Genomic DNA, 129,022 nt, shown 5'->3' on the forward strand with positions numbered 1-129,022 from the left:
AAATTGAGAAGCTTGTCAAGACTGGTGGGTGTGGAGATGGAGCAAATCCTGGAGGAAAAACCTGCCAATGCCTTGTACACCAAGGTCAGAGAGCGAAACTGGAGTTACTTAAAAGTAAAAAAATGAATGTCATTGAGCGACCCAGTCAATGTCCTGACTAGCTTTTCCGTCTTCTTCAACCACAATATTTCTGAAGAATCTAATTTTTTATTTGAAGAAATAATGGGTTTTCCTTGACTGGACAGGTTCTGGATGTAGTTAGGATGTCTCCCCTTTCACTTCAATTTTAAATGGGAAATACAGTTAAGCAGGAGAAAGATTGGCCGATTGCTAAAATGAATTTAATGGTAGTGTGCCATACAATTCAGGCATTATGCACATGATCTCCTGGGAAGCGAAGCAAATCACTGAACTATTGCTTAGCTGGGACAATTAAATTCATTAATTCCATGTGGTACTTCCCAGAGCGTTATTATAGCACAGGTTTCTGAAATAATTTACCATACTGTACATATGACTGTAGCCTTAATGCTAGCTACATGTCAATGACAGGTCAATGTTGTGCTCATTTGATAAGATGTGTCATATTGTTTAGAATGAACCATAGAATATTGTAAATATTACACATCATTTAAGGTTGCGAGAAGGATTTCAATTTAGAAAATCTAAGACCCAATGAAAAGGTACACAGAAAGCTCCTATCTTATATTGTTTAACAGAAGAATACAATACAAATATAATGAAAGCATGCGACTCCTTCCCTCTCCCTGGTTGAGTCACTGGTCCCAGTAGTGTCTGCAGCACGACCCTCTACCTGTCATGAGTCCAAATACAAGATAAGATCAAATCACTTTATTGGCCATATACAATGTCTTCTATTAGGAATTTGTCTTTGTGCATACCCCAGCTTGCTCTCCCTGAGACACACAGACAGGGAGAGAAGCTTGAGGACAGAGCGCAGGTTCACCCATTTATACGACACCCCTGGAGCAGTTGGGGTTAAGGGCCTTGCTCAGGGGCCCAAAGGAGTAGGATTCCTCAGCCGGCCACAGGATATGAACCGGCAACTTTCCAGCCAGAGGTGCAGATCCTTAGCCACAGAGCCACCAGACCGCCCAATCAGTAGACAAAACATAAAAAAGCAATAAAAAATTATGTGTTAGCAAATCTGAAGCTGAAAGAAAAGAAAAACTCAATGAGAAGCATGGCACAGAAATTGGACATACAAAAATGAACACTATGAAATATACTGAAGAAGAATGTAATCTTAGAGGTAATTACCCATCAGCTAAGACTGGGTTAGCTAAGAAAAATATCTGTAGTTGATGACAGGAAAATTATCAAAGCTGTCAAGGAAAGCCCTAATACACTTATCAATGAAACCACTAATATCCTCCAGGGACGACAGCAGGAAAAGTTACAGTATGCAGAAGATTGAGAAGTCATGAATTACAAGTCACATTGCAAACCATAAACTTCTCACCAGCAGCAGTACCAGAACAGTCAGATTAAAATTTATTTGACACTACAAAGATGAGTCAAGAGAATTTTTGTAAGTTTAATGGACAGATGAGATCAAGTTAAACCTTTGCCAAAGTGACAGAAATGTTACATTTTGGTGAAGAAAGGGAGGAACTGCAGATGCTCCAAAAACAACAACCTCATCTGTGAAGCCTGATGGAGGTAATGTCAATAGCAATAGTACCAATTACAGCTTCATAAACAGGTCAGGGGTTGACCAGGTGGAGGCAGAAAAGACACATAAGGATAAAATGAAAGAGAAAAAGATTTTGTAGGTTTTCCTATAGTGGGTTAAGTATAACTCCTATACTGTATAGGACATTTCCACAAGAAAACAGACCTTCGGGAATACCTTGTGAACACCAGGTCATTATCAGTGCTTAACCTTCTGCTTCTCATACATACACAGACATGATCAATTCTATGCAAATTCTGTGGTGGCAGTTTGTGGCATTTATTGATTTCCTCTGTAATAAATCATCATTTTCCACAAGATAATGGGAATATTTAAGAAGGACGTGAGATAGTATCGAACGGCAATCCCATTACTGCTGACTAGCAAATGATGCCTTAAGAAAGCTATTTTTGGTTATTTTATATTAGTCCGCAAGAACAGTATAAGGTTTATATTTCCTGTTATAAGAATCGTAGTTTTACATTATCATTTCTATGAAATAAAAAAGAAAAACAATAAGCAATGGCTAGTAAAAACATGTTTATTGTTACGATTGTTAGAATTTCACTGAAAATTATACTGTAAATAACGTAAAACTACTGTATGTAAATTCCTCAGAAATAGTTATTCAGAAGCTGTGCTGTGCCAATTATGAATACATACTTATTCATTAATCAACTGAGTAACCTTTTATTTACTACTGTAAGATTATTATGATTATTAACACTTCAAAATTCTGGTCCAGAACAATGACTTTGGTCAAAGACCAAACAAACCAGTCCAATCATGTACAGAATGATTACAGCTTTAACATCCTTAAAAACATGTGTTTCTGTGCTTCATTAATGTTGGTTAGTGCACATTACATGAAGGTATCATCACAAAACGTTTGTGTCACGATCGTAAACCCCTCCTCTTAAGGAGGCTCCAGGCCTTCCTTGTTTTTCACTCATCGCCCACACCTGCTCCCTGTTCCAGCCCCCTTTACAAGCTAGATGCCTACTCTCTTCCAATCTCTGCATTGATTGCCGTACCTGGAAGCGCCTGGCCCCGTCAAGGTTTTAGTTTCTGTTCCTGTTCGTGTTCTTGTTTTTATCTTGTCTGTCTTGGAATGGATCGCCTGGCTTTGGACTTTTGCCCTGTTTTTGGATTCCCCTTTTGGACTCAGCACGGGACTGCTTGCCTCGGCCACACCTCCCCCCAAAAACCAGCGCATCATGGACACGCCCCCTGTTTTCGTTCCCGACTCCTAAATGCCCTTTTCCCCGTGTTCTCCTCACTTATCCCCGGATTGTTTCGTCTTCATAGGGTCCGGAAAGACGTTACAGTTTGTTCATTAATACTATGTGTTCCGAGGACAGTTGCTTATTTATTATGCATTTCTTAATTGTATTGTTTTAACGTAATAGAACAGTCAGACTTCATTCTCACAATATCTTTCTGTATTGTCTACAAATCCATAAAATAGCATCAATCCCTAAAATGACAGAGTATCCTGAAGGCTGCTGAATGCCCTTATTTATACTAGAAACAATATAAATAACTGTTACCTTTTAGAACATTATCAACTTCCAGTTCTTCTAAAATGTTTAATTAAAATTTAAGATCAATCATGTCACACTATAGGATTATAATGAATCTATTAGTATGTCACAGAGCTTCAATCCTGTAATTATGTTTGTTTTTAGACTTTATCTGCTGGTTTTATTACATTCTATTTAACCATTGCAGCAGATTGGATAAGACTGTTTTTTTGGGTATGATAATAAACCCTTTCTGAGTGATCAATGTGTTATACATCTCTATGGAGGACTGTATAACTGTATTGATTCTTACAGGTAGATATTAACTTTCATTCTTAAATGGCACAGGGTCTTTGGTTTGAATCATTGCAGTGGCAATATTGAAGATTAACATCAAAACAGCACCAGAAAGAGTAGTCATTCAATCTTATTGATTTATGTTTTGATCTTATAAAGGAGTGAATGATAATAGAAAACCTCAAGTATCAAGATAGTTCAAGTTTACAGTAAGGACAAATTAAAGCCCATTTGATGTTATTTGGATTTTTACTTATTTCATAAAAATATATTACGACTATTATCTGTGGGCCTCACTCTAAGGTTTTCCAAACATACAAAGATGTATGTTTCACTGGGTGGCAGATCTTTGGGTTTTGTAAGTGGCTCAGAGCTAGGAGATACCTGTATGGTGATCCAATCCCAGCAGTCACACTGATAAAGCTTTCATGTTCTCTGCAGTTTTCAGAAATTATTATGTAAATATAAAACACAATTAATATTACATTGAAGTTAAGACATTACAAAAGTAGTTGAGCCTTATTCAAGGAAACTACAATCTTACAATTTCATTAGTAACCTTCACTTCTTGAAGCCTTTTGTACTAGAAAATGTTCCGTAGACTGGCAGTAATTGAATGTCTACTAAAAGACATTTATTAAGAAATGTGTTTGGGAATTACTCCAACGAGCAGAGCTTCTAATATTTGTTTGTTTCCCTGTTTTTTATTTGCCTTGTTTTGGCATTTTCATTTTCCAGTGTCTGCCTTATTTTCCTAGTGGGAACATATCTTTGACACAGACATGCAATCATTGTGTCTATCCATTTTTTTCCAAGGAAAACTAGTAATTTATTTTCCCACCTTCTATGCTCCTTTGCCACAAGAATTAGATTTCATAAAGCTCAATGCTTCAGTGGCCCAGAACAATAGTGCAACAGTCTGATGTTCTGTGCCTAAATAACATCTCAGAGGAGCCAAGGGTACTTTAAACAAAGTGAGAACAATGTTTTAAAGTAAAAAGTTTAGAATAAACAAAAGCAAACACCAGCCTTTAACTTACAATTACATTGTGTATTTTATAAACGCTTTCAAGTGAACATATACCATTATTATTTTTTCTCACTCTGTACAGTAATTGATAGCATAATTATGAATAACCTGTTTTCCTTCCAAAAGGTCAAAATATCAAGCTTAATTTTCTTTCACTTTAAAACACTTTTTAGCATAACAAAAAGTCACAGGCATGTTTCAGTCATATGGCATTCTTTATTATTGAGTGAGCTTGATGGTAAATATGTTTTTTAATCAAATGATCAATTAGTAAGAACTGTTTAGTAAGGAATGATGAAAAGTTATTTGTGGACAGGCTGTGTAAAGTTCTGTATGCTGACATTGTTGGAAACTGTACCCTTAAAGTACGGTATTTCTGAATGATCTAGCCAACATGTAAGATTTAAGTCTAAGAGTGTAAACAAATCAATTAAGTCATCAATTAGCACAAGATTTAGAGCTCGACTCGAATTAAACCCAACTGACAGTCCTCTTTCAAGACCAGGGATGGGAATCATCGGTATATCCTGTTTTGTTACTTAAATTACTTCATTACAGATGAGACGGTAACACCCAACTTTGATCAGATACTTGTTACCTCACTTCTTGCAACATTTAAGACATTCTGTCAGCCAGTTAATGAAATTTAAATTCAAGAATATTTTTTCGTATGTTGAAAAACATGCTTTGCATAATTTTTATTACAAATCCTGAAAGTTATTTCCTGTCCTTTTGATATTGTTTGCTTCCCTGAGCAGCAAACATTTCCCTTGTCTGCTTCACTAAATATGCACCAGCAATAAGAACTAGAGATCATTAGCTATTCAGATTCTTCATTGCTGCTCTCTGTAGTTGCCCCATGGCATGGAAGAAGGATATAATGTTATTCAAAACAAACTAAAATATGATTGTGCTAAAGCTATTTTTATATTACAGTTTTTATGCTTTTTTAACCCTTCTTTCTTAAGGCCAGCTGACCTTAGATGGCCCGAACAGCAGGATTTTGAGTTATTGCTCGAGACGTATTTCATTAATGTTTTCAGCATTGGTGATCTCTGGGAACTGTAAGGAGAAGGAAAAATACCTCCTTCAATACCACAGGCACATCTTGGGCTTGCTTTTTAAAATAATAATAAATATGAACAAAATAATGAATTAAACTGCACCTACAGTATGAAACTTAAATTACTGTACTTAAATCTTACAGTTGAACACCTGTACTGTATATCCACTGTATAGGGATTACAAAACAGGGAAATAAAAAAGGAACAACCAGAAAAAAAATGACTGGGTCTGAATTGAAAACAAAAGTACATTTTTATGTTCTCCTTACCATTTTGATACAAACAGTATTTAATCTTTAAATGCTCCATTTTTATGTTTTTCTGTGCATGAAAAACCGTGAGCATTAACGTTTACTAATAAAACCGACCCTAAGGTGGCCATTTCTGTTGCCTTGCAAGGTTATATAAGCATTTCAGCATAGTTTAGTTCAGTGTTCAATCACAATCACATGGCACACAAAAACTCAGTATTCCCTAAAGAGCATTGAATTGACAGCAATATCAATTATGATTAAAGACGTGTTTTATACCTCTGTCTGCAGTACATTTTTTAGTTACAACTCCCTAAATGTGGGAATTCCTGCAGGTAACTGTATAAAACATCATGCCCAATACCATTTAAAATGCAAAATTACAGTATGAGAATTATTACTGTATAGGAAATTACAAACTGATTGTTGCATTGATTAGTTGAATATCTTTTTGCAGGTATTTCCAGGGGCCTACTGTATGCATAACCTACATTTTTAACAATTCTTATGTAAACAATTCAGAATAAACCACAATCCACAAACCACAACCCACACCTATATAGGTAAACAGATAATAATAATAATAATAATAATAATAATAATAATAATAATAATAATAATAATAATAATAATAATAATAATAATAATAAAAGATCCAGGTTCTGAAATTTAGATGGTTTGATGGTCCTTCCACTATTGTATTTGTAGAAGGTGAATAAATATATACAGTATATATATTTAGTATGTATATATATATTTACTATAGTAAAGCCTTTAGAAGTGGGAAACCTATAGTCAGTCTAAACTCTGCAGTTCAGGATGTCAATTCACTCATTTCCATAGGACCTAATAGAAGTTTAGGTTTTGAGTGAAGTTTAAAGACACGGTACATATTTATTACTGATAGAAATTTCTGAAGAACAAAATTCACAAGAAAACATGCCCTACATTCAAAGGCTACATCATGGGGATCTACAGTATGCACTCATGAATTAGAGAAAATGTGAAGATACACATGAGCTCTGTGCATCATTGAAAACCTGCAACCAGTTTTTCAAAATAAAAGAGGATTTAGTTTGAATTTTCTGGTGAATATCATTGCCTAAAACTACATCAGGGTCTCTGTAGAAGAAGAAAGTGGCATGCCCTGAGAAATAACAAACAGAACAAAATAGCTTAAATTTGGCTTCAAGGTTCAAAAACATGTGTATCGCTGCTCACTCCTGACATGGACTTCAAGGCTACAAAACAGGTCACTAATAAAGCCATTAATTCTAAATGACAAGATATGAATCAGAAATACTACAGGCTATATGGAGTACAGAGTTGCTGGACCTCTTTTTAAATAAATGAGGCTCTGACAGCAGTACACATTTATTGTAGACGTATTTTCTTAAATGTTTCTTCCTGACGAAATACATGAAAACAAAAATGTTGAACCTTTTCTGTTCTAAGATACTAAAAGTAAATATCAGTTTCTCTTTTGATAAATGTGTTCCAGATTATTGGAGTGGATGTTCAATCTGATTTTGTGGAGTACAAGCAATACAATTCATACAGTACTCACATATTCATATAATATTTACAGTACAGTATTTGAGCATTATCAGACGTTTTGTGACAGGAAAAGAAATGAAGTGTAAGAACTATAAGAAAAAAAAGGCCCTGATCATTTACAAAATATGCACTCTTTCAGTAAAATTTATTCTCTCCGCATTTCATAGAAGTAGAGCATACTGCCAACATACTGAAAGGATGCAAAACCAAGTGTAAGTCAAATTCAGGAACACAAGTTAAAAGTTTTGGAAATCCATCCACAATTTTCCACCTTGAGCTAAAGATCGGGGCGAACATGATCTTGATTGTGGTGCTATAGTAAAGATATACTATCTAAAGAACAAGAAGAGGTTGATTCCATGCTGAAAAAAAAAAGAAACACAACGTTTTGGCTGTGGAACCTACTTCAGGTGTGGGGGAGAGAGGAAAACTGGCAGTGGATATACAGTACCAAGGGAGACCAAAAGCCGGGAGTGGAGAGGAGGCAGGAGCAGGAGAGTGGTATGAAGTCAAGAGAGGTGAAGAGAATTGTGATGTCAGACCTTTCAAATGAATAGAGAGGATTAGAAGGAAACAAATCTGTCATTGAGAGAAGGGGGATCCTAGTTTCAGGATAATTTTGGTTTTGGGTGTCCTTCTGCAATAGGAGTCCTGAAACCCCTCTGTAAGAAAGCAGAGAGTTCAATATGATCATGGTCGTTAGAGGTGAAATGGGAAACTATGGGTTTGGAGAAGTCTTTGCTCCTCACAGTCCTTACATGTTCCCTGAAACAGTCTCCCAGTCTCCTTCCTTTCTCACCAATGTAACAGGTTGGGCGTTTTCTGAAAGAGATGCAGTAAATAAGGTTGCTGGAAATACAAGATGTCATCTGAGTGATCCGGAATTGTCCATAGGGGGCCTTGAATGAGCGTGGTATTGGATACACTGTATATTTACAGGTGACGCAGCGAGTTCTGTTGCACGGGAAATGCCTGGTGTGGATGGTAACTGAGGGAGGTCAAGGGAGCTGTGATGAAGGTTACGCAGATCAAGTGGCCGGCGATATGAGATAATGGTGCCGTCAGAAACCAGGCTACCAGTGGAGGGATCATCCTGTAAAATGGAGAAGTTGTCATTAATAGTCCTGCGGATAGAAAGGGTGTTACTTTAGGTTGCAAGGGAAGCACCAATTGAATGGGGTTGTGTGGGGCTTGTGCCCCATTACAGTATGTGTCTCCAGTCTAGAGTGATTCTTCCCTGGAATTAGGGGCCATTCCGCTGTTGGGTGGGTGTTTCAAAAGCATTTTGTACTGTACATTGTGAAAATAAAAACAATCCAAGGAAAAAATGTTAGAGTCTTTTAATCAATTTTTAAATGAGTTTCCAGAATGTCAGTTTAAAGTTTGAATTATTCAAACAGACTAATAAAGGAAACAAATGCAGTATTTAAGAGTTTAAAACTGAAATTCACTGTTCTCATCATGTACAGTACAGTACGTAGAGCATTCTAATTATAGAGACCTGCTAACTGTTTACCTTGAAGTTTTCATTTTCGGAATCTGTCAACATCTGCATCCAACCCATTACTGCATGTCTTCTGGATAGGGGTGCCTTGTAGCTGTAAGTTCTGTTGGAAGGAGCGAATAACTCATTCACCAAAATACATCCTGACATTTGAGCTTTCTATTTCTTGCATCATATTTCTAGGGTGACCTCCCATTTGACTCAGTGATGTTTAACTTGATATGAAATGACATATGACTTTTTCCATTAACTGCCCGTAATGCATGGCAATGGGGTATTTTACTACAAATACATTAAACACTTACTTCATGAAATTAGACAATTAATCCTTTCTCCGTCTATTGCCACATACCAACAATTCCAACGACATCTTACTGACCAATTCTCAAAGCAGCAATGTAATACAATGAAAAAAATATTTCATTCAAAGCACTCATGCTATTGCACTATTGCAGGAATTCCGAGACTAACATTTCTTAACAATGTTTATCTGATTTTAATTTTTTTCCCCAATTTTCACAAGATTCCCTAAAGACAACAGTAATTTTATATGTGAACCATTAATATGTAAATATGGTACATTGCAGAGTGTTCTTTTGCTCCTTTGCATCTGAAACCAAACTGCTGATTATCTAGTTGCAACAATGACTTTAACATGCTAATATAGCAATTCATTTCATATAGTCAAAGGAAGGGACACATACCTATACAGTACATAGTGCTGGTCATTTTTAATCATTAAATGGCAAAACATGATGTTATTTGTTTGTAATTGGTTTTAAGATTGATTTATAAAAATGAAAGCAGCATTTTTTTTTGTGTGCAAAGCTCTTCAGATTTATGGAATTCATATAATGAATTAATACTATTATAAAAATGGATCAATATGCGGTTTATATACATTTATATACAGTATAATGCTTACATACAGTATGTAGGAATGCTAAGAACATGGAATGCAATTATGCTTTGGCAATTTCCTTTGTACATGTTCAAGTGCTTTAATTAATACTGTATATCATGTATTTTATTTGAAGAACATGCTACATCATACAGTATGTTTTATTGTGCTTATTTTCATGAACCTATCATTTTAAGAATGCCAATGGCTTTACAACCTCAAATGTCCTTGACACACTGAAGCAATGTACAATCCCTGAAGCTTTTAAATCAGTCATTCAGATCATGGCTTCAGTTAATTTATATCCTGCTACACCAGCCATAATATGAACAACATAAACAGCTTTAAACACATGCCTGCTTACGTACTTTACTGTAGGATGCCACAGACGCTTTAGGTATTTCTTAGCTTTTTTGACAATTGTAATGAAATACTGATTTTTAAATGAAATTGTCCTTGTATGTCTGAGAATTCTTAATAAGATACAGTTTGATGTTTAAAAAGACAGTAACAAAACTGAAGGACTTAAAGCCAGATGTTCTAAAGAACTGCATTTGTTTTACAAGTGGCAAATTTGGTCGTAAACCATTTTTAACTGTCTGGAGACATATTAAACATACAGTATACAATGATACAGTATTTGAGAGGCTTTCAGGTAATAATTTCTCTTTGTGGAAAAGCACTTGATAAACAATTAATTCTGACCATTCTTGGTCAGTAAGCTTTTGTAAGTGAAGTTTAAATATTCAAATATTAATATTAAGATACATGGTTGCAATTGCAACACTTAAATCTATTTTTATTAAAAATCTTGAAAGCATATTTTTTTATTTATTACTAGTGCCACAGTATAGTGATGTTGACACTATACTGGAAACAGGCGCCGTCCTTCGGATGAGATGTACAGTAAAACCAAGGTCCTGACTCTCTGTGGTCATTAAAAATCCCAGGGCGTTTCTCAAAAACAGTAGGAGTGTAACCCCGGCGTCCTGGCCAAATTTCCCATTGGCCCTTACCAATCATGGCCTCCTAATAATCCCCATCTATGAATTGGCCTCATTACTCTGCTCTTCTCCCCACTAATAGCTGGTGTGTAGTGAGCGTTCTGGCGCACTGTGGCTGCAGTCGCATTACCCAGGTGGGGCTGCACACTGGTGGTGGTGGAGGGGATCCCCATTAGCTGTAAAGCGCTTTGAGTGGAGTGTCCAGAAAAGCGCTATATAAGTGTAAGCAATTATTATTTATTATTATTATTATTATTATTATTATTATTATTATTATTATTATTATTATTATTATTATTATTATTATTACAGATTGTGCTTAGCACTTAGTTGAAATCAATAGAGACATTTCAAACCTCTTGGAAAATTAAAAAAAATCCTCTAATATTAGAAATTGTCTCTAAAGAGAGGAAATGCATGTATAAATCTTGTCTTTTCAATCTAACAAGACAGAGTAATCCGTGGTGGGAAAACCAGTTGGAAACTGTGAACATAATATGGTATGCATGAAAGTATATTTACTACAAACTGTCAAGGCTGTCCAAAGCAAAAGTTAATAATTTCCAGAAAGCAGGCTTTGAAGGAATGAGACAGTTTAGGAAAGTAAAATATAAGATAGGACAGTTATGAGATCATTGGAAAATTGAGGCTGAAAATTTAGACAGTGAGTAAATCAAAAGCTAAATAAAAACAGTTTTCCATATGGTTCAACTAAATTGATAAGGAAAAATAAGGGGAAAAATAATAGTCCATTATGAAACCAATTATAAAACCAGCAGGATCCAGTTATAACAAAGGAATATATCCGATTACATGTAAGGTTATGGAAACAACCTTGCCAGTTGCCAATGCTGCCTGAGTTGTGTTCTTTGAGACTCTTATTGGGATGTCTGTCTTTTAGGATTCACACAAACCTGAAAGGCTTGCTGAATTCAGTGAGGCAGTGTCATATTATGGCTCTTTCCCATTTGATGATGAATCACCAAATGAAACCTTGGTTCTTCATATACTGTAGTTTGGAAAGCACTGAAAGATATTTTGGCCAGTCCTGGTGCATTAGAGCAGAAGTTTGAAGAAGGCAAGCACTTTGAATTCTGTACTCAGACTCCCGGTTTTGATGGGTGTGCTGACACTTAGTGAATCTCACTCACACTCAACTGTTGACATGACCTAACTTTGAACTCATAATGTCTGGATGATAAAGCTCAATATGTACTCAGAGCAAGTGCTTTTACAGGGTAAGGCCACTCACAGGTCTTTTTTGTTTGTTTTTTCGGCTCTTAATAAGTATTTCTTAAGTCTTGTTTTTGAGGGTACTTTTTAAATAGAAGTGCAATGTCTATTTAATTACAATGTCATCCATTCAGATGTTGCTTCTATTGATGTAGGGAGCTATAGAGTCCAAGATTTCCATGGAAATACCTCAATATAGAATGGTGCCTTTCAATTCATTTCAGGGCTATAGTGCAGAAATTCAGTCAGTGCAGATATCAAAAGAATTCTGTTGTTTTATTTTTACAAAGATCTGGCAAAACATATTTATTAATTCATTCATATATAATAGATTTTATTGAAACATTACAACAAGATGTTGTAGAACAAGCAGAAAATGCAAGAGACTTCACTTAAATAAAGTCTCAGGCTTAAATTAAAAAGCACTAGAATAGATGAAGGTCACTGAAAAAGCAATTAAATTAAAGAATCCATTTTTTTTACTGAACAAGTGCTTCAGACCACAAACAGTCCCAGTAGAAAATACATTTTCTTTAAGAATACAGCAGTCTGATGTTTAAAAACACCACTTGAAACAAAAAAACATATTAGCTATTTACTTTGAGGGAAAACCTGTCTAATCAATTTATCATTGATAATAGATGATTTTCCTGATTTAAAAAATGATTGGCCTCTTACAGAATGACTAAGGAGTTACACCTAATTTTACATCTCATTCAGATTCACAGGAAGATGATTTCACATCTGAGCTGATAAAAGTAAGACTACAAATGATACACTACTCAGTATCGGTAGTATGATTGAACAACAGGCATTTACAAATTGTGTAAATATTCTGCACAGCCTTTTGTTTAGGACAATACAGTGTCTTACTAAAGTGATATTTGCACACCTTCAGAAATATCCAATAACTTGAAAAGTGGAGTGTTATTGCGCATACTGTACCTCTTCTGCAATGAAGAAGAATATTGCTCTTAAAATTATTCAACAAACATACTGTATCACTATTCAAGCAGATGAGTCAAATATCTTCGCTTAAAAATTAACTCCAAGGATGTTTCTGAAACTGTTTTATTTTGGATATGGGTGAGCTGCAATGTGGAATTGCAGAAGTCATTAAAAGAGAGAATTTAGAATGCCTTTAATACTTTGAGGAACTACGGTTGTTTAGCATTTATTGGATTTTGCAGTGATTTTGGTAACAGGAGGCTATGAGTCAAAGTCTGTATTTGCAAATGGCTTTGGGAAGATTCTCTTTCTCTCATTTTTTGTGACTCAATCATAAGCTTCCAGTTGCTGTTAGTGAGGACTCAGAATGTACAGTATTGGAAGTAATCATGATTTTAAAATATTTTGACAGTTTCTTCTCATTTAAAGTCAGTTATTATAAAGCTTGCATAATCTGAGTGTACATAGAAATGAGCAGCACAACTTTTTTTTACAAAAATGTTACATTTTTGCTTTATTTGCTGTAAAATATATACTGCTATTCCAATGGAAGGATTAATTAAAATGTCCCTACAAAGCTTACACTGAGGAAGTAAAGTAAGCTAAAAAAACCTCAACATCTATGAAACATCATATTGAAAGTCATAGAAACAAGCAATCTGGCCCGATTAAAGGAATTTACGCTAATCCTTATAATAACAAACAAGAAACAAAGCTAATCAATTTGTAAAAAAGGAGAGGTCACACTCAGTAACTTCATTGAAAATCTTTCTGTTTTGAGCTCACCAGAAATGGGTACAGGATTAAAAACATGCCTTGGGGAAGCTGAAATCTGATTACCGGCTCATCTGCTGAAGATCAGTCAGCACAGGTTTCCATAGAACCAATAGCCAGTGAAGAATGATACACTCCAGAAAAAAATGAAACACTCTGGTAGATTCTCTTGCAGTGAATAACATCAACACTGAAAGCAGATTCAGTCTCATGTATGACATCATCACGAATAATAGGACCTATAAACGTCTCTGGGTTTGATGGGCAGACATTTGTCTTATTTGAAGTATTCATGAGACAAATATGCATGTTCAGCTAATATTGTAATGTAATCATGGCCAATGAATGCTTACTATTTTACACTAAACTTTCTTTGAACCATCTATCAAAAAGTACAGATATAATTAAACTATAGAAGGGCTATTTCAAAATTCTGTACAGGTTAAGTATGTGCATTTCCATGCTCATACTATTACACTTATCCCATTAAGCATAAAGCTGCCTATACACAAGCAGTGACATACAGTGTCACACAGTTTGTCCATTCTAAATACTAATTCACTTTAATTTTTGCATTTAAACTGACATACTGTAAGATTAATTCTTATTTTTCCATTTCTTTTCTGCTTATCAGTTACAAGTTTGATTAAAGGTGTACCCACTACACTTAACTGAAAGTACAAGTTATAAAATGGAAAAAAAAGCTTTCCAGAAAAGGTATTACTTAAAAATGTTCATGTTCCTTTCAGTGACTCCTATAAAACATTTTACCAATAGCGTACTTGCTTCTAATACTGGACATCTTAACTCAAATCAATATTTGATTATTTTTTCAATCCCATGGGATTTCCTTTGTAATTCCACTCGCCAATCATGACTTAGTGAAATGTAATGAACATCTCCCATCTCTCCCTGTGAACATTCATTTGTTTTCTTTTGCCCATTTTTCAAATGAAGGTCAAGAGTATAAAAAACATGTGCATAGGTTGAAGGAGTATCACACAGCACATAGACTTTTATCGCATCACATTCTGGAACTACATGTTTAGTACCTCAGCATTCTTCTTAATGTTCTCAGATGTCAAAATATCTGAAGAGATCATATCAGTGTGATTTTACCCCAATAAAAAAACTTTCAAATTGGTAATATCCAAAATACATTGTAGTTCCTATAGATGAAATCCCAAGTAGGCTTCCTTAGATAAAATCAGTGAAATCTAGCCTGTAGCACAGCACAAGGCACAAGTTATAACTTCTGTATCAAATTGTTATCCTGTATATACAGTACAAATATAGAAACTAATTCATTTTTTAGAATTGTTGTTGTTCATTTTTGATGGAATGGTATATTTCAGAATCAAACATGGAAAGTTGAAATATAAAAGATAACTTTATAAAAAATTAATAAGTATAAATGAAAGTTTAATAGCCTGTCATACGTCACCAATACTTACTATCCCAAACTGGACACAGCCCCACAAAATCGGACATACTGTATTGTATAGACAACAGTATATCTGAATCTGAATGCCAGTGGGAGTTTAGCTGAACACACTCCCATCACATGTAATGTAGTAAAGATCAGGGGTCACTGAAGACCAGCTCAACCTGGTATATGCTTTGTCAACAAACGTGAAAAAAACAAGAACTGCATAAGGCTAAACTATTATAAATTATTATAGCCAAGGTACAGTATCTGGCTGATGCTTTTTGCAAAGCAACTTCCAATTGCACCTATTATATTTATACAACACTTTATTTTGTGGATAAATTCAAGTCCAGCACCTTTCTCAAGGGTATAACATCAATGCCCTGCAATTCACATTAAAAAAAACCCAATCATTTCAGTTTTAGTTGCACCACAAACATTATACATACCCTACTTCCCTGACAACTTTTTGACCTCCCCAGTCCTCTGAGCCCCATCTCCATCATCTTTTTTCATTAGAAACTCCTCCAGACTTCAAGACCCAGATGGTATTTACTGTGTATTTTAGTCTTTTAGGGTTGACTGGAGTTTGAGTGGAGCACCAGAGGGGGCTGTATGAGGACCACTGCTTTTCCTGTCTACTGGTGTTTGTTTTAATTATTTGCATATGTGTGGATATAGTTAGAACCAGTCAAGTTCATAAAAAGGAAGATCGGCAAGCATTGTGGAACCAGTCAAGGATATTCCAAAGGACTGAAATAAAGACTGGACAAACACTGGGCAGATGACATTTAATGTAGACAGAGTGCATGAGCAAATAGGAAAAATGAACTTTTAAAAATAAAGATATTGAAAAATCCACATGCTAAAAATCAAAAAAAGACATTTCAGTTCCACGTTGAATCTGAGCACAGTGTAACGATTCTTGATTCAAATGACGTGTGTTACAAAGGTGTGTTCAAGTCAAGAGCACTGAGTGCAAGGAGAAGATATCGACAGAACTTTAATCAGCAGCAAGATAAATGACAGAATTCAGATGTCTGCTTGAAGTCCTGTTGCAAGTCAATAAACAGCAGACCAAGGATTCACTGTGATATAAAAGGATGTGCCAAATATTTGCCAGTAAATCACTATGTTGTCGCTGCCCAAACAATAATAAATCAATTTTTTTTTCCTACAGTATGAAGGCTGGGGTTTTCCATTTCATGTTTTGTTTTTGCCTCAGCTCTGCCCTCTGCAATGTGTAAATGCATTAGCTATGGAATGTATTTTTTTTTATATTTGTATATCAAAAGTATTTTGCTGTACATCAAAAATATTTTTGTCCTAGAAAATCAAAGAAATTTCCATTTGACTGAGTGCTAAAATATGTTACTGTTTATCCCGTTGAATGTAAATATTTCTATATCTAGCACTTTCCTCACGGTTTCTGTTAAATTGAAACTTCAGCTTACTTAGTATTCTCCAGCCCTTCCAACACCCAAGCACGTTCAGCACAGAATGACATATTCTCCTTTCATTTGCACCAGAGGAGTTCTCCTCTGAGAACAATAACTTGTGGTTCATTATTTATTGCTTCGATCTACACTTATATTGACTCTGTAAAGTGGAGTAATGTCAAGACTGCTAATTAAAATATGAGACTAGTTCAGACTGCTACTTTTTCTGCATAAATGCATACATAGAATATACAGGGCTTTATGACAAAATCAACATATCCCCCCCACCCATTTTTAGAAGCACTTCATTTAGTTGTCAAGCAAAGAAAAATTAACTATATAATGAAAAATAAAAATGCTTTATTTATTCACATGGGTAAAAATCGGTGAGCTGTAAAAAATGGTCACAACAATTAACTATGTTTTGATTCTAGTCTGGCTTAAAGAAATTACATTGATCATCTAGACCTAGAACCACAGACAGCAGGCACATGGCTACTTTGGAGACACTGCCTGGTGCTCTCTGGATCAGCCAGAAATAGTCAAGGTAATTCTGATGGCAGGAGAATTGGGAATTAAGAGGAAGCTGAAAGGATGATGATATCATGTTCCTCTGTTAGGAAGTTGTAGAGAAGGTACCAGCAAACTACACTATCAGACTAGGAGGACTAGAATATTCTTGCATGCATGAACTACAGTACCCCTCTTCAGAAACAGCACTTCTGTCCTTCATTGATGGAACAGAGGAATGGAGTTCACATCCTGAAAAGCCATGTGATTTTCTGGTGCCACTGATGACTACTTTCATTTTAGTGCAGGGCAAAACATATCCTGTTCTCTTCAGATGTTTCGGGAGTGTTACTGTATGTAGGAAGAAGGTACTGTAGATATGGTTCAGGTGGGGAGCTGCATCAGCATGCATAGGCTGCAAAGGAACAAGTAATAGGTTTATCCCATGCTAAAAAGAGAAGAAATAAAACAACATTTTGTCCATGGAGCCTTCCCACACCTGAAGAAGGCTCCACAGCCGAAATGCTGTGTTCTCTTTCTTCTCTTTTCAGCATGGGATAAACCTATTACTTGTTCCTGTAGATCTAGGATTGCTTTCTGGATACTCATCTGCATGGATGTGTAATGACAGCAGCCTCCAGTGACAGTACTGTACCTGAATTAACAACGCCTTCAGCTCAAGACATTCCACAAGATGCCGCAGGACAACCATGTACAGTATGTGTCTGTCAGTGCTGCAAGTTACTGAATCATTTCACATTTGTCTGCCTGTAGCTTCTGTATGAAAATCATAGATCTTAAACTTCCAATCCAGCTTGCAGTGCAATGCTTACAGTTGTTTATTAAAATGGTCTTACAATCTACATCTGTGTATGCAATTCAAAACAGCTCTAGTATCACAACATTCACGAAGTGGTAGCAAGGATTCTGGGCCCCTTAAGTGGAAGGTTGTAGGTTCAATTCCCATATTACGCACTACTGGTGTGTCCTTAAACATGTTGTTTCCTTTATGTTGTTTTACTGCAATACCCTGCTGTATAAATGGTAAACCATAGTGTCATAATCAATCATTTGTTTTGTCTGACTTATAGGGTTACATAAAGGTTTAATATTGTTTGTGTGTGCTCTAACAGCTCTTTGAATCGGCTCTCGTGACTAAAAGACTATTACTACAACTACAAAATGTATGTACTACACATACTGTACATAGTAAGGATTTACAGTATAAGACACAGCATCCATTTTGAAAACAAAAATGCGTCTGTATAGTGAAAATAGTATTTTTTCAATACAAATTAGATAACACAAGACATCTCATTGTACATCTAAATATACAAGACAAAAAAACAAACAAACAAGCCACAAGCTTTGGGATTAGGACTGAACACCTCTTAGAATCCCTTCTAAAAGGTTAAATTGCATCCTATATAGATTTTCTTCTTTAATACAATAAACTTTTAATAATGCAGATTAATATAATTTCATTTTGTGATCTATAAATAATTAACTACATAAAAATTAGTTTTGTGGCATGCTGTTAGCAGGCTGTATCAAAGTCATGTAAAGTTAATTACTGTGTTAATTAATGTCATACATTACATTTTGGATTTTTGTTATAAGGCATAGATTTATTTAATTATTACATTAAATTCTTAAAGTTCTTATCCTTCTTATCTGTAATGTAGTTTAACTTGTGCTGGCTTGCTTCATATTCTGCAAATTCAATCTTTTACTACTTAATGTACATCTACAGCGAAAGTAAATATGTTGTTACTAAACATTGTGTTATGTACTTATTGTCAGTTCATTTCTTATTAAAATGTATTGTACATGTATTATTACATACAGTATCCATCCATTTTCTAACCATTTACTATATAAATTAATCCCTCTACTACTGTACATACAGAATGTAATAAAAGTAGTTTTAAAATCTTGTCTATAGCAGCACAAAGGATTCAGCCTCTACCACTTCCAACAGAGAAAGTGTTATTCCTTTTTGATATCTTGCCTAATGAGCCAATTAGCCATTTTGATGTTCAAGAAAGCAATTAAGAGTACTTATCATATACAGTAGCGTGTACTGCATGTGTTGCACCCTGCAGCAAAGTGTGTAACCCGCTGTCTTCTATGGATCTGCACCTGATATAGGTCTGCACTGCTGACCCCAGTTCACTCTTTGGGAGTGAGCATTTCATAATTAAACTGGCTTAATGGCAAGGTGTAAAGCCCCTGACCCCTAGCTACTGAGGCGTTAAATACAGAGGGAGCTAAAAAGAGAGAGAGAGAGCCTGTAAGGGGTGCTATTGCTCGCAGTATAATTATGCTATTAAGACATACTAGACTATCTGTTTTAACTAAGGTATACAAAAGGTCATTGCTTCAAACTTCTTTCTTCAAGGCTCCTTTCAATGCAGGCTGGGCAGATGTTTTTTAAGGATGTGTTGCACAATGTTTGTGATAAAAGAGATTACAAAAAAATGCTGGCCTTACACAGATCTGTCAAATTCTTGACCTGAACTGCTGGGGGGAGAGGCTGGTGGTGTAAAATGAATGCCGTGCCGGGTAGGGGCTGCACTTCAGCCATGAAAAGTGCTATATAAAAGCAACTAGTGAACTATAATTACATGCCATTACCTTATGCCAGAAAAATGTCACTAGTGAGATTTCACAAGTCAGATAGCAAAAAATAACACTTTCCAGAAACAAAAGTCCAGTTTGCTATTCATTGTTCCACTACTCACATAAATGTGATAAACCTGTCACGATTGTAGCTCCTCCTCCTTAAGGGCGCTCCGGCTCTTTTCACTCAGGACTTAATTCTGTGCACCTGCCCCTTGTTCCAGCCTCCTTCCCGTCCCCCTTAAAAGCCAGACACTCAGTCAGTTCCGGGCTCTGCATCTGATTACCATACCATGCAAGCCCGGGTCCGGGTGAGTCTGGCTCCATTATGTTTTGAAGTCTCTGTTCCTGTTCCCCCTGCCGGTTCCGACCCAGTTCTTGGTTTTAATCCTTCGTTGTGGAGGGATCACCTGGCCACACCTCTCCCGTGCACCAGCGCACTTTGGACACGCCCCCCTGTTTTCATCCCCGTATTCCTGCATGACCTTTTTCACCAGTGTTTCCTCACTACTGCGGAAAAGAACTGTTCCGTTACAAAGCCCTTGTACCCCACCCCTAGATAAAAACACAGCATTCTTCAGGCTCCAGTACAAGACACAGAAGAAATCATAAAACTGACAAGTCACAAACACGAGCTGAATGAACACTTTTAAAGCATCCTGACTCTCTCTAAAGGATCTGAGTGTAAAAGCACATACCCCTGTACAAACTTGCCTTAAAAATGTCTGAATACAGCAAAAACACGTGCATGACCAATTGGGTTTGTGTGCATTCATTCGATAATAAATAAGAGAACAGCCAAAACATTTACCAGTAAGTTTACATTTAACCAACAAATTAAATTTCAGAATATTAAGGAAAATTTACTGTACTTTCCTTGTCCAAGTATTACAATATGTGCGATCTTGTCTTGGTTAGATCTAACTTATAAAAGTGTTGATAAAGATAATATTGCAAAGTACTTTTTTTTAAAAAATGTTGTTTGCCTTGGTTTCTGAAGACAGATTCCGTCCACAGACAGCTAGCTGACATGGCATTTTCAAAATGCATGGTTTATTTATGGGCAATTTCATTGCGAACTGTTCGGTGTTCATTTTCAAATAATATAATGGTGAAATACCTTGAATTCCAAACATGGAATATTATATTACATTTTAAAAATATATTAAAGAAGAATAAGTCCATCCCTTTTATATTATGGTTATATTATGGAATATAAAAGTAAAGTGGTAAATTCACAAGTAATGACACTAGCAGGATTAATGACTATTGGATATTAGTCTTTGAGCCATTTTCAAGTAAGATGACTTGATGATATGAAGCATGCTGTCATCCCAGCCTCTAAATTTTAGCACCAGTGGAATCAGCATAACATTTACACTTAATGTTAAATTATTTGTGTCCTTAATGTGATTTTTTCAGCCCACTTTATTATTCTGTGAGATTTTATCCCTTTTATAACCACTTCCTTTTCCATAGATACTTCTTGTTTTGGATTTGCATTAATGTTTCATCAAAAAGGTAAACAGACATTGCACTTACTGGGAATTATTCAGCTGATTTTTTTTATTTATACATGCTGCCAGAAAACAAGCATCTATACAACATTGTATATAATGTTGTCAAAATAACCTTCACAGCAAATCATAAAAAAGTCCTACTTGAGTTAAAACTGTGCTACAATTACCACAATGCTTTAAAAGAATTAAACTGAAGACAATAAGGTTTTAAAAGGGGATTTCAATACAATAAGGTATGTCATATCTGAGTCTAACCATCCCTGGTGGCTCAGCTTGGTAAAACCTCAACTTCACAGTGTACTGTAGTGTGAGAAATGCATGTGTATCTGCTTATATTTTTATTGAGCAATGAGGTATAAACTAATTCTGTCATATCTAAATAATTTTTGTAGGACATGCTGAGAGAGAATCTTTCTGGGGACAGGCTGGATAAAGATTAATGTATGTCATCAGAGATCATGTATTCATCATTTGTCTAGCTTCGTGCTTTGCAGAAGTGAGATAAATACCTGATTAATATTATTCTAACACAGGGGTGTTCATTTCTAATCCCAAAGCAGGGGTCTGCTGGTTTTCACTCCAACACACTTCTTAGTGCGCTTAACCATCCAGTTTATAGCTGAATTGCACCAATGGAACAGCTTCTCCAAGCTCTTCTGTTACGTTAAAAGTAGCCGATGGTAAGGGATGAAGCCTATGCAGATGCAGGGAAATCCAAGGCCAAAGCCCAAACAAACAGTTAGTCAAAAAGCCAAAAGATCTTGAAGCAACAATTATCTAAAAGAGAATCCAGAATTCGGGGTCAAAAGGCAAGGCAAAAAGTCCAAGGGCCAAAAGGGGAAGCAGAGAATATCTTAAGGAAACCAGGATGTGTGGCTCTCAAGATGTAAACCTAATACTGAGTGAGGTTGAAACAGGGAGCAGGGTTTAAGTAGGCTGAAGGGGAGGTGTGGTGATGGGTTAACGAGGTCTGATTAACGTACTGTATGTTTCCCCAGAGTGGATGAAGTACGCACTATTTGTTTGGGAGCCCTCTGGTGGCGGGATGCTGGTACTGTAACATTCAGAACTTTAACAAGACCTTAAAAACCTGCAGACACTCCAGGACCAGGAGAGAACATCCCTGCTTTAAAGTGGACATAGGAGAACAGTAGGTGAAGCTCTTCCATATTGTCCAAGGGCACTGTGCTCTAGGAGGGTGTACTTTGAGTGAGGCCATAAATCAAAGTCCTGATTACTTGGTCATTAAAGACCCCATCGCACTATGCAGGAGCAGATGGTTTAACTCTGTTGTCCTGGCTTAATTTCTCTCTATGCCTGACCAACCTTCATTTCCTCCTTAATTTAACTGGTGAATTTGCAGAATCTGCAACTGCATTTGGTGAGGCATAGCAGTAGGGGCTGTTATTTACAGTATCCCTCAATTCAGTGAAGGATGATGTGGGTCCTCTCTTATACTTAAAGTGCTTTGGGATCATTTGAAATGAAAAGTGCTATATACAGTAAATGCAATAATTCATTTATTTTTCACAATTAATTGTAATATTTAAAATCTCTTAGGAAATGTTTTTAAACAGATGGTCTTTTGTTCTGTAGTGTTCATGATTTACATGGTTCGACATAGTCAATGACCCTAAAACTGGGTTCAATGCCTATATATATTTTTATAAACACACAGCTTTCATCCAGCTATGATGAAGTTACATCATCCTTATGCTTGAATGACTCTTGGAAGCAGTGAAACAAAACCCAGTGCATCTATTTGTTCTGAGTCACCACATTGCCTCGGGGTCTAACATAAAATGTCATATTTTTGCCCCTTTCCACTGCCCACGTGACAAATGGATGCTCAAACTGATATTGCTGCCTTATTTTCGTACATTATTCTGCTGTTATCTGGTGTACAAAGAATGTATTATTATTTAAGTCAGAGTCTATTTTCTCAAAAACAACAAACATAATTAAAAACATTTTAAACACAGCATAGAACCATTTCTGGAGACATGTACTGTACAGAAATGTAATTCTGTTGTACTTTCAAAAAATGGATTGGCAGTGTTTAGTATGGATTAGCTATGAATGTATTTTTAAAGAATATAGTAAGAAAATATAAAAAAATACTCGAGATAGATTTTGTTGGTTTAAAAATCATTTTTTAGATTATATATTTTTGAAGCAGAATTATATTTATATATTTATTTCAATGTGTATATACTTTAAAATGCATGTCAATGGCTGGGCTTACAACAAAAAAAAACTGTTTGAGGTTCCACTGATACTGCACATTTTAAGTTGAAACATAAAAAAATAGCAAAGTGAAACACATTTTCACAGTGAGTAAAATAAATAATTTGTTTTGGGTTTTTAACTGCATGCATAAGATTGCAAATGTCCACTTTTAAATTATGGGCTAGGTTCATAATGGTATTACATTTGGTAGAATACCTCATTAAAAACTCACCTCAGCCCATGTTTATGCACCCTTTATGGGACTGGCTGTGAGTTATTGTGAAATATTGTGATATCACTAGTTTGTGCATATTAGCAAGGTGAAGGGGCTTGTTAATACTACAATTGGCCTAAACCCTGATAGTTTTCAAGCCAGGAGTCACACAACACTGCATGATAAAGGTATTACAGGATTATTTGTAACTGCACCCTTTCTAAATGTCACACCTTCCACAATCCTAATCGCATCCATGAATGATTAATAATTATATTGCAGTAATTTTTCCTGCTTTCATCAGAATTGCATTATCCCTCTTTAGTATGTCACATGAACCCCTGATTTACGCTGGCATTAAAAAAGAATAACAGAAATTGCAGAAATTCAACACATAAACCCCTCGTACTGTACACTGGGTATTAAAAGAAACCCCTTAGTGTAGACAAAGTATTATTTACAAGTTATGAACAGGAAAATGACAGTTTTTTCTTTAGCGGGTGCACTTGTTTTAAAAGACATGAGTAGCTGTGCTGATAAACATTTCTCATCCACTTCTAAAATTACAGGCCTATAGGGTGCGTGGCCACTGCTGAAACCCATGGTAGCTGTACATCTGCAGTGCATGCTTTGCAACAGGTTGTAGATGCTGTCCCTCGGGGATTCTGTCCTACTCCTCTTGTAGAGCCTAGATATTCATGTGTCTATTCACTGATCCTGGATGCCGCGTGTCACCCATCAATGCTTAATGAGACCCCAGTCTGGAAATCAGGGCATCCACGGGCATCCGATTACTATCACATTCCGATTTCGTAAGAAAGGTGTGGCCATACTAGCAGCAGGAGAATGCGGCTTAGACATCAGGACGGGCAAGTCTCAGGACTTGAGCAGTGAAGCACTGTGCAGAGAGGATTACATCAACAATGACAAGTGGAGTTCTGCAGGGACTAAAAACTCCCACAGGGAACATTACATTTCCATCTCGCCAATCCTGGTGAAGTGTCAGGACTTGTGGTCTCCCAGATCATGGCCTATCACTGACAGCCTGTGCTTTGCTGTAATGTCTTACCAGATTGGAAATTACTACATTTTCTCTCTTGATTGTTACCTGGCTTGACATTCAACAGGTTAGATCATCACATCACATGTACCCAATAAAATCTCACCGATGAGGTAATTTAGTGCTGATGCAACATTCAGTCACTCCAGTGTGTCACAGTCAGTCATCTTAAAAAGATACCAAGGCATTTACCATGTATTCACAATCAATATTCTATATTTTTCTAAAAACACACATGCATAGGTTTTTGATACATTGTTGTGAAAAGGTACATTTGGTTGAACACAGCAAATGTTACAAGCAAACATGCTCATACTGCCGGCTGTAATGCCCTTCGGTACTGAATTTAAAGAAAATTTGTGATGAAAACTATTAGTAACAGCAGTCAATCTGTCACTTAACAATATGAATTGTAATAACATGCTGCATAATTCTGTCCAAAGTTGTTTTGTTCTGTATTTTTGTATGCAGACTTGGCAATTGCAATATTTATCATGAAGTAGACTAATAACTAATAAGAATTCAAAATTCAGCGTGTTGTTTCATCTTCTCAAAATTATTTTTTTACTCAGCTTAATTTGTTCTTTTAAACCCTTTGCCTTTAGATGTTTTAAAAAAGAAACATTGGTTAGACAGAGCTTGTAAGATGTACAGGTATACTGTATATAAATAAAATAAATCATAATAGTGTGAACCGGATATAAATCCCTTGGAAAAGACAATATAAATAATGTTTTTTTTAATAACATACATGTCCTATTGTCAAATTGTCCTATTGTAAATTCTACAATTTAACAGTCTCTACAAAAATCTCTTGAATAGTAGAAACTACATAGGGGTGTATGTAAAACTGATATAATACATGAACTGAGTAAATCTTTGGACTGTCTTTATCCAAAGAGTGGTGGAAATGTGGAACAAGCTGCCCGGCCATGTTGTTGAAGCCATACCCTGCTTTCTTTCAGGGAATGGCTGTATGAGGTCTTTGGCTCAATTAACTACTAACTACCAAGAGGGTCAGCTCTACATGAGTAAAATGGTGTCCTATGGTTTGTAACCTTTCTAACATTCTCCTGACTGAAATTCAAAGGACCCTGCAACCCTCCAGGGACCGGAGCTGCCTTGCCTGTTCCTGCTCTGAAAGATAATAATGCTACACATCCTTTTTATGTTTCATTCATTAAAAGCAAAACTCGGGACAGAGTTTCCTGTCAAAAAAGATTCTCCTTTGCCAGTATTCGTGTCCTTTCTGCTGATATGTAAAGTACAGCAAACCTCAGATTCATATTATTTGAGCTGGCATGAGCCCCTGGGAAATTTGGAAACCCCTGCCAAGCTACATTACGCAGTGAAGTAAAGGGTGCTTGTCAGTGAACTCCATTGTTTAGTTCACTGTTACTTCCTGTTATGTAATTCTATCAATTACTCATGAAAAGCTAAGAAAAGTGAATTTAGGTAAGACAGTTACAGGCATTATAAGGATACATGATTTTCCACCCAGCCTTCTCTTACAATTGTGATAAGGTCTATTCTGTTAAAAAAGGAATGATATCTAAATTATTTTAGATAGGTTGAAAATAACTGTAATTACTGTAGCAAGAGTAACAGTGTTCTGAAAGCTTCTAAAAGAGGTGATAAGAGCAAAAAGACAAAAGTCATAAGGGAAAAAAAACACAATAGTGTTAAATAAAATCAAGGAACAATTTAATCCTTGAAAGGTGATCTCAACGTGCGCAGTAAGTAAATTAGTTTGCATCGAGGTAAAGGCAAAGTAATCGTAAAATAATAGCAAGTGAGACGGTAAGTAGTGTTTTTAGCTGATATAATATAATGTGATTTCTCATGGCCAGGGGGGTATTTTTGCTAAATGGGTTACATGGTTGGCCTTTAAGGAGGTTCTGTTTCTATACTGTCTGGAAAAATCATATGACACAGGGCTGAGTCTGCTGACTGCCAGGGAAAGGAGTCATGGTATTTGTAGTTTTCTCCAGGGTAGCCATGTTTTCTCCTGATTACTGCAAATGGACAAGAATATAATGACCTTCGATGACATTTCCCTGACAGTGCTTATGGTGTCTGTTCAATTTGAGTCTACAAACAATCATCCAAGTGGCTAAAAATGCAATCACATTGCAATGCCCAGTATACTCGAGCACACCTGCTGGTGTAGTGAAAGCAGGCTTCTCTTTGAATGGGGTGGCTGATTATCTCTCCTCTTTGTCTATATAATGGGTAAAATGGTCAGGATTATAGTTTTCATCCCTCTTATGTGCACAGTTAGGATCCCATTAGGGTGTGACTGATTGAACAATATGTACATTGTTTGTGTAATAAGTGTTTTTTTGTTTTTATCTGGGATGCACTGGGCTAAATTCCAAACAGTTTTTTTGACATGGCGATAAAATATTGAATTGAATACCAGGGTCAGATTCAGAGATGAGATTCCACCCTTTTTGTGGGAAGAACCAGTTTGAGAGTTACTGGGTCCTGGGTGTTTGGGTGTTTTCTCATCTTACGGGGACCTGGGGTGAAGTCCCAGAGGATCTGCAGAACCCCAGGGACCGGTTGGTCCAGATGATCTGCAGAACCCATTACCATCCTCAGGGGACCTTTTGCAGTCTCAGTCTACACAATCCAAGATGTGTGAAAAATGTTGTCGGGGTTAAATATGAGAGTGCATCGGCTTCTGAGGGACAAATGACAGGCTGCTTGAGTCTGGCGAAGCCGTAATTAAAGTTTGATGAATTGTCATGACTCAGTTGAGGATAGGGGGTCTGTCCCTTCATGATTAAGAAAGTAATATGTTTGTATACCATGCTGTTCCGAGAGGTGGGGCCAACCTCCCTGCAGCGATGAGTCTGGTACTCTTGTCTGGGATTAGAAGCATTTGTTTCTCCATTCCCTTGGCTGCTTTTCCCTTCCTGGGTGACCATCAATGTGTTCCTGGCTGCAGCTCATTAGATCTTGTCAAGGCACAGCATGCGGAGGAGATTTTTAACAGTTCTGCCTTTTAACCAATGTGTTTGTTATTTGGAGGCTTCCGAGATTTATAGGCTTTTATTCTAGAGTGGAACACTCCACATAAGATGACCCAAAAAACAACGTTTACAACATGATGGCTGTGATTGAAGTGGTTAAGGTTTCTGGTCGTAAGTACTTCCTCGCCAGATGAATCAATTCATACATCTAGGATCAGGGAGCCTGTCAGGTTAAAAAGTCCAGGCTCGGAGACACCACACATTGACATCAGTATTTATTACTACTTAACCGATTGCAATACACAGGCAATTTCAGAGATAAAAAGAAAATAATCCAAATAAAGTCTTGTTCTCCACTTTCTATGCAGTGCCCATTTCCTTCCATCACCACAAATTGAAATACCCAGGCCAGAACATAATGAGACTGTCTCCAATTTAAACAAATAAGAACAGTTTTCTTACACTTTTTCCTCACCACAGAAAGTAGATGTGTAGTTTTCAGGTGTTGTCATGATCTGCAGGTATACTCCCTTACTAAGCTGTGTTCAGTAAAATACATTACAAAGTTTTAATAGACAGCTTGATAAACAAGTATACATAGTAAAATTGTGAAACAATTGATGCAGATTCATCTAACTTATAAATGTGTCATCATAGGGCGAGACCAAAATATTCAACCAATTTAATTATAAAACCAGAACACATGTACTGTACACTACATACTGTAACTAGATGGAATGAAGTTTTTTTTTTTGCTTTCTATAATGGTGTCTCAAAAAACTGAATATTTAAATGTACAAATTATTTTACATCCCTCCAGGATGTAAATAGTTTGAAAACAACAAAACATTTGGGGAAACATTTAAGTATTCTGTATTTAATATTACAGTTACCGTACATTGCTAATTTTATATATCACCCTTAACCCTCATCCTCAAAGAGAGGAATGTTTTGTAACCCTCACTCTTTGAACAGCAATGAGTAATGTACTGTATATTGTTTTATTTATTTATTTATTTCACTGAAGTAACTTTAAAAAATAATTTTGGACAAAATATTTAAAATCTGGGACTGAGGTATGCCAAAGTAGGAACAAGCATTTTTTTTGTAACATTACAGTTAGACAGTCAACACAGGTAAAGCTTTGTGTCAATAAAGCTAAATAAGAAATACCCTCACAGAACATTAAAAAGGAATTGCTGGTTGCTCTCAGAAATATCTGTAGCATTTTTATTTAACTTGTCTTGTACTGTGATGTTGTGGTACAAGCTAAGTGGAGAGGTCTATAAGACTCATTTTAAATTGTATTCATGTTCGAAACAAATTAAAATAAACCACACCAGTGATTGCATCCCTTAGGTTTCAAGGGGAGTGGCGTAGAACCCCCCCATCCCCCCCGTGGATGAAAAGGAAATGAAATATGCCACAATTCTCATCCTCAGCTGTGCCGTGCATTCTTATGTGGGTTGCAAATCTCGTTTTTGGAAACATTCAGAGCAAAAAAATTCCCAAAATACTTGCTTTTGCCCAAAAAGGTGGTTTTAAAATGAGAGTTAAGAATCCAGATTGTGTAATAAGAGCGTGTTTAGTCATTTGTGATATGAACTGGTAGCATGGTACGTTCAAAGTGACTGTCTGATCCTCCATCGGTTAAAAATCAACGAGCTCTTGACTGCCATTTAGGAGAGTTAGGTGCTGACTAAAGAATTGGTTCATCACTCTCTGAGAATCATGAAACAATATCACCCCCAGGTCCTCTTTCTCGTGCTCAATCCTGGAGAAATGCAGCCCATTAAAGCATGCCGGTCTTTGGCATTGCATTATCCTTTGGTGGGTCCCATTCGTTGGTCGAACGTAGACTGGACCCCTGCTCCAGCTCGGAAAGCTCTGGCCCTAGGGCTCAAACTGAACTTCTGAACACATTTACTGCAGATAGTGTTTTTAATACCTTGTTCAGTTTTGGTGCTGTTACGGGAGCCGGTCCTGACTCCCGTGTAGTGCGTATTTAGGACCCTATGCAGACGGTTTAATCTGGAAGAGACTGGAGAAGGGCTACAGGAAAAACACGGAGGGGAGTGGATGGGAGGACAGACAGGGGGCGTTGCCAACAGTGATCCGGGTGCAAGGGGGAGCGCAGGCGAACAAGTCCGGTGGGAGTCCAAAAGGGAAAAAAAGGGCGCAGTCCAAAGTCCAGGTAGCCTGGAGATCGATCCAAGACAAACAGTTAAAAACAGGAACCAGGTCGGAACTGGAACAGGAACAGGAACAGTGAAGCTAGAAACACGATGACGAAGCCAGGCGCTCCGAGGACCCAGATGGCCAGTACGCTGTGATGAAGCCCATGCCGTCGGGTCTCTCCTGGACCCACTGGTAGGTGGACTTCCGGGCGTCCATCGTTCAGGGGTGAGCCCAGAGCGTAGGAGGCACAGAATGTATATAGGTTAAACAGGAGAAAGGCGCACGTTATAATGAAACTAATAATTAAAGGTCGGAGCGCCCTCTTGAGGAGGGATGATAAACAGGACAGGTACATCTGGAGTGCACACAATAGAAATGCAACTAGGTCTATGTAAGGGTCTATGAAGTTTTTCCTTTCCTGTAAGAAACCCTCGGTTCTGATGTACAGTATTCAAATAATGGTTACAGGGTGTTTTAGATGAAACTCTGTTGCATTTCATCTTCTAACTGATCCAGCCTGTACAGTACATACGTCATTATTGATAAATGACAATGCAACTATTCATTCAGATTTAGATTTATAAATTTAATATCTATATAAAATGTATATGTTGTATTTGTACAATTTATATATACAATAATTTATATACATCAGAAAGTTTCAAGTTATGCTAGTGATAATATGTATCTAAAGTATTCATTTTTTGAAAGAAATATAAAACTATTTAACTATTAAAAAAAATTAAAACTATTTTAGAATTCTTGTTTTTACTCTGCACATTGTGTTTCAAATTGTTTCCTGTAATGACTATGATTAAGGTATGTGAATTGTGTTATCATTGCTCTATTATATTTCACCCTCCCTTGGCAGCTAAATGTCATTTGAATGCATGCGATTCTGTTCTCAGTCATGTTGACCTGAAAATTTTTATTAGTTTGCCACTGCATATTTGAAAGTGACAGGGATTGACAGCATTTAGCCTTTTGTTCTTTCTGCCGTTCTGAAAATGCCCAAAGCTTTATTTTGTGCCAAATCATTCTTTTTTAAATGTCTCTTTCTTCAATTTTGACTTTCTGCTGCTTTATTTATGTATCAAAACTGGGCCCAAACAAGTTTTGAGTCTGGTGGGATCAAGAAAGCTTTGTGAAATGTTTTATTTAATTTGAACTAAAAAAGAATGTACTCAAACGCAATTGTAAACTGCAATTCAGGTGACTATGTTCCTTTGCATGTTGTCATCTGTAAATAACTGTTCTTCAAAATTGAATATCAAATTTTGAGGCGTTTCTTTATTAAAGATAATACCAAAAATAGGGTTCCAACCTTTCCAACCATTTTTTAAAAATAGTAAAATAGGGGTGAAAATTGAAAAATAACTCAAACCGTTTTAAAAAAAGAACATTCATCACTCATTAGGATACTTTTATAATAATTTTGATTGGTGATCAGATCACCAATGTCAGCTGTTTAGAGAATCCAGAAAGACAGAATAACTCTGTACTTTAATCCCTACAAATTCACTGTTTATTTAGAAACACTGTGGTTATAGATTACCATGTTCTGCACAGTTGTTTATTTCCGTACTCTCTATCTCTGTGTCTCTTTCATTTCTGATTCAAAATATACTGCTTGGTCAGCCCCACAAGAATATCCTCAATACACTAGATTACCAGAGGAAAAGGATGATTGATTTAACAGCTCTTTTAGCTTTTCACCACTGGTAAGCCACATGCTGTGTGATTTTGCCTCTGCACATTCCTGGTACCTTGTAGAAAGCTGTAAATCTTCATAATGGAGCTGCATTGGACAGTCAATTCTTCTTAATTTCACTTCACCGGCATGCAATATCTCTACCCAGAATGCATATCACTCCTGTCACATGTAATAAATAACTGCAATGGCTCTCCAGCCAGAACCTCAGGTTTGAAAATTAATGAACAGAAAAGGCTAAATAAAGTCAATACACTAAGTATTCCTTGTCATCCTTTAACATTCATCTGGTGGCAACACTAGCATATAAACTACCAAGGCCCCTTCGGTCTCTCATTTCCTTGTGTGCTATTTATTAAACCAATAAATACAATAAATACAGATGAATATGTATTGCATTTGTACTGTAAGTGGTTATGTGCTCAGACTGCTTAATTATAGGATTTTTATCATGCAAGGGCAAATAAAATAAGGCTGTCTGTAGTAATAGTCTAACAAGATACTTAGAGTGTTGGAAACAAACAACAATCACAGAACCTGTCTGTTTTACATCTTGCACAACGGGTGTGTTGTTAAATGTTGAACATTATTTAAAGACATTTTAACACATCCTGTAAATGGGTAGTCTGGAAAAACTACTCTATACTGTGGCAGCAGTATCTTCCACTTCTATTCTAACATCACAGTAAAGAACATAAATTGAACACGGATATTCTTTATTAAAGATTAGAGAGGTCTTTTAGATGTGTAAATTCCTGTAAACATTAAAACTGAAGTACGAAGGGAATAAATCTACAGTAGTGGCTTACGATAATGTTTTTGTAAAAAACTGTAATTAGTGCGATTTCTAGAAAACATTTCATGGTGGCTCATATGAGGCAGTTTGCACCTTCAGTAGAATATAATAATATGGAAAATACAATCAAACAATTATTTTTATACTAGATAAAGAAAGTTATATACTGAACATAAACTGTTTGCAGGATTTTAAGCACTCTTCATAAGAGCAAATTTAAATAGTTTTATTGATGACAAATAGTGTAATAACGTCTGAGTTACAACATGAGAACTGTGCCATTATTTGAAACAGTAGAAGCAGAAAAAGATTATTTGCAAGTGATACTTGTTCAAATATGTATTTCACCTTCTGACAAGTAATGTTTCATGTTTTGTTACTGTATTAAAAAATATCCTCTTTGTCTGTAGCATTGGTACTGTATGTTTCAACTGCAAATACATTTCATAAAATGAAAAGGTTATATTCATATTTCAACTGCCATATTTATGCATGATGGACTTAAGGCATTTGAAGCAGAAATTCATTATTCTCTGTAAGAATTCACATAGAAAGCCTAACAGCAGAATTGATTAGCATAGATACACATTTATAAGTGCATAAACAGGGAAGAATCAAAATAAATACTATTAAACATGTCATTAAACTAACCTTTTTACTCATAAAATGTGCTAATGGAAGTTTGTAAGGTCTATTGAGCACCATATTATAAAGCCTTCAAGGTTTCAAATTCCTTAATGGCACAGACAAAATCATTGCACTTCTTCAGAACCAGCAGTGAACCAGTGGGTGCAAATGGAAACGATGGGAAAGGGCTTTTACAGTACAACTCAGACCAGGAGTAACCTAGTTCACCCAAGGGTTGTTAGAGTCTGGAATCAGGAGACCTTGACAACCCATAATGTCAAAGGTCATGCTCTAGATTTCTTCAAGACATAAATGGATTCATTGTAAGGGCCTCCTTCTTGTTTGTAATTTATTTATAAGACCAAGTATGTTCTTTAAATATGAACAGAAATGAAATGACTCATTGATTTTGCGATTTATTTGCTTCATTGCATTTTAGTATTTGCATGTCTAAAGCCATAGAGCCATGGTAAACTGCATTTTTTTAAATTTTAATTTAGAAAATGTTTAATTATTATTATTAGGAATAGTTTTTGACTCTTGAAGGTGTGGGGAAAGAGAGTTGTTAGCCCTTGGCTGGGTTGTAGGATATTATTATGTCTTTTATGCCTTTCAGGCTTGTAAAGTTAATTGTCCTTGGGATTGTTATTGTCTTGTTTTTTGGCATCCTGTTAAATACCATCCATTCGGCACTCGTGTTAATTGCCAAACACTTGTTGTAATGTTGTGTGTCCATTTGGTCACTGATGACAGGCTCTAGAGACTAGAGTCTGTCGTACTATAGTACTTGCAAGTGATGTTGTGTGTTCTGAAAGGACTCAAGTTTGCATTTTATTTCAAATAATACAAATAATTAAACAATAGATAAAAATAACTATATATTGTATACTGTATTAAACAAATATTTACGATGTGGGATAAGGTGTCCAGGCCTGAGCCTTGTGTAACATCAAATACCTAGCAGCATGGCTGCAGCTTCTACAATAGAGAAATGTTTACAAGCTCTGTGTGCAAATGTACAAGAAAAGTATGAGGCCACATTCACTTGTATATGTATTTTGTGGGTGGAAAATGTGTGACTTGCAATAGAGGCAAAGTCAAGATTAGAAAGGTTTGACAATTCACAGAGGTTTGAATTGGAGATCATGATTAATGAAAGACAACAGGAACAGAGGGGAAGTGGTTTCAGTAGATGTCTTGCACTGGGGTTTCGACACTGTAAATTGATGGTGCAATTTTCCATGGCATCGGTTAGCTACATATGAGCCTGTAAAAGGCTGACTTCTTGGATGAAGGCAAAGACGTGTTATCAATTAATACTTCACAAAATGCAATTATCACAAACTGAAAAGGCAGTTGTAGACTACAAGACACTCCAGTGTCAAAGAGCAAGGAAGTAGTAGTGGGGGTTGAATCTGGGCCTTTATTTCCACTGTTTTTCATGGCCCAGTCTGATTTTTATCAGATAATAATGTACAGTACAGTAGATATATAAAAGAAGAAGTTAGAGGAGATTATATAACCAGAGTAGCCAGAAACTAGAGTTTCTTTCACTGGACCCAATTTTTTTTCTTTTTGGTTTTCCATTTGACTTTGTTTGATTCATATTCTCATCTGTACAAAACCTGTAGACTCACTGTATATGTGAGCCTCTCTGGACCTTTTCCCCAAACCAAAAAGGATAAGTGGGAAACAATCAAGACCACAGATAAACGCTCTTGCAAGTGAAAGAGATTCAATATGCTTGGATTCAACTTTCAAATCGAAACAATTAAATTGTGGGAAACAATCAAGGCCATTGATAAAAGCTCTTAATAATGTATTAACTAAAGTTGAACTAAAGTATTCAAGTTTTGATCTGACCGACGCAGTTTTGGAATAAAAATACACCGGGGTGCACTGAGCCATCCTGGCCCCAGTTTCTGAACAAAACAATTTCAGATAAGAGCAAAAAATAATTCGGCCTAAACATGACTTGGGCCTCAAAAACAGGCTCTAAGGTTAAAAATTGTCAAAGTAGTGTGTGAATACTAACCCTAACCCTACCTGGGGTGTCAACTGAGCATTTCCTCGATCTACAGTACCATATATCTGAATCTCACTGGGCATCAGATTTTGAAATGTTCCCCAAACCAAAAAGGATGAGTGAGAAACAGACAAGACCATTGATCAAAGCTCTTGCACTTGAATGAAGTTAAAAAATGCTTGGTTTCAACTTTAGATTTGACCGACTCAGTTTTAAAATAAAATTACCATTCTGTGCACAGCTCCATCCAGGCTCCAGAGTTTCGCATAAAAACAATTTCAGAAAAGAGCAAAAAATAATTTGTCCTAAGCATGACCTGAGCCCCAAAATCCGGCTCTGAGATTAAAAATTGTCTAAGTTGCGTGTGAATGCTAATCCTAACCCTACCTGTGGTGTCAACTGAACATTTCCGCGATCTACTGTATATCTGAACCTCTCTGGGCATCGGAATTTGAAGTGTTCCCCAAACCAACAAGGATGAGTGGGAAACAGTCAAGACCATTGATCAAAGCTCTTGTAAGTGGAGTCTGAGATCACAAATTAGGATGGGGAAACATCGAACAGTCATACCTGCACAACATATACATAAACATGTCCTCCCCCCAAGTCCCAGGAGCTATTGTCCCTGATACAGTATCTCTCCACTATCCCAAATAGGTTCCCATCTATCTCCTGGAGCTGAAATCACCAGCCCCATTGCTTGTCCACTCAGTGTCCCATCGCCGCCTGGTGAGGGCGCTAAAATATTCTGTACATTTTTCAAAGGGATGACATTAATGAGTAATTTTTCCTTGTATGCATGGGGGGTTTGAGGACAAAAATCATTTTGACTTTTTCCTCCATGTTTTTGCATAATCTCCAACCCACACTGGCACCTACTGTACCACTTGCTTTTTTTCTGTTAGCTTAGAGAGTTGTTTTTTTTCCTTCTTTCTTATTGCGTAGAAGTATTTTATGGAGATAGGCCACTGTCTCTTCAAAAAAACAAACCTTCTAAAACTTGAAAACTGTGTTGTGGAGTTCTGGTTATACAAGGTGTTTCTTAAAGGAATATCAATGTGATAACAGGGCTTGATCGCAGATAAACGTGGAAAACGTCCCTTATTTATTCATCCTAAACAGCAAAGCACTACTGAGCTTGCAAGAACTTCACAATAATAATGATGACAATTTCTTGCCTTTGTACTGTATAGTGCTTTTTCATCCCAAACAATCTGGAGCTACTGTACTTTATGTGTAGGAGGCAGCCACATTATCCAAAACTGAAGTGCTGCACCCACCTGGGTTATGTGTGACAGCCATTATCTAGCAGTTGTTTCCCTACTGTACACATACAGTACTGTATGGCCCTTAATTACATGATACACACTGCGTCAGCGCTAAACTGATCTTAGGCTGACATGCCCAAACGCAGCGCCCAGTCACAGTACCTGCTCCCTTGTACAGCTGGATCCTTAGACCCTCAGAGTAGAAAATAATCGTACAACGTCACTAAGGACACACACGGTAGCTGAAATATGTAAAAACAAACAAAAATTGTCAGGAAATAGTGTTAGGAAATACCTTCTACCAAAGTATTAAATATGTCCATCAAAGCTATGATTCAAATTCCAAGAGCTGACTGACACAATTTAAATCGCTACACATTTGAGAAAACTGTTACAGAAAAACCACTGCGTTGTGTTTCATTTTAAAATGCTGATAGTTTGCAAAAAAAAAAGTTTTGTCTGTACTGTAAGTAAAAATACGCAGAATTCAGGTGCTGCTCGTCCTTGCCGTCGATAACTCACATAGCAGGGTTATTTGTTTTCGTATTTTCATCACCAGAGGAAATAACAGGAGACTTGGGAAAAGGTAATCCACATTCCTTTATTAACGTCTTTTTTTTAATTTAATCACAGTTGTAGAATTCTAAAAAATGCTGTAAGCCGCACTTCAATACGATGGCTTAAAATTATCTTTGACCTGCTCGATTTCCTGTTTCTGATTTTCGCCCTTTTTCTGCACTTTTTATTGAGGCGTTTCTCTTGCACGTTTTTGAGCTCCGTCTAAACCTTGCCCACTGTCCCCCTCTAGTGGTCAAGCTCATAGGTGAGTAGACGCCTTGAAGAATAATAAAAAAGTCAAATTTCGTTTGTTTAAAACTCATAGTGGGGACAAAATACTTTATGTAGACTGTCTCATAAATAAATAATACCATATGACCACAAATTCTTCATTTCACCCTTCCACCACGTAAGAATTAATACAAATTCTATTACGTTTTATGCTTTACCTATACTGTGTTGTACTGTATAACCAATGCAATTGTTGTATTAAGGTAAATGCTTTTACAGTGTGTAACTCCGAATTAAAGCAAAAATCCTCAACCGTGCTCAAATTATAGACATGGACATCTGACATGACTACAGATAAACGATACCCAGAGGATCAAAAAGCCCGCCATTCTGTGCCATTCTGCACAGAAAGCGGAAAAGAGCAGGGGTATTTTTTTCCATCTGTGGTTTGACAGCTTGCATGAGAATAGCTTGCAACAATGACCTCATACTGTAGTTAAAAGGAAAAACAAATCGAGTGCATTCCCACTACTTGAACAGAGTCTAAGCTGGAAGCTACAATAGTTCAAGAACTAAAGGGCCCATCTGTGTAACCCAGAGGGAGAGTGGCGCCCCAAAGGGCAGTACCCGGTCACTGTATACAGTACTGTACTGTATGTCCTGCTTTTAGAAGGAAATGCTGTGGGGTGTCAGAGGACCGTGCCCTTTTTTCAGTTGGTATAAAGTAATGTGAGGTGCACGATGGAGCAGTAAGACCAAAAACACATTAAATGAGACATGTTTAATGTACTGTATTGGTCTGTTCTGCTTCTATACAGTACTGGAGTTAAGCAACTGTTAGACGTGCTCATATTTGCGTGCAATCATGTTTGCTCAGTCATGTAAGTTTAATTAGTTGATCCACAAATTATACGAGTGGGTTGCATTTTGTGTAGTTTCCTAATGAACAGATTGGGGTTTATTAAGTAAAGAAAATATAGATACAAGAATATCTCATTCCAAGCAGCCATATAGTTTGTATGTTACTAGTCTGACTGTATAGTAAACCCCTTTTATTCCTGAACAATCTCTGAGACTAGCTGATAGATATGAAGGACATGTTTTAATGGGGCTGTTGTTTGCTTTGTGGACTAAAGTTTAGATGTAAAGCTGTCTTGCCGGATGGTTTAACTGCGATGACAGTTTTTTTTCTCTCTTAATCACACTATGTCAAAACCATGGAATAGGAAATAATGCATCTATTAACTAGAATCATCATCATTTCATTTCAATAGAACGCATTTTTTGTTCAAATGTTTTTTGAGTAAAAAAGGCAATATAAGAATAAATAAATGTCATCCTGTCACATTTATTGTGTGATTTTGTATTCAAACACTGTCAAAAGGTTTCTACTAACAGAAGCAAATATGAAACTACAGTACATGAAAGACACCAATACGTACTGTACATACTGAGCATCAAAGGAAACTTGTCACTTATTAAAGCAGCAAATTCACAAGGTTTTTGTCAGGAAAATGGCAAAACCTTTTTGTAGGAGGCTCACCGACATTTTATTGAATAGATGATGAACATGAAGTAAATTAATTCTGTTGACTAACATTTGTTAGCAAGAGGGCTGATTAACAGAGGCTGCACTGTGAAAGTTCTGGACAAGCAGCGTGTGTGGGCACCACTAAAAGCAAGTCAAGGAGTACATCTATGACTCATGCTAGCCTAGAAAAAAACACACTGTGGCTCATCCCATCAATGTTCAGTGGATTTCGAATGTAGTGTGGAGGGCATCCACAATTCTATCTTTCACATTCCCATCTCTGAAGAATGGTTCTGTTCCATGAGTGGCACGAGGATGGTGCATTGTAAAGCTGGAACTTTCTCCTGTAAGGAAGAGGTCACAGGAAGGGCAGCGAGTCCAATCCAAGGACTTGATCATTGTAGCAGCATGCAGTCAGGTTGCTGTAGCGTCTAGACACTCCTCCCAGGAAAAGCACAGTTGGCCTCCCCATTCATTGGGATGTTTTACACAACAATTACCATGTCATTCTGCATGCAGGGTGGTCTACACAAAATCTTGATTCACTGCTTAAGAGAACCCGGCGGCACGGCTGGTGAGTCCACCTACCCAGACATACCTCCAACATACCAATGGCATAAATGTGTCCTCCTGCGAAGTATGCCTTATTGCATTTTTATCTGTTTCTTTTTTGGTTTTCGCCAGGCTTGACTTTCAAAAAGCTCAAACCACCTAATTATCTCCACCCAATCAGCTCTTACTAAATTAGAGATTTAGTCAGTCAGTGTCTCGATCAGTTATCAATGAGCAAGTAAGAAAAATTACAGAGAAATATCCGCTATAATATTAAAATGGAAATTACTCATATGATTTCATTTCTGTTGTTGATGTTAAAGAACTATAGGGATAACTGAGATAAACCTTAATTAACATCAGTAATTATCATGCGTTACTGTACCCCTCTCGTCTATAGCACATTTCCTCTATGGCATACTCTTGTAGTTTCTTGAAATTAACATAATTCACCTGTCTCTTAAAAACTGTCCTGCAATATTCTGTTTCAGTCACTCATACTATAACCTCTGTAGCCCTCTACTCTCTGCCAGTCATTGTACTTCTACTTCCAGAGCTCAGTAATTCTCACTACTTAGTGGTGGAATAAGCTACCCACCAAAATCACACCTAATCGGTTCCTGACTAACATCCTGTACCTCTGCAACACATATCTGTTCAGCTAAAGCCTGTAGCCTCTCACCGCTCAACTATATCCTGGAGTAACTGTTACGTTCAGTAACTGATACATTGAATTACTGTACACTAACATCAACACCGCCAACAACATCGAAAACAATTCCTTGCATCTGTACTGTATAGTCGTCTTCATACCAAAATATTTCAATGCTGTTTTATTTGTTTGAGGAGATCTACTTCATCCACCACTGAAGTGCAGCACCCACCTGGGTAATGCGTAGCAGCTACTGTAGTCTGCACCAGCATATCACTGCACAACACATTGGGTGGAGAAGTGAGAAGTTGTTTCACCAGTTGAACTAAGAGAGGAATTTAGGTACTGTAGGCCAGATTGTACAAGCCCAGAGTATTGTTTAGCCAGGACACTTTGTGTAACACCCATACTCTTGTGAATAGTGTCATGGGATCTTTAACAATCCATTACCATTGGCATCAACTTAACATCTCATCCCCCAAATAACGCCTGTCATTATAAAAGTTCACAAGGTTTGAATTTCTAGTCCAGATTGTACAAGCACAGAGTATTGTTTAGCCAGGACACTTTGTGTAACACCCATACTCTTGTGAATAGTGTCATGGGATCTTTAACAATCCATTACCATTGGCATCAACTTAACATCTCATCCCCCAAATAACGCCTGTCATTATAAAAGTTCACAAGGTTTGAATTTCCAGTCCAGAGTCAAGAGTCCCTCCAAGTGGTTAACACCACTGACAGCAGCCACCTGGATTTCCAGATATCTCCAATCCCAGTACTGACCAGGCCCAGTCCTGCATAGCTTCTAAGAACTGACAGGATCAGACTAGAAGGTGGTAATTCTATTGTCACTGCATACTGTAGATTTAATGATGAATTTAGTCATTTAGATGTACTGTAGTCCTTTTTATCTGGCAACATGGAACACATTTTGTCAGAGTGTTGCCATTACTAATTTACATACAGTACATTGCTTGTTTATGCTTGTAATTGTTATGGTGCATACTACTTCATTCGTGGATTGATTGTTTTTTTGTGTGTTCCTTCACATGCACATAGCGTACAGTACATGCATTGCAATTTCCTTTATTTTAATTCTAATGGTTCCATTGTACTTTTATTGTGATTTTATGGTATTTGCTCTTACCTGTATCCACATCTATAGGTCCATTTTGAACTAATTATCATTCATTTGAGGAAAATTTAACATTAATATTTAAAGGTATGTTTCTTGAGGTTCAGTGGTTGATAGATGCGAGATACACAGAGGGAACAGTGAAGCCAAATGGGGAGAAAGACGAAGAGCATTACTAACAGCAAAGTGGTGTCATTTTAATTTTTTTTTTCATTTTTGGAAATAATTATTTAATTTTTTCCTTTAAAAAATACATTCAGCAGAGAGTCCAAAACTGAACAATTACCTAGTTTTCGTCTCATCCGAAAGACGGAAAAGTTATAGTATTAATATAATATAACATTTTTAATTTTTGAATTCTTATATTATTACAAATATTTATAATTATGTAGATGATACTTTTTGCTTTCTATATACAGAGAATTGCTGATTTGAAGTCTCTTTTTGATGTCAGTTTTTAGTAATTAGTCTGCATACAATAATTTACCTAATTGGTTGGTTGAATGATTTCAATGAGGAGCATAATATGAAATTCTGTGTGGAAATGAAAATTTTGCAGTAATCTCGTTTTGTCAGATTTTAAGTAAATACTGACAGACAGTGTGGCACTGGGAAACACATTGTACTGTACAGTACATTGTAAAGTTACACACCAAAATGTTAGAAATAACCCAAGACGTCTGCTGCAAACAGATGTCAAGGTCTTTTCATTTTGTGAGCAGTGCCTCTTGTAAACCTTCTGCAATTCTAAGAGATCCATTACATTTGACATTTCTGTACTGTGGGCTATGATACTCGGCAGACAATCTTGACATTTAAGATTATTAATTTAATATCAGACTTCATTCTTTGAGATTTATTCTGCCTGATATTTGAGATAGGAGCATAATAAAGTAAAGTCAACGTCCAAAGTCACAAGGTTGTAAGTTTAATGTTAGCTGTACTCTGCAGACATTTCTATAGCTGGCTTATGAAATACTGTAGGAACTGTGGATAGCATTACAGTGCCATCATGTGTTCATTTTTTGTATTATACAGTATGTACAGTATAGCTACAAAGATGTACGTACTGTATGTATTCATTCTTATGGGGAAATAACTTAACGAAGATATCCAAAGAGTATTTTAGTACTGCTGTTCAATTCATATATTTTTGGCCAGTAACGATATTCAGCGTTGCCTGTACTGAACAGGTACATTTCATTACAAACAAAGCAAACTGGTGGGTAAAAACTGGTACTAGTTAATCATCTTATGCCGACTCACTGCATAACATAAACAATACTGATCACTGTTAAATATAAACTATTGATGTGAAAAAACAATGTATTCGAAAAAAAAAACAACACAAGATACATCTGGATCAAAAGATCTCCCGGAGAAAACTTGAAGACGCTGAAGATGTTTGAAAAGGCAATTGTTTTTTTCATTATTCCCATCAAGCTCATCAAACCAAATTCATGGAGTAGAAGGAGTCACTTCTACCTCAGAAATTCCAAACCAGTACACCAACACCAGTGAGGTAACAGTTGCTCTCTCTCACAGGAGCCTTTAAACTAAGATTCCCATAATGGACCTCACATGGGTTCTGAATGTGTGACATTTAAGATATGGCCAGATCCGTATCAGGATAGAAAATCTGACCGTTTCTTAATTCCTCTGTATTAAAGTTTCCTGCCCCACACCCTGTACTTACAATGTAGGATTGTTCATTGACCTGATATTTTCTTGAGAAGCATTGTAGGATCTTTGGCATAAACCGCACAATATCAGAGCAAGTTCATTTTTTCCTTCTCTACCACGTGTTAAAGAGCAGCTTGTTATAACAGCAGTTTTGTATTATCGGGCTACTTCCTAATTTTAGAAAATACTAGCATTATTAAGCGAATTACAGTGACTGTTACATGTTTTTATGGAAAAATACACATTTTAAGGATGAACGTGAGGGAATAACACCATGACTTAAAAATCATTGCCAACGGTGAACTGGCAAAGTCTGTGCAAGAGAGCACCTCCCTTCTGGAAAAAAGGTCTGAATGTGAAAAATATTTTTCTTCAAAGGTGAACCACTTCAAATATACAACTTTGACACCACTCCTGTGACTTTTGAATGCAAGGAGCTCTTCTCCTATGATCTTTAATATGAAATTAAGTTTTCATATTATAATAACGATAAAGCCGACTACTCCAGTTTAAGTCAACACAAGAGGCTCTGTCTCATATTGTCTTCTTATCTGATTTATCTACTGTATGTCCAGTGGTCATGACCTTAAGCTCAGGAGAAATGTATGTTCCTCCTTGGATATATATATAATATATGTAACTTGGAATGCATCAGTCCGCGAAGGTCAACACAGATGACGTACAGTAGTTTATAGTAGTCTTCTGGCCTGTCTTTATTAGGATAACCTTTTAATCTTAATCTCTTATTTAAATGAGAAGACTATTTAAATATGTAATAGCAATAAAAATGCGAACATCAGTAAAATTTGATGGTTTTGGCTTGCCTAAAACATTTTATTCTTCAGCTGTTCAGACAGGATTGTTTCTTTTTCATCTTGAGCTGAAAAGAGCATCTTGTTTCTTGCTTCTTTTCAGTCCGGTTCAAAACTTTAAACCTTGTTCAGTATATACAGAGCTAATGTAAAATAAAATACTGTAAAAAGCAAGGTGTGCAAGTATTCATAGGGTAAAATTGAAATATACATGTAGTATAGTTAGTATGCTCGGCATTTGAAGTCCAATTGTGAAACATTCTTTAAGCATTTCAATTAACATGAAAAAAGTGAACGATGCAGTTGGAGAGTTATAGACTTCACAACATGGCAGAATGAGGGGTCCTTTCCACTTAGACAGGAAATGCATTGCTAAATCATTCATCTTTGAGTTTAGGGTACTGCAATAGTCAGCTGTCTCCAGAATGCATCAATGTTGTCAGCCACCAGTAAAAGTGTGGTTAACTCACATCTGGAGATGGTGTATAAATGGGTAATTGCAGCCATATGCAAGCTACAGTAGGAATATATTAACAGATTAATTCTTATTAAATGTTTGCTTTTCAGAACCATCATTATTATAACCACTAAATAACCATTCAATATTGCAGAGTAATGAATAATAACAAAGCTGTGTCACAGTATTGGTAGTGAGGGGATTTTTCCCATGTGGAATTGGCATACAGATCTTCATACAGGTACTTCTTCCTATATTTTCTGTTTAACTAGGATAATTGTTTTTTGCAGCCTCCACAATATGTAAGGCTTCCTTCACACTTAATTTATCTAACCTTATTAATCTTTTTCACTATTTCACCAAAATAAAATAATAAAATGAATTGACGTTCATAATTCTTTCACAGACAGCATGAAGAAAGAAGGACAGAAGTCATATTAATTAATAACAAGTACACAAGTGCATTTTATTTATGCAAGCAATTTGTTCCTACAATTCAAAAAAGCCACCGTCAAGCTGTTGGCACATTTATGTACAAAACAGATTAATTTTACAGCCTGCTACAAAGCATTCTTTGTGAAAGTACAAAAGACTAATACAAGGAGAAAGCCCAAAGCATCATCAGGTTAATACGGAATACATAACATCATTACAAGTATCAATTTAAGACATGGTTCAGAAATCATCACAAACTATATAAAGACACAAATCAAACACTACAACCTAATATCAGAAAGAGATTTAGCATAATGCTGTTAGCGTAGGAACTGTAATACTGCACATATCATAAAACAGTTGACCCAGCAAGACAGTCTAAGTGTAAAAAAAGAAATATACTTTTGAATTAGTAAAACTATTACCATTTAATGCATAACCATGCCACAAATAACAACTATATTCACGGTCTTTACCTAATACAATATTTGTTAGAAACCAATGTCGCATGACTAGTAACAGTACAGAGATTTAACTCTGGTTTTAATAGAAATGCACTTACACCAAGAAAGAGCTCACAATGGTTCAATAAGTGCACAAAACTAGCTTTTGAAACACTGACAAAACAAGTATTGTCAGGCTACAAAATTATGAAACACTGTACTGCAAACCTATAGCAGTATATGTAGGCAAGACAGATCCAAAACATCAAGTTTGGTCCATAGTTAAGGATTACATTTTATTAGTGACATTTAATGTCTTCTAGTAAATTGTTTAACAGATAGCTGTCAATACCTTGCAAAATGTGATATTCACTTTTTCACTCTGTAGTTCCAACACCACAGGTGTAACTACAGTATGTAATTCACCTGTTTCTCACCTGCATATAGTCAAACTTCAAAACTGATACATTTTAACTAGCAATGGCTTTCTTAGAAATATCACCCAAACCTAAAACCACTGAGATGTGTTTTCTTAAACTCCTATTTGAATGACCTGAAATGGAAGTGTTTAACCTATACATTTATATATACAGTGCAGAATACTGAAGAAAGAAAAAACAATTATATGAACTGCTTTATCTGGCTAACTGCATTTAAAAACACTTGCTTAAAACAAAAAGATCATAAAAAGGTTATTTGCATGTGAAAATATGGCTTGCAATGAACAAAGATGCAAGAATGTACAGAGTCTGCCCAAGGCAATTCCTAAAAAGGTTGATCAATCAAAAATGATCCAAACTTCTGCTGTTCTCACTATTAACGTAGTACTTAATCAGTATCATCTTTGTGACAAATTTTCACTTAGATGACCAGTCCCTTTAAAATTACAGAAATATTTAATTTGAGATTGATGTTATGTTTTCAAAAGGGGTTGGCAAAGCCAGTAAATGAATAGCCAGTGTTTCTTACAATTCAACCAACCTACAGTATGACATACTGTTAAATTAAGATATACTTTTTTATCACTAACACTCCCAACCAATACAGAATTTACTGGAAAAGAATCTGTACATAGTCTTTATACTGTTGGTATTAAACACTTGGAAGCTTATGTAATTCAACTGCAAATTATACAAAACCTGGTAAAAGTTTGGTTCAGTCGTTAAAAAAGTGACAACCCATTTGTGACCAGAGCCCTGTAAAATGAGTATCATTAAAAACTTACAAATTTGTAGAAGGTGGAAAACAAAAAAAATAATAGAAACCCTTCCGCCCTACCCTCCCACTCCAAAATGGACATAAATAAATACTGGCAGGAATTCTAAATGACATTAAGGGTTAAATGGCAAAAGCAAATCAAAGCAATCAGGATAGCAGGTCACTGAATTAAAGACTAAGGTGAACTGGATCTGAAAGCAATAATAAAAATGAAAAAAAAAATCAGTCCCAGAAAGAGGTAAAGGAATGTCAGCAGAAAACGCAGTTAGGGCGCAGTGTGTGGTCCCTGACTACCTTCAAGCGACAAACCCGTAAGCTTAGGAAAGGTAACCGAGCCCAACCCCTGAACGGAAACAAAGCAGAAAGTTAAGAGCCAGTGTGTGTTTTATGTGTATGCATTGAGCCGCTCTTTCGAGCGGGTCGAGTGGATGTCATGAAGCTCCTGCTCCTCCTTGGATTTGATATCCTCATATTTTTGCATTCTGCATGCATCTTTCACATATGCCCAATTGGCAGACAGAACCATTAGGTAATGCACCTGCAAGAGACAAGTATTAAGGAGAATTAGTAGTGCGCCAACATGGAAGCACACTTTATTGCATTAAAAACACTAAAACATATCTTTTAATATTAATTAGGAGCTTTAAATAAAATACAAAAACTGTAGGTTAACACGGGGGGGCAAAGCAGGTTATGAACTGTATCTGTTGCTGTAAAATAAAAAAAAAGAAAAGCAATTTGTTATTACATTACACATTTTAGTACATTAACTGTCAGGGTATCAGCATAGAGGTCAGTTTCATAATACGACAGAGACTAGAACAACTTTGTAGTGAGTCGCACAGTAGCAAAGGAAGCTTCATAGTTAATAGAATCATGTCACTTTGATAATATTCAAAACTCTATACTATTCCCATATTCCTTAAGGGGACATTGTGAAAGCCTGGGCAAATCTTCTTGGCAGCTCTTGACATTCAAATGGCGACGTTTCCATTAGAACTTTGTGCAGTATTTTCCAAGACTGTGAAACTTCACTGTTACAAAGTTACGGATCAGAAGTGAAACACTCATGACCTGTTTCAACAGTGAGAGATAATGATAGAAGAGAAGAAAATGATTAATATATGGAATTGAGATACCTTCACGCGTCTTGCTCTAATATATTTTTCAAAAGATCAACATCTTGCAGCCCATTTAAATGGGTAATTCAACAGCGATTGACATTTAATTCAGCAACTCGAGGTAATGATGGTTGACAGTACAGTACATTTAAAATACAGTAATTTTCATGTAGCTGAAGTATGGAAAAGGTGCCAAGCCATGTTGTTGGAGCTGATCCACTAGCTCTTTTGAAGAAAGGGCTCAATGAGATCCTTGGATTGAGTAGACACTAGCTACAGTACCAAACAAGCTGAATGGGCCAAACAGCCTCCTTTTGTTTGTAACCTTTTTCATATTCTTATGTATGTCCCTTATTAATGGCAAAACCTTAAAACTAACTCTCAGTATAATAAACAATTATTATTGTAGGCAATCACTGTAAAATGCCTAACTCCAGTCCTTGAGGGACACATGGTCTTCTGGTATACACCCCAGCTCTGATCTTAATTACTTGGTTAAAACAAATATTTGGTTTTGAAGTCAAATCGCCCATTTTGAGAGATCAGCTGTTATTATTGCTGCAGAAATCTCACCCTCAGATAATTGGACCGTCCTAAACATCCCTCCCCTCTAAACTATAAAGCACAAACTGGAGCCCCTTTATTCCCCTTCTGGATTCTGCTTTTATGAACTGCTACTGTAACTAACAGGACTGTGATTTACATTAGTACTGTAAGTGCTGTTTGCCAAGTCCAGCATGCTAGTTGCACTATGTTGCAACTCACTGATTGCATTTCTCCTACAGTCATGTTTTCCCCTGCACTTCGTTATAAAATAAAATTAATTACTCAGGATTCCTTGAGGGAAAATATAATCGACACAGACCCTTCTTTTTCAGTAACAAGGGATTGCAATAAGGTTGATGCATTCGCTGTTCCTTATTTTTAACAAGCACGTGAGAATCCTGTAACTGAAATGAAAAATGCTCGATTGCAGGTATGAGATTTGCGTGTCTTTGTAGGAAAAATAAGAATTGCTTTGAATGCAATTTGAATGAATGGTAGTGTATTACACAACCTGTGGTGTATTTTTGGCCACAAGGGGGAGTGTTGGGAAGTGGAATATAGTCATTTCACAACTAATCAAATCCTACACTACATGTATGATTAAATTAGATTTGTTTATGAAACAAATATGAGTTATACAGTACACTCTATCTGGTATGATCTGAAGTTTAAAGGAAAATTATTTTATTGCCCGTCGCTGAAGAATAATCATATTTTTTCCCTGCTAAGTGAATTGTCCACAGGTGCTTTAAAAAATGGAAAATCTATTTCGGCTGATAAGGGCTCAGAGGGACACTTTCCAACACCAATAATTGGAACTGACATCCGAGACTGCTAGACACGATAAAAAAAAAGATCTTTCGGAAAGCAATTGTGTTTCACAGAACAAACACCAGGGGTCAGTATTGCGCGCGGTACAACACTAGGGTTTGATCTCCCAAGACAGCTCGCCGAACCGATTGGCCCTGCATGCTGTACACCCACTACTCATGTCTTCTGCTTAGGTGTCAACACTTCTCACCAGGGGCTTTCATAAAATCCACTGTGGCTGTACGTCTAGTCCTAGAGAATCTTTCGCTGCACTTACAGACTGGGGTCTTGAGGTTACTAAGGCCCAGTATCTAACACATTTATTTAGCTGATGCTTTTATCCAGAGCAATTTAAATGTATACAGTACCTACAGTATTTATACAGCTGGGCAGCATCTAAGACACTTAAGCACTGTTTCACACTGCTGACCCTGTGCAGATCTCTTTCGCCTGTGCTTTTGACCAGCCATGGCTGGGATAACTGAAAGAAAGTGAAGTTTTTATAAGTAATAAATTCAGTATTTTAATATTCTACCTTTTGAGTTTATGATATTATTGTCAATACCAAATAAAAGCAACATTTTCTCTCATTATTTATTAATTTTAAATAACAACAACAATAATAATGTCTCTCAATTAAGTTAAATATTTCAATCATGTTTTAGGTAAATCATTTATCATTAATTGATACATTTCATAACATGTATTGTACATTATACTGTATGTATTGAGGAATTTTACCATGTATATCAGACTTTAGAAATTAAACAATATATTCAGAGCTAAGGACTAATGCTGTGCTACAATAAAAGACTAAGAGTTTTAAGTAGAAAATGTCACAGCACAAATTCCCTGTGTATTCCTTATCACCTGCTGATTAGTAACAATAATGAGTGTGATAACATATAAGAAATATGTGATTTTGAATACGAATATGCTATAGCATCTAGGAACCATTCTTAGAAGCACTAACAACTGACACCATCACTGGTAATCCACAGAAGAGACTACCTGAGGGATCACTTATAAACACAGAAAGCTTAAACAAATTTGTGTCAAAAGACAAAAGATACATTAATTTACATTAACCAAAATGACTCATATCTGCTCGCATCCAATGAAGTCTGCACAATGTTAAAGCTGACATTTTGAGACCTTTGCTGTACCTCTAGCCCATTATATATAGTATACAGTTATAACCTGGTTATAGAAAACCTGATATAATCAAATATGTTCATCAGTAATGTTCATCCCAACACTGAAAGGAATTTTTTCCTTAGCCTGGGGATAATACCATGCCTGGATGCTGCTTCAAAGCATTTAAACCAATTGAGCTCCGGTGGGATACTGGATGTCAAAGCCCACTGCCAGCCAATTGCTGTTGACAGACTGAATGAAGTAATCTCCTTGTGGCCAGGATTTATCATGTGCTTGGATGCTATTCATGACAGGCATTGAAGAACCTGATTTGCAGGTGCCGCTTAATCCAGCATGAGGTCTTAACTTTGTATTCAGTAACCTGTTTTCATTTATGATGAAATTATCTCAAAGACGAAACCAGAAGAATAAACCTAGCGTTATATAATGTGATGTTTGGAGTTGGTCAGTTTTTCCACTATACAGTATATAGTATCAAACCTAGGACTTAAAATGTACTTAAAAATAATCTGGTTTAATTCGGTCTATGATGATCAATCAGATGAACAGAAGCACATTTCAATACTATCTGCACCAATGTGACTTTCACAAAAATTCCAGAAAAAATTTGGAACATTTTGTGTGTGCACGGGGAACCTTGTTTAAATGCTTAAAAAACTCAAAATTAGTCCACTGCAGAATGCTGCTTACTTGGATACTGCAAACCAGACATTTTACACAATACAGTAATTGAATACTCAAGGACAGAAAACAATCAGGTTGTCTTGTACTGTATATCTTTTATCTGTTTAAATGTTTAAATGTATGACATCAGTACTTCTTTTGTTTTACTGCGTGTTTAACTCTAAAAAACCTCCTTCAGCGGTAGAGTCTTTTGTGCCCTGCCAGCAGGAACTTCCCCTATAATGAATGAATATCTGTTTAAGATTAGTTTATCACTGTAAACAAACTTTATTTTCTGCTTGAGCTAAACAAAGGCAAAAAAATGTGTTTATTTCTTAGAAATAATAAATATTAATATAATGACATATCAAAATATACCACACCCACATGCATGCTTTTTTATTTTTCAACACTTTATTGAGCTCATGTGAGCTTTTTTGGACAGGAAGAATTATTGTTCCTTTTCATGATACTTTACTATCTACAAATATTTATGAGGTGCCGTTTCGGCCATTATTCAAACTTTATCTCTCATAAACGCACAAATTGCTCTCACCCTCTCCATTTTACCTCTCGCATACACATAAAATGCTCTCACACTCTCCATTTTACCTCTCGCATACACATAAAACAATGTGAACGTCAGAGACAAAACTAGTGAATGTGAGTTCTTTTTTTGTGCATGTGAGAGGTAAAACTAATGAATGTGAGAGCATTTTGTGTGTGTATATGAGGAAAAACGGAGAGTGTAAGAGGTGAATTATGGGCCAATGTAGGCGGTCCGTCCAAATGGCACAATTTGATTGGCTGAGAAAATGTATCAACAAGCTTTCTCATTTTCTGCTGTGCTCCAAGTTGGAGGAAAGAAATCGACCTCAATCACAACAAGCACTAAGCCAACTAAGTACTTCATTTCGACGTAATTTCTTTGGGTTTCGTATCGTCTCCCGTCCCAGCTTTGGCACCACCGTCATTAGGTCGAAATAAAGTTCTTATTTCGGCTTCCGTACTTGCATGCGCAGACCCGGTGGCGGGGTGGTTGGGCAAAAGGGGGCGTCGCCACCTCAACTGTACTGTCCCGCCCCCTCAGTGTTGGACAAAAGGATTTTTGAACACTTTCACTCACTTAACTTGCGCCCTAAAAAACAGTTGTATTTTGTTCAATGGTCAGATAACTACACTAACCCCGAATTCACAGTTACTACATCGGACTGTTTGGTGTGCAGGAGGGCTATCCGTCCAGGAACGGCACATATTACAGTGTCTGCGTTAGTGGGTGTCGACATTATTACGATCTTGTTTGCTCAGGTAGACTGGTTCCTTGCAGTAGTTTATCCTTATACTTAACAATCGTTATACAACTAGGACTGTAGTTATAGAAGTTTGTGCTTTCTGTTGGTTTTACAACATTTTTTTTCTTGACGATTCAGAACCCCGTTACCGTCGATGTAGCTGCAAAAATGAAAGCCGAAGGTATTTTGTCGCTCCAGGCAATAATAATCGTGAGAGTGCAGATGAACATGAAACTGTACTTCATCACCAAATACCAGGTTGCTCGTCGTTATCTTCTATCATGGAGCATGGTTGCGAGATTTAACTTGGGTAGTTGCAACGGCTCCGTTTCAAACGAAATATCGCCGCCCCCCTCAGAATTGCAGACGCCCCCTACAGATTTTTCCCCTAGCACCAGCCCTGTGCATGCTGCGTTGAGGGAAGAACACCCATCGCGGGCTTCGTAGCCGATGACAATGAATCTATCACTTCTGGTGTGGCTAAGATGTTATTAAATAAAGCTATGGCTTGGCTTAGTGCTTGTTGTGGTTGAGGCTGATTTCTTTCCTCCACCTTGGAGGGCAGGAGAAAATGAGAAAGCGTGTTGATAAATGTGCTCAGCCAATCACATTGTGTGTACGTGCGAGGTAAAACTAGTGGATGGGAGAGTGTTTTATGTGTATGTGTGAGGTAAAACTAGTGAATGGGAGAGTGTTTTATGTGTATGTGTGAGGTAAAACTAGTGAATGTGAAAGTGTTTTATATGTATGTAAGAGGTAAAACTAGTGGATGTGAGGACTTTTTGTATGTGTATGTGTGAGGTAAAACTAGTGAATGTGAGGACTTTTTGTATGTGTATGTGTGAGGTAAAACTAGTTAATGTGAGAGTGTTTTATGTGTATGTAAGAGGTAAAACTAGTGGATGTGAGTGTTTTCTGTATGTGTATGGGAGAGGTAAAACTAGTGAATGTGAGTGTTTTACAGTATGTGTATATGTGAGGTAAAACTAGTGAATGTGAGTGCTTTTTGTATGTGTATGTGTGAGGTAAAACTAGTGAATGTGAGTGTTTTCTGTATGTGTATGTGAGAGGTAAAACTAGTGAATGTGAGTGTTTTACAGTATGTGTATGTGTGAGGTAAAACTAGTGAATGTGAGTGCTTTTTGTATGTGTGTGAGAGGTAAAACTAGTGAATGTGAGAGTGTTTTAGGTGTTTGTGTGAGGTAAAACTAGTGAATGTGACAGTGTTTTATGTGTATGTAAGAGGTAAAACTAGTGAATGTGAGTGCTTTTTGTATGTGTATGTGTGGGGTAAAACTAGTGGATGTGAGAGTGTTTTATGTGTATGTGAGTGGTAAAACGAGTGAATATGAGAGCTTTTTGTATGTACAGTATGTGAGAGCAATTTGTGTGTATAAGAGGTAAAGTCTGATGATGGCTTAAATGGCACCTCATAAATATCTGATATTCTCTAGCTACACATCACATAATTAAACCTGTGCCTAGACTTTTCTTGTTTTATTTATAGTCAATCTGGGATTCGGTGGCGCACTGGATTAAAATGCTTGCCTAATTGCAAATGCTCTAACACTACTTTTTAGATAATGTGCTGCAAAAATTCTCATGTACTTACTGATGAAAGATTCTGAAACAGGTGGAAAGCTACTAGTAACTAAATGATCTAGATGGGCTGATGGCCTCACCCTGTTCTTATTATTCCTATTTAGCATATTTTCATCGTATTCCATTAATTAAATCTTTTACACACACACACACCAAACCCATTGTTTTCCTTTAAAAAGTGTTAATCGATTTTGTTGTGCAGATTATGTGAATATAGATTTTTTTTTAAATCACACTTAAATACCAGCAGCATTTTCTTTCCCGCTTGGAACATGGCTCCTCGCGATTACTAAGTGTTGTTTTCAACAAGCCCCAGCCCTTTCCTCATGCAGTTTCTATGGCAACCGTGTGCAGTGCATTTCCAATGCTAAGCGCTTCTCAGGAGTAAAAATAAATCTACAGAGTATTTTTTTTTTGCTGCACCAGAGTATTTCCAGAAAAAAACATTCTTTAAAAAAAACATGAACATATACAGAATATTTTTTGTATTAGCAACAATGCATATACTCTCCAAATATTTTGGATCGTGGTAATGATACAGTGTCAGGGTTAACCTTTATCTAAACCGACATGATTTTTACTAAATAAAATCTGGAAAAAATCTTACGTTATCTGTACACGAGTCTGATAAATATCCCTATTTTTTATTTTGATGCTAACAATCTATTTGATTAGGAATAAATCTTTTTAAATATCCCCTGGTGAGAAATTAAATTAAACCTAAGTACAAAACCTGAAAAAAGATAAATCCGCTATTAAACAAGGGAGGAAATGTAGATAACACAGTTTGCACCTGTGCCAAAGATTCCAGTATTTTACAATCAACTGGATTATAATTCTTCCAATGAATTACACTTTATGTTGGACTAATTATTGATACAGCATTTTAATCTATCTCTGTAAAACATACATGCAATCGCAACCACTAAAGGTACGATTTACTGTTATTGCGACGGGGATAATTAAAATGTCATCTTAATTGCTCCCAGTAACTGATTTTTATTGCGCCTTTATGATTTCAGAGCAAAGTGAAGTATCCGTGGCGCGGCTCGTTCAATCAGCATGTGTCACGACCGTGGCTAAGACTGAGCTCAAGCCCTGAGCTGAAAAGGGTAATAGAGTTTCTGTGCTCACCATAGCGATGACTGCTGCTCCAGCACCCGCCAGAGCTACAATAAACAAGTGGAATGTCAGGTCCAGCTGTGAGAGGGAGAAACAAAAGGAATCTTTAATAACGGAATTTCAGCAAGGACTAAGGGCATAATGCGTTCCACAGAAAGTCAGACTGAATGGTTAGGGACACAGTGTGAGAGACACATAATTTTTATATTATACTTTATTTTAATACGAGGTGGCTCACCAGTCTGTCCAGAACTTAGGCTCTCTACACTATCGATTTCGTGAGGTTTTTTTGGGGTAAATCTGCCATTTTTCAATCAGCTTTCATTTTGCCATCACCAAAAACATTTTAAAATATTGACAATGGCAAATTCATGGCAAAGTACTGTAATTGGCTTTAAAGCCATATTTCTTAATATATTAACACAACTTTTTTTAAACAAAATCGAATCTGTACACATTTAAATTAATTAAAACTTCTCATGTTTGTATTTGACATGAAAATGTGTTTTAAATAGATTTAAGATTCTTATATTCAAAGATAGAAGAAGTCCTTGAAGCTCATGATATATGTTCTGTTTAATGAAAAACCTTTGCTATTGACAGATAATGAAAGACGCTCTACAAAAAACTGTTCTATCTTTAATTATACTGTAAACTCTACAACACAAACCAATTAGCCTGTTTAAGTATTACATAATGAGAGGTTGTAATACAGGTTCTCTTTATTTCACTCATTATGCATGAAATGACAAAAGGTATGATAACACATGTATGCTGTTTGAAATGTGTGCTAGCAGGCCCAAAGGTTTCACCCTTCCACAATCACTTGTTTGTGGTTGTGCTACTGTTAGCAAGCACTCACAAATGACTTGTACCTGGTCAACTAAGATTAATAACTCAGGGGGATCACTTATTATACTAATCTGATAAGTAGGGGCAAAGTATTTAAACACAACATGTGATAGACTGCACTGCAGACTTCTGGACATTGTTGTCAGCAGTGTGATAAAAATTGGAAGGTGCCATGGCCAAAATATAAAGGTTAAGCCTCGTTTTAACCCTTTTAATATTTATAAGATTTTAGAGTGTGTTTCTGAGCGGTTTTCTGTATATCAAGGGTCTTTTCACACCTGGCAGATTTCAACCTTACGATGAAAGGTGAGTGAGGTGTCAACACAAAGAACTCAGAATAGGAAAACTGAAAAGATTATCATACAAATTGGTGGAAATTACAACTATATGTTTTTACAGTTTAGGACAATAATCTGGGATTTCAGGACAATGATAATGACATAGTGATGTTTGTTGATTAAACCTTTTCCTTTTATTTTTTATTCATACCATGTTTTTCAGACTTGCAGGATACAAAGACACATTAACTATATTTTTTCTTGTTTTGTTTTATTTTTAATATAAATAAGGCTTGATATTAGATATAGATCATGATAATTAGGTAGTCAAAATTCCCAGCACCACAGAGCAGCAGTGAATTTGAATTATATTCTAAATAGATTTTGTGGCTAGAATAATCTGTGCATATGGTTAAAATCCCACCTTCATGCTGTGATCTGTAGCTCCCCATTTCTAGCTCTATGACTATTAACAGAGCACAATTCTACTTTATACTTGACTTGAAATGGTATACTAATGAATCAGAAGTGTCATTTTTAAAAACTACAGTATAAAGTTGAATTCTTCTTGAACATACAAAAGCAAATGAATGGTGGCTGTAGAAGCTGTGTTATCAGTTCAGCACATGCAGCATGGATTTGGGGAATCTGATTTTTAGACTGACTTTGCTTCGGTTCCTGGGATGTGAAAGCCAGGTTAAAAAGAAAAAAGTCATGAAAAGTGCAGCAGTGTGAATGCAGAATAATCTTGCTTTCCGTTTTTCAGAACTTACCTCATTTGATTCACACATCTTATAGAAATTTTCAGATCCTGTGCAAACCTTCTTCTCCTCTCCTATAGTCACAATTCCTGAAATGAAAAGGTCATTATAAGCTAGATATTTTGGCCTCTCTTTGATTTTCAGAACTCCATACTGTACTTACTGTACATACAGTGCAATGATCATTTGCTAAGATACTGAATGTCAGTGTGTATCAGTCAACACATTGACACTTAACAAACCAGATTCTGGAGTTTAAAGAGATGGAGGCATCTGTGAAAGTTGAAGCAACATTAATACATACCAAACTGACGGAGATCCAGACACAGGTTGGCGCCTTCAGCAATCGTAGTATTCTGGCAGATTGTCCAGATGTTGAAATACATAAAGACTGGCAGTGATGTGAAAGCAGTGACTCCAAGCCAGGCTAGCATGAAGATGTATGTCAGCATGATGAACTGCAAATAATAATTAAAATTACATTATAAACATAATTGTACAAACTGAACAGGATGTAAATTACAATAATAAAATGCAGGCATCAGACACCACATGGAAAATCCATGCCTTCTCCTCAAACAGCAGCTGTATACTTTTTGGGTTTTTTTTGTTCCTAAATAAAAAATAAACTTTCTCCATATACTAGAGTTTCAAGTAAATTAAAAATATAATACATATTTGGTTGCACTTTTAACAAGAATAATGTACAGATTTGGTTCAGTCATTCAGCAATTAGAGTTTTAGATTTTGTCAAATTCCCAGCACAACAGAGAAGCAGTGATTTTTAATTATACACTAAACAGATTGTTTTACTAGCATAATTTGAGCAATTTTAAAGGTGCAAATCTCACCTTCAAGCTATGATATGTAGCATCACTTTTCATTTTTTGCCACTGTTCAGAGAGCAGAAATCTATTTCATACTGTACAGTATATACTTGTACAGTATATACAGTATACTGACAGAAAATAAAGCATAGTTCTTCTCATGTGGACAAGCAAAATACATTTTATGGCATCTAATGAGGTTGTTGTATCCATTTAGTACACGTAGTGCTAAATGGATACATTGCATGACACTCAATTAAGCCTTGATCAAAATAAACTTCTTTGAACAATTATTTCAGTCAGAAAGCACTGCAGGTAATTAATTTAATCAGAACTTAGCAATAGCATTATTATGTTCTTTCTTTGACAGAAATGATATCAAAGCTCACATGAAATTTAAACTTTGTCCCACACACCAATCCGTTATATGACAGGTCTCTCCTGCAGAGACGGCACTGAATACTGTACATTTAAAAGCAGGAAGCTTTGGGTACTAAGTAATGCAGTGTGAGGTGTCTGCCAGATGGATGTACTGTAAGTGTTTTTAATCAGAGTCTTTAAACAAGAATTGTATTGGCATTGCATGGAGCAGTGCTATACCTTTTTGAACCCAATTAGGATGTCAAATGCCAATAAAATATTCCACCTATTGTACAGTTCTTTGTTGACTCCTGGTATTTACTTGTCAAGATCTGCACCCCTTCTCCCAGAAATGGACAGATATGACAAAACATTGTCAAACAGATGGAAATGGCTGCTTTTCCCCCACATTTATACATGGTCATGGAAGACTTTAGTCTTCTTTCTACCCCCCTCCTTCTAAAGTTACCATAATTCTGTCTTAAAGCATTAGAGAATAAGTAATGGCACCAGTGTCTCTGCGTCTGCTAAATGGGTAATCTGATGCTAAATTAAGATGCAGCTTTCTATTACAATGCTAATAACACCAAATGCTGTGAACTAAAATACAAAAGGCCTGTTTCACATATTACACAATATAGTAATAAATAAGCTTAGATGAAGATAAAAATAAAGCCACTGGCGTGATATTTCAATATAAAAAATGGCAACAGTCCTGTTTACAATAAAACGAAATACGATATAGCACAATTGCTTCCAGGGTTGGTATAATTCTGAAAAAAGCTGCCATATCTGTAAATCTATATATCAGGAGAGTCAGTAAAGAGGTCCTGTGCAACCACTGGTGTTTGTAATTAGCGCAGAACCTAATTATTCCCATACACGTAAACTTTCCAGTGGCTTTTCAACAATAGATTAAATGTAATGTTTAAACATGAAACCTAACCAAACCTACACACTGTTGACTTTTTAGAACTGACAGGATGATTTTAAAACAAAAACAAAAGTGAGAAAACTAGAAGGGGGACAACTTTTCCTTTTTAATGTTAAATTAAATGATTCATACATAAGGAAATTATTTTGGGCACGGAAGACAGTATTTATTATCACATTTTCTCTGTGAGATTGCAGCCTTACCCAGGCGCTAACACATCTGCCACATGTGGTGATTTTGAAGTCTCCATAGAGATCTTTAATGGCACCTGTTGTGAAGAAACCCTCCACCATCAGCAGAATCCCATAAACAAAGAAAGCTGCCGCAACACCATAGATGACATACTTGAAGATATCAATCCTGTAGAAAAATGATGACATTTATATTATTATACATAACATCCAACAAAATATATCAATATAAATTTTAACCAACGTCGACTTCAAACGATTTCCTGGTTGAAGAAAGTGGACTGTCAGTGCCTTGGTGTAAATGTTTGTAGAAATAAATATTCAAAATCAAGACATTATGAAGCTTTGAAAATGAGCACCAAAATGAGAAAAGCCAAAGTTATGGAACATTATTTTAAAACAAAAGAGAGAAAAAAAGGGCTGTACAGTAGGTATCACTATACTGTATGTTATCGCTATTTAAAGGATAATCTAAAGACTTTCAAAACTTCACTTTGATTTTCATTGACTGTGCTAGTGTATATGCTGTAGACAAGGAATTCAAGTCCTTGGAGAATGAAGAGTGCTTTCATTGTCATTTTTAATTAAACTAATTATTTGCATGGGAAGTCAAATCACCTGTTCTATTCAGTGCTAAATGAGAGGCTAAATGAAACGTTCATGCAAAACCTGCAGAAATAGTGCCCTCAACTCACAGTAAGTCTTATTATGAAATCCCTACATCCTTATGCTCGCAGATCATAATTACAGTACTGTATATCTGTATTTCAGGTGAGATTACTCACACCTTTGTATGAGTGCTCAGTTTGTTAGTGTAAGGCTTGGAAGGGGTGTGTTGGTCTGTATAAAATATGTACAGTATGAGGTATTTTTGACATTATCTTGCAAAAGATAAGATCACTTTATTGGCCATATACTGTACAATTTCTTGTATTAGGAATTTGTCTTTTCACATACCCCAGCTTGTTCTCCATGAGACACATGCCATTTATACAGCGCCGCTGGAGCAGTTGGGGTTAAGGGCCTTGCTCTGGGGCCCCAACAGAGTAGGATTCCTCTGCCGGCCGTGGGATATGGCAACCTTATAGCCACAGGTGCAGATCCTTAGCCACAGAGCCACCACACTGTACCATTGCGGGTACTCATCATTACTGTGCATGAAATTAAGGGCACATTGTGTGTACAGTACAGGATGTGCAAGGTTTGTCCCATGCATAGCACACCAGAAACAAGAGTGAGGGTATGGCTTAGTTTCTCAGGTTAATAATAATAATAATATGTGTGTCATGTGTTGATCACCACCTCACTGCACTAAGCACGTAATAACTGATTGCATATTTATGTATTTGGTACTCTCTAGATGCATACTGTATTACATATAAAGCTCTTTTTAATTAGAAATATGTACACGAGAGAGGTCAAGTGGTTTGATTTTCTCCACACTGTTTACCTGGCAGTTCATTAAAGAGCAGGTCACCACAGGGAATTACAAGTGAATAGTTTTCAGGATAGCACTGTGGCCAATGTGATTTTCAAAGACAGAAATAATCACCAACTAGTGTTTGAAGTGCAGGAAATGACCAGAAATAGGAAATATATCTTTGTAAACAAAGAAGCACTAGAGGCATATTGTTATCAATATATGAAAGCATTTTTCACAGCTCAACTCATTTATATCAAAATAATTCTCTCTGGACCCTGTCAATACCTTATTGGGTAATTCTAGAGTTCAAAATGGATTAACTCAAATAAAGATCTGTACGTTGGTTTAATCAATATTCTAATTGCATTTGGGACTTCCTTTCTCACGTGCTGAAGCGCAGCTGCTGCAGTGAAATACACAAGCCTGATGGAATGACGTAACGTGCTTTAAATAACAGGTACTGAACAGACACTGTATTGCTACTGTATTTGATAGAACAATTGTACAATGTGCTGATTTTGTGCTCACACATTAAATAAGGGTGGCACTTTTAAAATAAATTAGTCAGGAGGATTTTGTTAAAAGTGTTGGCAACATATTCCCAAATCAATAGCAGTTATTTAGATTGGCATTAGTCTGATCAAAATAAATGCATAACCAGCATTTATTTTCCAGGTTCTAAAGGCATGCTGGGAGTACCTGATTGGCTACTTTAAACTGTTTCTTACAGGGTTCAGTTCCCAGTACTCTGGTACAGTACTGCATTAAGATCTGGGATTGACTATCAGCCCTAACTATGAGGTCAGCTCATTTAATATTTGCAAAAATAAATCATGAATTGGAATTTCAAAAGCAACTTGTGGGTGCAGCTCTTCTTAAGAAGCAGAAGGTACAGTACCTGTCCATTGATTGTTATTGCTAGTGTCAAAGCTTGGTTAATTGTGTATTAACATTTGCTGTGTTGCTTGCTGTGCTTCTGCGCTGTGTGCTGCAATTTTCAAATGTAATGATTTATTGAGAAAGAGGCAGGACAGTGGCTGAACCGCTTTGTCCAGTTCAGTCATTTGTTGTAGAAACGTGTATTGTGTTGACCAGTTGTTTTTTTTAAAGTGCAGTACAGTATGGTAAACTACAAATGACACTTCTGTGACTGACTGTTGTCAGCTCAACCTTTGAATTTTGAGTGGGCCAAATTATAAACATAATCCACCTAGCCACTGTTAAAAGCACAGGCCACGCTCGTAAAGAACCCACACCAATGGCTATTTCAGGCTAATTCAATCTGATGAACTGCATAGTCTGGTGCTTTTCTGTCAGCACATGTGGTTGGGAGATAGAGAGAAAAGTGGAGAACTGCGGAAAACAGCTTCATGATCGACAGGATGACAGCAGATGTGACTGAAATGAAATAAAAGTACCGAACTAATACAGATTTTTCCCTCAATCAAAAGCTTTTCTGCTAGTTCATTTTTTCACCTTATTGTTTTCTTTCTTTCTACCCAGAGGCAAGAAAACATCAAAGCAGGGAGGGAAAATGTCCTGTTTTTATTTCCTTTGACTTTTCTTTGGTGACAGTTTCTGTCTCTCCCTGTGATAGGTCTTGACACTATAAGGAAACATCACCTCACATGGGTATCTGGCCCTACACATGAAACTGGTAACTGCTGAGATGGGGAAAGAGGAGGCTTGTCCTGGGAATTCGAGGACACCACGTCCTGTATGCTTTTTAACAAACAAATACTTACATAGTGAAGACATCTAAGGTGTCCACAGGAGATCTTACCACCTCAAAGTAGTTCTGCAGTATGGTGACTGTTCCTGAGAGGGCTTCATGCCCACAGCCACAGAACAGAGCCACTCCAGCATAAAGCAGAATAGTGGCAATCAGAGATGCATATGGAATGCCACCCAAGCATTTAATGCAGCATTCAAAACACCCTGAAAAGAAAAGAGAAATCCATTGTACTCGGAGCCACTTCATAACGGATGCACATAAACGCTACATTTATCGGTTCAGCAGAAGGTGCAGAACTGCCAAATGTTAATGTATGCTGGCGGATTTATTGTTTTAATATAACCAAGCTTGTGCTTGAAAAGCCAGCTGTGAAGAGAACAATATGCATCAGTGAGCAAGACTGATTGTTAAGGGCAGGCAGGGGTTTCTGGTCTGTAATGAAGAGTACACAAACCAAACAAAATACAAATACACAAAATACCACAAAGCAAACAAAAAAACCCATGACAACACAGGAACCTCATGAATAATAAGATATGCTAAGATAACAGATTTATACAAATTGTTCATATTAAATCCAATAATATAAACAATTATATTAATAAATAACAACAAACATGTTCATTTACTGCAACACACTTTCAGTATGCATCTGTATTAAAATTAAAAGAATAATAATACATTGTCTCACATTAGTACTAAGAAATGTACAGCACATTTTGTTGTCCATTTTGTTGTATTCAGCTAGTTTTTAAATTCACTTTGAACAACAGCACTATTTATTATACAGTAGTGTATCACATGGCAATGTTCCTTGGAAACAGGAGGCACCGCTGGTTGAAAGTCAGAATGTTAATTTCACTTTCACACCAGAGCCAGGGTCCTGCAGCTCTCTTATTTCCTGCTGCTTACCACAGCCCTAAAAACGCCAACAAAGAAAGCAGTCTCCAGCTTTTGCTACACGGCAACAACAGATTTATTTCGGCAGTAACATTCTTGCACAAGTTTATTTTGTATCACAAAATGCTCACAAAAGCATGTTGATCTACTGACTGTGTCATTAAATTTTTAATACCCGCTGAGCATTTCCATACTGTTTATATTTGTTTTGTTTGTACTGTAGTTCGGTTTATCATAAATATTAACTATATACTAATTCTTTTATTCTATTATACATTTCCTCCACTATGTTGACCAAACAGGCCAACATCAGAATGGGCTCATCAGGTGGCAGCAGAAATGATGATGCAGCACGGAAATATCTGTAAACACCTGAAGGCTTGTTTCGAGTGTATACATTTGATTTCAACATCTGCTCCCATAGTGTTCAAGTGGGGGAAGAAACCAACATAAAACACCCTGAAAACAAGACAGAAATCTAGCGCATTCAGAATCACTTCATATTCCTGTTCATGTAGTGTAAGAACTATAGTTACTTTCTTTTAAATAAAGCTACAAATATAATTATTTTAATGCACAGCTTTATGAAAATTATATGGTAAACTGAAGTGCTATTGCCCAGAACATACAGTACACTAGAACACAAAACACTGATCCAATGTTTACATGTAAAATAACATGAATGGATATGATGTTCTAGCAAAAGAACGAAATTTAAGAACAGCACTATTGATCTTCAGTGTAATGTATTTAAAAATCAATGTGAACACTGCAACTATTCATAAAGCATTATCCCATCACAAGATGTTGCCCTTGTTTTTTTTAGTCTAAAAAAACCTTTATATACTGTAATATTTACAAATATAATATTTTCAAGAAGCATTCATATTCTGCATCCTGAGGGGTTTATTTACAAATAAGCACTCTTTACATTTATAAATAAAAGATGAGTTATTGTGTCAGTAAATTGTTTGTGATGGAGGATCCTATTAATTATTTTTAACACTTGCATTGCCAGACCTTAAGAACACAAGAGGTTTGCACACATGTGGAGGCTGTTTGGGCCCATGCAGATCATTCAGGAGATTATACTGTAGCTAACTGATTCAAGGATGTCATCTACTATAGCTGTTTCTTGAAAGATGTCAGGGTATGGGCATCCATGACATGGCGGGGCAACTTGTCAAATACTCCCACAACCTATTGGGTGAAGAAGGGTCTCCTGTTCTGCATTTTAAACCCAATTTCCCTTAGTTTCTGTGCATTCTCTCTGATTTGTGTTTCACTTGATTCTGAGGAAGTACTGTATGCTGACTTTGTCAAAGCCACTGAGGGTTTTGAATACGTGTATTACGTCTCCTTATAGTTTCCTTAAAAAGACCTTTCAGCCTGTCAGCGTGGAGCATTCCTTTTAACTGAGCAATGTACTGTATCTGGATGCGCTCCTCTGAACCAAAAGATAAGTCCAGAGCAACAATATCTGAGGCATATGATAGAGACCAAAACTGTACACAATATTTTAAATGGGGTCTTACTAGTGTTTTCTACAATTGAAATGTAACACAGCTTCACATTTCTATTCCAAAATTCTGAATTTTTAACTATATGAAACATACATTTTGCATTTTTTATTGCTTCTCCCCATATTATTTAACTTTGTCTTTTCTCAGCCTGAGGCATATTGCTGTTTCCTCCTTGGTCCTAACCAGGGTGAAATATTCATTTAATACATCAGTTATTTCCCTTTTATCATCTAAGCATTTCTCATTTTCATATGAATATCCCATAACATTTCCTTAAACCGTAAACATCTGCCTGCAGTTTATTTTCTGTAACTGAATTATGGTCTTTTTTAAAATGATTTTAAATAGTGTTTTCATTCTCTGGGTACTTGATTTATTCATCCCCAAGGGGCCACTGATCTCCCAGCTGTAAACTGCTACCATCCATTTCTGGTTATGCTTTCCACTCTGCAATTCTACATGAGGATTTTTTGGCAGATATGGTCAATTTAAAACTGCATTATCTATCCGATACTCCTGCCCTTGGATCGTGATATAGGAATGTTCTGTCTTATCATCAAGCAAGTCAGGGCACTCTTTGCAGCAGTACACAGCAAATGCCGGAACCACTTGTCACCTGGAATAATCACAGACAGCAAAGCCGCACAATCCAACCAGCAGTGCCTCTCATTCCCAATTTCTCTTTTGTGCAGTTGCCAGATGAAGAAATCACCTCTTTGTGAGTCTGCTTGTGACACCAATCCTTTTGTATAAAAATGAAAAAGCCTCTATTCTTTTAATCTGTGGATTGCGTCTAATGCCAAGAATCTGGTCACTTAGTTGCATACTAACTACCCAGGATCTTTCAACCATTCAAAACTCCTACAGCCGTCTGTACTGTTTGTCAGTTTAAAGAAAACAGACTGACTGGGTTTACATCTCCTTTTTAGCTCTCCTCGTTTTAACAATGCTGAAAACATGTAAGTCTTTAATTTCCATTGTTCACCTACAGACCTATGAACAACCATATCCTCATCCTTACAGTACATGCTGCAGAATGTGCCATTTTATTGTAACAGTTGTCTGTCATGCATTTGCACTGATTTTTTAGCACAAAGCAATAAAACAACAGAAAATTGAGAAAAAGACACAGTGTTAGATTACATTAAGTCGCGGTCTGTTTTAGCTATGAAAGTATTTTTTCAAAGAAACCTTATTTTTCTATGGTCCATACCAGATATGGGCAATTCTGGTGCTCAGAATCTTAAGAAAGTGACTTGATTTCCCATCCAATCCGTTCAACTCAAAAATGAAGACTGAAGACTGCATCTGGTTCCTACATCGTCTGGAATTATTGTGTGCCCACTTCATCTAAAACACTTGAGACAGTGCCACTGCACACTTGGAGATCAAAACCCCCTACTCTCTAACAAGCAATACAATCAGTTTCCTAGATAAGCCATTAAAACTGCAAGGCACAAAAAACCACGAAGAGATGCAATTTCAGAGTAGAACTTCAATACCTGAAATGAGTTTTTTTGTGTATTTCCCACAAAAGACACCTTCCGTAGTGATTGTTTCTACATTTTTCTAAGACGGCTTGGCAGATATCTGTTGTGAGTACTCAAGTTAAGAAAGGGGAAAAATCAGTAGAATTAGGAAACTAATCTTTGATATTTTCCATTGTTAAGACTAAATGAGAGAATCAAACCCAAATTCCAGGATTGTAGGTCCAATATTATTAGCTGCACAATAACGATACAATATACAGTGATATTATTATATTAGGATCATACTGGGATTCCTGTACTATAACATTAATTTTGTAATGTATTTAAACTTATACTGACTGCATTGTTTGTAGCATATGGCTGCATTGTTTGTAGCATATGGTATAATACTATCTTTTGTAGTTTACATTTTGCATACTTGTGGAGAAAAACAACTTTTTTGTACTTATCAGTGAGAAGGTTAGAGGTTATATTTCTTATAAATTCATGTACTACAACACTGCAGGTATATATCTGTGAGGATGGATGGAACTTTCATAAAAATATAATTGGTCGAACAGAATAAAGGTTCTGCTGACTCTCAACTCCTCCTTCAACAAGCTGTGTTATAAAATATGAAAAGCATCCTAATGAGAAACAATTTACCTTGTAGTGTGGCTATGTAGAATTACAGGAATAGTGCAAAGAGACAATGTGTACAGTGCATACTGTGTAGATTAACACACTATTCACTTGAATATGTACAGTATATACTGTATGTAATACTGCCATAAACATTTTTTTATTTGATTTGGGGATTAAACGTTATCTTTCTTATAGCTAAAAAAGTGTAATAGATACCAAATTAAACATTTGTTCTAATCCAAAGCATTGTCTTTTGAATAATTTGCCTATTCTATACTCGTAACATATTGCTAAACGGTAGGTATAGTAGCTCAATTGCACAATTAGCATTTTCCTGCATATTGTCTTTGGTTTCGTGTTAAAGCTGCTGTCAAAGACACACCCTTAATGAGTCATTATTGACTTTCATACAGAATAACAGCAACTATTAAATGAACACATATTGTGCATATTGGTACTTTTCATTCTGATACATTAATTCTGAAGCGTAAGACATTTGCACAGCTAACATTCATTTTCACTTCAATGTGCTTGGGAATGCACCCAGCCCTGGTTCGCAAATATGAATTATATTTCTCATCATCATGGAGCTCAAATTTGGTATAATCATTTTAAAAAAACCATGATAGGCACTATAATACGACAAATACGGGACTGTTGAATGTCTCCTTTGACTTTAAGAATCAACAACACCAAACAACATGTACAGGTATATAGTTTTATGATTATTGCTAAATTACAGAAATATAATATATAACATTTCTCAAAAGCATAAGGCTGGCAAATCTTTAGGCCACACAACAGGTAATAAGTCCTAATCCACAGGCTCTGACAAAAATTCAAAAAGTTCTTTGACAAAAGAAGAACAGTTTTGAAACTGAAGGAAGGGCACAAGAAATAAAACTACAGTGACGTTCTGGAAGGTAAGATTTCAGCCAAAACTGTATGCCTCAAATACATTACAGTTACAATACCAGAACCCACGTGCGAACAGCATTACAAGGCACAGTATGAACATCATATGGAGATATATTCTTTTCCCTAGCCTCGGCAGATGTCTGTGATAGTATACAGTAGATTCCTGGGTTGTCTGCTGGACCTAAAAATAATGCCACTGTAAAAAGGAACTTAACAAGCCCTTCTGATCTGTTGTTTTGCAATGTCAGCTGTTCCTTAAGGCTTTTTGCTTTTGGGATCACAACAGAAGCATAATGAGATCATACCGCAGATTCAGTAAAAATGGTGAATAAATAATGTGACATATACAGTATGTGAGATAAACAGCCTGGAAAGAACTGACTGGAAGCGTCCTTAAAATCCTTGGGATTTTTGTTGTCTTCCTACCTGTCAAACTGGTGGTGTTCGGAGATTGGCTTCTTTCTGCACAGGTGTACAACCACACACCATCCAACCATTTTCTAACTGCTTCATCCAATTCAGGGCCACACGGGTGCCAGAGCCTATCCCCACAAATAATGGACACAAGGTGTGATACACCCTGGACAGAATGCCAACACAAGCTAGGACAGACTTGCCTTAAAATCTGTGTCAAAAACGTGGGTCCATGGGTCCATTTTAACCAAGATGCAATGCACGACCTAAGGTGGAAAGGGCCACAGAAATGATCACAGAAGCCAAAGTAAAGGTGAAAACCACAATTTAAGGAAAGCTGGGGTCTACAGATGGCTTTCAAAACAAAACTTCCACATTGTTTTATCATAAAGGCATACACAAGTACAGATTATCTTGGTAAAGCAACAAAAACTGTTACTCAAAAATGACTCATTAGTAAACCTTTTTAACAACTTGGGAAAATCAGGGCCATTGAGTGTATCTTCTCTACTACTGCTCTGGGCTGTTAGGATTGTCCAAATGTCCTGAGGCTTCTGACACAACAGTTTGAACGAGATTCTCTGGGATATGAGGCTGAGGTTTGCCTGGGGTGACAGGATCAAATCTGGGATCTGAAGATGCTAAAGAATACAAGAACACTTTAAGACAACAATAGGGAGAAATGATGAACTGTTCCTTAATAATGCAGCACTAAGACTGTCTATGTACTGTACTTCTACACATCTGCCCCTGCCCTTTAATCTCTTGGCAATTCTTGCTTCCTTCCATTGTTGGTGATTTCCCATTGTTCAGTAGCTAATCTAAAAGATTTATTAAAAGGTGTAATGTTTGCACTCATGGAAGATGGCAGTGTATGGTGATTTAAAGTAGCAACAAGAAGTCTTTGGAGACTCCCTAAAAAACCACTGTAATAACTCTGCGGCTCTAAACTAGATGTCCAGATGTATCATCCTTTACTGGTGAAGCAAAGGTTGTGAACATACATGTACATTATTTTATCAACTAATTCACAGGACTGCTGAAGACATTCAATTATTGTAATACATTGTTTAAATATAGAAAGGAGCAGTAAAATAATTCTGAATTCTGAAATGACAAATTTATATAACACAATAAATATACAATAATAATCACAAAGGAGGCTGTGATGTACAGTAAATATACTCAAAGAGTTACAATTCCAGACTCTCGTAAATACTGTTTTCAGGAAATCCCACATAAAAAAAACAACATTAGAGGAATTGAAACCGCATTGTCCCCTAGATATGTAAACAAATTGCACAATACGAGTGAACATAGTTATATTTCAAAAATTGGAAACACATTAGTTCACTTTTTTAGTATATACTGTACTTGGTGTCTAACCATATTTGTAAGGAATGGTTTTAAATGGTCTTTTATACGTGCATATAAAACTGTCTGTTGTATAAATTATGACTTTGGCATCATGGATTGTACTGAATTAATACTCAGCATCCTGCAATGATTGTTTCCTAATGGCAAAGGTACAGTAGCAAAATAATCAGCTACTTTTAAATCTGATCTTCAACAGCTATTTCTCTTTTAGATTAAGTGTACCTTTTTAAGTTTTCTATCATTTACGACAGTTAATTACAAGTTCAGTGTTTAACCCTCTAGAACACCATTGTGTTAGTGTACAGTACCTTTACTTTTAATTAAAAGGTAAAATCCTTACACAAAGTGTACCATGTGATTTAAAGTAACTGCCTAGATGGTTACAGGCACTGAACTAGCTAACAGAGCATTAATACTATGAGAGACTATAACAAGGACATAATTAATGCCCATCAGGCCACAGAAAGGGAACCTTCTTATCTTTATTGAGGATAAAGATTTTATGTACTGTATTTTACATATTGGTGTAATTTATCATAGAAATAATTAAAAACTTATCAGTTATAAAGAACATTTGGCTTCCATAAATAAGAACATTACCTTTTATTTTGAAATTAAAAAACAAAAAGTATTGTCAGAAACAGTTTACTGTATAATAACATTTCCTGAAGTCATTAATGAAAAGCATGATTTTCTCATTCATTAAAATTGGGATTTTTTTAATGTATTTTGAAAGTACTGTACCAGAAGAGCAACATACTGTAGTTATTTGCGAACACTTAATAAAATTGTTTTTATTTCATGTTCTTTAGATAACACAGTTGCCATGTGATGTCTACAGTAAATATTAATTGTAAGTTACATTATTTTTGTTAAGTCAATTACAAAAACAAAATTGCATTACAGTAATTGCAATCTGATTAATACTACAAGCAGTAGTGTTCCCTTCAATGGAATTGACTCAGGTTTAAAAATTCCTCTCAACTTAATAAACAGTTTGTTTCTGAAGACTGATTGCTCTTTGTGTTTAATAGTCCTTTATCAGCAACATTTTTCTTCATAACACTTCTGAAAGGATAACCAGAAAATTATGTACATAAAATTGATCATATTAGTAAATATATAACTGTACTTCATCTGTAGATTCAAGTAAAAAATAATGCTATAATTAACATACAGTATACTGTACATATTTTTTATCTATTCCTACACTGTGTTGAAACATAACAAAATATCTGCTAAAGATAGATCTATCATCTTTCACTATCCACTTTTTAAAGTGTGACTAAGTCTGACGTTAGTCCAGGCACTCACCCACAAACACCCAAAACACACCAAAAGTAACACATAGTCCACAGCAAACCAATCCTTAGCTAAATAACCTTAAGTTTCCAACAGTCTGTGCTGTGCTCTAGGTAAAACATAAATTAAAAATGTGTATTCCACTCATAGTTGGATGTCGCTTCAACTGAAGCAAACTTGGCCTTCTGTCTTAGGCAGCTGTATCAGGGCCCAGTATTCACTGTATTAGACTGTTTTGAATCCATCCTAGATAGATCAATCCATCATGCAACTGCATTAATTCCTTGGTATTCATAAGTTTTTCCAGCAGCATAGAAGGTTATTCCATGCTCGTTTTAGATTTCCTCTGAATTAACTGCCGAGAACAATGAAGACTGTCATCCTTTGGTCCCTATATCTGACATTTTTGTTTTGTTTTTTAGTCTTTCTGAGGAAACCATCTATGACCTCATCTACGATAATACCACATTCATCCTGTTTTCAGCCCAACAACAGACCTGCCTTGAGGAAGACCGCCACAGCTGGGAGTATCCTGCCTGGCAACAGTGCTGCACTGTGCCCTGGAACAAAGCACAGCACCGAACCCTGATGGCCTCTACTCTTCCTACACCTTTTTCCATTGCACTCCTTCCCAGCGTTCCAGGTGCAGTCCCAGTCCGCCTGCATGCATCCCAGGCAATCATGGAGGACTGACTGCTAACCCCTGCAGCCCTTTCTTGGGGAGCTTGGCCGTTAGGTATCTGGACTGAACCTGTGGAGTCTGACATCCCTTTTGGCCTTAGCTCCTGGTGCCTGGCCACAGATTCTCCGAACACTGTTGCCTCAGGGCTTGGTGCTAGCTGGTCTAGTGACTGAGATGCAGGGAGCCTATCAACCCCCCTGGACTGTGACACACCTAATTCTTGGACCATAACACTATATCCATCCCTGTTCCCTGTGGGGTGGCCACCTGGTTGTATCAAATTTATGACAACACAAGTATGAGACTGCAGAGTATAGTACGTTAGAATAAGGAGACTAAAATGGCTGCAGGACAGGCACTAAACAAGAAGAAAAGGTCATTCATGGGCCAAAGAAATTGAACCCAAGAGACCAAAAACAACCAAGAAGAAAATCTACTGCAAGCTGACATCAGTAGGTGTATAGGATCAAGTTTGATAACGATAGCCAAAAGCTACAGAAGTTCCTGGAAGAATTCTGGGCCTTCATCCAGAAGTGGATTGAAAAATACAAAGATAATGAGACCTTGTATCTTGGATAGATCTTCTGTTAGTGTTTCAGTTACATCTCTGTTCTGTACATACTGAAGCAAACCAGAGACAGTACTTTTTTTTGACTATTTCTTTCATGCTCTGTCCTCCTGTTTTGCTTTGCCCATGTTAAAGAAAATACTATTTTTGCCAAACATTTTCTATTTCAAAATAATTCATGTTTTTTTTAAACAATTCAGTATCTTAGGAACCATTTCCCCCGCAAATGATAGTGAAAATGAGGATAAATTAAATGATGAAGCCAAGTTCTGTCTAATGAAGTTTTTCAACTCATCAGACAATAAAAATAGTTTATTTAGTCAGAGACTTAATGGGTTGATCCTAAAATAATATTGTACTCCAGAGTAATGTAAAGCATATGATGCATGTAATTCAACAGATACAATATTTCATGCAATAAAGCAATGTGTGAAATTGCTCATTTTGTTAAAAATAACAGTCTACTAAAGTCTACTATGTATGTGATTTTCTACTATGTCTGCACCACATGATTATCTAAGAGTTCACATCTGTATTCAGCCAAGAAAGAACTTGAAATTTGACTGGACATTTTTAAATGTCAACAATTTTCTGAGCTATTGTTTGAATTCTGTATCTTTTTTAAATCTACAGCTATAGTGCACCTTGATTTCTCTATAGCTTTTTGAACAATTTTTGAGCTGAATGTAATATATTAATTTTATAATATATGCGAGGGAATACAATACGAACCAGATTCATAGACTAAGAGGGATAAGAACTATAGACTGAGCATTTCATAAACCATGAATAGATATGCAATATTTTTACTTGGCAATTAACTGACTTAATAAATTCACATAATAAACTTAGAATTGATTACAAGATTTGTCTTCTTCAATTCATAACTGAAATTACCCCCAATGACTATGAGTGTTCACTACAACATTTTTATCATGAGATGTTGTTAAACAGGCAACAGCTACAAATAATTCGCTGCGTCATTTAATTTTAAATACATACAGTGCTTTCACTTTAAGACCATACTGTACATTGATAAATACCCTAACTAAAGAGACACATTCTTCCATTTGCATTACAGTCGTTTTCTTTTTTCCCCATCAACGCATTTTGTTAATTGACTGTATTTGACTATAAACCCAATACAGAACAAAATCAAACCTCTCCTCCATCAGCGGTACCCTTGAAAGCTTCCCCATAGACTACAGAATATAAATTACACTAAAGTTAGATGTACAGTGTAATATTTTTGGAAGGGAAATTCTAATTCTACTGGAAAATAACATCACCTATCAGATCCTTGTTCCAAATTGTAACAGCTACTAAAGATTTTTTTTATGAAGCTTATAAAAACATATACAGGAAGCCAATCCCTTTTATTGCCTTTAATGTTCTGCATACCCCTTGAGGGACACCATAGGCATGAACTGCAGAATGGGACACGTAAGTAAAAAATGAAAGGAGATGCAGGTAGTTCATAATGAGACAGCAAGTCCCGGAACACCCATGGGTTGTTATTCAAGAAAACAAAATATACGTCTTAGTATATAAATACCTTTAACTAAGAATCACTGACTAGTAGTTCAACAAATAACAAGCCTTCTAATTTTTCACTACAGAACTTCATAGGTACAGTAAATATTGCCATGTTCATAAATTATAAATGTTGTTCAACATTAAAGGACGTGACACCCCTATAAGACATTTCATTCTGTGTCTCTCATACACCAGGATTGGTAAGATCTAAAATGGACTGAGTCAATTATCAAAGAAACCACATAAATACAATCATCAAATAATCAGCAGAGCCATGAGAGGCTCTTTGTAAGTAAGACAGCATCTCTAAGTGCTGATGGTGAGCCAAGCTCTAGGGCAACCTATACAGACGGACGACATTTGACGAAACACCTGATTGTCTTATTGCTCCTACTCTATATAAACTTTTATTTACTTTAGTGAATCACAGAACATAAACATAATTAATCATAATAATTCCAAGAAAACTGTGCACTGCTTCCCTATTATTACTCTATTATACCACACTGACTTGCAACTCCCTTTAGAAGAAACATACAATTTCAACAGACAGGTGAATGCGGCGCAGAAGGGTAGCCATTGGTAGCCAAGGTAGAAAGAGAACGGGTCAGCAGAGGAAACGATCGACACAGTTTTAAGTAGCTCTGCCTACCAGACATTTTTTGGAACATTTTGTTCATTAAAAATGTAATCGCATTTTAAATGCGCCGATGGCATGCGCTGAAAATATCTGGAAAATATTCTCCCTTCTTACGTTTTTTGCTAACCATTAAATACAACGAGAACAGGTCTTGGTGCCCGCCAGAGCTGCAATGCTGAAATAACCTGACGAGCTCCATTCCTGCTTCGAACAGGAGCATGATGAGAATAACAAGTACCTCTGCCTCTTCCAGCCTTTGGAACCAGCTCTGACAGCCATGCACAGTATATCCAGATAAACACAGCTCCGATCTAGTGACAGACGGCGTCAGACTATTTTAAAACAGAAACCCCAAACCTTTCGCATGCATAAAGGTATATCTGTGGTTGTGCATTTGGAGGTTTTCTTTTTTCTGCATACGTTTTATTAACCTTAATGGCTACCTAAAGTGAAATATGAGAGAAAGACTTTTCACTGTTGTGAATTTTCAATTCAGTTACATTCCTAGAGATCATTCAGATCATTCCTTACTTTGAACAGTGTGTAATGCAAGGCCAACCCTTTTGTCCTTGATGTGGTATAACGTTTCTTGATTCAGTAATAGGCCAATAACCACACATGCTTGTACACATCCACACAATCTTTCACCTCAAATGTTTTGCACTTAAAACAGACCTAATATCGCTTCTTTTGTTTTCTAAGGAGGAATGACAAAAACACAACATACAGTATCCTTTTTTTATATTACAACTGATCGGCACTCTGACAAAATGAAATAAAAGAGTTATTATTTGGCAGATTTACTGTATGTCTTTTGATTTCAATCTGCTTTTCAGTATGTTTTATGTCACATTCATTAATTGCCTGGGGCAGAGCCCCCTCACACACATATTTATAGACTCCAATGGTGACAAGCTCTCCCATAATCTGAATCCTCTTGTGTTAAATAGCTTCCTACCCACAGTTCAAGTGTCTCCCCTATGAGCTGTATTTTCGTGCACATTTCAGTCAATTGAAATAAGAAACCATAAAAGGCATCAATTAGGACTCCATCAGAACTGGAGAACAGTTGTTTTATCTCACCCCTGTGACATATTATTCCATTATTAAAGCAATATTAAATTATTATGGTTAGTTATTGGGAATATAAGTCAATATGATGTTAATCTCTACCATTGAATTCCTTGGCAATTGAGTTAATCCTCAATAGCCAATCTTATAAAAATCTCTATAGGAAAACGTGATTTATGGCAAGATACTGTACAACTGTACAATGTTTTATTTTTTTCAGAGTTTCAGACACTCATTTCTGTTTTTAAACAATTTTTCATTAAGTAAGGAATAATTATTATTGAATATGTATCCGATTTCTTAGGAAGAGGCAAATAATGCATTACTGTCTAAAAGTTTTGGCGGACTCAAGGGGTAAATTTCAAGATTAGCATTACTGTACATGTGTATACTGTATGTACTCCTGGATTGCTAGAATAAATATGCCCGTGATTTCTGCTTTCATTATAAACCTTCTGGTAGCGTTTTGTACTTTAGTGCAGATTTTATCAAGATATCTGCATTTCTTAATCTGTGCAGTTTGGAATGTGTTCCTCCAGATCAATTCCCAAACTCTTCATAGCAGCCCATTCTAGATTACTACAGAACACTGCCCGATAGCAACGGAAAACACATGGGAACAGAAAAGAAAATGGGAATCTTTATAAAAAGTGGTTCTATGGTTTTTGCTTTATTTATCTGCATATTTGGAAAATATAATATATGCATTGCTATGTTTTTACACTCGTCTCACATAACTCTTTCTTTCATACCTAGAGCTTTTAAAAGTCTTATAAAAATAGACACTGTGATCATCTGCGTGTAAAAGATGGAAGATAACACAATTGAAGAGTGATGTAATATCCCTAAAACCTGACTGGAGATGCAAAGCAATGTGACTCAAGTTACCTTGGTAACCATTACTGTAGATGAGGTTGTCAAAATGGGTTAGAAAAACATAGCTGAACCAACAAAGACTTTAAAGAAAGCTTCTCAAAATGACACATTTATCAATTGTTCGCTTAGACAAAGGATTGTTTTGTAAAAACAGCACAGCTTAATCTGAATGTAAGCAGTTCAACAGGACATTAAAAACATGAAGTAGACAATTTTAACTTGTTTTATTAAATCCTATGTGTACTAAGTTTTTAGAAGGCTGCGTATTTTATGAAACATGCAAAACAGATTAATTTTTTAATGTTAGGTGTTTGGGTTATTCTGTCATAAAACTGTTTGTGGAAATATTATCCATGGAAGAGCAGACTATTCACAGTGATGTGATAAGCTAAGATGCCTGGAGGCATCTTTTAAACTACAATTATTCATGAAGTTACTGCACATATGGGGAATCATATGTGCTGCAGCTTTATATCCAGCTGACAACACATAAAGACATGGCTCATTTTAAGATTTTATTTAGCAAGATAAGAAATTCATGAATATAAATTTATTATTTCTGAAAAGTGAGTTTTTTTTTGTCAAATAATGTGTTCACAGTGTTCAGTCTGATATCCAGGAGTGAAGAGAGATCCAGTATGAGGTTGCTCTGATTTCTTAGCACTTTCACAGAAGCCTTATACTGTATAACCAACCCAATACCACTGGTAGAGGTGGATAAATCTAAAGGTTTCCACTCAAATAATTACATGCATTTATAGATGGCGAATCTCTGTGATTGGCTTATGAAAAGCATGGGCCCCTTTAGAAAAGCTAGGGTGAAGAAAAAAAATGTAAAACGAGCAAATCAATGTTATAATGAAATTTTGTGAATTTATTCCATTGCATTTGTTCTTCATTTTCTTTATTGTTCTTCATCAAATTTTACTGACATTTCAGCCTAATTCCTCAATGATTTCTAGTGTACTGGAAAGTAGGAAATGGTGATTCTAATGTGTCTGTCATGAGCACATGCAGTAGAGAAGCACATGACAGTTACTGTATGTAACGGTAACCTGCTCAGTGCACAACGAACACTAGCATTAGCAAGAAAAGATGGTTCTAGAGTGAGAGTGCTCATCTTACTGCACTTTAAAATGTTAAGCGGGCTAAGTTCTCAATTGATCTGAAGTCTTGAGTCGCATTAGGAGTACGCAACTACTGTAGTACATGAAACTAGTATGCAGGCACCTGCAACAGGTCCCTGTGCAGTGAGCAGGCTACAGAAGTGATGCCACCCCTCTCAGAAATCTACACAGTATAGGATTCTGGGCAGAGGACCCAGGCTTTTGGTACAGCAGAGTTCATTGCCAAGGAGTGGCTCTGTGACGCTTTGAGTCCTCGGGCGCCTGGGAATGCATCCTGGCGGGGGCAGAGGAGAGCTGCACGCATCACACACAAGAAGGAAGAGGGCTTGAGATGCAGAGATGCAAAGAAAACACAACCAAGACGTGCGTTTATGGAAGCAGGGTTTTCCTTCACCTGCTATACAGTAGATAACTTTCCCTCTGGAATATTGTGAGATCCAAAACGTACAAATTTCTCTATTTGTTTGAGTGGGTTTACATACCACTATAACAGCCATGGGAATCCCTTTACATAACACCTTAGTTACTACAAATTGAGCTAAGTATGCCCACAGATCTGAAGAAAATCCTCTTTGTTTTGCTTAATTCTGTAGACTGGCATGCTGACCCATTATGACATGCAAGAAAAGACTAGTATACTGTACCAGTTTTCACTGAAAACTGTTCTTCACACTTTCACTGAAGCAGTTGGTAAAATTAAAATAGAAGTTCTGTTCTGTTTTATTCAGCACTGGTATTTCCAGAGGAAAAACAAACATCAAGTACACTGAAGAATACACCAAAAATACGAAGCATGCAGTTCCCACATCATAGTACTCCCCAATCTTCCACCAACTCTCCCGCCTGCCTTCTTAGCTACAAATCAATAGCAATTCCAGAAGGGACAGAGGTGAAACAGTAAAAACTGCTAGAGCATGTACAGGATTAAAAATCGTTTTTAAATGTCACATTACAAGTACAGTATGCACATACAGTATTTAAAGCATGTATATACAGAGGAGGACAATTCAAAAAATAATTTAGGAAGAGTCCAACAAGTAAGGGAGTTACTCAGTGATTTCTCTTGGGTGCCCCTAAGCTACATTTGTTGCAAAATCTCTTTCTAGTCCACAGTTCTGCCAGAATTCCCTATAGGCAGACTGTAACTTTGGCAGATGTCAGCTTTCAGTTCGGCTGTGAAAGGTTTAATCACAGAAACATCTTAAAGCAAAGTGATTCCCAACCAGCCTCCCAAGGGGATACAGAATCTTACTTTTTATGTTACTATATTAAGTGATGTACTGCAGATTCACCAGCCCTGAAATCAATTAGGGATTGCTATTTGTTTCTTCAGATTATTAGCTCTGGTATAGGACTTTCAGTAAGTTATATACATCTCAACGTCAACTTCATGCAAAAGACAGCAACCTGACTTGGTACTGTACCCCTTTCAGGCAAACTTGTACATCCAATCATTGAGATCCACCCATCATCACAAAGCTGCTTACTGTAGCTCCTGTTAAGTGTAACAGCAAGCCCAGAGCCCATCACAAAAGCACAGGATGCTAAGCCACATCCTGCATGGGATGCCAGTTCATCCCAGGGTGTGCAACCACACTCGGACAATTTCAGGAGACTGTAGGACCCAGAGAAAACCCAAGCAGAGGTTGATAAACTCCACACTGAAGGCACCCCAGTCCAGAATCGAACCCGGACTCAAGTCATGAGGCAGCAATGCTAACCTGTGATCCAACTGTGAACCTGAAAAAAAAAACCCACCCGGTTTAACTAAGCTGTGTTACAATTCTGTTACATTGTCATGTGTCTGATCCTCAGATAATAAAATCCTAAGTTTAATGAATAGGTTTAAATAGTTTAACGCTCAAATCACTAGTAATGAAGGTTCTGTAGAATTACTGTGAATTACAGCATCTAGAGATATACGTCAATGTTCATATTAACCCTTGCTCTGCCCCTGCCCTAAAACTTACAGTATTCTATCCTTACAGCATATCCTATCTCACTGAACATGTACAGATAGCTAATTAACTATTTATCAGTTCTATAGGATGTGAACAATTGATAAAATCTTAAAGATTCAGAGAATATTTATAACATTAAAAATGTCAATTAAAGCCACGCTTTCATGAGATGTTTTCATAAATATATAGAATACAATAAAAAATGAATAAGAATAAGAAAATGATGAATTAGTTTAGCACTTTTTCCTGGTTTTTTTTATTAATCTAAAGTATTTCAGATGTTACAGTAAATTGTTCATTTGTATGAGACATCCATGTGTAGTTTCGGCCTCACGTGAAGACAATCGACAACAGTCTTGATTTTCTATGGATTTTCATTTACAGAAAATGAAAACAGCTTTTGGAAACAAATCTCTCTAAAAATGTTTTGAACAGTTTTACACTCATTATAGACAGAAGATATAAGTGTAATGAAATTTCAAAATTGTTATCAAAGTCTCAAAGCACCCACTTAACATAAGGTGTATTTTAAACGTCTGTGTACAGTATATTGTGTGTCATTACATTAGATTGTATAAAAAAGAAATACTAAGACCCATCTCAATATTCCAACATCTTTAAAAAGCACTGCTTAACAAATCTACTCACATTATTTTTCATACCCTTATTAACTGTCATACAAATCTGATGTCTTCTCTTGCTAAAGGCACATTTGCTGAATGCTCAGAAACCACTGCAAAACAACTACATTTGTAGTCCTAACACTTTTTTTCCTTGTCATTATTTTTGTATGCATTTAACTTTTCTAAGTGGGGAGGCGATCTATAAGCTTGCTACTGTACAGTATGTGTTATAACAAATGATTATCTGAACAAAATGATTCAAACATAATTAAGCTGTGGCTTGACCCCTGAACTCAGGTACTGTATGCCAGCCCAAGATTACATAAAGAATTAAAATCTCACTTTGTGATTCCCACGTGTGTTCCCCCAAAACAACTCAAAATCACTTAAACACCCTTTTTATAGATACAGTATCTGAATTTGATTTTATACCGAGTTGGCACCTAATACACACTAATTACACTAATACTAAAAAAAGTCACCCAGCCAAATTTAACTATGTTAAAGCTTAGATTTACAGCACAGAATAAACATATATTCTGCAGTATAGCAGTGTTAAATTGGCAACGTAACACACACAAGATTACATAAGACAGAGAAGACAAATATTTATGATGGTTAATGTCATGAGCTACTAATGTGAATGTACATGTACAGTACATATACTTTAATGCTGACTTTTCACAGTGCTCATCTGCATAATTTCATACATGTTTTGTTATCTAAACTTAACAATGGCACAAGCTTTAGGGTACCTTTGAGTGCCATAAAGGTTTACAAGGTGCCAGAGGGAAAAACTTTAATTAAAAAACTTTCGATGTGTGGTGTTTTCTTTAATAGACAAATCCTATGGAATGTGTTTAAGCAAACTTTAGTATACGTGGACAGGATTAAAAGATTTGTATTTTCATTCAAAATAAAGACATCTATTAGTCTCTGTGCAATACTGAGTCAAACTGCTCAATGAAAAAAATAGAAAATTACTGCATCAGAATAATAAGCTTAAACTCTTAAAAAAATATCAATTTGTACCATAATCACGTGATCTACAGTAAATAAGCCAAGGACCACTTAAAATTAGCCCCAACGTGTTAAAAGATTAAATGTACTTCAGGCACATAATTTTCTCCTTGGCACAGAAGAAAACTATGCATCAATCAAGCAGAACATCCAGTATTATTTATTAATAATAACAACTCTAACTGAAACTTGAACAGAGTGGAACTGTTATGATGCATTACAGTGGCCTTAAACGTCTACACAAGAAAATGAATTACAATTAAAAACAGTTCCGCATGGCAGTCAGAAATATTACATTAAATCAGAAATGTATGAAACTGCAATTAATAACAGTCAGAGTCAGAGATGACATTTTTCATGCGACGCTGTAATTAAGCAAAATCAGCACTCAATTACATATTTGAACTGATTCAAATATAAGCGATCATTTTAAAATGGCCCTAGCCGCTCCTTGTGGTATAAAAAGTGGAAAGAGTCCTTCCCCAAGACAAAGGAATACCAGCCCCCTCCCTTATCACCCCCCCCCATCCCTTTCCCATCTGTCAGTGCAATGTCGAACAGGCAACATCGGGATTAGTCTTTCCATTAATCCATTTAGGGTCAGAGGTTGTAATTATCTAATGGTTAGTTCTTGGGGAAAGAAAAGAGGCTGTGAGTTGAAGACAGTATTTTATACCACCCATTTGGAAGGATAACATAAAGCAATCCGATCCATTTTTCTTAGTTCAAACAATATTCAGTATTAGCTTCAAGCTCATGCATGGATACACGCAACCAAATCTTTTACATTGAGCACAAATTGGCTTTCCTTATTAACGCAACAACCATGTCAAGTTGAGTAGCACTGTGCTGGAATCACTCCAATTACTCAAATACTTGGCCTAAGTCTTGCATTTCTAGCTCATATCCACACTGTTGTTCAGACAGCGTTTTCATCTCTTTTAACATTTCTCACATCAATTCAGTTCTCTCAATCTCATGCAGAACCTGCAAGTCATGTGTTACTGTATTGTAAATGCATTAAGAACTGTTTGGACAAGTTCTGAGCACGCTGCAAACTCATCTGCTCAATGAAAACTAAAATGGATGAGTATGCCAATTCTGTTGTATTTTTTCTATCCATTGTCCATCTAATTATAAAATTGAAAAAGCTTGCCCTTAAAGAACTTTAGTGGTTTGGCTCCTGAAAACATTCCCTGTAAGCCTACAATACAAGTTGTTTGTCATTTTTGGACTCTTCAGTCCACTTTCAGCTCCCTGAACTATGCTCTGAATCCCAGCAGACAGTGCTTTGTGGTGTGTTGCTGCAAGGCTGTGGTGTGATCTCCCACCCACTATTACATCTTGAAAGCCAGTTGGCACATTTCAGTCAGGACTTAAAATTCATGTTTGTGTGCTAGTTTTTAATACTGTTTAAATGATCATATTACATTTGTTGTATCGAAGTGTTTCTAATGTTGTGGCTATTGCTTTGATTTACTGTCTCAAGCCTTGCAAGTCTGTACGATGAAAGATGCTATATAAAACAAATTTTAACTTGTGGTGTTCGGGATATACCGTACTGTATACTGTATTGGTGTTGGCTTTATTCAAAACACGGCAACAATGAATGCCTTGAATGCAAACTGAATAATAAACAGCTGAGAAATCGGCAAGGTTCAGTACCTGACAACAGGTATTCGAGAAGTAATAACCGAGAATGACCGAGAATGTGCTCTGCATGCTGCTCATTCACTAACTTTGTTCCTACCCCCACAAGCCAGCAGGTTTTGAACTCCACAGGCTTCTGACGGCTCTGTACATGGTTAATCGACCAATGCAGTCGCCATGCCAACGAGAGCTGCAAATTCTGAGAATAGACTGGGTACTTTAGTGCAGTGACCCAATTACTGTATGTCAACAAATTCACTGGGACAATAGTGAATCAGACACATTACAGAGATTAAGCTTTAGGGGAACCGAAGAGCAGCCGGGGCATCGAAGCTCAGACACTGATTTTACCAAGGGTTAAAAAAATCAATCTTACCAGCTGAAATTGTTACTGTAATCACCAAGGATACTCGAAAACTGACTAGCATTTTTAAAACCTTCTACGAAACACTGCATTGCATTTGCACCAAAGAGCTTCCACACCGCCCTCAATAAGCTATTATGATCAGCAGAGCAGCATCACGCTTCTTGGTGAACTGTAGTGCTCGATGCTGCAATGTAAAAGCTACTTGATTGAGACTGTGCCTGACTCAGAACCTCTTCAGAAAGCTGAGCCGTGAATCGTTTACTGTGCTCCTTGATGCAAAGCTGTACACATATTTAGCTATATCCACTGAATGTTAGGGGGTTTGTTTTGGGATACAGTGAGGTTTAAATTGCATACTTTCAAACTGATTATATGGGAAGACGTCAATTTAATGGAATAATAGGGTAGAAGTACAGCCTGTTAATGGCAGGAGTCCTTTAAAACAAATAAGAGTTTACACAAATATACCCGCACACAGTATGTAACCAACATTGAGCATAGAAACATGAAGTGCCGATGAAAAGCCATACAATAATAAATAAATCAATAATGAATGGAAAAAAAATTAAACTTTAGAACAAATCAATGCTTATATGCATTCTTCACTTTAGGAGTTTCAGGTTGGGCACAATTATGAATTGGAGCTGAACACAAATCCTGGTTTTTCACGAGGTTTTTAAAGAGTTTTCTAAAAGGCTCCACATTCTCCATGGGTGCACTCACCGATCTGGCACAGATTCTCTTTTTAATCACTCTATGGCATCCCCAGCAATAAAAATCACCTAGCTTCTTTATACATTTGAGTTTCTGAGCTACATCAAAAGAACACTCTTTCTTTTCTCATCACCGACTGTCCAGAAAAATAATCAAATACAAACACATCTAGAAGTATCTACTGTAGAGGACATGTGGACCAACGTGAGTCTGTTGTTGACGGGTGATGTAGACCCCCCCCCGCTGGACTGCCAGCATCCACAGATTTTATCAATTGTTTACAAAGTGCTTTGGTTGAAGGTCCATGAAATCAAGATTTTGCTGTATTTACTCCAATAACTGTTGTATTTTTTCAGTTATTTATTTTTGCGATTTTCTACTGCAAACAAATCATTGGTAAATCAATTTCATGATGAAAAATGTCTCAGACTTTACAAGTCACTTTATTGGAAGATAAAAGTGCTTTCTCTCTGTCATATATGAAGTGTTTTAAAATGATCATCTGCAGATTGAAATATCAACATATGCATAAATTAAAAATGTTACAGTCTCATTTACGTACTTAGTTTCTTCTTCTGTTAAATCTATTCTTCTATCTATTATTTTTGTCCTACTATTAAATTCATATACAGTACTCATTACAGTGTTAAGATAAATCGGCAAGCAGACCTTTCCACTTGCAAATCCCTGACCTTACCACACTGCAGATGTACAGAAAAGGTACTTTATAACTACTGCACAACAAAACTTTAGTAATTCAGTGACCTCCACTGGAATGCAAATTATACCAATCTTTCTAAACACAAATTAATAGTTTTCTAGATCTTATTTTCTCATTAGTCACTACACAAACTACAAGCTGTAAAAACAGGTGCATCTTTCAAACCTGACAAGACGAGGCAGTTATTGTTAGGACTTAAAAAGTAAGAGTATAGAGCTATGGACAGCTTTTCTAAAATGTGAAAAAGAGCTTTTTGCAGTTCTGCTGTTAACTTTTGTCTTCTCCTGTATTAGAACTCCAGGAAACAACATTCGCAGTAATGCAAGTTCATGAAAGGCAAGTCACACACTACATTTGTGGGTTAAGAAGAGCTGAGTCTCTCAAGTCTTGAACTATACTGTATATAACAAAATCATACGACTGCTAGAACATTCATATGACTGCTAGGTAATTAGGCCAAAATAATAATGTTTATATGTTTTTAATGGTCAGATGCCAATTTACTTCACTACTGAACTATATCGAGTCTGTCTCCTTTGCTCTCAAAGTGAAAGTAAAGAATTTCTGAATGGCTGATGCCACATAAAGAAATGAGGTTGTATACAGAAAAAGTGTTATAATGGTTGTTAAAGCAGTCTTGAACTTGAATTCTTGTTCATGCAGTTTTGATATGGCAAGTCAATCTTGAAATCTTAAATGTAAGTAAATTATGATAAAAGCAGTATGTCCTTTAAGCTTAACAAAACAAAGCAGTGAGATAAATCCTCTGAAAAAAAAAACAATTGTTAGGATAACCGGGCCAGGAAGGATTGGCTGTTTTTCATCTTGGGGAGACAGGCGAGATGGTGGGGGGATGGGCCAACAGCAGGGAGAAAGAACCATATTAAAATTCATCAGTCCTATTAACATACAAAAGGCTTTAGCAGTGGCGAATACAGAAAACAATTAGAGAGCGGAAGGTTAAATGCTACTGTGGAACAATATCTAGTAGAATATACAGTATCTACAGGAGGTATGAATACGTGAAGAAGAAAAGGAAGTTTAAATGTTGCACACAATAACATATTTAGCTATACAGTATTCTTAAATATGCCAATGGTTGTGTGGGCCCTTCGATGGACTAATGTTACATCCAGGGCACAGTCTCTTCTCATTTTGATCCTTTGCGTCTGTAGTGCTAGGATCCAACCCTCTATTAGATGAAGCAGTGACAGATAACGTATAAAATGGATGCCCATGCAAGCAATCATGATGAAAACTTCTTTTTCACTTGTTTTATTTGCTTGAATCACGAAATAATTTAAAATGCCCAAATTGCCTCTCTAAATAAAAATGCCAATTTTAAAAATGCATGAAATACGCAGAGCTGGATGTGTTTTTTACATCAAACGTGGAATTCCTTTTAAGGAGCACCAACACTTTTTGACTGTTACTGTTTAGTTTCAGTGTGAAGAAATCCATTATTTTCTCCATTAAAAAGGAAATTCATTTTTACACACATATATACATACAAAGTAACAGACAAACATTAATAGTAATAAATAAAGCAATATTAATCATAATATAGTAATCAAGCTATAGTAAAAAAACTACTGTAAATCTGTAAATCTACTACAGATGTTGCCAGTATAAATAAACAATGAACCCTAAAGACAAGACAAACTCACTAAAATTTTACAATTACAATTTTAGTGTACTTGAAAAATATATACAGTATACTGTATATACTGTATGATAAAATGCACAACTAGTGGGCATGCAAACACCTAAGATCTGATGATGCACGTGATTTGTCAGTGCTGGCTAAAAACATGAAATGGCTACAGATCCTTTTCCAAATCCTTCTCTGTTCAGATATAAAATATTAATGTCGTTTTCTTTTATTTTTAGCCTTTCATGTAAAAGATCCACTATTCATTAATAAACGCATGGAATGCTAAAGATGAAAGAGGCAGTCGAGAGATAATCAGGTGTGAACCTGCCTCTCTCTTGCAGAGAAGAAGGATGGTAGTGACAGTAGGAGATGCACTGGGAGCAGAAAGCACACAGATGGCACAGATACTGTGCACAGCGGTTCAAGTTGAAATCATTCTTAATTCTTCCACCACTGTCTCCTGCTTTTTCAATGTTTAATGACTGTGCCAGATGGAAAAATCTATCTGACCCAATAACAAAAGCACAGCTGACCTAAATGGTCCTCTTAAATTAAAACATTCCCAGATTGAAACTGCTACAGCCACATGATGTACTGTATATGTGACTAATGTGAATGTGTATTTATTTGAAACTGATAATGCACAGAGTGTACATGTATCAAAAAATAAGATCCTCTCATTTAAGTCACAATACCATCCCAGATATAAAAAAACAGACACATTTCACCTGAAAAATACACCAGCAGCCTCAAGAGAATGCTGCACCATTCAAACCAAACAATATTTCTATCATTTATTCTTAGCTGGAGCTTTAAAGCTATGCTGCCTGCTACCACCTTTGGTCTTTGTTAGCCCTTGTGACTGACAGACACTGGCTGTTTGCAGCCAGGGATCACACATCCTATAAATCAATTTGAAGACTTGTCAGTCAAAACCTGCACTTGTGAATGACATTTAAATCACAGTTCCCTCACACCTTCCCAAACACAGTCAATACCCAGGGACGGCCAGCAGGATGTTAGCAATGAGAATGAGATAAATGCTTTTGTGCGAAAAAGTAAAACAGTGCATAGAACAGACACAATATTACACAAGCAATCTCAACAAGTAGAACATTTGTGGTTTCTTTTATCTGCCAATTCAGTGTACCAGGCAAAACTCACAGGGTGGTGTGGTGGATCTGCGGCTAAAGATCCATGCCTGTGGTGGGGTATCACGCGGCCGGCAGAGGAATCCTGCTCTGTCAGGCCCCTGACCAAGGCCCTTAACCCCAGCTGCTCCGGGGGGCGCTGTATAAATGGCTGACCCTGCACTCTGACCCCAAGCTTCTCTCCCTGTCAGTGTGTCTCATGGAGAGCAAGCTGGGGTCTGAGAAAAGACAAATGGCCAATAAAGTGATCTTATCTTAACTGATGATGTTTAAATATTTGAAAAAACACTTGTAGTATGCATAGTGTTCATATCAATGCACAAACAGTATACTGTAATTAAATAAGCATTTGTTAGACATTTGTTAAATTGTTTTTAATAATAAATATTTCAGGTTTGGTTAAAAAAGCAATCCATTTTTCTCATCTAAGAAAATGGGAAATGGCACTACCAGAAATCTTGTACTGTTTTATTGTTCACCTCATTTTTAAATTATTAAAGATATGCAGTACTTTACTGGGAGTTTTTTTTAAATGTTTTCTTATTCTAATTTAAGTGTCAAAAATAGTTTCAAAGGTTGAACTTTTAGGAAATAAGTGGCTTAAACATAATAAAATGTTTTGTGCATTTAGCCTTTTATAGAGGATTCTAGAAATTGACATCCCACAAGATGCTGAAAGCTTTGTGCATTCAATACGATGCACCGTCATAGCTTCCTGCTGGTTGGAGATGAAGAAAACATTTTTCAAGTGTGAAGTATGTCTGCTGAAAATTCTGGCACCCTGAACAGTAATTTAATTGCAGCATGAAAAGGTACTGATCTGTGTCCCTTTACAGGCTAGATGTACACGTAAAGGATTATAAAAATATGCTGTCTATGCACATTTCTCTAAAGTGTTTGAATTTCATAATATAATTTGTAAACCATTGTGTTGTGATTGAAAGAACAAGAGGTCCCTGCTCACACAGTCTTATCGAAGGGGGTGCTGACAGACATCATCCTGTGTGAAGAAGCCTTAATGGATTCACGCAGCTTTGCTTTTAATTGGGCTGGTGCTGGTGTGAGAGCCTGGGTTACAGCTGCCTCTCTCTCTTGCACCTCTTTTGAAGGTTTCAAAGAGTAATCATAGCGTGTCAATCACGGCTAGATAAAAGGTCTGTTTCTGAGCCAGGCTGACAAAAAGAAAATGACGCACTGTGCAGAGGACTGGCGAGACGTCAGATAGGTGAGATTTCATTTTCTCCACACAGGTACAGTATAACCATTCCACTGGTTGGTAGAATATTACATCAGTTGTGCAGAATGTAATAAAAGTCTTAACACAAAATACCTTCTTATATCCTCTTTTATGACATGTGTAAACATCATAACAAAAATCCAGAGGCACTGCCCCACTGCTTGGTGTGCTGACTACGTGTTGAGCAAGTATTACCAATTATTTCTGCATGAGCGTGCATCTCCAACATGCCCACCTGTAAAGCTATTCATCATTTGACATGTTGCTCATTTTGCGGCCCTCGAGGGGAGACAATTAATTAGAGGATCAATCACCCACCTCTCAGTGATGTCACCCCAGGCCAGCAAGAGTCGCTTTTTGCTGGGAAGCCAGGAGAGCTGTGACAAACACATCTGAACCCTGCCATTGCACAGTCCCAGACACTAGCAGCTAGCATGACCTGGACTCTAACAAGCAACAGTGGGATCAGGCAGACATGAGTGAGCATCTCGGCTTTTAACTTCACAGGCTGAACTACTCGGGATCACTGAGCGAATTATTTTTAAAGTCTTGCTCATTATTCCACTTCATACCTCGACCTTGCACACCTAAGATTCCTGGCGAGCAGTTATTCTTTTGCATAACCTTTTAACTTTGACTAGGAGGGGACCTGAATCAGGTATTCAAAATCCTCAAAGCCAATAACAATGTCAACCCAATGGAGTTTTCAGAACAACATGTAAAATGCAAGTCAGAGGACACAGGTGGAAATGACGAGGAAGTGCATTAAAAACCAAGAACAGCAGACAGCTTTTTACACAAAGAGCTGCGGGAGTCTGAAACAAGCTACACAGTCATGCTGTTGAAAATTATTTTAAGAAACTGCTGAATGAGATATTTGGATCAATAAACTACTATGAATCAAATTAACTTGATGAGCTGATTTTCCTCCACTCATGGAGGAAAGCTTTCTTACATAAGACTGCAAATAACTTCTACTGTATAACCAGAAATAACTAGCAAGCTTTTTACCATCTTAAAATAGGAAATATATTGAAACAGCAAAACCAGACGTATTTCCTACTATTTATTTCCTATTTCTGTTTTGAATGGAGCTTCACCCTAACATATTATGGATGTCACATCAGAATTGCGGAATGACTCTCTTACATTGTATATAAAGCTGACTAGACTTGTTGAGGAAGAAAAATTAAATATAAATAACACGCATAGTCAGTACAGTACAGTACATAGCCAGACAGGATTATGAGCAAGAAGGCCTGAAGCTAATATTTTTTTAGATCCCTACAACACTGAATGCAATCTACCTCATTGCAACAACATTTGACTGCATACGGAATCAGAATCCATATACATCATTTTCATTTAAAAAAACAAATGTACTGTATATAAATTTAGGGTAGGTTATGTACATCAGGTAGCTAACATATCAAGCTTTTAGATCAAGTAGATGTTTTCTAAATACAGCAACGTTTAACAGTGGATATCATGTTTCTCATAATGTAAATGTAATTAAATTTGTTAGAAATGAACACTAAAATTCCAATCTTCTCGTTAAGCTGTGTTATTGTGGGCTGCAGCCAAAGACAACATCAAATTGATTGCTTCATAACACAGTCCAGATAAAAATACACTGGGGAGCAGTAGAAGTATCTAATAATCACAGTAAATCATTACCTTGATATCTTTCTTTTGAAAGGTTTATGTAAGAATTTGGAAGATGTTCTTTGAGGCATTCATACCATGCAACTGACACAGTATTCTTGTTTAAGGATCCCAACATTAAAGGAAATGCTCATAATAATATTTTTAAATTTCTCTAAAAATGTTTAAACCTGACAAATGATAACACCCACTGTTTATTGAGCAAACCTAAAAACACATACTACTCCAGATGTGAAGGATCAGCAAAGTCATGTAAAACAAATCCTTTAAGCACTTTTTTCCAAAGCCTTTTTGACATGGTAGCTTTCTTGAATTTTTTCACCAACACACAGAAAATGTGGTGCTAATAACATGAAAATAACATGAAGCCCTTGCTTGATAAAGGGAAACACTTTTTTTTACTTTATTATTATTTTTACTCACTGACATGAGTTTGGCTGTGCAACACTGCTGTACCCTCAGTACTTTAGAGCAATTTTTAATTTAAGGATTTTAACAAGTAAACAGTTAAGTATTTAAAATTGTTAATCAAATTCAATTCCCTGAAAATGCATCATAACTCATAACGAGTCCAATAATTATTAAAAATGAGAAAATCAATACTTTTGAAGTTACCATACAGAACGTTTTGCAAAGTGAAATGTTGTGTTGGGTGTGGTATTAAAAAAGTAAAAGCATATGAGAGTGGGACAGCATTTGTCTCTGACCTTTTGTTACCAACTGCCAATATCTGTTATATTGATCCACTCACTCAGAAACAGTGTCACACACAAGATGAACACACTATACAGAAAATTGTTTCTTAAATATGTGCTTTAGTTCGTAAGCACCAATCAGAGAAAAATCAAGCATAGTTTACAATTTTCTTACAAATGAAAGATGCATCATTTGTCATGTCATGCAAAATGTTGTAGTTGCAAAAACATTTCAAGAGCAAAGAAAAATCCAAAGAATCTAACAAAAATAGCAAGGACAAAGTACTTGTGACACCAGGAGTGATATACTGTATCACTTCACAAATGCCATGCTAACCAATACCCTTATTTCTACAGAGAGTAATATTTATCGAAGTGTTGAGGTTTGCCTTTTCTCTGCAGTTTTTATTCCTGAAGAATTCCCAGAACGCTTTAGACCTTTGCAGGTATTAATGGAATTGCCTTTTTGACCACTGCAGTGAAGCACCTCTGGGATGCTGTGTGGTGTCCATTTTGTATCAGCAGTCTGCTACACGATACATACTGTACAGTGGAGGAGTGAGGAAGTAATTAGCCAGCACTGCCAACTACTGTATACTGGAGGGGAAAATGTACATACTTATAGGAAAGACAAGTCTAGAAAGAGCCTATGCCATACGCTGCTGACCAAAATTGATAAAATAAAGGCAGAATTCAGTTTTAATTGTTTGAGGCAAAACCATCTAAGGACCATCCAGATACTGCATAACCATGACCACTGTCTTAAGGTTGGTGTCTACAGAACTGAGAAGAATCCTCTAGTCAGCACATAAGATCTGCATTTACTATTCCAGTCTCACCATATGTGTCAGTCTGAGGAGGAAGAAGCAACCATCACATTGAGGTGACTCCCAGCACATGGAGGAAAGAGCTGACCCTTCCAGAGTGCTGCCAGACTAACAACATTACACTTTGCTGCTGCTGCATTCATTTGCTCCTACTATTCCCACCAGTGTCTGAAGGACTCCTCCACACATTAACCAGCAAACCCTGTCTGTCTACCTTTGGGGTCAAAGTGCAACACAAAGAGTAAATCATCTCAAAGCTGATCAGAAAAAAATGTAAACTTGGAAGATTCACAAGGGCAACTTTGGTATTCTAAAGTCAGTACAGGGCAGCACTACATTAGGTTGTGCAGTAACTGGTAATTGAAACTGGGTTCCATAAATGTGGGAATGGTGTTTTAATCTAGAGTATGTAGTGTTCAATCTGTTAACGCTGCTAGTATTTCATTAGTATAATCTTGTAACAGTGACTTGTAAAACTGCACTTTGCAATGTACAGTATCACAATGAATTCGAGCCCAAGCAGTCCAGAGTACTCATTGTTTACCTGGTCCTTGCGTTTCCTTTTTCCATAGCAATAAAAAAGAAACTCACTTTGCTAATAACCTTGTTGTTCTTAAATATTTTTGACCATGCCTAGACAGAAGGAAGGACTGAAAACACTGTTTGCATATCACAGGGCTCCCTTTCATGACCTGCTGAGTCCTCTTGCACAGCCACCTTGAGGTACATGTCCTGAAGGAAATCACACACAAGCACGTCACATGTCCCTGCTCCCGACAACTCTCAGACGTTTACTGACGTATACTGAAAGCAAGTGTTTTTTAACTCTTTTTTCAACAGGCTCATTCCCATTTCTGAAATGTGGAAGGCAAAACTAAATAAATGCATGAGAGCCAAAGGCAGGACACTGATCACCATTATAAGAAGGCAGGATGATTAATCTGGGATGCATTGGCTTTAAAATGATAAACCACATGGATATTTAGGCCTTTTATTAGCTTTTTAGGCAGCATGGTCAGGTGTCTTGCATTCTATATGAATGCTTGCCTACCAGAAGAGCTCTGTTAACAACCATGCAAACTTCAGGGCTTTTAATAACCTTTTTCTGCATTCTAGCATGTCATTCACTCCTTTGATGGTACACTGTAGCTCCACCATGTATTAAATAAACCTTTCCAATACTGCTGCTTCATGCAGGCATATGAGAAACGAAGCTACATGACAACTCCCAGCACTTGCCCTTTGTCATACATAACCCCGATAACCAACAATATAAAACGTATGAACCTAAAATGACAGGGGGTAACACTAGCACAATCACAGTTTAATATTATACCAAAACGTTCCTCTTGACCAGTGATGTGGAGAAAAGGATAACAATAAAACTAACAAGTAACTGAAAATCTGCCTCTGACATCACCCTTCTCAGAACATATTTTTTCTCAGTTGCACATCTGCACTTAAATTAATTTAGCAAAATCTGTTCTGATACTGTAGAATTTTACTTTCTAGTACAACACAAAATCAGAATTACCTGTAGAAATGACTATCCCTCATAGCTGACTTTGGACATGTTGGATTTATTCATGTAAATTGCACACAATGAGTGCCCACCGATTTAAAGGGTTGTAGAGCAAATACATTGTTTGAAATTCTTGGTATTAATTTTCATAGTGCAATTCTTTATTTTCTTCTATACCAATATTTTAGTGGATTTTGAGCTAATGAGCTTTCATACTTTAAATGCAACAAGGTTACTTACCACAGGCAAGCTCAACAGTAAGCTCAATGGGTCCTTTTAGTACAACACAAAGGCCAAATCAGATCTTGTTTAAGATACAGCCTAAGCTTGAAAGTGCTCCTTTCACTATTAACAGACAGCACTGTTTTAGAAAAAGTGGACGGGAGTTTGGAATATTGGACTGTAGCTCTAAAGGCATTTACACAACATAGGAAAGCTCCTTAATTTATAGAAGTCTACCCAATTCTATGAACAGACAGATGAGTGTACTAAATATATTTTTTTCTAATGTGCCAAAAGCCATTGCTGAATTACCTTAAAGATATGCAATGGGAAACAAAAATTACAATATTACTTGGAGTTATCAGGATAACTATAATTTTTCAGGTGGCAATACTTGCAAACCACAAAAACAAATTCAAGGTACTGTACTGTGCTGTATGTAGTAAACATAATCTGATTGTCCATTCATGACAAACGAGATACTTTGTCATGGAAACATCCCTCACTTGAACAGGCCTGCAGTATCTATCTACAATATAAGCTATAAATGTAGCTAACAATTAGGTTAGGACATGACTGAACACAGTGCATTTCAGGTTTACAAATGTGCTTTTCACTTTTCTTCTCGGGGTCAAAAGTTTGTACTAATGCCTATCTTTACTGCAAGAAATACTTTCCAATATTTCCAATGATCTTAAATCAGTTACACGTTATCTCATAATACAATTAAATTAAGCGCTGTCAAGTGATGTGTTTTAACCTATAAACCTGTCTGCAATTTTAATACAAGCCCTCAACAGATTTGTTGAGATTTGTTAATCAACAAATATCAATGCCAGATCAATTAGACCACATCAGTTTTGGTCAGATCCTATTCTCATGTACTGTACATCATTCTTTAATAAAGGAGCTATTTTATTAATCTGCTTCTGCAATAAATGAGAGGTGATTGATTTGATTGATGCATTTTTCCTCAAAAGCCACTAAGCCAGTGTAGTTTCAGCTTCTCTTCCTTTCGATTTTAAGTTACACTCAAAATACAGATGTGAGTTTTGAAGATTTACAGTCCATGGTAGCAGACTAAATCACTCTCAAATCACAACAGAAATGAAATACGACGCAAAAAGGCACTTCTGTTTCACTATGCAATATAGAGGAAAACAACGTAAAATGTTAATTAGGTCTCCACAATTGAATGCTGTCTTACTGTAAACAGAAGCAAAGCTAGAATCTATTTTACAGATGTTGTAAAAACATTAAATAAGAGCTGCAAGGAGTAGTACAAACCAATAAATATACTGTACATTTTCTTATCTGAAAGGTTCAAATATTTTCTTCAGCAGCAACAGAATACTCAACATGCAAGATCATGACTTAAAGTGTGAGAACCACAATTTCTGATATTGCCATTTCTCAATTTACACATCTACAGCTAATGTCATTTTTGTGTTATAGTAGTGATCTGCATGTCAAATGTTATCTGTCTTCCATCCTGTCTATGCATAAGAGTCCCGGAATGCTTACGACAATGGTTCATCTGTCTGTTGATCCACTTAAGACCACTAAAGACGAAAATTAATCTGGAGCACTCCGCCATCTGCTAAAGATTAATGTTTTATTTATATTTTCTTAAGATTTGATGGACAAGCAATGTGACAGTGGACCACATTTTTTCCCAGGGGGAAAACCTAGCAGGCACTGGTTTAGTGTTATTCTTTTTTAGTGCTCATCGCCATTACAGTCGGTCTCACATTTTTTTTTTCCCTTCTTGAAAACAACGTCATCGATGGAAAAAACAGAGAGTGCTTGACCTATTCATTGCTTTTTGCCCTCTTGTATTTTCATTACACACTTCTCTGAAAATACCCGCATTGCTTGCTCACTTGATTTGCAGAACATCATACTGTAATCTCATTGTGATCAAGCAGGCATCGTGCGATTTGTCTCGGTTCTTGGTCCATTGAGGAAGTCACCATGACGAGCAGATAAGAAATGACGGTGATCTAAAAATGCCATTGTTTTGGGTTGCGTTGAAGCGAAGGCTTTCATTATTTCACAATAAGCACGATAATTACTGGCCGTCCTTAGAAATGCATTATGATTTAATTAGATTGGTAATTGGTACAGGTGGTACTGAGGTTTGTCATTAAGCGACTCCATCTTAAAACACACGTTAGATGATGAGCATCTTCTCAGGACTAACAGGTGTAAGAGCTGCAATATAAATCCATCAGCAATGGCTTCTTCAAAAGCCAATGAGCATGTCTTGGGCAATAGACCATAAAAACAAACAAATGCATTGTACTGAAGATGCATATTTTACAGACGAGCGTTTCAGTGCAATTTGTTTTCCTTTATAAACTCGCATATGGCGAACAGACAGCTGTGTTTTTAATTTACCATCCTCCCAGACAGAAGCAGAGATCAGGATAAAAAAAAATCTGAATGCTTAAAGCTACCCTATTTTTCATAAGTGGGTCAGTTTTAATGAGCAAGCATAGCAGTTACTTAAAGAATGGTACAGTGTACACAGGATACAGTAATTGCAGCTCTCTAACAGTGAATATTCTTGATTTCTCATTTCTTTCCACATGCAGACATTTTTGTTAAGAAATTAAAGACATGAAATAATGAAAATTCTAGAAGTACAGTAACACTGGTGTGGGGGAGGAGGCGTGGGTAGGATCTGATAATCACACAGTAGCTAAACCTGGAACTCTGGTCTCAGTCTTTCTGCCAGAAAATGCTGTATTGTTTTTTTTTTATTATTTGGGCTTAGTTGGTTTCTCTTTTGTAAAACGCATTTGAAAGCCTCCAGGGAGCAACAAGATAAATGAAATGTCTAAAAATAAAAATATAGTTCATGGGTAGAGGAGTGAAAGGAAAAGTTAACACAATCCCTGACCCTAAGCATCACAAGCTACAGGGCTCAAAGCAAAGTGTTATGTTGTGAATAATGTGTTGATCATAAAACATTATTCCTGAGAAACGTATTTAGATCTACTTGAAATGCTGGGAAGATCTGGATACACATGCACACGTTATTTATGTATATTGTATATTACATAAGCAAAGGAATCCATATTGCTTTGGTATATGTTACAAATATATCCATACTGTGTGCAAACGTGCAAATTCAATAGACATATTCTTTAGAAAACCTTATCTTTTTAAGCACAGACATGAAACCACAAGTCATATTCCAGCACCACATAAAGCACTTTTCTGTAACGAGCGTTTGAAACTTAACAAAAACTACGAGGGTTGCCAAGAGTTAAACTGAAAAGTCAAGGCTAGGTTCTGAATAATTGCTATATTGTTAGAATATCCTTAGAGGAGTACTCCCTAGTTCACTTTCCTTCAGACTCCTTTGACCCATCTAGACAAGCGTGAAAACATGAAACAAATGAAGGCTAACAAAGGCAGTTCTCATGGACCATCCATACACAGGATGCAAGCGAAGAGCTGTTTGTCCTGCACACACTACTGTGCTTAATTAGAATTCAGCTAGAGAAAAATTAGCAATACCGCACCAAACAGATTCCACAATTTTCCCCAATATTTCCTCGATAGATACCATATATACAGTACACAATGTCTCCCATTCTACTCAGTTTGCTAAATGCAGAACACACACATGCATTCCTAGGCAAGAACAGAAACAAGATTAGCACTCATTCTGCATACAGTATCAAAAGAGAAAACAGCTATTTTATTTACAATACCTTTTTGTGTCTGCCCTTCTTCCATATTTTCTTCCATTGTGTTTCTTTTTACCTTGAAGTGAAGCTGCTACACAAAATTCAATAGAGCCCACAGTATGGTATTTTAAACCCTGTTATTTTTCCCCTGAAAGCTTCCACAGCAGTGGCTCAGTAAACTCCTCAGAGCTTAGCTCAGAGACTCTCACACTCCCTACTTTGCTAGGAGATTGCTTGTCAACTGTAATTTCATTCAAATTACTCTTCCGTGAAGATTATCAATTTTTCTTCTCGACGCTGTCCATTGTAAGCCACTGTACACAAGTATTTAAGCGACTATCCCTTGGAATGTGGAGGTAAAATGAAGCTGTCTGTAAGGGAAAGAGGCATCCACGCTGAACAGAGAAGGTGTTTAAAAAAGATATAGGGGCTTGTGTTGAAATAGACGCTTTGCATTAAAAACAGCCCTCTGCACAGGGAACAGATGGAGGGGTGTATCTGAATGAGAAGCAGACCACCAACCCATATTCCCCCTATTGCTTAGAATGGAAAATCCCAACATGCTGTGGGGTTTTTTTTCATGCTGCATTAACTGACTCTCACCAAATGAACACATTGCTGTAAAGAAATAAAAACGCATTTTCTCTGGATGGCTATTTCTAAATTTCCTAACTAAAGAGATGCAGAGGCAGAACAATGAGAAAAGACATTCTGTCACAAAACCCCTGATCATTCATAAATTTGCCCATTGTTATCCTGTGACAAATATACACTAATCAGGGTTCTCCTTAGGAGATCGGGTCTGTGAACCCTGGAATAATAATTCGGTGATGCCATATTGCTTCCCTAATCTTGGGCTATCAACACCACTCTGCCATGTGTCATGTCTGAGGAAAGGAGATCACCTTCTTACACCACTGAAATATACTGTATTGGTAGGATGCAAATTTCAAACACTGAGTGCGCTAATAATATCACAGGCTCGCTGAGCAACAACCAGAGTCCATTAAATTATTTATTAATGAAAGAAGGACCATTAATTACGATAGTGTAGTCAAAAATGCAAGCAGAAGTGTCTGTACAGCCTAGCAACAAGATAAGCGGAAGATGTATGAGCTAGCTTATATGAATACATTAAAATGATTGGTTATACACCACATTACACAGTGCATATCATTAATATTGCAATGCACAAGAGGCATTATTATTGAACAGTTTTACCCTAGGCAGTGTGCTGCTATCAGGCACCATAAAAGAGTAACGCAGTCAAACATACCGAAGAGGGGTTGAGTAAAAAACACAGAAACAATGGACGAGAAACACAGCAGTGAGGAGAGAAAATGCCATCGACATGAAAAAATCTATACTGTATGTTAAACTGTAATTTAGTGTCCAAACTGAAAGCCACGACACAAGAGCTGAGAAGCAGCAGTGCTTACTGCCACATCACCATGCTGAACCACTTTGTAAAACTGCAGAGCATAATTTTAATTTTACATAGTGTATAATTATTAGCTTCTGAACTTGAACATTAGAGTGACATCAATGTAGTCAGTCTGTGTTAGAATGAAGAGGATTTGTCTAACTGACAGCATTTACTGAATATTTCTACCACAAACAAGTCATTTATTTACATAGTGCATGCACTTAGCAGATAGGATTACAATCCAAGATCTTTTTTGACACCGTCAGCACATGTATTTTCCATTGGCAAGGCACTTGATACAATTCTGACATTACTTTCAATCCAGAAGGATTTATGTTCCTTTATTATTGTCAGATTGTATGTCCTTATACAGCAATTTATACACAGAGCATTCTTCAAAGGTTCATTCTTTGACTGTTGTAGCATGATCTCAGATTAAACCTGTTGTGAAAAATATGGATGCATTTGACTTCAGCACTCCCTTGACTGAAAGGCAACTCTTTACAATAACTTATGAAAGTTTCTCTCTCCATCCCACACCTGAAAAAAACAGCTGCTGAAGAATTTAAATTTTCATTGGAAACTTTGCTCATCGCCTTCCCAGACTATCACACACACTTTACAAAAAAATCCCTTCCTACCATTCACAATCATGGCTGCAGATGTTGTATGCATCCTGTCACACAACACTAGTAGTGTATTAGTAGTATATATTGCTCTAATCTTGTTAATTGACTCAGAATCTTCTCAAGCATATTTGTATAGGTTTAAATCTTATTTTTCGCTATTGTGTAAAGATCTGTTCTACCGCATTGTTAGTAAACTGACAAAACAAGGTGAGCATTTTTGGTGCTTTTCTTCATTGTTTAAATGACTTTGATTTCATCTCTTAGCATAGATTCGGGGCCAAAAAGAATGCAAAATGGCTGAAAATAGAATGATGGTGTCTAATGTATATACTGTATCCTATGTCCGCACCTGGGAAACAAAACCTAGCATTCTCTTAACTAACGATATTTTTGGCTGTGTACCAACCCTCTCTTTAGCTTCAATTTAACCAGGTGTCTACTGTCTATACTTACCAAGCTATTTCAAAATGTTTAAGGGGACATCAGTCCAGGTGCAAAAAAATGCTTCTGGAGATCTACAGTATGACACAAGGGAGTACTAAAAGGTTAAATATAGTTAATGCTGGAGCTGAAAAAAATTAGACATCAAGTGCTCACTAAAAGCTCTTTTGGAGAACCTTTGTGGTTTATTGATTGTTCAAGACATTTATTATATAAATATTTTTTCCCCAAATCTCTTGTAGCCTGATTTGAAAAATACTGTTTTTTCTTTCCAAAACCACAAACAGGTTTCAGTGGTGTCAATTTCATTACAAATGATAAAGATACCCCACATTTTATTTCATGTAACTTGAAACCACACTCACTCCACTGAAAACCTCTGAGGGGAAATGAATCAGGAAGCAGCATACAGCTCATCTGTGCTATCATTACCATTACAGACAACATAAAGTGTTCATATCTGAGCTACATTATGTCATTGGTCAGATATGTCTGGGAATCTCCAAGCCCCAGAACACAACTGGCTAAGTGCTACCCAGGAGTTACTGTAGGCAGGGTACACAACATTGACCCCTGTACTTTCCTTAGGGATATAAGAAAGGTTACAAATGAGAGGAAAGAATTCAGCCCATGTACTGTATACTGGGTGATAGTTAGCAGTTACTGTAATACTTCCAAAGGTCTCATATACTGTAGCTGTTTCTTAAAAGAAGCCAGGTTTATCAGCTATGAAAACAAAGACGGTTTGCTTTTTCTATACTTTTTTTATTCCTTTCTTTCCTCTGTTTCAAGGGCCTGACTTACTTAATACTAATAATTTGGACAAAATATTAGTGTCTGGTAAGTGGTGATAACTCCATGTGGTTGTAGCCATACTCAAAGGCCCTACTTGGTGAGCTAATTGCATGCAAAACTGTTCAATGTGGAAATCAGAATTAGCATGCAAATGCTGCAGGGTAATACAGCTGATGTTGATTCACAGTAGATGAATGGGAAAAGCAGGTGGCGTTAGTTTGGATATGGATTATAAAGAGAGAAAGAAAGAGATGTAGCAAATCAGACAGCAGTCTCACCGTGCTGTTTGAAGTGCTGCAGTCAGTCATTACACATAATTCAAGACAGTATGAAGTCAGGCAGACATACAGGAGCAATGTACGTGATGTGGATATTTTTTTACTCTAAACACAGAAATCAGCATACCCTTCTACCAATTTCCCAATAGAGTTTAGGGCTCTGGACAGAAAAGTGTAAGTTCGTGGGTTCAAATTCTGGATGGGACACCACTGCTGTGCCATTGAGATAAGTACTTCACTCACATTGCCCTGTGGTATAGATGCATAAATGGGTACTCTCCAGGTGGTCATTGTGAATGAGCTTTTGTTCTCAATTGACTCATCTAGTTTTATAAAGGATTAAATAGTAAATGGGATTGTACAGTATAATTGATGCTACTTACCTGAGCCAAGTACCACCATTTAGTAAATCAGGTCCCTAATGTTTAATTAAAACAGTAGCAGCACCACAATAGATGATTCCTGTCACACTCTGCCTTGGGAAGGTGTGGTTATTTGAACTACACTTGTCTGCACCAGCACCAATATATGGAGTATACTGTATATGAACATACTGTTACTCAATAATGTAATGTTTTATCTTATTGTTTCATTTGCTTCCCATTAAATTCTCTGTGTTGAAAATACCTGTGCACTGAACCTGCTTTGATGGTTTGTAAACTAATCCGAATTACAGCAGGTCCCTGAACCCCTATGCCTGTGTTGAACCAGGAACCCTCTGGTTTTCATTAAGTCCTCTCCTGAGCTCTCACTGAATGCACTTTACCCAGAATTATATTAGACTGAGGCTTGTGTGAATACTCCGTACCCTCTTTCATTTTACATCTGCTTGTGTCGCCGTGTAAAACTAACACAAGATAAAAGGTAAGTCCCGCTTAACTATCTTCCAATAAATAACTGTGTGAGTCTTTACAATGTACAGTACAAGTCTTCTGCACATGCAGAAGATGTGCTGTGCTGTCTCTGCAACTGGAGAGGCTGGTCTCAATGGTAAACCGATCTCAACATTTTCCTTCACTTACTCCATCCAAATATACCTGACTTAGATATAACCCCACCCCCACCACAAAACAAATGCTCAGTAGCGCTTTTGTCTGTCAAGCATGTGTAGAGAATGATGGCCTCATCTCTCCCACATTGCAAGAGTAACTTCTGCTCAAACTTGCTATGACATGTGCTACTGTATATCCTCCTTTCCCAGGAACAGTAATCCAAACAATTACATTGCATCAGATCAAATGAATATGTGCACCTGTGACTTAAAGAACTACTGTATTTACTGTTGCTATGTACTGTAGCAGGACTGTATTTATTCATTTTTGTGTTATTTTTCAGGCTGGCCACAATATCAAACAGTATCACTGCGATGGTCAACAGTCAACACTGGTATCATCCTGGTTCTCAGGTTAATAACAGTCAGGCAGCTGTTAAAATTATTTATTATCTTCTGCATTTTAAGAAGTGTAGCTGTTTCATGTGTTGTAAGTTTAACTGGACTTCAACACATCTGAAAATACACATTTCCCCAAGTCATTTTAAGATTAAAATTCAGTTTCAATTTCAGATACCTGAATTGACTGTAAATGCAATCTGATAATTGCTTTTCCAAAATATTCAGTCTAAAAAGACACCACCTTTGCAGAATTATTACTTCCTAATAGATCTATCTATACAACTGTACTGTATATCAATACTAATGGATTTCTGCCAATGTATCTTGGGTGATTATTTTGGGCCTATCACTCCAAAATTCCAATTCCATCCCAAAATGAATTACAAATACCCAAGCCTCTGATTTAACAGGATCTTCAATATTGTTCTTTTTCATTGTAAATATAATAACATGTAAAGCCAGTGAACTCAATACAATAAAAAACTGCATGAAGCATAGAATGGTTTGGTTTAATACAACAATGAGTCAATTAAATCTAGACTTTATTATCAATGTTAACAAAATATGTGATGTGACCTAGTTTTTGTGAATTACTGAGCCATCAGATACCTACTTAATAAATGTAGCATTTATAATACACATTAATTATTATATGCAATACAGGATATGCAAAACCCAAATTAAATACAACTAAATATATTCTAGTTTTTATACAGGTTTGAGATGTTTATGCTACTCTTTTTTGTTCTGATATTGTTCTGGAGAAACTAAACTGGTCTTCTAGACACACATTAGTTAACAGTATGGCACTTCTATTTTAACAGAGAACAGTTATCCTTCACTTGAAAATGGATGGCATTGCAAGAAAATATTCATTTATTTGTCCTTATATCTTAACAGCTAAAATAGATTTGCAAAAAACATCTGTTTTATATCACCACCATCTCCCCACAACATGCATAGATCTAACACCAGTGTAGCTGTATCTCTATAGTATACTGTATAGGCACAGGATTAGGAGTTCACTTCCATTCCACATGCTTTTGCAGCAGGCTAAAACTGAGGTCAACAGGCTATAGCAAACCCCATAGGTCTTTTCCTCTGAATGTGAAGTAACCTATACAATCTTGTTGATAGCTGCCAAGCACCTACCGTACCAGCTCTCCTGTGATCTGCTCACAAAACTCTTTAATACAACACACACATTGGCTTCACTGCAGAGTGCCCAAAGGGCCTTTTGATATTGAAGAGCTCACAGTCATCACTTTCAATTCACATTCAGTATGTTCACAGAAATTAGCTGAGGGAATTGAATGTGTTATTTTTACCTAGCCTCATACCAAATATTATTTGCTACAGCTACGGCATATCTGTTACTGTCATTTTATTTCCATCCTAGATGAATGGTTATTCTAAAGCAAGGATAACCTGAAACATTTATTAAGAACGATGCACAAGAGATGAGGACATGTTACAGTATATTGCCTTTCACATCTTGAGGAAGGCTGATGTATTTCGAGTGCATCAGCACGAAGACTAGAGTGGCATGGTATTTAGTGACAGAATACTGCACTGTGAGTATTAGAGACTAAACAGCCTCTCCATTTTTTTATTTAGGCTAGACACAAAGCAAATTACAAGCTAAAAGTCTCAGAATTGGCATTATGTTGAGTTTTATTAACAAGTGGTCTCAACATAAAGATGTAACTTTACATTATCTGTATCCAGACCACAAACTTGTCTAATATGGTAAAAATATGGTGACTTCAATTTATGAAAACAGTTCAAGATACATAAAGCACTAGAAAATAACACATGCAATACATAATAGAAGTAAAGGAGGAATATTATACACAGCAAATTGACTTGGTAAAACCAAAAGTAGTAAATTATACATTAAAAAAGCTTCAGCGAAAAGAATGGTTTTCTAAATGTCAGCAGTTGGCCTAATGGTCTAACTTTTTAAAGCTCCGTTTAAAAATCAGGAAGCTGTCGCTTCTAGTTATCGCACAATGTGCACAAATCTGGACATACTGCCTATTCAGGACCTTAGGAGATAAATAAGGTACAGTATTGTGTTAGCCTAATGTTAATTCAATAAAGACATGCTTTTCAGCATCAAAGATATAGAAAGAGACCTGCTGTAACCAAGCAATGTTACGCATGTGGAAGGAAGGTTCCCTAACCCTAGTGATGTTCATGACATACTTTGAAGAATAACTGTGATGAAGAGCTTTCGCACACTCTTGTCGTAAAGTCTCTGATGAGGTCTATCATCTCTCCGACTCATTATTTATTTTCCAGTCCTTTTACTTTTTTTTAGCGAAAACTATACAGTAGTTGCAATGTATTATTATTTATTCAATGACTTGTCTTCCTCTTTCATACGCTGTTTTTTTAAGACCATGTGAGCAAAAAATGTGTATTTTCATAACGTCTGTGGCTACCCCGTGACTTACTGCCAGGTGGTTTAGTCACATAAAAATAATTAATAATAATAATAATAATAATAATTGCTTACACTTACTGTATATAATGCTTTTCTGGACACTCCACTTAAAACACTTTACAGGTAATGAGGACTCCCCTCCACCAACACCAATGTGCAGCCCCACCTAGATGATGCACTAGTACAGTATGCTCCCCACACACCAGCTCTCAGTGGGGAGAAAAACATAATTTATAGATGGGGATTATTAGGAGGCCATGATTGATAAAGGTCAATAGGAAATTTGGCCGGGACACCAGGGTTACACCCTTACTCTTTTTGAGAAACGCCCTGGGATTTTTAACCCCCACTAACATCTCTTCCAGCACCTCTTCCAGCAGCAACCTTTTCCCAAGAAGTCTCCCATCCAGGTACTGACCAGGCTCCACCTGCTTAGCTTGAGTGGGTTGCCAGTTGTGAGCTGCAGAGTGATATGGCTGCTGGCAATATACAGGCTTAAAAGTAACAACAAGGCTTAGAACTGCTGTCAAGGTTTGATTTCAGTACTGCCAAAAAAACTCACCACCACTGATGCTGAAGGTCTACTAGTCTTGTTTAAGGTTTGTTGCATATTAAAATCGGACAGACAACCGTGAAGTACAGAAACCGCAAGCAGTAGTATCTGATTTGGTCTGCAAGTAAAACTGAAAATCATCATCATAGCAGTCCTACAGTATCTATCATGGTGAATAATCTGACCAAGTGGCAACATGTAAATCAATCCATAATGGTCCCAGCAAAGAACCTGTGGAACATCAGCAGATTAAACACCACAATATTTAGGAACTGGGCTGTTAGTTAATCGGGAGCCAGACCAATAAAAGGAAGTATACAGTATCCCAAGATAAATATTTTGTAGGCCACAGGAGAATTGAGAGGGGAATTCTATGTGGCTAAGAGTCAGAAGCCATCAGCAAATCATTAGTTACCTTAACAATGGCTGCTTCAGCAAAAACCATCCTACAGGCTCCCCTGCCTTGAATTTAGTAGACACCAAACCCTTATAACTGGGAATAAGGTAACTCTGAAGTGCCAGAATAGATCCTGCACATAATAAATCAGACAGCTCCAGTGTAAGAAATATCGACTGCTTTTGCTAACCTCTGGTTCTTAACATAAAATAATATGACACTTTATGATAAATACTGAATGCACGCATCACATGAAGTGAAATCTTACAAATTCATTTTCTCAAAACTGCAAAATCATACTGTCACACAGCATATCTGGTCCCGACTGCACTGCTATCTACTGTCATTATTAGTGATTTTGCCATTGGTAATGAAAGGATTGCTAATTTTATCATCACAAAGATGACGACTTTACATTATAATATATGTTATTAATGATATCCGTCAGTGAGAAGAAAGGGCTCAGACTCCTTAACTGCAGTCTTACTTTACATCGCTTTCATTTTTAGTTTGCTTGCAACAGAAATTAAAAATACCTTACATACTGTACCTCCTGTACCTCGCATCTCCACTTGTCAAAGTAAAGCAGAAGAAACAAAATAACCCATACTGAAATAAACAGAGCGAAAGCTAATATGAACATGTTTGTTTGAATATTTAAAACACAACAATTACAAAAGATTTATTCATATTTTGAATAATAAAATGTATTCTAATTAAAAATATTTAAGATATAAAAACACATTTATAGCTTTATAGCTGCTAAAACCGCTTAAAAGGTTAGTGTCATCAGTACCTTTGTACCAGTACTTTATTTGTCAGTAAACTATTTCACATACATTTTTCTCCATCTGATGGAGACTAAATTAACTACGGAAACATATTAACTTTAGAACCAGGTGAAACATTTACTGTAACTGCAGTCAAATCCAAGCATCTGCACAGAACTTCTTCTCATTGTGGTAGGGGTGACCCCAGCCCTATGGAGGGCACAAAGGGTGCTTCTGATCATGCCACTCAGGTGTACCCCACCATGCAGACTTGGAATAGTACTGGCAGGGTTCGCAGAGGGGGACTACTCTAGTATAAGAGTCTGTTCTTTGTGCCCTTGGAATACGAAAGTGCATTTAATGACGTGCACAGTCGCTCCACAGGGACGTTGTTCAAGAGCCCATTTCACTTTCAATGGGGAGGAAGGGAAGGGGAGATTTTTGAAAGGGGAAAGAGCAGGATTTGATATGAGACCCAGAACTCTCAGTTATGCACAGCACTACTGTGCTACTCCTACAGTACATGCTGCCAGTGAGCTTAGAAGTGTTTCAACAGCATTTGATATAGCACTTATTGGAAATTGTTTAAAATCGGATCATACTGTATGTCCAGTAAGTTGACCACAAGCCTGCCTAGAGGCCATTTTTATTCTCCCACTTTTTGCTTGCTGTTTTGTTTTTGTCTTGTCTGACACATCAGGATCAAAGTAAGCATCTTAGCCTGAATCGTTCTAAAAGAAGAAGAAATTGAGGGAATTGGTTTCTCCTGAACTCACTAAAGGGAGTACTCAGCTGGAGCAGAGGGCACAGTTGACAAACACTGAGACCGAGGCATTTGCTCCAATCGGTGCAGAAATAACTGCTGAGATGTCAATGAATAGCACAATGCCAAAGATGTCAATGAATGTTGTATTCAGCAAGTGATCTTGATCCTGGACTTGCATCAGGTGAAGAAAGGGAATACAAAAAGGTACTTAAAACTCACGCAGCAATGTTGTTTGAAATGCAAGGTTACTGAGCTGAAGGAACACTGAAGCACCATTTATGCAACACAACAATCTGGGCAGTTCCCTAAAAATCACAATCCCTTTGTAGTTTCCAAACTTTTTTTGGCACAGAGGGATGGTGCCTGCTCTGCAGATGATATGGCAAATACATGCAGATTATTCTTATGAAGGGCTTGTTTTCAAACCTCCCTGACATGCTCATAGATAATTGCTTTGGAAAGAAAACAGGCCATCCGGGCTCAGTCTGCATTTTACACAGTTTATAAAATAGCACATGTGCAGTACAGACGTGCCTTTGCAGAAGTGAGGAAATCACTGAGCAAAGCTGATCCACCTTTCCGTGTGTACCTCACATGGCTCAAGTTGGGGCGCTGGACAGTGTCTGGTTCGTTTGGAGCAGAAAGCTGAGGAACGCATTAGATTTGAAGCATTCACTTTTTCAGATCTGATGGAATATGCAGAACACCTTTTTTTTTCAAGGAAACTGGAGGTCTCTGCAGCATTCATGCCTTTGTTATGGCACTGCATACGATGTTGCCTTTCCCCCTACATCATGCATGCAGCCACAGATATTGCCATAAAAAAACGATCTCCATAATATCTCCATCCCCTTGATAAAATGAATAGTTATTCATTTTAGTTCTATGAGGCCTCTTTTAGCCCCTTCAAGGAACTGGAAAATATTTAAAATTCACATGGAGAAGAAGCAACCATGCATTAAATTCTCCATTTTGCAATTTGGAAGATCTGCAGGGACCTGGCTCTTGAAGTCTAAATGCTCTATATACTGATTTGATTCATTATCAAATAATGTTGGGACTAAACCAGACTGCTGTATCTTGGCACCCACTGATTGGACTTTCATATAAACATTACAGTCTGGTGTACCCCAATGTACATTACCTTTTAGGCATTTTAGTCCAGTAATTGCACAATACATTATGACTGGGCAGTTAGTGGAAGGACATAATTAAAACATCTATATAATTCATTCTCCATTCTGTGAAAGACTAGCAAGCCCTGTCAAATGTTAAAAACATTATCCGAGGATATGGGTTTGCCACAGAATCTTTGATACTGTAGTTCACAGACGAGCAAACGTATTTCACTGAATGTACTTTGCTTATTTACCATTGAAACACATCCTGACATAACTTTAAAATATTCAATATTGATATACTGACAATGACTCTGCAGTAGCCATTGTTAGTGTTTACAGATACTGTAATGATTTTTTTATTATACAGTTTGTTAGATAACAACCTTCTTTTACTTCTTGTAAAAACTTGTCAATACAAAATTGAATCTACACCAATCCTTCTTGGATTAACCATTAATAAATATTTTAGTATGTGCGTGTCTGCAGAACAGTATGATACAAATTAATAGATTGAAAAGACAGATAAAATTCATTAATTATGAATACATATTTCCACTTACTAGAAATAGGGAACAATATTCCATTCTAATCCCAGGCCATGAATAGAAACACCTCCCTCAGGCATCATTTCTGTGTTTTCCTGCTGTGTACAGTAGGTTCTGCTATACAAAAGCGTAGATACAAATTGTATTGAAAACTGATTTATGTAGCGAAGCAAATGTATGAAACATTACATATGAAACAGGCCTGGAAAACCAATATCCATTAAAACATGTGCACTCAATTGCGTGCTGTAAGCATGTGCTAGAAAGATGAAGAAGTATGCCCAGACCAACACCAGGACGAGCTACTGTGTTCAGACTGCATTGAACTTGACACCTGAACGACTTTAAGAGGAAGCTATCCCTTAGCCTTACATTCTGAGTGGCTTCTAGGTCCTTATTGGTTTAGGACTTTATACTATGCTTTGCTAATGAATTATTTTTGCAAATTGTAAATAAATTAAATATCTGATTAAAGGGCCCCAGAATCAATTATGTTACACACAGTCTGTCACTACACATCTGGAGGTTTGTTGAGGTGGTAAAAAGCATTGGGTCCCTTTCAATTCATCAGTTAAAAAAAAAAAGAGCGATTAGACCCGTCAAGGTTCTTGCTCAGAGCACAGTCTGAGCACCATGGGGTTCGTTAATTCGAACTTGGTCATTAAATGACAGCGATCAGGACTCCTGGGCTTCTCTGGGATTTTTGCCAATTGCCCTCTGACGTGACTTGCCAGGCACCTGCAGACCTGCCGTGAAATAAATCACTTGACTAAATAAGTCAAGAGATGACTATCTGGTCGTGAAAAATGTATTCATTTAAAGTTAGACCAATTAGATGAATGGATTATTCGTCTAACTGTGATATACACAGGTGACTTTTACTGTTTCATAATGAAACAGCTGATTTGGAAAAGGTAATGAGGTGATTGAAACTGCTGAAAGTCCCGCCTTTTGAAAATCAAATAAGAACACAATGCCATGAGGCAACACTTTCAGTAAACTTGCCAGCAGTGCAGCCAAGTCATTTTTAGCTGTGGATCATGGTCCTGTGTCGAACACCCTGATGGATGTCCATGGGTCCTGTGCAGATGTGCAGAATGACAGGCTAGTTGTTGCATCCAACTACCAATTAATGGAGAGATCCATTTGAGATGGCCTAGCCACAACAGAGCTTTACTTTATGTGATGAATGGCAACCTGACTGCACTGAGCTACATGTATCAAGGTCTGGGACCTCACTTGTGACTTATCCTAGGGCCTTATCCTGATGCCACGGCAGACATCTTCCTGCTGGTTGTAACAGCAGCTTTCTTTGCCAGATGAAGTGTGAGCAGGGGCATGCGGTCCTTTACAAAAGTACTCAGAGCCATGCCTTTTCTGGCTTTAAAGCTTGCAGTCATGACACTTTGAAGTAGGAATTAACATCTGTTTTAAGCACCACATATTCTATTCATTCAAAGCAAAAAAACAAAGGGGTAAATACAGTACATATGGTATTTGACACGAAAGAAAAAACAGAAAAGCTATGATCCTTTGCTGACTCCAATCCATTGCTGTAGAATACCAAAATTAATTTAGGTTAGTTGATTGGCCTCTGTCTGTGTGCAATAATAGGATTTTTCATGCTTTCAGAACAAAAAACCTGTCTGTGTGAGGTTCCTTGGTCCGGTAGTGTATTTCAAACAAAGATGCAAACACGAAGACTATCCTGTCCTGCTTTGAAAGCATCCAAGTTATTGAAATGAACAGATCAGGAAAAGGGTAAAACAAGTCTCTTATTATCCCGGTGTGGACAATCTACTCTATCATCATGGAATGGAACTACAGACTTCAATGGCTGAGATGGGAGAATCCTCAAGCAACGTGAAATCTTGAGCATATCTGCCAGGAAAAACTAGCTTTTTTTTTTTTTTTTTTTTGCTGGTGTGCAAAGTGGTAGAGATTTAACCAAAAGGGCATATTTGCATCTAAAGTTGCTTCTACCAAATAGTGAATTCTAAATAGTGGGTCTAAATACTTAAGCAATACTTAAGTATACTTACCACAAGAATTGTTCATGTTTTGACTTAAGTATTAAGTTACAAAAATGTGCATGCATCCAAAAGTAGACACCATAAGAAAGGTCTTAATATTTCTGTGAGGCACTATACAGTACTTGTGCAGGCTCCCTGTGGGGCATGGGACAGAATCCCACAAGATGGCGTCTACAACCTGGTGCAAAGCAAGTGTCACAGATGTACAGTTTGTAATGCTTCCAACAGTAGCCACACATGCTATTATCCTGTCAGTTTCACAGTAGACCTCCCATTGAGGACAAATGTTAATCACCATAATGATTTTACCTACTGTACATCTGTTCAATATCAGTACACATGCCACCAAAAAGATCAACATTTCCTAATACAGTACCTTTGCAAATCTGTTGCAGTCTTTTATGTTCCCACACATAGTATAAGACAAGTATTTAATGATACAGATATAATGCAAATAAAATATTAAATCAGATCCTAACATACTGTATTTCACTTTTTTATTAACTAGATTTGTAGGCTTACGGTAATTGTTTGTAATGCAACAACCTATACTGATTTTTTTCCAACTACAACATAAACAGCTAAAACACAATAATGGTATTACCCTCCATCCAGCAATAACCCCCTCCCATAAAACAATTTGATAACTACAGGCTAAAGATCACAGATTCCATTCCCAGCTGTGCTACCTATCACCAATGAGTATAACGTGTGCCAGTAGGGAATGATACAGAACATATATTTAACATCAATGTCTCCTGCCCATGACCCATATTAGCAAATAAAATGATCACTGCCAATAAAATCAAGCTCAGAGTCATGGAGTTAAGAACTCCATTCTAAGATATGATAACCATAATTCACATGTTAATTATAATAAGGAAATGACTTGCTTATGACATACTGTACTGTTAAGTTTACATTGAATAACATTTTATATTAATACTGTATATTATGAAATGTTGCCAAGCTCCATTTGATTATTTAGAGGTTTCGAGAATGCACATTCATGTAATAATAATAACTGCTTACACTTATATAGCGCTTTTCTGGACACTCCATTCAAAGGGTTTTACGGGTAATGGGGACTCCCCTCCACCACCACCAGTGTGCAGCTACACCTGGATGATGCGACGGCAGCCATAGTGCACCGGTACACTTCCCACACACCAGCCATCAGTGTGGAGAACAGAGCGATGAAGCCAGTTCATAGATGGGGATTATTAAGAGGCCATGAGTGGTAAGGGCCAATGGGAAATTTGGGTATACTGGGGCATTAGGATGCACACAGACAGCAGAGAGAGCGCCCCCTATTCCCCTACCATGTACTGTATGCCCATGGCAAGGAGTGGACTCTAAAATTTATGAATGGATGGATAAAATATTCTTTAGCTACAATAAATAATGAGGTTTTGAAGAACATTAACCAGGCATTAATTTACAGTATATCTTCATTACATTTCTAATTATGATGTTTCCAATTCACAGTTTATTTCAGAAACACGGGAACTGTTACAAGATTCTGAAAAATTATAAAATAAAAAGAAACCTGAAAAAGGTGCTGGTCACTATTTTCTGATATTACAATTATGATTTTCCCTGAATACAAGCCAAAGTGGTAACTTAGGGGAAATTCCAAACTAACCAACGCTGAAGAAAGATACAACTACTGTATATCAAAGCCAACCTAAGAAAAAGCACTGAATAGGACCATTCCTGAAAGCAATCTCATCACATGCTTCACTTACATAAGCAGTTCATCCATCAGTCAGGATCCATCTCACGCTGACAGAACAGAACACACCAACTTATGTCAAGACTCGATACTCGAATTACTCACTGCCCTTCCATTCATCAAGACAGCAAAGGAATGAGATTAGAGGATTTCCATACAGTAGGCACAATTACATTTTCATCAAAACGTGTCAACTCAAAAATAATCCGATGCAAAACAAATCAGACATGTTTTCATTAACTGACAAATTTAAATGGATGTTTATTCTTCTTTCTATGAAAAAGAGATGAGCATAAACCCTGTTATTATTTTTTTATGTCCCACAATGTGCTTTAAATTCAGCTACTGTTTGTGCTGTGTGCATTCTGGGATAGGGGTCTGATATATTCTCATATTTTGAAATGGCAACACTAGTTGTAACTGACTTTTTTCACCATCATAATAGACAATAGCAACATTTGCTCCAAATATAGTATTTCTTTGGAAGGCCAATGTTGGCAGCAAAGCCCTGAAGCTTTAATTTTAAGATTATGTTGTTTAACATCAAGCGTGTCATGAGACATTTAAGGTTACTAAGCAACGAGTGAACAGCAACTATTGTAACTGTAAAGAAGCACAGTTTAAAAAATGAAACAGCTAAAATTAGGAGCATTTAAGGCAAACACATGAGTAATTTGGCCATTTGTACACTGCATGTGTTGCATGTTTTATCTTCCAGTAAGAAAATGAACATTTTTATTGTATACTGTATGTGTAGTGCATACTGATGCATGAAAATGAAACTAGATAAAAAGAAAATCTTTACAAAATAATAACTATGAATAAATAACTCATAAAAACTCTGTAAATTAACAATATAAGCCTTTAATTTACATGTTACAATTCTGAGGCAAAGGTAAGCCAGCAGGTATAAACAAGAACTCCATTCAAAAGGTACAGAATATACTATTGTTTTACTCCCCTATAGAAGATTACTGTATTCTTCTATTGTTTATTGGTCTTTAATTCATAGCTTGAGGTATCAGTGTTATCAGAAAATGGTATCATGCTGTGATACACACACAAGGCCCAAGGAGCTGTTATGTAATGCTTTGCTCTTCTCATCCTGATAAAATACAGTAGAATTAAACTGTGGAAAAAATTTAAAAGACCAAATGCCCCTACCATGGGAATTTTTACTGATAACTTCTTACTAGCAGCTCATGTCATCCCTATCAAAGTATTGAACAGTGGGTAAGGATTGACCTTTAGCAATTGACACAGCAACATACAGTACACCAACAAATTCCATACCTTTATTTACAATACATTGTGACATTAAGGAGTCTCCATGTCCTGTTCTTTCATCAAAAGTTATTTGATTATGAGCTATGGAGAAATGATTCTTCATTAGTTAAGAAAATGACCAGAAAATGAATCAAATTAAAATAAAAGAAACAGTTACTTCATACAGAATCTGGAAACAAAGCTAGTCTTTCAACCACATACAGTATTATGGTTAATGGTGCAATTTAATGACTGAAAAAAAGATGGTCTTAGAAACAACTTGGTTTACAAGTAGCCTGCACAGAATGGCTAGGAATGAAAACTAAAATAATTTCCATTTCCTGAAAACACACTGCCTTTTCAGATTCCGTCTACCAGTGTGGATGCTTCGTGTGCATGAAAGACAAGAATACTAATTTCTGATGCTTCCTGTACAGAGAATGAAAAGATTGTCAGATGTGTTCAATTATATCTGTGCAATGAGACAGCCTTTAAAGATCCTGTGTGCTTTTAATTAGAATGGTTGACAATATACAGTACCCATGACTATCAGATAACCTTTTTAGATTATAAAGTATTTGAGATTATACTATACAGTTCACTGTAGTTAGTGTGACATTGCACGTACTCCAAAGATTTTTCCATCTATCTGCTGAATTACTTGTCTTGTGACTAGCTTTCCCAGTTAATAGAAGCACTCTTTCAGTGTCTCTTTTGCACTGCCTAGCACATTTCATACAACAACATGACATACAATAAAGGTTGCTGTAACATCAAAGCCAAATCTATAGCACCTAGCTCTTAGCAATAAATACACCCAAAATCAAATTCTTTGTATTTTTGTTGGTGCCTCCTTTCACAATTATACAAACAGAATCATAGTGCTTTTATGGACTATAGTATATTTCTCCCTCTTTTTGGTGGTTAGTTTTGTTACGGTTTTAATTAAATCTCAAAGTAACGATACACCCAGCATTAAATCACACAGTGCCCACTATATAAGCAAATCTCAGAGGTATGATAATATAATAACAGACGATGATGTGTGTTTTTATTTATAGCTCTGTTTCTGAGAATATTAATCATTTTCTTCCATCTGGATCAACAGGGAATAAGGCATCAACATAAACACAGTTTATCCCAACAGATGTTTAGTTCTCTCAAGTAGTGCTTCTCAAAAAGATTAAAGCATTACTCAGTCTTCATTATCGTTATTTAGTTTCCTTTTGAAGAAGTGAAAAGTCATCCCCCCTCCACCCCCGTCCCTTTTCATGAATGACGTTTAACTACTTTGAAGCCTTAAGAAAGCAATCGCCATTTCACTCATCTGAACTGACTACATGTCAAGCACTTTCCACAGATACTGAACAAAGTGCAATGTGAGTCATTTGAGTGACTTGCTGTTGGGACTACAGAAATAGTTTGCCTTTAAGGTCAGATTAAACTTTATGTTGAAGCCTATCAAAAGCACTGTGCTATTTTATTTTTAATGCCTTACTTCTTCCCAATTTAGGTACAATAAATCAGTTACCCTGGCACAACTGGCACAGCTCTGTGAATATCATCACCTTTAGTTTTAATCAAACTCTTAAAGAGAAAAATAACTGAAGTCATGTCATTTTATCGGCTGTCCTTCACAGTCCAGAACAACTGCCTTCCATGAACCTGAGGGAGACTAGTCTTAATCTTGATTTCTAACTTTGTTCGACTGTTGAAGAAAAGAAGCAGTTTTAAAACTACAAGCAAATAGTTCAATGCAAGAGCCATTTAACGAGGCAAACTAATAAAGTTCAAATGGAATGAAAACCAGAGTGGTACTCTGGGACCAGGACTGGGAAACACTACACAGAAAAAACACGGAAAACAAACAATAATGTGTACTGTGATGTTAGGGAACAGTTACAAAGCAGAGAACATGCAGAAATAACCCCTAATTCATACCTGGCTACAGTATAAAAAGAGAGGCTGATATGGACACACAACTGTGGCATATTTACAGAAATAATACCTTCTTCGAATGCCAGGCAGACATGCATGACCATGGTTTTCATGCTACTGTATCTTCTCAAGGCACAGTCAGTCACTCAGCTGGTCACCTACTGTATGGCTCCATATAAAACCACAGCACATTTCATTCGTGGATTCTACAAGGTCTACAACCAGGCAGACCATAATCTCAGGGAAGTCTAAGACCAGACAATTCTCTTGATGTTTTTTTATTTTAATTTGGTTGTTCTGTTTTCTTCAAAGGCCATTGGAAAAAATTCCATTTTTATTTCAAAAAGCTACCGACCCCTCAATAGTCTTGTGAAAAGGTGTTATCCTAAACCCTCTTTTACACTTTGCATCTTCCTGAATCCTGCTTCTGCCTGTTTAAAACCTACATGAACATATATACATTAAGCTCAGTTAAAGAACAGATTTCCAGTTACCAATTTTATGCTCAATGTTTTCTTGTTACTTTTCTGTTTTGAAAACGATTAATGGATTAAAGTTTAAAACGTGAGCTTTCACATTTCTTGCATTTATAGCAGCTCTACTAAAACATAATGGTTGTATTTTTCATAATCTGATATTCTTCCACCAGCTGTAACAATGTCTTTTATATTAAAATGTGGTCTGCACAATCCTATCTTACATGCTAAAGGAAAAGGAAAGCTACTGTATACAGCCTGGTTGCTATTCAATCTCTTTCTGTTTGCACTGCATTAAAATGTTTCATTTCTGAAAATGCCAGTACATCATCTTGAAATGAGGGAGTTAAGGAATTAGCTCAAAGAAAGCTTATTACTGGCTCTTGGTTAAGCATTAGAACGTAACCATGGGAACCATCTCTGGAGATGTGCTTTGTGAAACAGAAAACAGGAAACATACAGTAGGACACCTTATCAATTCCCATTTAAACATCTCACAATTCCCAAATACTATAGTTTAATTACTGTAACTTCTTACTTTATTTTAAGGTGCCTTTTTTATGAAGTAGGGATTTATACATATCTGGGTTTATTTAGATGATACTTATTCATTTAAAGAGTGCAAAGGAGGCACTTTAACTATGGCTTTGTAGCCATAAGACTCAGATCTTGAATTTTTGGTGGACATGTATACGTACAGTACGTGTTTCATTCTTCAAAAAGAACTCAAGGTGTTTTCTTCATTAAACATTTCTCATTAATCCCTCTATCCAGAAGGGATTTGTGCATATTTGCCAGAAATACAGCCGCTGAAAATTAACACTCTGAAAATTCAATTATTCTGGGGCTGCAGAACTTTTCTCTCATGGGGCTTTTCCATCCTAGGTTTAAACTACACACATACACTGAAGTACTTTGAGTTATTGTCCAAAAGCTTAATTGGCCTCATGTAATATTTAAGGACACAGTCAGGAACAAAGACAGAACCTTGCAGAAACAGGACTATATGAACTCAAAATAACATACACTGAAACTGACACAGGTGAAAGCACAGCTGCCAATAAACTATGAACAACAGGACAGATTAACATGCACAAATATCCAGCAAATACAATTAGATTTATTACACTTTTTTTTTTTTGGTGCATGTTTTTAAAATTAATTAATAATTCAATTCTGGATACAAAAAATGAATAAAACCAACAAATCTGACAAAACAGATTTCAAATTGGTTTGGTATATTATAGATTCTATAAGGACACAGTTTTAAAAAGATCTACAGTACAATACGTCCTTGTACTATTAAGAGAAACATGAAAATCTGACTGTCTCTGTGTTAATTTATCGTCTCATCTCAGTATTGCAATTCACAGAGAATTGAAATCCACTTTGGGGCTCTCAGAAGTTTATCAGATGAATGCCTAACTGGAAGGCACAGTATATTGGAGGTCTACACAAGCAGGTTCTCATTTTCCCCCTGTGGTACAGGAGTTGTAGTGGCCCTGTGATACAATCAAAAACACTGTACTGTTTAAGTGCCACATCTTAAAGTGTATACAGTAAATGTTACATGAGGAAAAATCAGAGTGCAGGATTTTGATGTTACCAAAGCAAAGCATTTTGACTGACATATTTTTGTTTTAAGAGTATTATCAAGTGTCAGGAACCATCTGAAAGAAGAATACAGTGTTCCAAAGTGTGCTTTATAGAAATGGGCTTTTATACACAGCCTTCAATACTTGTTAACATGCTGATTAATTAAGGAATGACTGCAAAAGGACTGTCACAAGTATCTATTTAGAATCTACAGACTCATCAAAAATTTCCATGATCACAACCCTCTCACAAGATCTCTGCAGTAACAAAAGATTTGTATTCACATTTATTCACAAAATAAAAACATTTTTAATGGGACAAATCCAAAACACACCAACTGCTAAGAAGCACAGATGATAAACTTGTATTCGTGGTGAAATACTCCAGGAAATATTTTAAAAGAAAAATACGTTAGCTCTAACGAGTCAGTTTCGGAGTACATTTTTCCAGAAGAAATTATTGCTCAGAAAATCTGACACTTGGAGAGTATTAAGCAAACCTAACATGAGAAAAAATAACCATGCTGCCAAAAGGCTTTTTAAAGTTTGGCATTGCTGCTTTACATTTCCTGTTGTTGAAACTGAATATTTGTACACTTATTGGAAGATGAAAATAACAAAAGAAAAAAAAGGCAATATCACGAACATGAGAACCATGTCTTTCGTATACAACCACTGTGCTGGGCAAAACATCAGCAGGGCTAGAAGATGTTACAATAGCAAGGCACATTTTTAAGGCTCAGTGCCAGACGTCTAGGCTTCACAGTATCAATTATGGTACTACTACCACCACTATGTAAAAGAGACAGAGAATAGGACTACAGTTTATATTTTCTCTTTTAAAGTCAGCCAAAGCTGTCCTGTGACTGAAATTAAGTTATGCACATTAATAGAAGCCCAGCCTTTAGTGTGAAAGAATTCTTACATAAACAGTGCAATACTTGTTGAAAATCTCAAAGGCTCTACACAACACAGAGAATAGGAGGGGGCACATATGCATAATGTAGCCTTTTACCTCTCATGTGACTTTCAGCATAAAATATGAAGCATATTGAAAATCTGGGAATAATGTATCTTATATGTCCAAGACGAGACATTTTAATTACAATGAAAGATGATCCACTGATGTTTTTAAGTAGCAGTTTAAAAAGTTGGCTTTCTGTTATTCCTAAGAGAGTTTCAAGTTCTAAATATATAATACAGTACATAACAGTAATGCGTAGGTAAAAATAGCAGCTTAAACCTTACATACTGTAAAAATCAAAAGTGGTTTTCATTTTAAGCCGTCAAATAATATCCAAGCCAAAGTGACAAACGATGAACATTGTGCCACTGATACCTTATTCATCAGTTGCTCTACCTACATTCCATATGGTAAAAAAAAAATTGATTAAAAACCTTTAAATGAACAAAGCAGACAGATATACAGTACAGGTATTTTCCCAGCATTATCAATATTACAGTTACAATGTACTTTACTCATGTTTTCATACTGTGGTACTTTATGATTCCCTTGACCAGGATTTACAGTATCTTCACTGACTTATTTTGATAAGCCATAGCTCAATAGCCCTGGACATAGAACATTTTCTGCTGTTAAGGAGAGTTCTCCTGGCAGCTTGTTGTTGTTCTTAGTCGGAATCCCCCAAAAAAGTCTGAAAAGATTAACTCTTCCATTAAGACTTGGTTTTGATACCCAGGATGAAAACAAATGTGGCAACTTTTTAACATCCTGTTAACATCCTGTTAACATCAAAACTTTGTAAAGGGTGATAAAACAATTATTATTACAATGCATTATGTCTTTATGACATACTGTGACTGCTCTATAAAAGCCAATTCATTTACTAATATATACAGTATCAGTGTCCTTGGGCAGCATGGCAAGACGACAGTTAGCACTGCTACTGTACTGTACCTCACACTTCCTAAATTGTGGGTACTGTTCCGGACTGTGGAAGTTTTACATGCTATTACTATGATAGAACAGATTAGATCCAGGTCCTCTGGTGTCTTTCGACCTCCCAAACCTCCTGTGCTGCCTCGATTAGTGTTTTTACATTGTTCCTGTGTGTGTGATCCCTGCAATGGTGCAATGGACTGGAGTCTTGGCTTGTGCCTTATTCTACTGCCACTCTCACCCGGAATAACCAGATTTCTGATACTGAAGGAATGGATCATCATCGTTACCAATGGTAGCACCAGCGTAATGATGCGCAAAAGGAAAGGAGAAACATTTCTTACTTTTACAAGTTCTGAAAACCAGTACATATATTAAAGAATAAATACATTTCTATCAACACAATGTATACAATTCACTGATCTGCTTTGTGACCCAAACTCTTTCTAAAGATTCCCCAGTGATCTTTTGTACTAGCTTGTTCATTAGTCGGCCTGCAGGATGGCAACTGCAAAACAAGCAATGCATCAGGAAATCTAAGGTTACTGTAACTTCCCTACATGCTGTAAGCTGGTCTACACAATTGCACTCAAGGTAAGACTGACAGGGACAGCCTCTCGTCTGCTTATGTAAGAATGAACATAGGGGAAGCGAACTTACTTTTTAGACCAGCCCTTTTCCTTCCCAAACACAACATTTTTAAAACTTTATGTAAGAATGCAGCACTTTGAAAGCCTGAAAAGGAGTAACCCTGCTACTGAAGTTAACTGTTTAAATCAATGTCGGTCTCCAACGGCGGATATCTGCCTATTCACTGGCGGTCTTACACAAAAATGACGTTTTTCAGTTTTGTTTGGTTGTGCGTCAAAGTAGAGCATGACTGAAAACGCGGCGATGCTCATTTATTACTTTACTGGCTACTTTAGAAAGCTCTTCAGAAAGGCGAACGATTTCTAAAAACGATTAAATCTGATTTTTTTTTACACTGAAATCAGTAAAGCACAGTGAAGACATTAAACCTACAGGAATCCACAACTAATAAAAGTAAAACAACTTTCATAATAAGGATGGCACACCAATTACTGTACTTTTTTACGTTTTTTTTCATTGAGATTGTCCATCGCGTTTCACCATCTCGTTCTTTAGCTTTCTACGGTTTTCTGCATTAATAATGACACTCCTGTTGTCACCTAAATCACGTTATTTTATGTGTAAGTCGTATATCAAGGAATGTTCTTCAACAAAACGGGAAATGCACGAACTGAATCCAGTCACAACCACGCACGATCTAAGAGACAACCAATGATAATCTGATTATCTGCTTTTAAAGTTAACCATTTATTCTGGACAGCGCAATAAAATCTCAAAAACCAACACAAGCTTATTAATTAAAATAATGTCCGGGGTCACGTGTCTCCAAAAGATTAATTACGCTAAATCTTAAAAAGTAATCTTGAATATTTTTTTTAACTTATTGCTATATTATACCACGAAGAAACGCAATACAATCAGTACGTCATAAACCAGACTTCCATGCAGATGTGTCCTTAATTCCACTTAGTATGATGTTAGTTTGACAGTACCTATTCACATGCACTGCTCGGTATGAGGACGGTTTTCGCCAGCACACCGTTTTAATACCATCTGCATTCATTTGGTGTATACTTTCAGATACAGGCCTTCTTAGACTCTCCAAACAGGACAATTAATAATCAATTTAGCCAAGCAAACATAATTAACTACAACGGCTCCCATGAGACACTGCAACTTGATTAAAAAAAAACTGAATAATACTCTGATTACCATTAGCAGAGTAACCCAAGGTAGTTTAAATCAAGTTTACCCACATTTTATTCCGTTTGATCATCTGCTTGGATTACTGATTAAACTTCGAAGTCAAGAAGTCTGAGGCTACAGGGCTTTACATAATGCGTCCTCTGGTAAAGAGAAGTTGGAATCCAGCCCATAAGATATCACAAATACTATCTCATTAAGTAACGCAACATAACTAAGAACACTACTCACCCATCTTAACAGCAACTTCTTCTTCTCCGAAACTTTTTTTTCCTGCCTTTTTTGTTACAGTTTTGCTTTATTGTAGAATCCTAACTTATTTGTTAGCGGCTTCAAATGGGTCGCTAACGCTCACTGTGGGAACACAGGACGTCACACAGACAAGAAGCAGGCGGAGTCCAGCGCCTCAAGGAACAGACGCTCACATAATTGCGTTTTTGTGTCAATGAAAGACTGATGAACACCAAAAAAAAAAAACTGTTCACCATTTTTGCAAATGTTGGCAACAACAGTATGAGAACTCGTCGGGGTTTAGGCTAACGATGCCTTGAAGCCTCAGTGGTCATTCTGTAGCTAAACGGTTGCTTTTTGTGTCATTAACATCAGCAAGTAGTATTTTTAATACAGTATTTGTCATGTATATTTTAGTAATAAAGATTCTAAAGAGGATTCAGATAGTTAGATATAAGAACATGCTAATATTATGAGAAATAGGTTCAAGTAGATAATTCACCGGCGATGTTTCGCCAAGTGTTATCTATCAAAACACGGACAATTCGCAACAACATTTAATAAAACAACAGCGCGAGCAATCACATGCAGCAAATGCCACTTGTAAGTATTCAAAAGTCAGCAGAATATCTAGAGGAAGACCTACAGTATGATTTCACAAACTACTTTTTGAAAGTTTAACAGATTGAAGGTTTCCCTTACACATTCTGTGCCTTTACGCTGCAACGGTCTTCCTCAGTTGAAGGGATCTGTCCCCGTTTTTGACCATTATTCATTATGTTTTACTACACTTTACTGTGCTCTTACCATGGTAAACCATACAGAACATCGCATCAGGTACTGTATACACAATTCCCTGTACTGTACATTTGTCGTTTCCACATGTTAATGTTATAAGGTGGAATTCCCTCTTCCCTTGTTTTGAACAGGAGTCAGTTTATTTTGTAAAAGGCACCCAATCAAGCCAGCTCAAGAATTCAGATTGATTGCTGATTCTTCTTGTTATTCCTGACATTTTGAACCAGTAGCAGCTCATAATATGTTGTTGATTAATTTATTTGTGTGCTTGAAGTGTTCTTTTACCACATACGGTAAATGTTGATGGCATTTAGCATGTTGAGTCTGTTTTACAGCAGATTTTAAGAGAGCTATTAAAAAAAACACTAAAGTCCTCTAGTTTCGGTTGCATAATCCTGGTTCTGGAGGAGCCTCATACAGGTTTTCTGGTTTCATTTTTCTTAGCCTGACTCACTGAAATCCCAAACTGAGTTTTCTCCAGTGGATCTAAATGACCATGAAACTTGTGCTGGAAGGTGGGACACGGGTCTCACCTGTGTCTGCACAGAATCACCTGATCATTCTGAGTTCTGATCATTCATATTTTTTTTAAGTTACATACACAAAATACAGTAGGTTATTTTCTTGAAACTACGGCCTGGGTGCAAACAAACTCCTTTCAAAATAGTCATTCAGTTCAATTAAAGGTTCAGTAAATGTAATTAATTAAGAGCTCAGTTTAAATGAAAACCACAAGACACAGGGGTACTCCAGGCCTGGGAATCAGTCCTCCAGGGCATTCAGTTAAGATCTGATCTGAGTATTAACCATCCCAGGCAGCAGTCAGTCTCCCCACCTGCTGTACTCTATATGCTGTATAGCAGACATGCTGTGTACTGTGTGCCCTTACAGGGCTCTAGATATCATGTCTGATAATTTGCCTGACTCGTTTACTGACAATCTACCCACAAGAAAAGTAAAAACTAGTGTCATTATTCACTGAAACACAGATTCAAGATAAACAGTATTATAAAATATAATGTAGCTGCATTTATTCTGGTTCTCCAGCAATTCTATCTCCAAAAATGACACAGGTAAAAGCAGTGGGGTTTCTGAATGTGTTGCATCCTTACATTAGATGTCTTTCTGCAAGTTGTCACAAAACTAGAACTACATACCTGTAATTTGAAAACAGGAATGGTGGAAGGCCACTCGGTACAATATACAGCATGTCCGTTCAAATCAGGAAACCAACTTAAATGATCAAAACCTGATGCACCTACGTGTACTATTATATGGAAAAACATGTTGCGAAATGGCAGAGTGTAGATTATTATTAAGAAGTCACACTCAGCACACAACACACCACAGCAGTTGTTCTCTGTTGTAAAGCAACTACAGTACCAGAAAAGTATTGCTTTATAATGGTGGTTGATCTCAATGTACCATATGTGTCTGTTGATACAGTGGACCTTTCTGTAACATTGATTCCAGATTTATGCATAGGATTTTGAGTCGTGTATGAGGTATATCATAATCCTGCCATTCAGGTATTTTGTTAAAATTGATTGAGCCTGATGACAACATGAAGAGTGCATTACTTACTATGCTTTTAATGCTTACATTTAATACTTTTCTTTAAAAATAGCAGACGTATACAGTACAGTAGGTATGAAAACAAATATTTGGTGCACCATCCTTCCAATCATACTGAAACTGGCAACTCTTAAAGTTATGTAAATCTAGTGGCTCTTGTATATCCGTTTGTCTTTAGCTGTATGGTTAACAAGGTTGGTGGCCAAGACCTTCATCTAGTTTTGTGAGGTCACCTGAGCTGCTTTGTGGCCTTTCCACTGCCTTGAAATGAATTAAATTGGATGTGCAACATTCCCAGACTATTATGGAAACTGGAAGGTAAATGGTCGAAGGTGTATAATGGAAATATATATTCTAGATCAGTGAGATTCATTACAGCTTCTGCAATCAACTAGGATTTTTGGCTTCCATTCAGCCAGAGGTCTTAATTACTTAATTAAATTGTGAACTTAATTGAACTTAATTCCAAGTATTTTCTTTGTTGTTAAGGAACTAGCAGAAAAACTTTGGACATTTAGGATTTCATGTTTCCTGTACCAAGGCAGTAGTTCTCCAGATGTGAAGATCACAGATGCACACATGACAAATAAAATTGAAATGTTATTATAAATGAAAAACTGCACTTAATGCTAGTAAGACTTTTCAATTACAGTATCTGCTGAAAATAACCTTAATGTCAAGTAAATATTTTTTTTGAGGAAGTAATTTTGAAGATAATAGCAAATTGCTTTTCATTTTCATTTTTGCCATTTTGAAAGTATTGGAAGCAAAATAATAAAACATCAATGGTGCAAAGCCCTAGTGATCATGAAAGCTAATAACTTCGGGCTTTTATGCATTTTCCACAATTATGTAATGGGTTTTCACATTCTTAACAATAATGATCTGAGAGTTTGTGTATCTATAATATTCTGCAGGAAATTATTTTTTACAACCTCCAGTACTTGTATACAAACACATAAAAACGAACTACTGTATACTATATAGTTGAGTGTAGGGAACAGAATAGAGTAGTGGGAAATCTATATAATGAACCCTTACAATACATTTTGTGAAGAACATAGCTTATACTGTATATAATGTATAGTCTTAAATTATAATAAACTTTATTTTATATAGCGCCTTTAAAGGTGGCTTTTCAAAGCCCTATACAGAATGACAACAAAAATAAATAAAAAGAATACACAAGATAAAACACAATTACAATACACAGAGGAGACCGTGGATGGTGGTACTAAGTATAGTAGGAGCAGAGGGGTAAAGAATGGAACCAGTTAAGTAAAGGCTGTTCTTAAGAAGAAGGTTTTGAGTCTGGATTTGAAGGAGTTTAGAGAAGGTGACTCTCTGATATCCTTGGGAGAGAGTTCCAGAGCTTGGGTGCATAACAGGAGAAGGCCCTGTCACCCATAGAATGTAGACAGGCTGGGGAACAGTTAGGAGACCAGAATTAGAAGAGCGAAGGTTGTGAGATGGGAGTAGGGTGATAATAGTTCAGACAGGTACTGAGGTGCCAAGCCATGCATAGCCTTATAGGTGAGCATGAGGATTTTAAAGTCTACACGGAATCTGACAGGAAGCCAGTGCAAGGACTCCAGGACAGGAGTAACATGATCACTCGCACCAGACCTGGTCAGGATTCTGGCTGCCAAATTTTGGACATACTGCAGTTTGTTCAATGTAGATTTAGATACCCCAGAGAGTAGAGCATTACAGTAGTCAATTCGGGAAAACACAATTTTGTTGATCAGCTTTTCAGCAACAGTTAGTGATAACATATGGCATAGTCTAGCAATGTTTCTGAGGTTAAAAAAATATGTTTTGACAATCGAATATCACCCCAAGGTTTTTCAATTTAGAAGCTCAAGTACAGAACCATCTACAGATAGGGTTACAGAATTGGCTTTACGAAGTTTATGGGGGGTGCCAATAAGCATGACTTCAGTCTTGTCACAGTTTAAAATGAAGAAAATGTTGAGTCATCCAAGTTTTTATGTCAGAGATGCAAAGAGATAGAATAGAGACAGCTACATCAGTGTCAGGTTTGATATGGATGTATATTTGAGTATCATCAGCATAGCAATGATAGCTGAGGCCAGGTGATCTTAAAAGTTGACCAAGTGGAAACATGTAGATGCTGAAAAGCAAGGGGCCCAGTATTGAGTTCTGAGGAAACCAGGCTTAACAAGACCAATTTTAGACCTGTACCCATTAAGAGAGACAAAGTGACTGCAATCAGTGAGATCAAATAATAATAATAATAATAATAATAATAATAATAATAATAATAATAATAATAATAATAATAATAATAATAATAATAATCGTATATGTACTGTATGTGCATACAACCTATTTTTTATAATGTTCATGATGTTACTTAAATGGAAATGTTATTGAATAACAGTAATAGTTCAATAATAAGAAATATTATTATTGTTATTATTATTATATGCTTAATAGGTTGAAATAAACAATTGAATTACTGATACAAGCATTCTTACCCTACAGAGAAGCAGATGACAACAGTTTTAGAAATCTAAAAAACCTGGATACTCTTGGAAGGATTTGATGAGGTTTTGGTAGGACTGCAGGTATTGCAATTTGATTCTCCATTTCACAAGGTTGACTGAAAAGCGATTGTTTCAGTTGACGGATTTCAGAGTTTTTTATGTGAGAAACTATAAAACAGGCTTGCTTAGGTTGACCTTACGTGTATTGTCCGAAATTCCTTATCTTTAGAACGTATTACGTTGTGCCAAGGGGGTACTTTTATCTCTGTGGAACACACCCTTTATCATGTCTCCCAGGCTCCCAAGTGGAAAGAGAAATCGCAACATGTGCACGACCGCCATCTATTGGCAAAACAGCCATTGGCATTAATAGCCTGTGACGTACTGTACTTCGAGGACCAAATCATTTCGGGGGGTTCTGGTACTGGTTATCTAGGTTTGTGGGTGTAGTCTGTACTGTAACTGTTGCATGCCTTTCTAAACGACTGAAGGACTTTTGCTGCGAAAAGTGCAGAAAAAATATGTTTAATCATTTTAAACGATCCATTTTCTATCGTTTCAATTTCTTTTGTGTTTGTGATTAGACGTTTTCGTTTTCTTTTACACACCACGGTTTTGGTTGGTTTCTGTTGTTTGTGTTGCTTTTGTTCCGTTGTAATTTCAGTTAATTGCTATTATACAGTATTTAATTTGAGAAAAACTTTTTTTTAAAATAGTGCATTGTGAAATTCTATTTTTGAATCTTTTGATTGTTAACTATAATGGAAAATAATGATCATAAATATGTTTATATCATACTGTATATGGAAATACAGAACTAGACGTTTGTTGAGATGGTTTTTATAGATAGTGTTGTAAAATACATAAGAGCTAATTAATTTAGACATTCTCATAGTTCATAGTATCTGTTCAAAAGGAGTATTTTAGTTTATACTGTGAATGATGAAGTAAAAAAATATTTTTTCAAATTTTTATTAAGGGAAGGTATTCATGTAAATCTTTGAGATAAATCTAGTGTTGAATTTGGTTGTTAGGAGACTGAGGCAGACTGATGCTCTGCATTAAAACAAAAAATGTCCAAAGAATGGTTCTTAATAGTATCAGGAACAATACCATAGTCTAAGGCATTTACAATGGATGTAGTTTGTAAACAGGTTTATAATCAGCACAGGTCTACTGTAGGTGACTATACTGTAAGTGTACCTGTTTTCTCAATGACTACATATCAAACTGGCTCATTTCAGGATAATCAAGATATTAATTATTTTAACATATACGTACAGTACATTTACTACTACAGATGCACTCTAAGTATTTTTAATATCAGACAACATTTTAATTAGAAACCTATTACAAGAATAACTGTATGTTTAGAGAAACCTGTGGGGAAAGTGTAGGAAAGGAGAGCTAAACTATATAATTTTTTTTTACTAATATATTAAAAGGCAATAAAATGCAGGAATATAGTTTTAAGGGAAATTATTCAATACATCTACCAGTCACATTTTAAACCATTTTCAATAAAAAAGGATAGGTAACGTTTAGGCATTTGAAAAAAAATGTTAGGTGTATCTCAGTGCTGTTTCTGAATAAATGATAGGTGTTCAGCAAACGAAACACATGTCTAGAACTGTCATTTGTGCAAAGATGTTGAAATGGATGTGTACTATGTAGCCCCCAGCCCTATAAATTCAATACATGTCTGCTGAATGTCTTTATAAGATGGAAAGAGTGATGATTGCAGAGATTGACCAGGCATTTGGCATTGTGAATGCTAGATTGTCATAGCAGTTCATGACACAATGTCTTAATGTGCATCCAGCTACCATTTCCCATCTACTGGACCATGTCAGGTTGGCTCGTAATGTTAGTGGTAGTGCTTCTCTTTCTTTGCAACTGCTCGTGACCAAGCCAGTTAGTGACAGAACAGTCTAAAGATTTTTGTCATATTAAGATATGAGGTGCTATGATGGCCAAAAGCTAATAATGATGTCAGTATTTTGTAATTATAGTCAGGAAAATGGAAGGATGTCATTTAATCTGACAAATCAGCATTTACTCTAATCTGAGTTTTCTGATGATTGACAGTGTATAACAATGTCAAAGTGCATCTGTGTACTACTGTACAGTATGTTATCGAACAAGCTAATGGTATATGACAGTGTGGATTAAATGAATGTTTACTACCAATCAGAGCTTGCTGTTGTACAGGGTAATCTCACTGGCCAGTGTGACGTGGACAACATCTTGTAGCCAGTTCTCCTCCCACTGTTAATGCAAACTGGTGGATATACAGTAGATGGCTCTTCAGCCTAGAGAGCTATATCGTCAACCTCAGATCATCTTCAGTTGTTATGGGCTTTGCAGCTCTCCTACAGGTACTTGGGAGATGTCTGTGTTTGTTAAACCCTTTAAGATTTCAGTAATCCCTGTTTGTATTTATGACATCTGTTACATCACAGCCAATACATCCAAAATGTGTATTTCCTCTACATACTGCAGTTAAAAACTGAATCCAGCAATTACTTTGCCATACAAACAGTCATGGAGATATAACGCAATGTTTTGGCATTGCCAGTCACGATATATAGAGACAAATGATCGAAGTATAACCATTATTGTCTCCAGTCCTAATCAGTGTGAAGGATTGGAAGGATTTGATTGGCAGAAGGTGTGTGGATTTCTCAGTACTATACTTTAGATCACAGGATCAGCAGAATGGAAAAACAACTTTGGTTAATATGTAACTATTATTATTATTATTATTATTATTATTATTATTATTATTATTATTTTCGTCATCATCGTCATTATCATCATCATCGCCATAATTGTCGTCGTCCTTATTGTTGCAAGGCTAGAGAATTGTTTTCATCTTAGTACAGTACATGCATTTACGTCTTACCAGCCCCAGCCAGTATTAATAATATATATATTAGTTGAATATTTTATTTAAATATCGTATTTTGACCTCACTGTTTTACATTAACCTTAATTTTCCAGCAAACGAACATATTGTTTCCTTTCAAGATCTTACTTATTCGACTTATATACTG

General features: G+C 36.5%; 1 protein-coding gene and 2 long non-coding RNA genes across 7 annotated transcripts; 1 reads left to right on the forward strand and 2 right to left on the reverse strand.

Annotated features, from left to right (window-relative positions):
- Positions 1 to 732: 732 nt before the first annotated feature.
- LOC107077188 (uncharacterized) lies at positions 733 to 37,131 on the reverse strand. Of its 3 annotated transcripts, none has more exons than XR_001478271.2 (4): positions 36,912 to 37,131; positions 36,552 to 36,631; positions 8,935 to 9,025; positions 733 to 814 (listed from the first exon to the last, which is right to left on the reverse strand). It is a non-coding gene; the product is annotated as an uncharacterized lncRNA (long non-coding RNA). The 3 variants fall into 3 exon arrangements; XR_011190116.1 differs by lacking the exon at positions 733 to 814 and adding an exon at positions 871 to 1,090; XR_001478273.2 differs by lacking the exons at positions 733 to 814; positions 8,935 to 9,025 and adding an exon at positions 28,042 to 29,982 and having other exon boundaries at positions 36,912 to 37,128.
- LOC107077189 (uncharacterized) lies at positions 36,901 to 49,943 on the forward strand. The gene is made up of 3 exons (XR_001478274.2): positions 36,901 to 36,975; positions 37,140 to 37,212; positions 49,857 to 49,943. It is a non-coding gene; the product is annotated as an uncharacterized lncRNA (long non-coding RNA).
- On the reverse strand, positions 44,441 to 121,232 carry gpm6ab (glycoprotein M6Ab). Of its 3 annotated transcripts, none has more exons than XM_015345797.2 (7): positions 121,084 to 121,232; positions 61,785 to 61,977; positions 58,629 to 58,785; positions 56,609 to 56,762; positions 56,317 to 56,393; positions 54,426 to 54,491; positions 44,441 to 46,637 (listed from the first exon to the last, which is right to left on the reverse strand). In XM_015345797.2, the coding sequence occupies exons 1-7, from the start codon at positions 121,085 to 121,087 to the stop codon at positions 46,485 to 46,487; spliced, it is 804 nt and encodes a 267-aa protein (XP_015201283.1). In that variant the 5' UTR covers positions 121,088 to 121,232; the 3' UTR covers positions 44,441 to 46,484. The 3 variants fall into 3 exon arrangements, with proteins under 3 accessions (XP_015201283.1, XP_015201282.1, XP_015201284.1); XM_015345796.2 differs by lacking the exon at positions 121,084 to 121,232 and adding an exon at positions 96,577 to 97,067; XM_015345798.2 differs by lacking the exons at positions 44,441 to 46,637; positions 121,084 to 121,232 and adding exons at positions 46,644 to 47,173; positions 96,577 to 97,077.
- Positions 121,233 to 129,022: the final 7,790 nt, after the last annotated feature.

This window comes from Lepisosteus oculatus, chromosome 1, assembly GCF_040954835.1.
Source record: "Lepisosteus oculatus isolate fLepOcu1 chromosome 1, fLepOcu1.hap2, whole genome shotgun sequence".
In the NCBI taxonomy this organism is placed as follows: domain Eukaryota; kingdom Metazoa; phylum Chordata; class Actinopteri; order Semionotiformes; family Lepisosteidae; genus Lepisosteus; species Lepisosteus oculatus.

Coding starts and splice junctions, on each gene's coding strand:
- gpm6ab (XM_015345796.2), bottom strand. CDS start 96,613: ATGGAAGAAAATATGGAAGAAGGGCAGACACAAAAAG. Junction 54,492..56,316: donor AGATGTGTGAATCAAATGAG/GTAAGTTCTGAA, acceptor TCCCTCTCACAG/CTGGACCTGACATTCCACTT. Junction 46,638..54,425: donor GAGCAGCAGTCATCGCTATG/GTGAGCACAGAA, acceptor TGTCTCTTGCAG/GTGCATTACCTAATGGTTCT.